General features: G+C 31.4%; 12 protein-coding genes across 21 annotated transcripts; 7 read left to right on the top strand and 5 right to left on the bottom strand.

Annotated features, from left to right (window-relative positions):
• The first annotated feature begins 5,788 nt into the window (after window positions 1–5,788).
• On the top strand, window positions 5,789–13,636 carry LOC129915319 (uncharacterized). Its single transcript, XM_055994807.1, has 5 exons — window positions 5,789–6,059; window positions 6,548–6,827; window positions 6,908–7,072; window positions 12,795–13,168; window positions 13,422–13,636. The coding sequence occupies exons 1-5, from the start codon at window positions 5,917–5,919 to the stop codon at window positions 13,501–13,503; spliced, it is 1,044 nt and encodes a 347-aa protein (XP_055850782.1). The 5' UTR covers window positions 5,789–5,916; the 3' UTR covers window positions 13,504–13,636.
• A 5,653-nt stretch (window positions 13,637–19,289) lies between these two features.
• On the top strand, window positions 19,290–24,897 carry LOC129916488 (uncharacterized). 4 transcript variants are annotated; one of them, XM_055996477.1, is made up of 5 exons: window positions 19,456–19,609; window positions 19,668–19,860; window positions 23,493–23,892; window positions 24,343–24,627; window positions 24,703–24,896. In XM_055996477.1, exons 2-4 carry the CDS (start codon window positions 19,767–19,769, stop codon window positions 24,560–24,562), a joined length of 714 nt encoding a protein of 237 aa, XP_055852452.1. In that variant the 5' UTR covers window positions 19,456–19,609; window positions 19,668–19,766; the 3' UTR covers window positions 24,563–24,627; window positions 24,703–24,896. The 4 variants fall into 4 exon arrangements, with proteins under 4 accessions (XP_055852454.1, XP_055852452.1, XP_055852451.1 ...); XM_055996479.1 differs by lacking the exons at window positions 19,456–19,609; window positions 19,668–19,860 and adding an exon at window positions 19,290–19,383 and having other exon boundaries at window positions 24,703–24,897; XM_055996476.1 differs by having other exon boundaries at window positions 19,456–19,860.
• A 2,018-nt stretch (window positions 24,898–26,915) lies between these two features.
• On the bottom strand, window positions 26,916–40,927 carry LOC129914804 (mitochondrial glutamate carrier 1-like). The gene is made up of 6 exons (XM_055994208.1): window positions 40,625–40,927; window positions 37,606–37,638; window positions 34,914–35,048; window positions 28,060–28,545; window positions 27,862–28,002; window positions 26,916–27,796 (listed from the first exon to the last, which is right to left on the bottom strand). Exons 2-6 carry the CDS (start codon window positions 37,635–37,637, stop codon window positions 27,658–27,660), a joined length of 933 nt encoding a protein of 310 aa, XP_055850183.1. The 5' UTR covers window position 37,638; window positions 40,625–40,927; the 3' UTR covers window positions 26,916–27,657.
• Window positions 40,928–42,365: 1,438 nt separating this feature from the next.
• On the top strand, window positions 42,366–43,399 carry LOC129916381 (transcription initiation factor TFIID subunit 12-like). 4 transcript variants are annotated; one of them, XM_055996275.1, is made up of 3 exons: window positions 42,366–42,485; window positions 42,731–42,954; window positions 43,023–43,399. In XM_055996275.1, the coding sequence occupies exons 2-3, from the start codon at window positions 42,754–42,756 to the stop codon at window positions 43,341–43,343; spliced, it is 522 nt and encodes a 173-aa protein (XP_055852250.1). In that variant the 5' UTR covers window positions 42,366–42,485; window positions 42,731–42,753; the 3' UTR covers window positions 43,344–43,399. The 4 variants fall into 4 exon arrangements, with proteins under 4 accessions (XP_055852250.1, XP_055852249.1, XP_055852252.1 ...); XM_055996274.1 differs by having other exon boundaries at window positions 42,387–42,554; XM_055996277.1 differs by having other exon boundaries at window positions 42,390–42,485; window positions 42,783–42,954.
• Window positions 43,400–55,870: 12,471 nt separating this feature from the next.
• On the top strand, window positions 55,871–57,019 carry LOC129915823 (transcription initiation factor TFIID subunit 12-like). Of its 3 annotated transcripts, none has more exons than XM_055995512.1 (3): window positions 55,871–56,003; window positions 56,312–56,571; window positions 56,631–57,019. In XM_055995512.1, exons 2-3 carry the CDS (start codon window positions 56,353–56,355, stop codon window positions 56,949–56,951), a joined length of 540 nt encoding a protein of 179 aa, XP_055851487.1. In that variant the 5' UTR covers window positions 55,871–56,003; window positions 56,312–56,352; the 3' UTR covers window positions 56,952–57,019. The 3 variants fall into 3 exon arrangements, with proteins under 3 accessions (XP_055851487.1, XP_055851490.1, XP_055851488.1); XM_055995515.1 differs by having other exon boundaries at window positions 55,879–56,003; window positions 56,382–56,571; XM_055995513.1 differs by lacking the exon at window positions 55,871–56,003 and having other exon boundaries at window positions 56,014–56,571.
• Window positions 56,959–57,591, bottom strand: LOC129915824 (peptidyl-prolyl cis-trans isomerase FKBP2). Its single transcript, XM_055995516.1, has 2 exons — window positions 57,327–57,591; window positions 56,959–57,270 (listed from the first exon to the last, which is right to left on the bottom strand). The coding sequence occupies exons 1-2, from the start codon at window positions 57,477–57,479 to the stop codon at window positions 57,013–57,015; spliced, it is 411 nt and encodes a 136-aa protein (XP_055851491.1). The 5' UTR covers window positions 57,480–57,591; the 3' UTR covers window positions 56,959–57,012.
• A 3,174-nt stretch (window positions 57,592–60,765) lies between these two features.
• On the top strand, window positions 60,766–66,180 carry LOC129915287 (serine/threonine-protein kinase 16). Its single transcript, XM_055994773.1, has 4 exons — window positions 60,766–61,043; window positions 61,123–61,717; window positions 65,745–65,879; window positions 65,937–66,180. Exons 1-4 carry the CDS (start codon window positions 60,934–60,936, stop codon window positions 66,051–66,053), a joined length of 957 nt encoding a protein of 318 aa, XP_055850748.1. The 5' UTR covers window positions 60,766–60,933; the 3' UTR covers window positions 66,054–66,180.
• LOC129915288 (G patch domain-containing protein 11) lies at window positions 66,079–67,106 on the bottom strand. The gene is made up of 3 exons (XM_055994774.1): window positions 67,034–67,106; window positions 66,530–66,964; window positions 66,079–66,474 (listed from the first exon to the last, which is right to left on the bottom strand). The coding sequence occupies exons 1-3, from the start codon at window positions 67,078–67,080 to the stop codon at window positions 66,177–66,179; spliced, it is 780 nt and encodes a 259-aa protein (XP_055850749.1). The 5' UTR covers window positions 67,081–67,106; the 3' UTR covers window positions 66,079–66,176.
• Window positions 67,107–70,692: 3,586 nt separating this feature from the next.
• On the top strand, window positions 70,693–78,448 carry LOC129914799 (nucleolar complex protein 3 homolog). Its single transcript, XM_055994200.1, has 5 exons — window positions 70,693–70,707; window positions 70,770–71,649; window positions 76,739–77,438; window positions 77,498–78,118; window positions 78,178–78,448. The coding sequence occupies exons 1-5, from the start codon at window positions 70,699–70,701 to the stop codon at window positions 78,422–78,424; spliced, it is 2,457 nt and encodes an 818-aa protein (XP_055850175.1). The 5' UTR covers window positions 70,693–70,698; the 3' UTR covers window positions 78,425–78,448.
• A 1,012-nt stretch (window positions 78,449–79,460) lies between these two features.
• LOC129916552 (uncharacterized) lies at window positions 79,461–84,169 on the bottom strand. Its single transcript, XM_055996556.1, has 3 exons — window positions 84,021–84,169; window positions 83,447–83,475; window positions 79,461–80,706 (listed from the first exon to the last, which is right to left on the bottom strand). The coding sequence occupies exons 1-3, from the start codon at window positions 84,064–84,066 to the stop codon at window positions 79,582–79,584; spliced, it is 1,200 nt and encodes a 399-aa protein (XP_055852531.1). The 5' UTR covers window positions 84,067–84,169; the 3' UTR covers window positions 79,461–79,581.
• Window positions 84,170–87,530: 3,361 nt separating this feature from the next.
• LOC129915131 (polycystic kidney disease protein 1-like 2) lies at window positions 87,531–89,609 on the top strand. The gene has a single exon (XM_055994596.1). The coding sequence runs from the start codon at window positions 87,531–87,533 to the stop codon at window positions 89,607–89,609; it is 2,079 nt and encodes a 692-aa protein (XP_055850571.1).
• A 6,500-nt stretch (window positions 89,610–96,109) lies between these two features.
• On the bottom strand, window positions 96,110–133,650 carry LOC129915488 (mucin-5AC). Of its 2 annotated transcripts, none has more exons than XM_055995038.1 (5): window positions 133,533–133,650; window positions 105,846–105,899; window positions 100,510–100,556; window positions 100,168–100,437; window positions 96,110–100,109 (listed from the first exon to the last, which is right to left on the bottom strand). In XM_055995038.1, exons 2-5 carry the CDS (start codon window positions 105,877–105,879, stop codon window positions 96,294–96,296), a joined length of 4,167 nt encoding a protein of 1,388 aa, XP_055851013.1. In that variant the 5' UTR covers window positions 105,880–105,899; window positions 133,533–133,650; the 3' UTR covers window positions 96,110–96,293. The 2 variants fall into 2 exon arrangements, with proteins under 2 accessions (XP_055851013.1, XP_055851012.1); XM_055995037.1 differs by lacking the exon at window positions 133,533–133,650 and adding an exon at window positions 110,853–110,987.
• Window positions 133,651–136,513: the final 2,863 nt, after the last annotated feature.

The following is a 136,513-nucleotide window of genomic DNA, read 5'->3' as shown; positions in this document are numbered from 1 at the left end:
ATAGTTTTTGTTAGTAAACCCCACGGGGTTTTATTTTTGGATTTTAGGAAAGTGCCTAAAAATTAATATTAGATAGTTTTTTGCTTGAATTTTTGAATTTTTATATAAAAATAAATTATTTAAACTTTTTTTTTACTCCCAAAATATCGAAATAACTAAGTAAATAATGACTTTATTGAATTTTTAAAAAATACGTGTTTTATTAATTTTTAAATTTACGACCTTGGGTTACAAAAGGTTAATGCAAATAAAAAAAAAAAAAACTGGGTTTCCCGGCAAAAAAGTAGGATTCAGTTTTTTTTGTTATTCTTAGGAACTTTAATATTTATTAGAATGAAGTCTTTAGTATTTGACTAAAAACTACTAGGTCATTAACTAATGGTATAATTGTGTCCATAATATTGCAAAATTTTATACAAAATCAATTAAAAAACGTAAACATTTTTTTTTTCAAAATTTCATCTTTAAAACTTAATTTCTCAAAATCTATTTGGTGAAACAACTTAAGTCAAAAAATTAAACAAAGAATAGATTACTAACTTTAATATAGCACAGAATTGTACGTGCATTTTCTGATTTTTTTTATTTTTTTTCTTCCGGCTAATCCAGGAGTAAGAGGGTTAGCACTTAAGTGGCTTTTACTGTAACAAGAAAATGAAAATTTTTCCTTCCGAATAACTTTTTGGTCATTTGGTACCTATTTGATGTGGGAAATGTGCCTAAATATTTTTGGCCAGGTTTTAGACCACTGTGGGTCGTTAAAATTTTCTGCTTGTTAGTCAGTCGTATGGTACTTCACTTTATTTCTAACTGTTATTGCTGTTTTTTTTTTGCCAATCCTTCCCTTGTGCCCCCCCCCCCCACAGAAAAAAATCCTGGATCCGCCCCTGTTCTGAGGTAACAAAGTATCAGAAGTCGGTTAAAAAGGGCCAAAGATCCTCTCTGCTCGCGAAAAAAGGACCTTAATAAAAGAAGAACTGATATACAGATCTTTGACTACTGTAGACGATCTAAACAAGTTAAACATAATAGCCCAGTCATTTTAGTCATTTTTAAGCCCAATCTGCGGAAAAATTCCTACTGGGCTGAATTTTGGTATACAGCTTATAGTCCAGTAATTTTAGGTTTTATCTGCGGAAAAATTCCTACTGGGCTCGATTTTGGTATAGACCTTCGTTACGGCGTTGTTATGAAGATGTGAAAAATCGACATTGATATCGTGTCCGCGTTAAGAGTTATAGGGGTCAAAAGGTCACAAAAACTGGTTTTTCACGATTTTCAGCAAAACGGTAAGTCTTATCAAAAAATTTTCAATGCAAGAATTGTAGACCAGATTATTATATATAAAAAGTGTCATGACACTTTTTTTCCTAAGACCCACCGTTTCTTAGGTATAACGATTCAAAAAGTTGAAGTTTAGTTGTAATCGTCATAATCCTATTCCTGAAAAAAAAACTCCTAACTGAAAAGTTCCTGAAATTTCATTATTTTTTTAGCTTGAATTTCGTTCCTCAACTGTTAAGAATATGGGGAAACCAAAAAAAAAAAATGGAAATTTTCGCCATTTTTCCGATTGGGGCCCTTCTCCCGAAACCATTTCCCTGGGAATTTTTGTTTAGAATATGTCTAAAAATATACAGGGTGTGCAATAGAGAATGGACAACCCTAAAACGGCTTATAGCTACACTTATGATTGTTCTAAAAACAGATAGAAAAAAGTTCTATCGCAACCAGTTCATAAAATATGGACTTTTTTTCGTTCAGTGTATTTTAAATTTTATCATCTTATGTTTTCGTTCACTACAACCACGAATGAATGAATTTTATTTATTTCTTTTTTTTATAATTTTCTACAATAATTGGATGAGTACATAAACACTTTAAAAATTTCATAGCTATTGCACATTTTCGTAAAAAAAATTTTGAAATCTGTTTTTTGATGCAAAATGTAAAAAAAGTATTTTATGAAAAATTTTAAACACCTGTGGTATAAAATAAATCTATAGAAACCTAGGTGGCCAACTTTCTTAAAAATATTCTGGTATAAGGAGAATATTTTTAAGAAAGTTGGCCACCTAGGTTTCTATAGATTTATTTAATACCACAGGTGTTTAAAATTTTTCATAAAATACTTTTTTTACATTTTGCATCAAAAAACAGATTTCAAAATTTTTTTTACGAAAATGTGCAATAGCTATGAAATTTTTAAAGTGTTTATGTACTCATCCAATTATTGTAGAAAATTATAAAAAAAAGAAATAAATAAAATTCATTCATTCGTGGTTGTAGTGAACGAAAACATAAGATGATAAAATTTAAAATACACTGAACGAAAAAAAGTCCATATTTTATGAACTGGTTGCGATAGAACTTTTTTCTATCTGTTTTTAGAACAATCATAAGTGTAGCTATAAGCCGTTTTAGGGTTGTCCATTCTCTATTGCACACCCTGTATATTTTTAGACATATTCTAAACAAAAATTCCCAGGGAAATGGTTTCGGGAGAAGGGCCCCAATCGGAAAAATGGCGAAAATTTCCATTTTTTTTTTGGTTTCCCCATATTCTTAACAGTTGAGGAACGAAATTCAAGCTAAAAAACTAATGAAATTTCAGGAACTTTTCAGTTAGGAGTTTTTTTTTCAGGAATAGGATTATGACGATTACAACTAAACTTCAACTTTTTGAATCGTTATACCTAAGAAACGGTGGGTCTTAGGAAAAAAAGTGTCATGACACTTTTTATATATAATAATCTGGTCTACAATTCTTGCATTGAAAATTTTTTGATAAGACTTACCGTTTTGCTGAAAATCGTGAAAAACCAGTTTTTGTGACCTTTTGACCCCTATAACTCTTAACGCGGACACGATATCAATGTCGATTTTTCACATCTTCATAACAACGCCGTAACGAAGGTCTATACCAAAATCGAGCCCAGTAGGAATTTTTCCGCAGATTGGGTTAAAAAATGTCTAAAATTACTGGGCTATTAATGACGGCTTTGTTATGAAGATGTGAAAAATCGACATTGATATCGTGTCCGCGTTAAGAGTTATAGGGGTCAAAAGGTCACAAAAAGTTTTTCGCAAATATCTCGCGACCTATTGATCGGAGGTCATCAGAGGTTACATAAAAATTGATGGTCGTGAAATTATATGCCCAGAACATTTTTCTGTAAGATGAACGGTTTCGCGAGTAGAGCGCAGAGAAGGTGACTAGATTGCACTCACATACGAAAAAATACATATTTTTGGTTTATTTTGCTCGATTTTTGAGGTTTTTATCGAAGTAGCTTAAATTTTTTTATTTTTATTAACGTATCTTATTACGTAAATACGGATTAACTAAAAAAAATAAAAATGTACACATTGGGATAAAGAATATTATGCAAAAGGGGAACCACGTTTTTTGGAAATGTTGTATGTTTCCCTTTTTTGTACAATAAGTGCCTTCATTATTAAGAACACAATTTTTAAACATGGTTCAATTTTAGTTTTGAGCGTTTTATCAATTTTCCAAACATGAATACAAAATTAGCTGCTGAAAAAGCTTAATGGTAATTTAAGGTTTATACCTTATGTTGATCACATACGACACTTCAAATTTTTGGTTTCGATAACTTCTATGGGATGCGATATCTTTGTATTCTATAATCTTTGCTTTCAATTAAGCTATCGAAACCTAAAAAAATATTTAATCGAATATTTTTTACGAATAACACTGGTCAACAAAATTTAACTTTTTTTTTGCCACAAGAACCAAAATATACTTTTCTAGTATTTTATTGGCCTCCGTTTTTGAAATATTCCCGTTATAAAATGCTAAAAATCGTCATTTTGACTGTTTTCAAGGTTCTGTTTTGATGTGGGGTAATTCATTATAAACAAATTTGTAACAGTGATTATAAGAACAGATATTTTTCTTTCAAAACTGTTTAAATTTTCCCGATATCTTTTTTATTGCTCGAGATATCTTAAGTTTCAGTTAATAAGCCAGAGAGAAACTAAACTAAATCTAAAGTTTAAGTCACTGGTCACATAATTTTTGCCACAAGAACCAAAATATACTTTTCTGAAGGTTTTCGAGTTGCTGAACTCAAATCCGCAATCGGAAAAATTCTATTAGCCTCCGTTCTTGGAATATAACCGGTATAAAAAAAACCCTTTTTTGCATTTTATAACGGTAATATTTCAAGAACGAAGGCTAATAGAATTTATGATATATGATGGATTACATTCAATCAAGTAAGAATTCTAAGTGGATTTATTTTTTCTAAAATATAAATTTAAAAGAGGTCACTGTGGTGTATGCGTACTATTTTTTGTTTTTGTGAGGTGAATAAAAAATAATGCTTCTATAATTTTTAAATTTAGGGTAGGATAGCGAAAATAAAATCTGGGTTATCCTGTGCACGGTTTGAAACTAATGATTTTTTCACAGGAAAAAAAATCACAATTTTTTCGGTTTCTGATATAAAAAAAAAAAAATTTTTTGTTGTATCTTTTGGAAAAATAGTGGAATAAGGAAAATAACAGTTGGGCTATCCTGGGCTAAAGTTGGGCAAACGAACCGCAGTGTTAAACCAACAATGTCTACACTGAATAAAAAAAAATATTTTCTTGTGATTTTTGAGTGTAAAAAAATAAGTTCGTTATAATTTTACAACTAAAGGTGAGCTAAAGAAAAAAATCTTGGGCTATCCTGAAATAACCTTGGACAATCGAACTAAGCAGGTTTGAAAAAAAATTAGCATTTGGAGTTCCAACTTCACATATAGTCAGTTTCTTATGTAGAACTTTTCATATTGTCTGGTTTGTTCAAAGTATCAGCTTAAAAGTTAAAACGTTAAAAATTAAGAATTAGTAAGATTCTTTTCATGCGAAAATATTGCAATTCTTTTCTAATTTTTGAAGGCTTCTCAGAGTAAATCTTCTTAATTTTCCATCTCAAAAATCCATGATTATTATTAAGTGGAAACGTAGTCAAAAGACTATAATAAATTTATAAAACTGTTATTTACTTATTTAATAGAATCCATTTCAATATGTTCTGTCCAATTAGAACTTTACGCAAATAGGGCTTACCAACCAAATCCCAACACCAAGAATCAGAGCAATCCAAATACCATTTAAATTCGGCCACAACTCAAAAGCTATAATGTCTTGAACATTGATGACGTTATACGATCGTTTACCTTATTGACCAACCGAAAGTAAACAGCACCTTTAAAAAAAGCTATATGAAGATTGTCTTCAGAAATTTATAAAATGTTTGACTGTAAAAAAATCTTCTTAAAAAATACTCTGATGACGCTTTAAAATTTATTCCTCATAAAGATTTAGTCGAAACATATTATAAGGCTAGTCAAAGCCCTAACCAACCAAATAAAAACACCAACAGGCTTCACCAATTAAATTTGGCCACCATCCTTAAGCTACATACATATATAATGTATTGAACATTGAATACCGTCATACGATCTTTTATCTAATTGACCAACCAAAAGTACACAGCACCTTTAAAAAAGCTATACAAAAAAATTAAATTTAGAAATTTAAAAAAATGTTTGACTGTAAATTCGTATATTCCTATTATCTAAAAAAGCTTTCCACTACTACACAAGCACACATATGAAATTGTTTAAGAATGTGTACCTATACCGGTAAAGCCTTTTATTTTTGTTTACTTTTTGCAATGCATTTACTAACTGCCCTATTGCAATCTGCCAGCGGAGTATATTTTTTTTGTTTTGATAGCAGCCTTATCTCTTACTCTTACCGGGAGTGGTGTTCTCTGCTTATTATTTAAGAACAATCGATTTTTAAAGCAATAACAGTAGTGAACAAGCTTTACAAGTGATCTTTTTTGTCTTCAGTGATCTTATAGTATTTATTTAATTAATTAAAAACAGCAAAATGTCTCTTCCAAAAACATTTGTCAAAGGTTTTCATGATGAAAATCTTGTTGCAAAAATGGAATATTTACCCCTTGGAAAAACTGGTCTAAAAGTGTCTAAAGTATCACTTGGTGGTGGAACTTTCAGTGGTACTTTTTATGGGTTCGTAATTTTATTATTTAATTTGTTATGGAAATAATTAATCATTGATCAGCTCTTAATTTGTATTTTTCCGTGAAATTATTTCTTTTTACTCTCTGATATCATAGAAAGAGAATCATACACTGAACAAAATAAAACTTTTAAATTTATTTCCGAATAGTTTTTTTTTTTTCATTGTAATGTTTTAAAACGTATTAATGCTTATGTCGAATGAAACAGGTGAAATTTCACTGATGTCTTATTAATCTATTAAAGGTGCAGTTTTTTTATGATTTTGTTTTATTATTTAAAAAAGCTTTGATAACAACTACTGTAACTCCACAAGTCTTAGTGGAAGCACCTTTAAGTACCTAATTCTTGAAATAATATATTACTTGCCAAAGTGTCAGTTATCTGATTTTTTAATCACTAGGTGTTTTTAATTGAAGTGTTGTTTAGAAAAAAAAGTAACCAATAACTTTGTTGTTTTTTTTTTTATTTAATTTTAGAGAAATTGAGCTAAGCGAAGCTATCGAAACAGTTCACAAAGCTGTTAAAAGTGGTATTAATTACATTGACACTGCTCCATTTTATGGCGAAGGTCGTTCAGAAGAATTGCTTGGAAAAGCACTTAAAGGTGTTCCAAGGGAATCATATTATTTGGCAACAAAAGTTGGACGTTATACAAGAGATTTTCCAACTATGTTTGATTATTCAGCTAAAAAGACACGAGAGAGTTTAGAGAAGAGCTTAAAATTATTAGGCCTTGATTATGTGGATGTTATTCAAGTAAACTTATTTCATTATCTATATTCTTTTAAATATAAATATAATTTTGTATTGTTGATTTTTGTTTTTTTTTTTTTTAGATTCATGATATTGAATTCCCAGAAACATTCGATGTTGTTTTAAATGAATGTTTACCAGAATTAGAAAAATTACGAAAGGAAGGTAAAGTACGTTTTATTGGTGTTTCAGCTTATCCAATGGAACCACTGAAACGCATTATCCAAGAAGTTCCTGGAAGATTCGATGTAAGTATCTTTCTAATTCAATTTTTTTTTAATTATAGGTTCAAGACATTAAACTCTATTATAGTGTTTTCCAAAAAAAAAAGAAAGTTGTCTTGGAATTTTACTGTGTAGTTTTTGTTATTAAATTTTCATAACTCAAGCTCACTTAAATTGTTCGAATTCTCGTTTCTTCCTGATTAAAATAAGTTCTAAAAATTTTAAACCATTTCAAATACTAAGGAACCTACTCTAACGATATCTTTTTATTTGGCCCAATTGTTCGTTTCTCAACTAACTACGATAATGTTGATGTTCGAAAACACTTTGTAATGCTAGCACGTCCTTCCAATTTCGGCAAAAAGCAAACCAATGCGTTCGATTGATCTATCTATAGGAACATGACAAATTTCGATTGTCAGTAACTACTTGGAGAAATCATAAGTATACCTATTGTTTGTGCCAGTAGAAATTTGATGATTTGATACAAGCAGATCTTTCAAAGTTCATCGAGTTCATTCAAGGCATGAATTTTCATACAAGTTTTTCAGTCGTTTTAAAGTTTTAATTGCAGTTTTAACGCTTTTTTAGCTGTCAGGTATCTTTCGAGTAACCTAACGTGGCCGCTTATGACATTACCAGAACCATTCCGAAGTACGTTATATACGGATTTAATTTTAACTTTTCCAAAGATGAAAAAAAAATTATTGAAATCAGTCAACGCTTCTGCATATATCGCCAAAAAAATCCGATCTATAGAATTGTATGAACAAAAAGATTTTCGATGTTTTAATAGTTTTTCTGCTATAATCGGAGACAAATCAAATACCTTCTACAGGGGCGGATCCAGGATTTTTTTCTGGGGGGGGCACAAGGGACGGATTGGCAAAAAAAAAACAGCAATAACAGTTAGAAATAAAGTGAAGTACCATACGACTGACTAACAAGCAGAAAATTTTAACGACCCACAGTGGTCTAAAACCTGGCCAAAAATATTTAGGCACATTTCCCACATCAAATAGGTACCAAATGACCAAAAAGTTATTCGGAAGGAAAAATTTTCATTTTCTTGTTACAGTAAAAGCCACTTAAGTGCTAACCCTCTTACTCCTGGATTAGCCGGAAGAAAAAAAATATAAAAAATCAGAAAATGCACGTACAATTCTGTGCTATATTAAAGTTAGTAATCTATTCTTTGTTTAATTTTTTGACTTAAGTTGTTTCACCAAATAGATTTTGAGAAATTAAGTTTTAAAGATGAAATTTTGAAAAAAAAAAATGTTTACGTTTTTTAATTGATTTTGTATAAAATTTTGCAATATTATGGACATAATTATACCATTAGTTAATGACCTAGTAGTTTTTAGTCAAATACTAAAGACTTCATTCTAATAAATATTAAAGTTCCTAAGAATAACAAAAAAACTGAATCCTACTTTTTTGCCGGGAAACCCAGTTTTTTTTTTTATTTGCATTAACCTTTTGTAACCCAAGGTCGTAAATTTAAAAATTAATAAGTCAATCGATTGGCCTTTATCTTTAATAAAACACGTATTTTTTAAAAATTCAATAAAGTCATTATTTACTTAGTTATTTCGATATTTTGGGAGTAAAAAAAAGTTTAAATAATTTATTTTTATATAAAAATTCAAAAATTCAAGCAAAAAACTATCTAATATTAATTTTTAGGCACTTTCCTAAAATCCAAAAATAAAACCCCGTGGGGTTTACTAACAAAAACTATTTTTTTTCTGAATTTCGTAGTTTTTATACAAATTTGCTTATTTTCAAAAAAAAACCCAACTTTCAACATTAACTGTCAATTAAAAACTATTGGTGCTATTTATTAGAAATTTGAAGTACTATTTCGATAAAGCAATACTTAAAGATTATAATATTAGAAGCTTCAAAAGAAAAAAAATAGTTTGTAGAGCTTTTTTGCAATCTTTTTCGGTTTGTTACAGAAATGTCACATGGGGCTACAAGGGGTTAAATTGTTTTATACCTCAAGAATATTGTGTTCAAATCGTAGGTCTCTTGGAGCCAAATTGACCAAGTTATAAGTATTTTAATACTACCCTTAGGAACGTTTTAGTCTTTTAGTCCAGAGTTCAAAACTTTAAATCGTTATCCCCACAACTAATGTTTTCAACGCCGGTGCTCCTCATAACTTCAAAACTACTGCACCGATTCTTTTGAAATTTGGAACACTATTTTTTTTACATATTTTTAGAGGTATCCCTGGAGAAATTTTCTCAATAAAATAATATTTATAAAAATCTATAAGGAAGGGTCGCTTTTGAGGAGTTTTTTTTCAAGGGGTCTTTATTTTCGGGGTGCAAACTTGGGCAAACTTCTGAAATGCAAGTTTGTTCTACATATGTATATTGCAGTTCTATAATGTATAGTTTATGCAATTTTGTGACGTGTTCCGCTATTTTAAAAACACTAATGTTGAAAAAAAACAACGAAAAAAGTGCAAATTTTTTAACCCCTCTGTATGAAAAAATAGAGTTGCATATAGGTACAATTATTTTTTTTATATCATTCAATGTCATTCGATGTCCATATCAAAATTTTTCACCAAAATCACTTTGAAAATTCACTTTTTTTTAAATCGAAAAATCGTTTATTTATTTGTGAGGTGGAGCTTTTCATGGGAAAGGGATGAAACAATCAACAAAATTCGCATTTTCAGCCAGAAATAGACAAGAATTTTACTCAAGTTCTTTCTGTTATTATTCATATATTTTTAAAACTCTTATAGTTTGATTTCCTTTAAGTATGAACTTTAAGTTCTGGGGGGGGCACGTGCCCCCGTGCCCCCCCCCTAAATCCGCCTATGACCTTCTACATCAAAAATCATCAAAATCAGTCCAGCCGTTCTTGAAGTTATAAACGGTATAACTAACACAACTTTGTGAGATGTTCATTCAAACAAAATTTGAAATTTATTATTCATTCAAACTTGTAATAAAAAAGTGATTCCCGCAATTCTATAATGTGTCCCTGTGTCTGTCTGCCTGTCTCTATTTCGAGCTACAGTTTAAAATGCTAAAGCGATTTACTTCAAACTTGGTAGTATAATTTTGGGAGATTCGCTAGAGAGGTGGCATTCAATTTTTACTTGCGATATAGGTATTAGACATCAAGTTATGCATTAAAAAAATAAAGTTGTGATAGCAATTTTCCATGATATTACGATGATAGAGAATGCGATAAAAGTGAGTCGCGAAAGTAGGTCTGTCCGTTTGTCTGTCAGTCTGTCAGAATGTCTGTCCGTCTGTATAAGGAGCTACAGCCTTATCGGCTGGGCGGATCCACTTCAATCTTGGTATGTAACAGTTTTTGGATCCTGAAATAAATTTTTTTTGACCAAAAATAACGGTAGATATCTGTCATATAGATACCAATTTTGGAAAAGTTTTGTTTCCTCAAAAACGGCTGCTACGATTTCGATTAAAAAATTCAAGCAATAGCAATAGAAAAAAATAATTTTTTTATTGAAAAATCAAAATTTCTTAAATGCGTCATTGATTTTTTTTTGGAAATTTTTGTTTAAGGTGTTGCTTAAAAGTTGGTTAAAAAATGGCATACCAAATTCATTTTTATTTTTTTCCTTAATTATTTATGAAAATTAGTTTTTTTTAAAACGGCTCTAACGATTTTCAAAATTTTTTTCTAAAAATACATTTTAAAAACAAATCAAATTATACTTGTTTTTGGAGTTCAATTTGATTTCAGATGTTGTTTGATTCCTTTGAAAAATGAATTTTATGTTTTTTTTTTTTAATTGTTGTTTTCTATAAACCTACGTTTATCAAATTATTATATAAAAAGTCTTGAAAATTTTAGCAACAGTCGTGCATTTTATTTGTATGAGCATGCATTTTTCGTAAACGATTAAACTGAAATTTTTTTACGAAAATGTTGAAAGTATGTACTCTAATTCTAAAATTTGGAAAAAAGTATAACAAAAAAGTTCAACAAAATTTGAAATCTAATTTTTAATGATTTATAATTTTTATGTAGGTATGTATTAGTAATTTCTTCAACGGCATACCTTTTCTTGTGAAAATTTTTTGAAATTTTCATAAAAGCAATAGCATACTTCGTTTGAAGATTAAAATAATTTTAAAGGGTGTATTTTTAAATGTATACTATAGTGCTCTTTTTGTTAACATTTCTTCTTTGAAAAAAAAAAATGTTTAATACTTTTTAGCTTAAATTTAAGTAGACAGCAGCGTTACCGTTAAGCGACTTTAGTCGCTATTAGCGACCTTTTTGAAGCCTTAGAGACCAAGCGACGACTTTTTATTTAAAGCGACTTTTTCACTAATTTCATAATAGCGACTTTTTTTTTCTTTCTAAAAATTGTATTTCTTTTTTAATTCTGAACATTTAGAGCTTCAAATTTGTGTTTCTTTTTTCGTTCTGAACGTATTCTGAGCTAGTTCAGAGCACCATCGATGGACTCAGAATAAAATAACTGAGCAGACCGAGTTGAATGCTGAAGGCTGAACACAAGCATTTAGCAAGTGAAATTGAAAAAAATTTCAAACAAATAAAATAATGGCGCAAGAGTGCAGTAGTCGTTCTAGTTTTTTATTTTTATTTGACCCTTTTGGACATAGCGTTACTCTCATGTAACATATTTTTAAAAATTCGTAAAAAATATTCCATTAAATATTTTTTTAGGTTTCGATGGCTTAATTGAAAGATAATAATGCCTATTTATTTATTTAATATGTTAAATGGTTACATTAGAAATAAACTTAAATACTAACAATGGAATTATTAAACTACTGGATTATTACAAAAATTTAGTCAAATATCATACCTTTAATTTTTGTTAATCGAAAAAGGGACTGATATTCACATTTTTTTCTTTTTTTTGCAAACATTTTTTTTATATATGGTCATAGTTTTGAAAAAAAGATATAGAAAATGTTAATGCAATGAAAAAAAAATGTTAATTTTCAATGAAAAAATTTAGTGAGAACAGCATTTTGAAGGCAATTTAATCTTCTTTTTTTCTTTGGAGCAATGTTTATGTCTATCTCAACCCAAAAAAAATGTATAACTAAAAAAACAAAAAAACTCAAAAAATCGATTTTTTTTTTATGATTGTTTCGACTATTGTGGTATGGAAATTTTTTTTTTCAATTTTTAAAAAACATTATTCCAATAGGAAATTTAATTCTCTATAAAAAATTTTACATGCAATATATCAAAATTTTGCTTGGTTTACGAGGTATATTGAAAAAACCAAAAAGGGGGCTTTTGCACCCCTATCTTCAGTTTCCACCGTCTCATTTAATAGCACTCCGCAATTTTATCTTCTTTTATAACCCATTCAACGATTCCTGCAATAAAAACCCGTGAACGTCTTAGTTCCTTTCTAAACTACATAATCAATAGCCTATTAAGATCCTACAATGAAGACTGTTTTTTTTTTAGTTTCTAATTTCGTTATTGTTAATAAAAACTTTGTTTCAAGACAACTTATGTTTATTTTTCTATGTAAAAACATATGAAAACGATTTAGCGACTTTTTCGACAAAGCGACTTTTTTAGCGACCTTTCAAAAATTTTCAACGGTAACGCTGGTAGACAGTATTGGTTATTTCGATTATTCCTAATATGTATAAGCAAACTATAAGATCAAATACGCGTGACACAATCGTGAAAACTTGTAAATTATTTTGTTTTTTATCAATTTCTCTTTTTTCCGATTTACGCATAGATTGTTTTGTGTTACTCTCGTTACACACTGCTCGACAAATCACTCAAGGATTATCTTCCCTTCTTCCTCGAACAAAAGCTTGGAGTTATATGTGCCGCTGGCCATGCACTAGGCCTTCTAACTAACAAGGAACCACAACCATGGCATCCAGCCTCTGAGGAAATAAAATCTATTTGCCGAAAAGCGGCAAATATTTGCAAAAATGCCAATATCGATCTCGGCAAACTAGCCATGTACTACTGTATGCAATTAGAAGGTCCATCCACCTTCCTAACCGGAATGGAAAACAGGAAGTTGCTCGATATTAATTTGAAATCATACTATGAAGGCCTTACAAAGACTGAGGAGGAAGTGCTCAAACAATTAAAGGAAACGTAAGTGTTGTGCTATTGGATTTCCTTGTGAGAGGAAGTAGATAGTAAAAAAGCACATATAATTTTTTCGCCTTGTTTCCCCAAAATAAATAAAAAAAAAATTTTTATTTTTCTTTCTTTCTTTCTTTATCAAATTTATATGTGCTGTTGGTGCCTGGAACTGGCTACTTTTTATTTACCATGCTGTGTGCCTCAACTTTATTCTCCTTCTGCGCTTTTAACTTCTTCGACTTGATTTTTTGTATCTGCACAGAGTATTTACTAAATCACTGAACTGGGAGGGCATTGAACTGGAGAGGTATCGTGCTGCAATGAAGAAAATTGCACAAAGTTGATAGCTGTCCGGCATGGTAGCATGATGGCATATGGTGGGACTGTGGTGGTTGGTGGGATTGGCGTTACCAAGCTGCTATAGACGAAACATAAAATTATATCTTATCTACTTTGTTATTAATAATTTTTTTATCAGTTATTTTTGTTCAAGTACATAACAATAAAAAACAAAAAAAAAGTGTTTTAAATAACCGATTAGTGTATTGTTCCGGCTAATTGCCGGTTTGTCTTCTTCTTTTTTCTAGCTTAAGGTGTTTGGCTATATTAGCGGTGTTAAGAAGGAAATGACTCTAAGATCAAGGTGGCTAATATAGCTACTATATTGACTTGATGGTGAAGGCCAAGTTTGATGGCGCTTAATGTGCAGACAAAATTGTATTTTCTATTTTCTTTTCTTTTATTTTTCCTGAAACTAACGGTTGATATTATGAAGAAAACTTGAAAACATAAATGGAAATAAGTGCCACCAACAACATTCACAATGTAACTTGATTATTGAATGTTGGTCGCGTCGTATTGCCAAGTTATGTAATGTAATGTGGAAAATTGTTTCGCGTTGTAAGTGGGATATCATTAGTTTACGGAAGTAAAATAAAAGAGTAGAGTAGTAAGGAAATATGTAGGTTTCCTAAACTAAATGCCAAAAGGGGACAACTAGGTATAAGGTGGCCAGACTGGCACCATGTCAAATATTTCAAAACTTTTTAAAAGGTGAATGCCAAGAAAAAAAAACATCGTCGCATTTACAAAACAAACATTTTTTATTTTTCTTATAAAATATGTAATGGTTAGTGGGATGCACAGTGGTTCCGTAGTAGGCCATAGGCCGAAATATCGATGTCAATATAATGACGTCATTTTTCGTTATATTTGTTATAAAAAGCCTATTCTTTAAGATAGCATAACAGACATTTTGAGAAAATAACGGAACTTTTCATATCGACCATGAAAAGTTGTCGAAAAAAGTCTGATTTCAATGCTTTATTTTTGGTCCCGAATCAACTTAAACTTTTAAGTGTATTTTTCGGTTAAAATTATTTTTAAAGTTTGTTTTTTGTTATGGAACTTAAAGTTGAAGGTATGTACTTTATTTAAAGAGTTTACAATTCTATTTTATTTAAAATTTTCAATAAAAAACAGACTAGAAAAGGACAGGTTCAAATTCCATACTTTTGTTTTTTCTTCTCACTTTACCGAAACTTTTAACTATGTTGTCATCAATATAAATACATGATTCATATACAGGGTGTCCCACAGTCACCGCCCCAAATGAAAACCATGGATTCCTGAGGTCATTTTAAATCAAAAAACTTAAGAGGTAATTTTCTCGTTTTCGTCCCGTTTTCGAGTTACCACGGTTTTTATGATTTTTGCTCTCTTGTCCTTTAACTGGCCTTATCTTTGCCAAACTACGTTTGATTTGAAAATTTTTTTTGCAACCAATCAAGAATTTATTGCAATTTAAGTTTGTCTCAAAACTTTTTTTTCTGCGGACAACCATTTCTCCACAATTTTGCATCAAACACAACTTTCTTCGTTTTTTAAGTTGTTTTTTACACTTTCATATCATTTAAGTCAAAAAACACGTTAATGAGTATTAATTTTTTGTGCTTTTTATTAAAGCCCAGTTTATTTTCATAAAAAAAAAAAGTTTTATTTCATAAAAAAGGCTAATGAAAGTAATTAAAAAAAAAATAAACAAACTGAGTGAATGAAAAAAAAAAAAAATTTTAAATAAAAAATTAATTTAAATGAATTAAAAATTTTTTCTGAGCAATTGTGGTTAAGAAAAGAACAAATAGATAAAGCTCAGGAAAAGTTTTGATTCATTTAAATTAATTTTGTATTGAAAAATATTTTTTTTTTTTAATTCACTCAGTTTGTTTATTTTTTTTAATTACTTTCAGTAGCCTTTTTTATGAAATAAAACCTATTTGTTTTATGAAAATAAACTGGGGTTTAATAAAAAGCACAAAAAATTAATACTCATTAACGTGTTTTTTTGACTTAAATGATATGAAAATGTAAAAAACAACTTAAAAAACGAAGAAAGTTGTGTTTGATGCAAAATTGTGGAGAAATGGTTGTCCGCAGAAAAAAAAGTTTTGAGACAAACTTAAATTGCAATAAATTCTTGATTGGTTTCAAAAAAAATCTTTCAAATCAAACGTAGTTTGGCAAAGATAAGGCCAGTTAAAGAACAAGAGAGCCAAAATCATAAAAACCGTGGTAACTCGAAAACGGGACGAAAACGAGAAAATTACCTCTTAAGTTTTTGACTTAAAATGACCTCAGGAATCCATGGTTTTCATTTGGGGCGGTGACTGTGGGACACCCTGTATATAAATTTTCTCTAGCACGTGTAGTTTCTTAAACAATTGAATCTGTCTGCGAATAAGTGCGACGGGCTACGACTGACTCTTTCACACTCATTGTTTCAATTTTACCCATATTTCTCATATTTAAAACTTTTTCAAAAAAAATTTTTTTTTTTTAAGTTTTTATCATTTGTTTGTATGTAGATTCAAGGCTTCTTTTTACATTTTGTTATTAAATATATACAAGATTTCTTTATAAAACAATTGTTTTTAAATTAATTCATTTTTTATTGCTAAAAAAATATATTCTCGCACATATTCAAGTATATTTTGTTGCTATCCTAACCATAATCCCCTATGGCCGCCCTTCTTAGAAACCGGTACCACTGTGGGATGGTGTATGATGCCGCTGGTCTGGGTTCCTATCCCAGCCTCCACCACATAAAAACAATTTTTTCCAGGATACTGCCCTTACTTATCCTCAATTTGAGTTCATAAACAAATTCTATTACTCAAACTTTTACCTTTTTTTTTATTAAAAAATGTAGTTTTTGAAAATTGGCAGGAACAAAAAAATGGGTTCTATGGGTATCGTTAACTTTAAAAAAAAAGTTACTTTTTACTCTTTTTATACCAAAATCTGATACTTAAAACCTTTTCACTCACTTGCTCACTTTCGTGGAGCACTCATACTTGTACTTGTCGAGGGGTCTTTATCTTCTTCCGATCTTATCATGAAAGTTTTTTTTTGACTAGTTTCTAAATATCAATTTTTATTCTCGAAGCTAGATTTGAGTAGTTAAGATCTCGGGTTTAAATTCAAAAAAAAAATTGAAACCCGTTAAGTCAGTGAAAGAGACGAAAGTTAAAAACCCAAAACTATGGCCGGTATCGCATTTCCTTAGATTAGCTGACGTTAAACTGGCCCTGCTGTGCTGCATCAAATATGTTAAACCACACAGCAACAAAATTTTGATATTTGAAAGGTCAGATAATGGTCTACTTTGATGAAATAGTATGATTAACGACACGAGAACAGATAAATTTTCATTAAGAATTAAGATTTGTTAATACAAAAGTACTCATACACCACAGTAACCATGTTAGTTAGTTGCAGGCATATTAACATAACACAATATCGTGTTTGTAATATTTGAGAGGTCAGATAATGTTTTAATAATTTTAACTCGTATGCTTAGTGACACAAGAACAGAAGAATTTGCTTTAGTCAATTCTTAACGCAAATTCTTCTGATTTTTCAAAAAAAAAAAAAAAAAATACTCATACGCCACAGTGACCATTTTAGTATCTGCAGACATAATTGAAAAAAAAAAAATATATCGCTGACTAAATAATGAAACCAATTTACTAATAACATTTGTTAAAATTATACAGCTTTCGACATGCTGTGATGTCGGAGAAGAAAATGCCAAAACTTTTGATTTACATACTAATCATACAGAGACAAACTAAGGTGGTTTTTATACCGCAAGCGGAATAATGCTCCTTTGTTACTCGGAAAGATTTAATCTTTCATCCTTCCTACTTAAAACTTTAGAAAGAATAAATAGATATTTCCTTGCTCTCGGGAACTAAGAAATGAGGTTAAAAAAAAATAACGAATCTAAGCTTATTATCTCCAAAAATATCAATAATAGACAGTAAATTCTCATAACTTTTTTGTAAGAAATTAAATGGTCTACAACTATGTTATATACAATTTCGTTGTAGAATTTGCCATTTCTGAAATAACACCGAAATAAGACAAAAAAAAAAAAAAAACAAACAAAAATCATGAAAAAATGAAAATTATTTTAATTTTAAGTGGAGTGATTGAATTGACCTGGCACTGGTCGTTTGAACGCGACACTACTCGAAGTGTCTTGCACTCCAGATTTTTTGATGCAGAAATATTCGTTGGGGTCTAAATAGTAAGAAAAAAGCTTTTTTAAAATCTTGTATCTAGCTATTCGCTTTTGCGTGCTTAATAGTTATGAAAAAAGCGTACTTTTACGTACTTTCACTCATGTTTTAATAACGGTAAAAACACTTAAACTTACCAAAAAACTTAAAGGAATGCAAATAGAATATTATATTAAAATTTAAAGCGATCGGTAAAGAATTTTTTGAGATTTGCCATGAAACCCAAACGAACATAAGATTTGTTTGCATAGAGAATATGCACCAAACATGTTAAATTCAACTTAGGAGTTTTCTCAGAGAGAAAAAGAGATATTAAAAAGATTTATTTAGATTTTAAAGAAGAAGTTTAGTTCTTTGAGAAACGCGCCACAAATTTAATTATAACAAATTATCACGCAAAAGGACATAACCTTAAAAACTGTTAAAAAATGGTATTTTTGATATTCTAACGGTTATATCTCAAAAACGTGATGTGATAGAATTTTTCTGACTTCTGATTCAGCATACGAAAAACCATTAGAAAAGTATACTCTGACTTCTATAACTTCTAACTTTTTTATTAGTGAAATCAAATAGGGTAGAAAAAATGAAAGGACTTTAGATTTGAATATCTGAAGATATAAAAACCATATCAATTTAAAAAAAAAAAAACATATTTCTTCGAAAAATAGAGCCATTACTTAAGTTTTGACCGTTATGACTAACAGAGTTATAAACCAAAACATGATTGAAAGTACGTAAAAGTACGCTTTTTTCATAATTAATTAAGCCCGCAAAAGCGAATAGCTAGATATAAGATTTTTAAAAAGCTTTTTTCTGCATCAATTTCTGCATCATTTCTGCATCAAAAAATCTGGAAAGCAAGACACTTCGAGTAGTGTCACGTTCAAACGCCCCGTGCTGGGCGAAACGCTTTGGATTTGAGGTCACTTGAACTTTAAAATTGATTTTCCAAAAAAAAAAAATCAAAAATTTATTTTTTACAAATAGCTGTGTACATTTTTGTGCAAAGAAAATCAAAGCAATTGTTTAAGAATGAGTAAGAAATTAAAAAAAAGTTCTATGGTAGGTATTTTAACCCTCTGTAGACACACCTCTTTTTTGAGAATTTGGTTTATACTTTTTCATGGTGCTAGAACTTTTTTCGATCTCACTATTTTATGGAGAATCATATATGAAATTGATGTAGAATTTTTCGAGGAATTCGAATACTGTACAAAATTCCAAAAAAAATGTATTTTCACCCTTATAAAGACACTTTTCTGTGACCACTTTTCATTTTTGTCCTGCCAAATTCGCATCCGTGTGCCGACAGAGGGTTAATAATGATTTTCGAATAAAGTTTTTTTTATCATTTTAAGATAGATCTTGTCTAAAACTAAAAAAAAAACCTTAGAAGACTTCCGTTTTATCGTGCTATAAACGTATTTTGTCATTTAAATGTGGTAACCCTAAACCAAATAAAATTATAATGAAACTTCAAAAAACGACAACAACTTAAGAAAGAAAAAAAAAACGTTTTTATTTTCTCATTTCAACTTGTTTTCAATTTAAATCGAAAGATGAAGAAAGATGTCATAGTGTCTATCGGAGATTTAGTAACTGATATTGTAATCGAACGTGAATATATCATTCAACCAAGTAAAACTTCGCTTCGGAGTGCATCAATTGATACTATCCCAAACCAGACTGAATTTAAGTCTTAATATCCATACTTCTTCAATTAAACGTGGCTTTTGAATTCTTCCTACTTAACTCTAATAGCGAATAGTATTTTTCTTTCTTTTATTTGTTCTTTCCTTTTCTTTTTTCACTCTTCTTCGTTGATCATCTTTATCCCACTTTAGTATTGGTACCTCTATTTGTTGTAAGATTCAACAATAAATTGCTTAGGAGGGAATTCGGTTGATTTTTTCTTTTTATAGGCTCAAAGCAGTCGAGTAATCCAAACAGTTTTACGCGAACATCTATCGATTTGCCTTCATTTGAAGTGAGGTTTTTTTTCAATTCAATAATACTTTAAAATGATGGAAAATAATTACTTTTTTGTTATTTGTTGTATTTTGAATTTATTGATATTTTCGCTTTGTGAAAATGCCGAAAACAATGTGAAACAAGGTAAGATCGGTTGCTTTTTTGTGAAGATATAATTTCAACTCTTACTCGTACCTACGTATTCTTATACCGATCAGTGCTAAGTTAAGCATTAAGCTGGTTCTTTTCCAGTGAGTCATTTGTGTAGAACTGTTACAAGTTGTTAACCCCGTTGTGATATAGGAAATTGTGTTCGAAACTTATTTTGTTTACCAACAATAGACAAATTTGTTCAGATCAGTTTGTGTTATAAAGAAAATCGAATTAAAACTAAGATTAAGATATAACAAGAATTTATTTTACTGACCTGTGTAAACCAGTGTAGAAACATATTAAATTTATTGCAATAAAAGAAACCGACAAATATTACTGCATCGTGAATAAATCGGTAGATGCGCATAAATCGAATGAATGTTAAAGTTTATAGAATCCTATGACGAAGTATAAATTTAAGTATAAACATAGGAAAAAAATTTATTTTAGTGCGCTAGGTACATTTCTACTAAATTAACTATAAAATTAATTAGATTAGTTATTCAAAATTTATAACGAAGTAATCTTCAAATTATGATATGTATATTTTACGACCTATTACATCTTTTACATTAATTAAGCATAGTCGTGAGTTTTGTTTTAAACTAAAAATCAAGATTAAACTACTGGATTTTTAAATCTTTTGTGTTAAAATGTTAATTTTTGTGAGATCAATTTGCGATGAAATTGCTCCTGTCGCATAACTGGTCGAAAATTGTCCGCTACTTCCATAAGATTTTATTTGAAAAACCTAGGCAATCTTTTGGTAACATTGAAAAATAAAGTTTTGTTTACAAAAATTTTAATCATATAATAAAACGGCAAACACTTATTTTGTGGTACAAAATACGCGGCCCACAAAAACCGAAGGGGCATAAATTATATACCGAACGATAGGAAATTTTATCTAGATGTGCAGAATGTATACTTTATTTATTTTTTTTTTACCGAAATAGATAAAAAACATAAATTAAAATTGAGGAAAAAAACAAAAAAAAAAAAAGCTGAACCACGCCCTCTTCTTTCTGGAAGTGGAAACTTCTAAAAGCAAAGACGGGAACCTTCGAAGACATTCTCGAATTTCGAATAAAATTAAGTGTTGCATATTCTTAGTAGTTAATAAAGTGATTTATATAGTGTGCTTATTTGAGCATAAATAAAAGTTACAATTGGCACTCGAATTTTGAGTGCGGGGTCGGCTAGTTTTAATAAAAACAAAATAATTCAATTTTTTAAATTACCTATAAATATAGTATAAAAAGAAACACACTGACAGAATGACGAAAAAAAGAAAACGTTACATAGTTTAAAACTGTTTGTTGGCAAAAAATGTATTTCTTGAATGCATTTTGCTTCTAAGTCAATATATAAATTGTTTAATTGCAAATACGAAAATTTTGCACTGAAAATTTGTATTCCAAATAAAATATTATTTGTTTAAAAAAAAAATTAAATTCATAATGTGTGCATTAAATATTTCGTCCATAATATTCGTCGAATATCTTGAAATATTAACTATTTGGCCTTACAATAGCTTTTGATAGCATTTTTCCATGACATTACGATGATAGAGAATGCCAAAAAAGTGGGTCCCGAAAGTCCGTCTGTCTGTCCGTCTGTCAGTCTGTCTGTCTGTAAATGAAGCTACAGCCTTAACGGATGGATCGATTGATGTCAAACTTTGTATGTAGAATTATTTGACGACTCTCCAGAGGTGTTTTTGGAATCAATTTTTTTGGACCAAAAATAAAGGTACTTGTCATATACCGATTTTAGAAAAATTGAAATTGCTCAAAAACGGCTACAACAATTTTGTTTAAAAAATTAAAATGTAAGTTTTAAGACAAGGTCTATCTTCTAATAAAAATTTTTTTTTTTGAAAATCATTATTAACGGTACCTGTCATAGAACCGTTTTTTTTTTTCAAATCCGATTATCTCCGAAAGTGCTAATTCGATTTCAACAAAACTTTTTGTGAAGAAGCATTTATATAATTTAAATATAAACCAAGAACAAAATTTCAAAAAAAAAATAATTTTTGGATTTTTAAAAAAATTTTCAAATTTTTTTTTGAAAAATCAAATTTTCGAAAACGGGACATTGAGTTTTTTTTTGAAATTTTGTTTTTAGATGTTGATTAGTGATTTCTACAAAATGGCATACCAATTTTATTTAAAAACTTTTTTTCCAAAAAATTAATTATAAACAATTAGTTTTTTAAAAAACGGCTCTAATGATTTTGAAATTTTTTTTTCTAAAAATGCATCTTAATATATCAATCAAAACTGCATACTTGTTTTGGAGGGCAATTTTATTTCAGATTTTGTTTTATTTTTTTTTTATGAATTTTATTCTTTTTGTACCTACATATCGTGGGCATAACGCCAAAACCACGAATCTGCAAAATTGTAGTTTTGAGAAAAACGGCTTCAAAGTTTTGGAAATGCATGCAATCTTATGGGAACTCATGCTACGGAAATTGACATTTTAGGCTTTTAGGCAACAGATGGATGATTGGGGTCGAAGCAGTGGATAGAGGGACCTATAACAAGTTAAATGACGCATTAAAATGAAAATTTCAAAAAATGCAGATTCGCGGTTTTGGCTTTGTGCCGACGATATATAGTACCTACATTTTCAAAATTTCTATATAAAAAGTCTTAAAAATTCTGGTAACTTGAACTCTAAGAGCAAGTTCGTGCGACCCAGTCGTGCATTTTATTTTAATTCTCTTAAACCAATGATCCAATTTTAACGAAATTTACAAAAAAAGCATTTATATACATATATATATGTATATAATAGTTTAAATAAAGCAAGAGTAATCTTTTGAAAAATATTTTTTTAAGATTTAAAAAATAATTTGATTTTTTTTTTATTTTGTTTTTAATTTCCAAATGCTTTTTTTTTACAAATCCGATTTATTAAAAATTGAATTATAAATTTAATTCAAATTTGTCAATTAGAAATTTATAATAAGATACAATCAAAATCCGAATGTAACTATAAAGTTGTTTTACTGGGACATCTTTCTATTGGTATCTAACCCCTTCTCCAGGATCTTTGGTTTAGAATATTGTTAAAAAATTAACCCACGACTCAATTCCTTAGGTACATCTCCAGTTTTACCTGTTCTTACCTTCCAAATCATTTGAGCTCACAGTGAACAAACTGAATACAAAATTGAACAATATCTCGAGAACGACTCAGTTTCTACACTTAAGTTTAGGGATACTAACAGGGGCCCTATACAATGTAACTTTTTGCTACTTTCGCATCTGTTCGTAAGTTAATTTCAATTGTACTTCCTAGTCCAACTGCATATTTTAAATGAAAAATACCAATCTAAATCTTCCAAATAAAACCCAATAAACGATTTGACATGACTGGAGCTACATAATTTTCATTTTTTAACAGAAGTACAGAGATCCATTTTTTGCGAATTCGAACGCTTTTTTTGTAGAATCGAATTACATAGTTGGGCCCCAGGTTCCTCATATTAAGGAATTGTAAGAGTACAAAAATGTACCTACAACAAACATTATGTATAAGTTTATGAGCCACATTAATAATTTCGAATATTTTTATTGCAAGAAGTTCTTTTTTTTTTAAATATTTAATAGATTCACTATGGGAACAAGATTTGACGGATACATTCAAAATTGATGGCTCTACTCAAGGCATTCAAAAAGTCAATCTCAAATGCGGTGCTGAATCTATGAAAATAATGCTCGAAACTGAACAAGACTTTACCGGCGTTATGTACACAAGAGGAAGTTTCTATAAACAATCGGCACCATGTTTTGTTAAATCTGAAAAATCCAGCAATATGCGTTCATTAGAAATGAATTTCAATTTCGATCAATGCCAAACCCAACAAGAAGGAGATGTCTATACGAATATTGTGGTAATTCAAAATGATCCTGAATTAATTACACCTGGTGATTCAGCATTTTCATTGGAATGTGATTTCCGTCAGCCAAGGAATGTTAATGTTGAAGGCAATTTTGAAACAAGAGAAAGGTTTGTATTGAATTTCATGTAGAATATATTTTTATGAAAATTGTTAATTTTCATTTTCAAAACTTGCCATATAGAAATCCACAGAAATTGCGTTCATCTTCTCGGCAACGAGAGTAATTGTGCATTTGAGTGGTGTATATGCAAGGTACAGCAGATGACATCTTACCTTATTCTGCTATCCGATTCATGTAAAAAATTCAAAAAAAAAAAAAAAAAGGCGGTCATTAATTTGAAATTTAATTTTAAAAAAAATATTTCCATATTTTTTTGGAAATGCCTTGAAATTAAATGAATAATTCACGTTAACCACAGATTCGATTGAATCGGATGGCAGAATAGGGCCTATTATGATATTTTTTTATTTATACCAACACTAACAAACCATTTAGCTTAACTTTAAATAAATCTTTAACACTTTTTACCTTTGAAAAAAATATTTTGAAAATACAGAACGGTATCAGGTTCTCGCATTACACTTACAAGTCCCGATCCATCCTACACGTCAAATGCCTCTGATGACAAGGACACAGTACACAATGCTACAGACACCGTTACATATAAACCGACGGAATCGGTTAAAATAATTGATAACAAAAAAGTACACGGTAGTATTGAAGAGGTTTCAATTGGTGATGAGATTATAGGTTCAGTACTTAAAGACGAGTTATAAAACCGAACCCAAATTCCTTAGCATGAACATTTTTTTAACATTCCCTCCTACACCAAGTGACAAAGGTTGATTAAATATATTATTTTATATAATTTACTAATATCTCGTATTTTGTTTGTTTAATTTTTTTGTTTAAATAGCATAAATGGAACAAATAATGGCAGCTAATTGAACTTCAACTTTTCATTTGCTATTTCATTTACAAATAACGAGTGTACCTATAATAAGTACCTACTGTGATATGTTATGGATAAATGTTTTGGAACTTGATGAAATTTAAATTATTAATTTGGACTAATAAAATGTTTACAAAAGGCGGAAATAAATATTGTTTTTTTTCGAAAGTTTATAACTTTGAGTAAACTATAATTATAACGTATATAACCGTATTTTTGCTAGCAATGCTGAAATAAAACAATCACCGAATCCAATCGTAATCTCAATTTGCATGCAAGGAGTGGAACATTATCTTCAATACGAATAGAACTCATGGTAAGATTGAATTAGAATTTTTTTCGAAGGCTAAAATCTTTTGAGAGCTTCATTTTATAACCCCTTAAGGCGAGTAACAATTAGATAAATAGATTTATTAAAGGAAACAACTATTAAGAGTCCTTCATAACTCATAATTTCTTCGAGTGCCGCTAGATCAGATTTATGGGGTCAATATTAAAAAAGTATCATTTTCTAATACCTTCATCTTGAAAACGATTCATTTTAGCAAATAATTCAGCAACCAGACAACCAAGAAACTTTTAGTTTTCAGTTATGAATAGAGCTTAAAGAGACCTTTCTTTTCAAGTATCACTCGATAGATTCCGAGGACTTTTTTGAAAATGCATTATTTTTAGACAAGGGGTTAACCTTGATTTTTTCTCGAAAATCTTAAAAAAATAGATTTGTAATTAAAATTACTGCTTCCGAAAAAGAAAAAAAAATATTTCGACTTCAAATAATTCAGCTACCAGACGTCCAAGAAACGTTTGGTTTTCAGTTATGAATAGAGCTATCCGAGGCCTTTCTTTTCATGTATCACTCGATAGATTCGGAAGACTTTTTTGAAAATACATTATTTTTAAGCAAGGGGTTAACCTTGATTTTTTCTCGAAAATCTTAAAAAAATAGATTTGTAATTATTTTACCCAAATGGATAGGCCCATTCATTGTGAACTCATATCTATAAACCAAATTTTGTTGCGAGATCTTGATCCGAGAATATCTGCTTCCGAAGTAAGAAAAACAATATTTTGACTTCAAATAATTCAGCTACCAGACGTTCAAGAAACGTTTGGTTTTCAGTTATGAATAGATCTTAAAGAGGCCTTTCTTTTCATGTATCACTCGATAGATTCGGAAGACTTTTTTGAAAATGCATTATTTTCAGGCAAGGGGTTAACCTTGATTTTTTCTCGAAAATCTTAAAAAAATAGATTTGTAATTATTTTACCTAAATGGATAGGCCTATTCATTGTGAACTCATATCAATAAACCAAAACTTGTTGCGAGACCTTGATCCGAAGCTATCTGCTTCCGAAGTAAGAAAAAATAATATTTCGACTTCAAATAATTCATCTACCAGACGTCCAAGAAACGTTTGGTTTTCAGTTATGAATAGAGCTTAAAGAGGCCTTTCTCTTCATGTTCATGCTCGATAGATTCGGAGGACTTTTTTGAAAATGCATTATTTTTAGGTAAGGGGTTAACCTTGATTTTTTCTCGAAAATAGATTTGTGATTATTTTACCTAAAAAATAATTCAGCAACCAGAAATTTTTGGTTTTCATTCTGTTATCAACCAACATCTGAATTCGAAGTTATTGCACAACTTTAAGCTGAAGGAAGTGTACACTTAATGTTACTTTTGTGCACTAGACCAAGTCTTTTGTGTCGCGAATAACGTAGACCAACTAACTAACAAACAAGCTCATAAACAAATGAAAAAGCAAACAGTTTTGAGGGTACTTTTAGTGATTTTGGTCCATACCGTAAGATAAAATTCAAATATATAAAAGCATTCCTTTATGTATGTGATGTTTGTTGATAAACACCAGCAACATTGGTTAGCAAGCAGAGTGAGAATATATATATAAAAAAAAAAAAAACAAATAAGACAATAACAATTGTTTGTTACTTAGTATATTTTTTTTTTTAAGGATAAATTACATCCTTTTGAAATCACTACTAGAACACAAAGAAGCAAAATATTGTAGTTAATCATAATTCAAAATTACTTTATATAAACCACATTTTTAATTTGTACTTTACTAACGTATATTTTTTATGAGTTATATTTTTATGAGGTGAAATTTTCAATCTTTTTGAATATTGGATATAATAATTTATTTTTGTTTAGGTAATTGATCGATATTTTAATTAAATTTTAACTTAAAGTAAAATAACAAACAATTTAATAATATTAGACAAAAAAAAAACTGCACACAGAACAATAATACCTCGTTTAGCTTTTTTCTTATAGAATTTTTTTTTATCATCGGATTTGTGAATGAAATTTACTTAAAATACTGCAAAATGTCTTTGACATAGTGTACTTAATAATATTGTTTTTCATTTACATACAATACAATATTATTTCTGAGTAAGAGAATTTTGAGAAGATATTTTTCTTAGTTTAAATTTTCATATAAAATAATTGCTTCTTTTTTGTGTCAACTACTAAATTATATTACTAATCGACGTGGCATCAAATTTATTGTCATTTTTATCAGTGTATTGGTGCAATATTATTTTTTTTTAACAACAGTTATATTGCAACAATATTTAATATTGAATGCAATAAACGTTTGGCATTTGTCTACACTAGGCAGCGGTGTTTTATAAATTTTGTTTGAATGGCTCAATACCTTTACAATGTTTTATACTTATATTCAAAACATGTAACACACTTATGAAGTTTAAAACTAAAATGGCATATAACACACATAAAACTCTATGTTGCTTTTTAAATGCTTTGCAAGTAATTTTACATTCATCTTATTAAATATAACACACTTATATAATATATCATTTCTAATATTTTGGGTGGATGACTTTTATGCTTATAAAATTTGTTGGAATAACAATTTAATTGACTTAGTCTTACTTCTGGCCAAGTAACGATTCGGCTACACCTAAGAAGTAAATCATTTGGGCAATACCAAAGAGCGGTGCGATCACAATCATTCGACAGAGTCCACCCTTGAAGAAAGCAGTTGGCCCTTCGTGTTTCAGTGTTTTTCTGAAAAATATTTTGGTTTAGATATAAACAAAAATTTAGATGCATTTAATTTTTTTTAAACTTACGTGATACAATCTCCAATTCCTTTGAATTCTTTTTCACCTTCAGCCTTTTTCAATGCTTGAAGGCGAGTTTTTACTACATCGAAAGGATTGACAGCCAAAGCAGCCATAGAACCAGCAGCGCATCCAGATAGGAAGGAGCACCTAAAAAAACAAAAAGCGTTATATTTAAAAAATAAATTAAATATATAAAATAATTACCAAAATACGGCATCTCCTGAACCATCAGCTTTTCGTGGTCCAAGTCCATTCAAAGTAGCAAACAGTGGAAAGTATACAATTGAAAACGACACATCTCGCAGGCCAGTAGCACCGATTCCTTTGTACAAACCAAAGATACCTTTTTCTCTGATTAATTGACTTGCAATTTGTGTAGCAGAAGTTTTGGGCACAGTTTTGCCAGCTAATTTGGCTTGTGCTGCAACACGACCAGCGTCTTGCATTTGAATTTTTAACAATTCCATTGGAGTGGTAACGATGATTTGGAAAGCACCTGCAAGACCGCCTGCGGCCATTTGATGAGTAATTGGAAGTTTACCGTCAGCCTTTGTCAGATGATGTCGGAAAAAATCGTTGGCAGCTAGTTTGATGGCTTTTTCAGGGGTGATCAAGAGTATGTTCACACCCGATCCGCGATACATGCCAAAGTATCCTTCGGCACGGTACGTCTTTCGGAAGCAATCGAGCCTAAAAAAGTTGTATAAAGCAGATTTGATTTGATTGTAAAATGGATTTTATATTAAAATAAAACCAATTGTTTTCATAGAATAAATATTCCATTATCTTATATATAAAAATGAGTTCGTTAAGTGTGTGTGGCCGATAAACTCGCGTTTGGCTGGTCCGATTTTGGTAATTTTTTGTTTGTTTGAAAGGTATTAATATGTAGATGGTTTGTATAAAAAAAAAAATAATACCTTTTCTCCCAATTTCACATAGCTGTCAATTTGTACGATTGAAAAAACACTCTTGCTTTTTAAAAAGTTTAACTAAGCTTTATTTGTAAAAAAATATATTAAGACAGGCTTTCAAAATAATAATTATTGTTTATAGTCTGTGATGCCTGTCAACGTTTGAATTTGCTTGAAGCAGACACTCATTGGGACTCAACGCTTCCTGGTGCATCTGTTTTGTCTTCGCCACATCATATTGTTCTCAGTATATATAATCACATCTTATCCTTCAAATCCACTCGAACTTTAGATTAGGATTAGATGTGATTAGGATTAGATACACCGAATGCGCCGTGTGACATTAAATCCACATTTGGATTACACAAATGAAAAAATGTATAATCAAGTTGTGATCTTTATTTATGACAAGTGTTTTGTTTGATGATTGCGAATAAAGCATTAGCACAATTAGGATTGGTTGCTCCAAATCGTGAAGAGCAAGATGTTCTTGATCAAGAAATACTACGCGGAAGGCAATACAATTGCGTTGAATTAAGAATATGACACTATTATGCAAGGTGTCATCAATCAGAGTTGTGGTTTGTATTTCTTAGATGCACCCGATGGTACGGGAAAAACATTTTTGATATCATTACTTTTAGCATAAATACGATCTGAAAATAAAATAGCATTGGCTCTGGAAATTGCAGCCATGTTATTAGATGGTGGCCGTACAGCACACTCGGTTCTTAAATTGCCTTTGAATATGCAGGTTAATGAAACACCTACAGTACCTTGCCATATTATTAGGGCCAAGCGAAAAAATACAATTTTTTGGTTCATGTTGCTGAATTTTCAAAGTTTTTGTCGAAATATCTTGAATTTTATTTGTCCCATTTACTTGATCTTATCATGTAGATACGGATTGACTTAAAAAAAAGTCAAAGAATTCATACTTTTTGATACAAAATAACGTACAATAGGAGATAAGCTCTAAAAGACGTTTCCTATGGAATTCACGCCCGGATAATTACCAGACCGGTCCAATACTTAATTTTTTGTACCGAGGAATAACGTGACATGCTTAACTTTAATGGCAAGGATCGCATTTCGCATAAACATAGAAACTCTGATCGTCTGGATAGTACGTAATTTTCTTAGATTTGGAGTAGTTTTTTTTTTTTCGTATAGGACCAGACAAGTACATTAATCAAATAAAAAAACATCCTCTGATCATTATTGGCTGTGCTGCTATTTCAGGGAAAGGAAAACGCCATAGCTCCAGACCAAAACAAAAGCAGCTTGGGAACGTTTTGATTTTACGATTTCAGAATAGGCTCGAGACTCGAAGCATCTATATCTATGCAAGACTGGGTCCTTGCCATAAAGTTAAGAATGTCACGTTATTCCTCGATATACAAATTCAAGTATTGGACCGGTCTGATAATTATCCCGGCATGAATTCCATAGGAAACTTCTTTTGGAGCTTATCCCCTTATGTACGTTATTTTGTATCAAAAAGTATGAATTCTTTGACTTTTTTTTTAAGGCAATCCGTATCTACATGATAAGCGCAGGTAAATGGGATAAAAAAAATTAAAGACATTTCGACAAAAACTTTAAAAATTCAGCAGCATGAACCAAAAAATTGTATTTTTTCGCTTGGACCTAATAATATGGCAAGGCTTTTTGATACATTATAGTCCTGGTATATCCAATGAATTCAAAAACTCCGTTTGGTAATTTGTCAACCGATTTGTATTCAAAACATTGTGCATTTATATAGTTTAAAATTGTTGCATCGATTTCAGAAACATTTTTATTTGTAACAGCCATTATTGCACGTTCACTCAGCCAAGTATGATTTTTGTAATTTGTCTTTATACTTGGAAAAACACTTTGAATCAATTCATTTTTTGAATTTACATTGAAAAAATTGTTTTGAAGTGTAATTCGGCCTTCCGAATCAAGTGCCGCTATTCCATTAACAATGTAAAATAACTGCATAAATTACAATAAATTGGTTAATGTTCATTACAATAAACCAGTTTTTTTCGGTTTAAATGTATTTTCAAACAGGTTCTATTTTTTTAAAAGTACACTCAGCGAAGCGGGTGGGGGTTAGCTAGTTATATATAAATATAAATTTAAACAGAATCGACAATTCTAAAAATTAGGCCTCTAGTCAAATCGTTTTGATCCTAAATACATTAATAGTTTTACAATTCTAACTTATCGGGTATTTAAAAATATTTGAAGTTGCAAAAAGGGGTAATTTAACCACCACAATGTATACTCCAATAATAAACATAATTGTGTACTTTTCTGTCTAATTGATAAGCTATCTATACTTTCATTATTTACTACCGTTATCATGCTGTTGTAATCGAAGAATATCAGTGTTTTTATCAAGTGGAACGTTGAAAATGATAATGAGCAAGAACAAGATAACAAAAGATTGATTTGTTTACAATGCTATGAATAAATTAAAATATACAACTGGGTCGCACTCGTTCTAATAGTTAAAAACGTTTAGAATGTTATTTAAGCACCAAATTTTTAAAAGAACGACTTAAAAGAATAAAAAGAAAATAATAAAAAGGAACAAAATGATTTCTATTTAAAAAATTGTAATGCATTTCGAACTAACTGTGATTCAGGCAATACACTATGGTTCAGTCAATGAGGGGTCAATCGCATTGGATCCCAAAACAGAAAGAAACATAACTAAATGTCCAACCTAAAAAGTCCTTGGAAGTTTTCTATCCGACAAGTCGTTCTCGAGATATTGAGACTAATGTGTTTTTCAAAAAAACAAGACCAAACTATACACAAACTGAGATTTGTACTCAGAATAAACCCTTCTTTAATACTGCATTCAAACTTAGCTGACGTCACAACTTTTTTCGGATTTTTTCCCATTGACTGAACTACTAGTTCAAGAAGAAAACACAGTGTTAATAGGGTTGTTTTTCACCTTTAATATGCAATGTCATTATTTATATATTTTGCAGCATATTTACAAACGAACATACAAAAAAAATAGACTTAGAGAAATTATGCTCTTAGTTTGATTGCTTCAAACTTCTTATACACGTAAATATAATTTCTAAACGCATGCAAACGGATGCAAGCACCGATAATACAGTGAATTTGCATTAGGTGCTAATAAAAGGTTCATACTTAATTAAAATTGCAGTACAAGTCACGAAGGTGTAACGTTCTTTTTGTGATATTTTCTTCATCCGGATTAGTTTAAGAAAACAAATTTAGTTATTAAGGTGAAAAACTCACCATTACCTTCTTTTTTGTTTTTGTGAGTCGCAAATACACGACAAGAACTAAAATGTATGTAGGTATGTACTTGTACATTGCAGGTATGCAAAAGGTACATTTTAATCTAGTTACCGTGTTAATGGAGCAATTTGTTGGAAATAGTTAAATGGACTTTGATAGTATGGTTGTTTAATTTTTTTTTCCTTACTATAATAATAACTTTTACTAATTGTTATACATATCACCCATTATATCAAACAAATTTACCATCTCCTTTAGGAAATAATTTGGCCCTAGAGCCAATACTACTCGGCTTGTGGTTTTATCAAATATTAATGTTTGTAGAGGAGCAGTAAATTTATTTTCTTTTTAGAAAACCTAATGTAGCACATCCTTTTACTTCAATTCAATTCAATTCAATTCAATTTCAATTTATTTATAACCAGTGTACAAGTAAGACTTAGTCTTTTATAGTACTTAACAATGTGGATAATAATATAATAATATATAGTAAATATAACACACAATTTCAATACAAATCAGTGGCAAATACAAATTTTTTTTTTTTTTTTTTTTTTTTTTTTTGATAAAAATAGTAATTCAAAAAATACAATACTAAAATAATAGTTACTTCAAGAAACAATTTTTTTTTTTTTTTTTTTTTTTTTTTTTTTTTTTTTTTTTTTTTTTTTTGAAAATAAAAATATATTATTAACCTGTTTAAATTTTATTTAAATAATCCAAATATCAAAACTACCTTAACGAAAATGAACAGTTATTGCATTCTTAAAGTTAGTTGTTCCAATTATTCTCTTAATGTTAACCGGTAGAGAGTTCCATAGTTTTGTTGAATAGACGATGAATAACCGTGAAGAATTCAAGTAGTTACAAGTTGGTACAAGAAGATTAGTTGTTCTTACAGATTGCGCGAATTGAAGTTTATTATATAAATAAAGAGGTGTTCTATTTTGAATTATTTTGTGTAATAATCTACAACATCTTGCATCAAGATATTGCTGCAGAGTGCAACCAAGGACTAGTTGATGATAATGAGAAATATGTTCGTGTCTGCGCAGGCCATATACATATCTTATCATATCGTTAAAAGCAACTAGTAGCTTATGTTGCGAATGCGAATCAGGCTTACAATATACTACATTAGCGTAGTCAATAAGAGGCACAAGTAATGTTTTTATAAGTCTAAGCTTTGTATTCACAGGAGTTACGGTAGAGAATTGCCAAAGTTTACGTAGTCCAGCATAGATTCTTCCAACTATGTAGTTGATGTGATTTTCAGCTGAAAGCGTCCTATTGATTTTAAATCCAAGACTAGTAACCGTATCTACAAAACGAAGCTGTACTAAGGATAGGTAAACGGGTGGCAAAAATGAAGTATCCATATGCTTTTTAGATATTGCTATAAGTTGGGACTTATCCGGATTAAGAGTGAGACCATTGTTAAGAGTCCAAGTGGATATTGCCTCTAGATCTTCATTCATTCTACAGATCAAATCTTCCTGCAGACCAAGCGGCCGAGATAGGTATATCTGTAAATCATCTGCATATAAATGTAGACGTACATTTGAACATACATTCGGGAGGTCATTTATAAAAATACAAAATAATAAGGGTCCTAAAATAGAACCTTGGGGTACACCCATGTGTAGGTTCAAAGAATCAGATTCTTCTTGGCCTATTCTTACTTTTTGGCAGCGATTATACAAATAACACCTAATAAGGCACACAGCTCTATCATGAAAGCCAAAATAAAACCTAAGTTTCTTGCAAAGTAATTCATGGTTTACTCTGTCAAAAGCCTTTGAGAAATCAAGCAAACAAAGAACAGTAAGATTTGCCAGATCATATTCAAGTCTAATATCATCTAGGACTTTGATCATAGCTGTTTGGCAGCTATGATTTTCACGAAAACCAGATTGATACGGTGATAGTAAATTAAATGTTTTAAGATGACTTGATATTTGTGATGCTAGAATTTTCTCAAAAACCTTTGACAGGCAGGGAAGGATACTTATAGGACGAAAATCAGAGCACGAACTAGGATTCGATTTTTTGGCTACAGGGACAACTTTAGCAATTTTCCAGCTTTCTGGAAATGATGAGGAAGCAATGCAGAAATTAAGCAAATGTGTGAGGACACCCAACAGGTGTGATATTATCATTTTAATGAAGCATATTGGCACACCATCCTCACCAAGAGCATCAGACTTTATTGAACTAATGCTTTCTAAAACCTCAAGTTCAGAGACGGAAACAAATTCAAACACATTAGACGGACCACAATGAGCTTGGCCGTTAGGCACAAAATCCAGGTTTTGAAGGTCTCTCAATATAAAAGTCTTATTCAATTCATTAGGATCAGGGTACTTATGAACAACCTCTTTTTTTCCGATACCAATTGAGCGAAGATTACTCCAAAGCTTGCCAGATGATTGTTTTGTATCCAGCTTGGACATGAAAAACCGTTTTTTGGCCCTCCGAGTCGCATAAGTAGCATCATTTCTTGCACGGCAGAATAATTCCCAGTTTTCAGTGCTAGGGTTTAGCTTCCATTTTGCATAAGACTTTCTACGTTTCTGTATTGACCTTTGAACATCAGTGGTAAACCAGGGACAATTTTTGCTACGAACTGACACGGTTTTAATAGGAACATTTAATCTACTGAAATACTTTGGATTTAAATGTTCTGATTGATAAACCTTTCTGAACATATTGAATGCTGTTGTCAAGCAAATAAAATGAATAAAATAAATGAATCAAATGCGATGTATTTTAAATAGTTCAAACAAATGAAATAAAAATTGTTTTATAGTAAATAATCAAATCAGAAACAACAATAAATTTAAACATCTTTTATCTTAAACTTACATATTTTTGTACATCTTCTCTCCATTTGGGCCAACTTGTTGATTCTGCAATCGCGTCTTAACTAAATCCAATGGAAACACACATGAGACACCAATTATACCAGCAATACCACCATTAATGATTTTTGGCAAGAGTCTGAAACAATAAAAAGAAATCAATTGATCAGTTAGAATTAATTGACGCAAAAAACATCTCACTAATTTGTTTAGTATCAGAAAAGGTGAAATATTTCGAATACCAAATAGAAACTATTTATAAAACGCATTTATTTAAAGAGTAAACACTTGAGTGCGTTTATTTAGAAACGAGAGTAAATTTAGTAGGGGCACGCGACACGTTTCGTACGCGAAAGATGGCAATATGCCCAATTTTTGTTTCTGAACTGATTTAAGAAAAACAAACACTTGTTTTTATTTTGTTCCCTTTTACTGTTGTTTACTTTAAAATTTGCACATACTAAGAAAACAAAACAAACGAATATAAAATGCAGAATTGGGTCGCACAAGCCAGTTTATTAAAAATAGAAGAGAATAAAACTTTTTAAATAACTTTTCCGTCTTAAAATTTTATAATTTCATTTATATAATTTATAAAAATAAATATTTAAAACACAGGAATTGATATTTCTTAGCGCAATCAGCGGATTTTTAACAGATATAAAATTGATTATGGTGACTAGCAGCTTACGGCGGCGGGCGCTACAATTCATTTATGATTAGGGCCTCAATCATCAAACTTCTAAAGACAGCTTTGCGTACGCCACCTCAGATGGTAGAAAAAATCACCTGAAGAAATGAGTATACCTACGTATAAATGCTATAAACGACTTTCAGGAAATAATATTCAATTTCAAGTCTTTTCCTGACGATCGTTTAAAGCGATCAGGAAAATTATGTCAGTTGGAAAATCACAATGTCTACCTACCTCCTTCTTTTTCCTGATTAAGGGGCCAAATCGTTCTCTTGAACGAAAAAAAAAAACAGGTAGAATGTTATAGCTTCAAACTGACACAACCGCTATAAACGACCGGACATCAGGAAAAAATATCCAATTTCAAACGGTTTTTTTTTAACAATTTTAACAATTTTAACTTAATGCCTGTAAGACCTAAGTTCTTTTAAATGCAATATTGCACGGCACTAGTTAGAAGGAATAGAAAGATAGGAAAGAATTTTTGTTGGTACAGTGAATTGAGAATACGATGATTGGTATCTCATATAATCCCACGGGTGGCGTCCAAGTTGGGGGATAAATAAAAGAATGCTACCTGTGGTAGGGCTCGAGCCTACACCTATAGGTTAGCAGTCAAGCACTACATCCACTGCTACACTGCCATCCGCGAAAAAACGTTTTTTTTTGCATTCTCTAACGGTAATATTTCAAAAACTAGAACGAGCTGATCAAATATAACTGACTTCGGAGACAGAACAGCGAAAACCTTCCAAAGGTTTTCGCTTTATAATAAGTAAAATAAGTATAATTTGGTTATATATAAACTTAAAAACATTTATCATTTTATTTAAATGGCTTATGAGCCAAAAATTAAAAAAAAACCATTTGTAAGGCATTTGTGTTTCAAACCAAATGAAATTATCACAAAATAACTGTTTCAAAAATTTTCCTGATTCATTTTCTTGATCGATATAACCGGTTAGTTTAGTTTTTTTGGTTATTGAAACACTCCGGTAAAACTTTTTTGGGTATACGTAAAACCCGGATAAGTACCTCACCTTAAATGCTCCGTTTTGATAGGCACTAAAGCGGGTTAGGTACTTACAAGAACCCGCTTGATTGCTCATAGGCACTTATCTCATTATTTATTCAATAATAAAAAATAACATGTTTGATAACTAAAAAAATAATCTTCACAAACAAATTTTACTTTGAAAGTTTAAAATAGCTAACAAGTTAGTTCTACCTTTAGTAAATTTTTTGAATTTTAAAGCTCTATAGCAAACGAAGTTTTTCTTATTGTTGAAACTTGTTTCAAATGTGTACTTAAAAGAAATTTCTGCATGTAAATTCAACTATAAGTATTTGAAATAGCAGATAATTAAGCGGGGAAGGTAGTTAAGCGAAAGGTACTTAAGAGATGAGTTGTATATGGAAAAATCCTTAAAATTTTGAATCTAAAAAAACAAAGGTACTTATGCGGGTTAGGCACTTAAGCGAGAGGCACTTATCTGGGTTTTGCTGTATAAGATATGTAGTATAAAATATCGATTTGATAGATAACTGAAACGAATACATTTCTGGATTCATATCAATTTTATTGTAAGATTTAAAGTAGAAAAAAAAACTTTTTCAATGTTAACGAAGAAAAAAATAACAAAAATAATAAAAAATTATTAAAATTATTTTTATTTTAAGTGGAGTGATTGAATATAATTCGATATAAATTCAAGTGACCTCAACTCCAAAAATTTATAAAGCGTTTCGCCCAGACAGATCTAACTGATGAGCCCACTGTCGTACCTGGGCGAAACGCTTTATAAATTTTTGGAGTGAGGTCACTTGAACTTATATTGGACTTTTTCAATGTTGTCATTGAAAAAGTAACTTGAACTTAAATTTCTCATTTCTCTATAATAAATTTAAGTAGGTATGAAAAATTGATGAGAAAACCAACTATTTTTAAAATGCTGTTTATTGCAAGTTTAAAGAAACAGGTGTCATAAATCATAATACTTACGCAAATTGTTGAGGCTGCGATGAAGATGACATTCTGAAAAAAAAAAAATAATATAAATTATAGTTCAGTTTATTAGATTCATCTTTAATTTATTTTAGTTTAATGTACATATTTTTGGCACTGTTCTCAGTTCTTTTATATCTGCAGCAAGTATTTCAAGGACAATAATATTTTTTTTTGCGGAACGATTATGGTTGTTGTATTATTATATCGATGGCTAAGGTTGCTTAGTGCACACATGAGTGCTCAAACAAAATTTTATAATACCTACAAAAATATTGCTATCGATTTTAAATTTACTCCACAAAAAGTTATAGAGGAGTCATTAAAATATTCGTCAAATTGTTGTGCAAATGATAGATTTTATGTTTCGATTCGACTACTGGCATTATTTTTATGGAGTATTTTTAAAGAGAGTGTAATTGACAACAGGGACTAATTTTAGGAACAAACTACGAAGGGTGGCAGTGGCGTAGATAGGTTTTCGCTGTGTGGATCTAATTCGCACAAGTTTTAATAATAATAAAAAAAAAACAAATGACAAGACTTCATTGAATTTATATATTAGGGTGATCCTTATTATACTTTTTTTCGAAAATTGAGTGCGACGCTCTCTAGATTGGTTCCAAATCAGGGAAAAAACATGCCCTAATTTTTTCAAATTTTTATTTCTAACCCTTACTGATAAGAAGTTGTTACTAGAGCAGGGACGGTATTCCGTGTCCAGTGTTGGGTAAATGGAGGATGTTTGATCATTCATGCGTATAATAGGTATGATAGTATTATACGTATGATACTGATACCGTATGAAAGTATAAAAGTAAAGAGCGTGCCACTGTTTTTTTGAAGATGCTATAAACTATCATTTGTTTTCTTTTAAAAGCAAATGATGAAAAATCGAAAAATTAAAAAAAAAACAAAAACTTCTTAATAAAATAGGGCCAGGAAGGGTTAAAAAATTGAAATAAAAATTTGAAAAAAATTAGGGCATTTTATTTCCTGATTTGGAAGCATCCCCAATTTGTTTTCCTAAGGACCATCCTAATATATATGTAATATTATACGCATTAATTTGAATATGAACTAGAATAAATATTGACATAGAAAGTAAAATAATATTAATTGAAAAAATAAATCACAAAATAAGATCTAGTTTTCTGTTCTTTTTGTAACCTCTGCTGTTATAGATATTATGAATAGCAAGGGCAGCTAAACCATTCAAACGACCTTGAAAATAAGTAAACATCCATATTTTTAATAATACTACTTGATTGGTCATTCTTTTTTGTATTGATCCTTCGGATTAAATATCTCTTCCAAATTTTTAATTCTCTAAGAATAGAACAATTTCTTTAAATTTTGAAGCTGCTTCGTCTATTTTAGACGAAGAATCCTTGAAAGGAACCGAAAAGCCTTCTAGTATGTTTTCATGGTTTGTAAATTTTTCTCCAAAACATAGGATTGAAAACAGTAACACGAAAATATTCTTCTGTACTTTGAACCGGAGGGTTCGAACGATTCTCTTGTCTCTTATCTTATGTTTAGCTTAATGCCAAGGACTTCAGCTATTTTTTTGCATCTTCAAACACTTTCGAAAATGAGTCGTCTTCTGTCTGTTTAATTTAAAATTGATCCCTTAAATCTTTGGCGAGATCCATAGCTTGGACCAAGTCTAAATTCACGCTTTAAAACTCACGACTTAATGGCACAAGAGTTGGTAAACCATCCTTATAACTTTTAAGCTAATCAAGAACTCGAATCCATAGCGTTTTTTAAGTTTTTTGCGTCACCTTCCAATGTTCTTATTTGCTCAAGAGTCTCGAAAACAAATGGAAATAGCTCATCAAAATGAAATGATGAAATGAAAAATGATTTTCCGATTAATTTGTTCAGATTAAGTTGACTTTGAATAAAGAATACAGGTTTAAAATGTACAATTGGCAATGCATCCTGTGACCATGTGAGTACTAATAAAGCTTAATTCACGTAGGAAGTAAGAACTACATTTCAGAGTGCGTTTCTTTAACTTATTTGGTTCATGACTGGTTATCTTGAACAAATATCGATCCCAATGGGGGAGGGGGGAGGGTATATCCCCCAAATCACACCCCTATCTACGCCACTGTACGGTGGTCCATTTAGGTAGTTAACCAAAAAAAAAGTATTAATTTTTGGGTTTAAGTGGGAGCACCTACTTCACTTATTTAATTCCAGTTAAAACTCGTCTCTATCCGCAAGGTTGTTTTTTATTTATTTTGATTCTAGAGACTCATTTTTGAATACAAATATTTTTAAAATAGATTGAAATGTGATCTTATGTTCAAGTGCTAATTGAAATACATATTAAATCATCTTTTATTTTTTTTTTCATCTAACGATTGAAAACATACAAATTGAAGTTATTAGTTTATTGTTATTTGCAAAAATAAGAACGTCATGGATGAAGAAATTGGACACAAGTGGTTTCATTACGCAATTAATTTAAACAAAATAACAATTTATTAACCATCATCAAATGCATAACTTTGAATATTTTCTTCTACTTAATATTTAAATGAACAAATATTCAACAGATGAATGCCATTGTCGAAGCACCATCAGCAGGTAGTTAATAATTAATAGTTTAAATATTTTGTCTTTGTTACAAACAAAAAGGGTCAAAGCTCCTAACTTGAGAATTAAGTTAGTGGACATGTTCTAATATTTATTTCTGATTATTTACAACAAAATAGTGTTTTTTTTATTTGTTACATAACGTTAAAAGGAACGTAGATTTTTTTGCTCATATAAAAGAAAAAGCCTGTATGTATACAATTTAATGGCATGAATTGTGTCGTCGGTGGAGCCGACAAGGAGGTATCGAAAAAAAAAAATTTATTCATTCACCCTCGGCTAATCTTATATATTTTTTCTCACCCACTTTGTGCTTGGTGATTACGTATAATCTAGATTTTATGGCTGAATTGTATAAAAAAAAAAATACAATATTATATAGATTATGAACTTAAAAGCTACTTACATGCAAATCTTTTTTTAAATATTGAATTTGGGTTTCAAAAGGAACTTTAAAATCGAAAATTTATTTTCTGGGAATGTGGATGATAAAACTTGATTTGTGAATATTTATTTGACTTTGTTATGGAAGGAGATCACTTTAATTGATGACTAGAAACACAGTTGGAATTTAAAGAAATCCAACATACCACCGAAAAAAAAACTAGACAAGAACGTACAGTAACTTGCTTTCGATTTCGCTACGCTAGTAACTCGAAAACGCAAAACGTACGAAATTGAACTGAAATATGAAATTTCGATTAATCGACTTTTTCTTTTTTGTTTTTTTTTTTTTTTTTTTTTGCAAAAAAAAGATTTGACATGTGAAATGTCACAGCTGACAGTTTGCAAGCAGCTGCAGTGTGGAATGCATTTTTCAATGATGCCAAAAACTATTTTCAAATTTAAGGGCGGGTTCACAAAATTGTGGAATAGGAAAATTCCCAAAAACTACTCTATACAATAGAGGAAAACTCAGTATGCCAACTTTTCACGAGTGTCTTTTTTACATGCGTCAAAGCCCGTTCCAATCGGAACTTACATTTCTTTCAAGGTATCCACTTCTGAACAAAAAAATAAAGTATACAATCGCATTCATTTGACACATGTGTAAGCGTGATTTATTCAATAAATATAAATCCTTGTGATGCTCAAGTCATTTTAATTTTAACCAACCTCTCTTGCTGAGGCTGTGTCGCTGTTTTTTTTTTTTATTAATCTACGCTAAAAATCAAAATTATATTTACATTTTTATATGTTTTTTCTGTGAAATTCAACTTTTCTAAAAATATTCCGCAACTATTTTGTATCGGAGAATTTCCGATGAAATTCAAAGCACAAGACTGTCAAAAACTCTTTGCTAAACACACTTCATTGCAATGCGTTGATGGGCGCCATGTTTCATCGGAAGATTCTCCGATATGTCAATCGATAGAAAATTCTCCGATTTTGAACAAATCGGATAAAGAATTTCTCCGAACGGATACCTCGATAGGGCTGAATAAGCATATGCGCGCATGGGTTTATGTCAAAATGGCACGAGTGAAGTCTTAACAACATACATATGCACATCACTTTTTGAAAAAGTACAAAAGTGAAAACGTGTTTTTTTACAAAAATTATGGAAAACAAAATAATAATAATGATAATAATAATAATTTAACTATATGCCTGTAAGACCTAAGGTCTTTTAAATGCAACTGCATGGCACTAGTTAGAAGGAATAGAAAGATAGGAAAGATTTTTTGTTGGTACAGTGAATTGAGAATAAGATGATTATTATCTCATATAGTCCCACGGGTGGTTTCCAAGCTGGGGAATTAAGAAAAGAATGCTGCCTGAGGTAGGGCTCGAACCCACAACCTTCAGGTTAGCAGTCAAGTACTACATCCACTGCACCATTGCCACCCGAAATGCGCGCGTGTTCATTATTGCTACTGCCCATGTTTTCAGAAACAGGACGAAGCAGTTCGTTCGATTTTGGCATAAGCCCATGCGTGCATATGGCTATTATAGTTTAGTCTTTATACTATCCACACAATTTATTAAATTCAGCAGATCGCGCTGAATTTTGGCTAACATTTGTTCTTAATTTTTTTTTTTTTCTCAACACAACAAGATACCTGTATATCTTTTCGAACGCACACAATTTATTTTATTTTGGCATCACTTATTTTTCACAGCCATCTCTGGATGATGCACTTGTCTAAACAAATAAACAGCTGTTGTACCGGCATTTTACAAATCAAATGAAAAATAAAACTTTAAAAAAGGCTTGGATATTCTTCATTCCTCTTTTTCGCTTAATATTATAATCCAGAAAATAGGTAAAAACAAAATACTTAAATACTACAAAACCACTGCACTGTTTTAACATATTACAACCAGTACAGAAGGTACTTCTTAATATATAATATTTTTTTCAATTTCATTCATTATTTTCATTTAATATTTGTACAAATTTTTGGTGGAAGAATGTTATAATTTTGTTATTTCTTTTGCATATTTTTTGTATCGGTTCTTGTTTTCCCACATCTTTCGCTATCTATCTTATTAAAATTGAAAAAAAAAGTAAAATATAGTCTAGCTGAAAGAATGTCGGAAAATAATTCCAATTTTGATAGTAACGGAGTTCGTGACTACAACAACGACTCCCAAGACATTCCAATGGCATCGCCAACACAAAGCAGTCCCATAGCCGGAGCTGCACAAACAAATTCCAATCACAATTCTTCAAACTCGCACAACTCGAATACAAATTCAACAAAAGCTTCCAACAATATCGAAAGTCAACCTGTAAGTTTTTATTTTTGTGATAAATCAATAATTTATAAGAAACATGAAATAAATGGTCTCTTTCGTAGATTCTCTCCAAATCACGTCTTCTGGAATTAGTCCGAGAAGTCGACGCCACTGCACAACTTGACGAAGATGTCGAAGAACTTCTCTTACAAATCGCCGATGATTTTGTTGAAGATGCAATTAAGTCAACGTGCGCTTATGCAAAGCACAGAAAAGTATCAAAAGTTGAGGTAAGAGATGTACAATTACACTTGGAACGCAAATGGAATATGTGGATTCCTGGGTTTGGCACTGACGAAGTAAGACCTTATAAGAGAGCTTCTGTTACCGAAGCACATAAACAACGATTAGCATTGATTAGAAAAACAATTAAAAAGTACTAATTCGACACTTGTAGAAAATAAAGTCATGTAGAATTATAAAAGATCCTTTCTTTAAATGCTTCTTCCTTTATATTTTTTTCTACATCAAGTTGAATTGCAAAACAAAGTTAAGTATATTTGTCTGTTATTAGAACTTTGACCCTAATCTAGGTTGTCCATGTAGGACCTTACTAAAAAGAGAACATTTTACTCTCGAACCGTTAAAAAAGAAAAAAGAAAAAAAAAATAGCAATTGATAAAAAAAAGCAAAAGCCAACGTAACATAAACAATACAAATTTATTTTTCCTTAACAGCTAGTTATAAGTAGGGGATCTAGGACAAAGGACTAGCTGATCTGAAATTACTTTTACGCCCGATTTCTTCACAGAGTCCTAGCACTAGTACCGGTCCTAGTCCTAAAGTTAGTACTCAAATCGGTATCAACTCATTTCTTCACTCAGGTACTAAGCCTTAGAACTGTCAATTTAGGACCGAGTACTAGTTAGGACTCGGTACTAGCTAGCTCCTCAAAATCAGCTAGGACCTGGTTATTATACCAATCGTTAGGACTCAAATCGGTACCAAATGATTTCTTCACCAAAGTCCTAAGCATTAGTACTGTCAAATTGGTACCGAGTATTAGTTAGGACTCGGTATTTGTTAGGACCTTGAAATCGGTAGTCTAGCGCTTAGTACTTGAATCAAAGCAATGAATTTCATTCATTTCATTTAATTTTTTTAATTTCTTGGGTGTTGTTTCGTGCTTTTTTGTTGATTTTGATGAAATAAATGAATTTTTAAATTTACCAAGAACACCTGAAATGAGAAATGCAATACCAGAACGTGAAGAATGATCAAAAGTACACTTGTGGATGAAAAAGTGTCAAAATAGAGGGGATTTGCGTAGACACTCTGCATTTGCATTTCTCGACGCCCGACAATGCTGGAAACCATTTACGATTAAAGTTATACTCATACTTAGAAAAAAATAACCTGCAACTACTCAAAGTATGATCTTTCGAGTCCATTTTTTGGGTACAACAATTTTTGAACCACAGTATCACAAATGGATATCCGACACCAATCTTCTAGTTTCGAACACAAAATAATATGTTTATTCCATTAACCTAGGGTTGCCAGATATATTTTGACGAAACTAGTAATCGAGATGTAAAATCCCGGACTTTCCCGGACAAATAAGGACACAAAAAAGAGTACAAATCTAGAACAAAAGGAATGCATAGTTATATAAAAACAAAAAAAAGCGAACAATCTTTTCAAAATTTAACTAAAAATCACATTTTTAACCCTTGTTCCCGTAGCATTTTTTTCTTATTTTTTTCACAAAAAAAAAATAATAGTAAAAATTTTAGCTAATATTACAAAAGTTGGAATGTAGTTACAGTAAAAAAAAATTTAAAATTCCATTAAAATCCAATTGCTCAAAATTTTAAACGATTAAGAGCCAATTTTTCAATCTTCTAATAAACAGTCAGTTAACTGTTCGACGAATAAAGTTATTAGGCTCATAAACAATCAGATAAAAACATTGAATTTTTCAATCAAGAATAATTTATTCTACAGAATAACAAAAAAAAATTGTCAATTAATTAATTTTTTAAGATATGGCATTAGTTTGAAAAAATTATTTCATTTCAAAACCAAAATTCGTTGAAAAAAAGACCATAAAATCGTTAAATTTTAATATTTCAAAAAAATCCTACGTACTTCACTAGAAAGTAGTATTTTTAAGCTCCACACAAAATTTCAGCCCAATCGGTTAAATACTGTAGGAGTTAGTTGGTCGCCCGATGGGAGCAAAGAATTTTACTATCATCCTGATCTACACCGCCATTTAAAAAATTTCACATCATTAAAAAATTTAACATTAGCCTTAACAAACACCAAAAGAAAATAATTTTTCTTCTTTGTTTTATACGCTGATGAATATGACGCTCGATTTCATGGTTTACAAGGTGTTATTACCCCTTAATGAACTCGATTCGTTTTTTGAATAAGGAATGAATTAAGAGTAGCATACAAAAAGTGAGATTTTTAAAGGCTTCAAAAGAGTACAATCCCGGACAATTGATTGAAACTATCCCGGACGTCCCCCACACAGCCAAAAAAGAGTACATGTCCGGGAAAACCCGGACGCATGGCAACCCTACATTAACCAATAGTTTTGGAGGCTATGTGCAAGCTCGTCTACAAGTAATGTTAAAAAAATGCGATTTTCACCGATGACTTATATTAGACATAACACACAACAAAAAAAGAAATGCGACTTAAAAAAACTGTTATTTTTATTGAAATATGTAAAATTACACATCTATATGCAAACTGTCTATGTTATTTCTTTATATGTTTATTCTTCTTATAGGCGACTGGTGGTTCATCCGTTGCTAGTCCAGATTATTGAAATCCCTCGTCATTGGTGGTGATCTGGTTATTAGTTATTAATTAGATCAAAACATTTCATTTTTGATTGTCACACTTCCTGATTGAACTTTATTTTCTTTTCTTGTTGGGTCTTTTTAAGCTTTATTATAATTTTTTTTTTAATTTTTTCTCAATGTTGATATCATTAATTTAACGTTTTGTTTTGTTTTATTTGTTGAAATATCAAAATAAAATAATTTCAAACATCAAAATATTGTCAAAATGACAGTTAGACCAGTTTTATACGAATAAATTCTTAGGACCGCGTTGTGAACTTAGATCAGGTCCTATAAATGTGAAGAAATGCTCAGGTCCTAACTTTTCCTTAGGACCGAGTACTAGTGCTAGGACCTGGTCTAGCTAGACCGGGTACTAAGCTGGCTTAGTACTCATGTGAAGAAATTGGCCGTTAAAACGATAATTTTTCAGTAATTGTAAATCTATGGAATGAATGTTTAACATCTCTAGAGAGGTAAATTTTGGAATAACTTCACAAAAGTCTCATTTTTTGGAATATTTGGTTAAAAAAAAAAAAACTTAACATAAACTCAAACCTCGCATTAGTGTGGTCCAAAAAATACTTTTTTGATTTTCAGTCGGGCCACCCGCTTAATTTGTTCCACTTATCTATAACATTAACGTTGTGAAATTTCAATTCGCTATCTTAAGCGCTAGTAACAAGCAACAGTTCAATTTTTAGGTTTTGTAGGTAGATAATCTTGATTAAAGAAATTTTTTTTTTGAAAAGCAAATACATATTTTATTTAAGTTTTACTTGTCTTTATAAACCGTATAAAATATTTTTTTTGCGAATACATAATTTATAATAATAAATAATAAGCAAAATGTGCAAATAAAACGTTTGTGTACTACCTGTTGACGAAATTTACTTGGAAGTGGCCCCAGAAATTATTATTTCGATATTTAATATAAAAAGATTTTTTTTACTTTTTTTTCGAAAAAAATACAATCTTATAACTTTAAACGAGCTAAAATTGTTTATATATATATATATATATATATATATATATATAAAATTGGGATCTCGGAAACGGCTCTAACGATTTCGATGAAATTTTCAGGGTTTGTTCATCTAAGCGAGTAAAAAATTTTGGAAGTATTTTTGGAAAAATCCGCCCACTGCCACGCCCACTTTTTTAACATATAAGTTTTTTCGGGAACGGCTCTAACGATTTCGATGAAATTTTCAGGGTTTGTTTATCTAAGCGAGTCAAAAGTTTTGGAAGTTTTTTTTTGGAAAAATCCGCCCACTGCCACGCCCACTTTTTTAACATATAAGTTTTTTCGGGAACGGCTCTAACGATTTCGATGAAATTTTCAGGGTTTGTTTATCTAAGCGAGTCAAAAGTTTTGGAAGTTTTTTTGGAAAAATCCGCCCACTGCCACGCCCACTTTTTTAACATATAAGTTTTTTCGGGAACGGCTCTAACGATTTCGATGAAATTTTCAGGGTTTGTTTATCTAAGCGAGTCAAAAGTTTTGGAAGTTTTTTTTTGGAAAAATCCGCCCACTGCCACGCCCACTTTTTTAACATATAAGTTTTTTCGGGAACGGCTCTAACGATTTCGATGAAATTTTCAGGGTTTGTTTATCTAAGCGAGTCAAAAGTTTTGGAAGTTTTTTTTTGGAAAAATCCGCCCACTGCCACGCCCACTTTTTTAACATATAAGTTTTTTCGGGAACGGCTCTAACGATTTCGATGAAATTTTCAGGGTTTGTTTATCTAAGCGAGTCAAAAGTTTTGGAAGTTTTTTTTTGGAAAAATCCGCCCACTGCCACACCCACTTTTTTAACATATAAGTTTTTTCGGAAACGGCTCTAACGATTTTGATGAAATTTTCAGGGTTTGTATATCTAAGTGAGTCAAAAGTTTGGAAAGTATTTTTGGAAAAATCCGCCCACTGCCACGCCCACTTTTTTAACATGGAATTTTTTTAATAACAACTAAGGATTTCGATGAAATTTTGAGGGTTTGGTCCCCTAGCCGAATAAAATGCTTTGGAAGTACTTTTAGAAATATCCGCCCGCAGCGTTTTTTGGGTAATTGCTTTAAAGATTTCGATGAAATTTTGAGGGTTTTTTCCTCTAGGCAAATACAACATTTTGGAAGTATTTTCTCTTACATTAGTTTTTTTTTCGCGGAGACAGATTCAACTATTTCAATAAAATTTTGAGGGATGATTCCATTTTTTATGCATTGTTCTTTTTCTTTTTGTTACAATAACTTAACAAAATTTTTTAGATCATGACTTTTTTGATCATGTATTGAAACTTTTAAGTAATTTGTTAATTTGGTAGCACATATTATCTTTGTTTTACGTTTAAACGTTTAACGTATAAAAATAAAATAACTCACAACAAGCAACACCATTGACCTAATGTCAATCTTATAATACATATATACCTAAGTAAAAAAAATAAAGAAGTAAAGCATCCTCTGATACAAAATAAAACAGAGACAGGGATACAAAATAGTATTTCTTCATACTAAGCTTTGCCGACAAGGCTAAACTTGAAAAAAATATTAACTTTATGTACACCATCCACTGACCCGTAAATTAAAATTTGAACAAAAAGGGATCTCATTGCTGTAGGCATTTTCGATAATGCAGATTCCTGTAACCCTTCTATCCATTGCTGATCGTCGTAAATAAACTGGATTATAAAGTGGGAATGTGGTGTTTTGTAACCCGCTAAAAAACTGATCATTGCTAACTCAAACCCACTCCAAAAAATTGCTGTTTACATTTGACTTTTTTTTACTGAAAGTTATAACATTTAAAGATACCGAGCAAAGCTCGGTCACCCAGGTACTGTTTCATAATCGATTAGCACCCCCTTCTATATAAGATAGGAGACTGAAAATTCAACAGTATGATACAGGATGAGGAACCAAACTAGGGGGTGGCCCAACGTTTATTTGAAAATTTTATTTTTCCCATACAAGCGTGGAGCACCTTACCTCGCATCAATGGAATATCTATTCTTGAGTGGAGTCGAAATCCAGGAGGGTACTAATAAATATAGTATTTGCTTAAAATCATATATATTATTACGGTTGTCGAACACCCTTTTCCTGGACTTACACCGAACAGATTTTAATAAATTATATCTTAAAAAAAAGCGAATTTCTGCCGCCAGAATCTGGCAAAATATAAATATATAAATGTTTATAATTTTTAAGAAATCTTAATTTGTTTAAAAAATAATATTCCAGCCAAAATTAATTTTAAAATGACTTTTTATCACTTTCCAATGAATCTGGAAATGTTTGACATGGCGTGTTCCTGTTCACATTAGGGGTGTTCGTATATCATTAGTTCGTATCATCAGGGGCGTTCATTAGGCGAGTAAATTCTCCGATTTGCTTAAAAATTCTGATGGTTAACATTTTAAGCATTATTATGTACAAACAAATTGCAGATAAGTTTGGACAAAAATATGAAACCTGTCAAATTTTAGAAGTGGGGATGAAATCCTCTCAGAGAAAGAAAAAATTGTGCAAAAGTACGCAAACTCTTTTAGGACAAAATTATCATTTATTAAAAGAAAAAAAGAAGGCACTAGCTTTTGAAAGATTTCAGACTTTTGTCCCAAGAAATTTTTGGGCAGAAATTTGCAAGAGGGGCTCTCTTTTTTGTAAAAAAAAAACTACACAGTTTCAGTCTAATCAAACAGGAATTGGGTTAAAAAAGTTGAAAAAAGGAGAATTATTTCTGTTTTAGGCAGTACCTAAACAGCCCTGTTACATGTAACATTAGTTATACATTTTTATTTAATTTTTGGAACACAAATTAAAAATGCCAACTTTTGAGGTTCTGGGTAATCAACCTCCGTAAAAAAAAGATCACTCAAAAGTTTTATTTTGTATTTAAGTGCCTTATATCATGTTTTCACTAAAATCCAAATGAGATATTTTCGTAAACTATTTCATTTTGAATGGTTAATGGTTAATGGTTAACCCATAGAATCCGTTCCACCCGTTGTGTCAATCAATCCGTTGAAATTGAAGGATGGGACAGAAAGGGGTGACCCAAAGAATACGTTGCATGACGGATTGCTTTTTGACAGCTCACTTTAAATTCCAAGGTGTGTTCGATATTTTCTCGATGAATGTGCACTAAGGAAGTTCTGATGCAAGAAATTGTTAACTATTATCGTTGTTCTTTTTTTTTTTAATAAAATAAAATACGCTACTAGACTTTATGTATGTTCTTGCTCTTCAGTTAAAAACAATTTTTAATAACAGATTATCATTTGTAGATATGACTTTGGCATAATAAAATTGAACTCTACAACAGAATTTTAGTATTTAATTGATATAATTTATTAGATATATCATTAAGGGCCAATTTTTCAATTGTCAGATAAACCTCAGATAGAGCTTATTCCTAGGAATACAAGTTTTTTTTATATTGACATTTATTCCTCTGATAGTCTAACTGATGATTGAAAAATCAGGGCTAAATGTTACTTTTATTACATTTTCTTCACAAATAAACAACTAAAGTTCACAATTCATAAAATCAGAAAAGAAAAGAACACAGTTCTTAGCTCTGAAATTCCCCGGTCTGCACTCCGAAACAGAAAATCGAACTGATCTATTGTTGACAACCAATGTCAAAGGATACGACAGATGAAAAAGTAGAAAGTTGGGCTATTTCTTCCGTCGAATTCGTCAAATACAAATAATTGATTTATTTTATTCATTTATCACATAATACGATATTTTGATAGGAATAATTATATTCCACATAGTGTAGTTCCGATAACCAATGAAAGATACAAAATATTTTGCTTATTTTTTACTTTGGTGTACTTAGCGTAGTTCCTTCAACATCAAGTGCGGTCCTACCTTTATTTTAATTATTCTTTCAGATCATTGAACACTTCTACATAAGATGTTTCCAAAATTATTGGAAAGTGGAAGTGTTCATCGCTTTTGACAGGATCTTTGGAATAAGTTCAGTGGGGAACTTCCAACGATTGTCAGTATAAGAAAATAGTCAAAAGAAAACAGAAAAAAAGAAAAAAAAATTTACAGCTATAGCTGGGATGGTGAAGACTGAAGACATAAACAAACAAAAGGAGGCGCGAATTGCGATAGAGTTTTGTGAATTTAGTTCGTGTTTTCCAAAATAAATATGTAAAATTAATTATTTTTTTTTAATTAATCGGAAATAAAAACTTTAAATTTGAAAACAATCGCGAAATATAAAAGTTTTTGTGGTTAAATGATTTCGAACACACAGTGTTTGTTGTAATGTAAGTGTGTGTGACAATATGTTTTTTGTTTACATTTTCCCTGCCGAGATATGTCAAATTAGAAAAGGAAAAGACAAAGATAGTTTTTGGAATTTCCCTTTATGAAAAAAAAACACCGCCAGAAACAAAACAATAACAAACGTTTAATGGCGTTTTTAATTGGCAATCCGGAATTGTTCTTCGATTCAGAATCCCAATTGAACAGTTTTTTTTATTCCGAAGAATCTGAAGTTTAACATGTGCCACATATATGTGTAATCGCGCCAAACTTCATTTGTTTTTGTGCTGCAAACATTTTGTACTGCTAACATTTAAATCTATGAATGTGTGAGTGATTCTGCTTCTGATTCTGTTTTTAAAACCAGAAGAGAAATTCTGTTTTTTTTCAGAATCAGAACTGTCAGTTTTGATTTTTGGTTTTTTGTGAAATTTTTTGAATCCAAAATGGATGCCATGCTATGGTTTTCGTTTTTTTTTTGTGAAAAAAATTTGTTTGCATCCATCATGGATGTAATGGCCTTCCACTGCGGAGTTAATATTAAAAAAACAAAAGCGACTTTTCTGACAGACAGCTGCCAAAGTTTATGTACAGTGGTGCCAAATATTTGCATGGATTTCAAAAATCAATATAGATAAACAAAAAAACACACCTATGGTTTTTTTTTCAAGATTTTTTGTAAGTACCTACATATATGTATGAACATATTCCGTAGGAACATTTCATCTTCCATTTGCCAGGAAAAGTCTGGGAAGTGTACCTATGTATGTACATATATAGTATATACATACATAATGTACATAAGAAAAAAGCCGGAATATTTGAAGGCTCCAGGGGAAAAACAGCACAAGTCCATTCCAACTCATTTCGAGAAAAATGCGTTTTTAAATTTTGTTCTCCATACAACTTAGTACTTAGCACACAATTTATTTATTTTTTCAGCAAGGCTTAAATTTGTTTTATAAAAGTAAGGATGCCATCAGATAGTGGTCAGTAAATACTACAAGACCTCATCATTCGTTTATTTTTGACAAAAAGTGGACATGTGCCGTTTTTCCCCTGGACCCTTCATTTGCTCTTTGCGTGCTATAGGGGCGTAAGTGTTGCACCCCTATTACGATTGTCAACTATCAATTCTTTGCCCCTGGGTAAAAAGGACTTACATAAATGATAGTTTACCAGAAAATCCGATTGAAGTTGAAAATCGATGAATTTTTGAGCATTGATCCCCTTATTTTTATAAGAAAGAGTTACTCTAAATTTATGTTTTTGATACCAAATAAAAGAGCTTATTCTCTTTTCATCAAAACCCGAAAGTGCAATTTTGTGACTTAACCTCTTTGTAGCCGGAAGCAAAGAATTTATAGTTGTTAAAAAAATTTGATCTCTTATTTGCTTTGAAAAAAATTTGAAAACGAAGAATGATGCTAACCGTGAAATGTAACTGAAAAGATCCATTAAAAAAATGACCAGTTTTCCCCCATTTCGATTTTAAAACATCAAATTTCAGTATTTATCAACTATCAATTGATAGTTAAGGTGGTGAATGCATGATTCAACATCGGTTCAAGTTCTTCAAATTGACCAAGTTTGAGATATTAGTTGCGGCAACCTGTTTGAAATAGAGTTAATTATAAAATGTATGTACAACTTAGGGAACCTAGAATTGCTAAATTTAATGTGCCATATTCATAGCTGTTTAACTTAAACTGGGGCTAATCCAATGTATTTTAAAAGGGATGAACAGGAGTTTTTTAGTAATTCTCGACTTTTTAAAAAACACACTCTGCATTTACATTTGTACCTACCTAGCTATACTTTCTTTTTATTTAAGCATGCGAGAAGTCTCGCACGGGTAAGCTAGTATATTCTAAGTAGTCTTAATCGGCTTTTTTACCAGTCAATATTTTTTGTCGACATTTTGCTAACCGATTTTTTACAATCGGTTTAAAAAAAAAGTCGACTTCACACCGCAGAAGTAAAATTTTGCAAACACAAACATTTATTTAAGTTGTTTGATTGATTGATTGTTATTTGGGGTGTAAGATGCATTACGACCTATAAGATCTAATGTCCCCCCTTTTAAGCTAGCTGAGTTAGTTCCTCATTTTATAGCTCCTCTACTAACCTAATTCCTTTCAGGAAATTGAATATTTGGGGTATTTTCATATAGTGTAATTTTTCTCTGGTATCAACCCAGGTGTTTGAGGCTTTGGTGTATTAGTGCATTCCAACTACCCATAATGTGATCTGTTGTTTCTTAAGTTGTTTAAAACTACCTAGATAAATTCATTGAAATAAACACAAATGGAGTTTAAAGACAATTAGACAAACTAAGATCGGTGTAGAAAAAAAATTGTAAAATAGATCGAAAACAAAATTATGTCTTTGAAATTTAAATGCGATGGACACTCTTCCTTAACTGTGAGCTGTAGAGTTGAAATTTTAAGGTGGAAGATATATAATAAAGATAAAAAAGAGACTAAAAAAAAGGACATTTGAAAAATAGAAAAAAAAAATTATGAAAAAAAGAGAGTGTAAAAAAGATCAGAGTTAAAAAAAAGAACTTGTTCTTTTTAAAAAAAAGATGTTTATGTTCTGGAAACTCTACCCTAATCTTATGAACCTACATTCGATTCTATGATTCAACAGAGCAGAAAATATAAAAACACCCTTATCAATTTGAATACAAAACTAAATAAACAAATAAAGGGAATAAACAATTAAAAACTAAACAGTTCATAGAATATCCTCCGTTAGGGAACAACAGTTTTAGGTGAGGATATGAAAATAAATACCTATTTTTTTCAGACGATGGCAGTGAGAATTAAAGTTTAACCTGTGGGACAAAGACTAATAATTCCATAATATGCCATATTTAGGATCATGCTTTATCTGTTTCGTTCACAGTTTTGGACACAGTTTATTAATTTTTCAGTAAAATATTTTGTTTTGTTTCCTTTTATAATCAGAACCCGTCGAATCGAATTTGTCGGTTTATCGGTAACAAGATGTCGATATTATGGTGTTCCGACTATTTCGTTGTTACGTATTTACCTACGCCTTGTTTCATCGGTTTAATTTTTCTCAAAAGAGCTCTCAAAGAATTTATTTGTTCAGAAAAAAAAAATAAATATGAATAATGTTAAATGAACCTTGATTTTATCTTTAAAATAGAACAAAAGGTGTGCTTTCTCTGGTACAAGCTTTAAGTTGCCTCCATTCAATGAGCGACATAGACCCATTTCACACGTGGCCGGTGAACGGCACCGACTGTTTATGGGCCTTACACATAGAGCAACAACCAATGGATGTTCGATGTCTTCTTTAAATATTTTTTTTTTCACTTCTCACTAAACAAATAGAACAAATTTTGATTCAAAGCCACGTCACTTGATCGCTCGGCTTAATCGCCATTGTTCAGCGACTGCATGGCCACATCAATAGGAATTTCGTCGGTATTCTTCAGTGGCATAATCACGAATAAAAATAAATCTACACAAGAGATCAGTGGATCTGATACAAAAATCCGTTTTCAAATATGTTTTTTTTTTTTTGTTGACTTTTTAATTCTTTATTAGTACGAAATAAGGCTAAAAAACTGCATGCTCACATTTTGGTTATATCTCCACTCCCAAACTCTGCAGTGTTCTTAAAGACTATATCGAAATTTGGGTTTTCTTTTAAACAGTGTACAAAAAGTTAGAGAATCAATTGTGCACATTCTGAGAGTAGTGTAAAATAAAAAATCAATTTCTGTCGCGATTAGCGTGGTGAGGTTGCTGAAACGAAGAACAGTATTTATCAACTTGATGTGTTCAACTGGAGATAAATTGGATGAAAATGCTTGTTGGTTGAGGCCGGTATTCATCATGGATAGCCTTGTAGACTGCTGATGTGAAACGAAAATTTTCGTCCATCTCCACCAGGACAACGAAATGCTTAGGAAATCTCATCGGAAAAAAATTTATGTGGCCATCACAAACTGCACCATAAAGCCTGGTACGCTGCTCGCGCTAAATTTTAGCTCCCATACAAATTATCGAAAAATTTTATCTGAGCTAAAATGGATCCCATACAAGTTATCGATAGCTTGTATGGGAATTTTATCTCAGCTAAAATTTAGCGCGAGCAGCGTACCAGGCTTTAACAATAAGCAAACACAAATTTCAAAAAAAGCATTCAGTAACGAAATGAACAAAAAAAAACTCAATTGTCATTTTTTAGCACACATTTTCCCCAACAGTTATTTGTACCGTTGGTGAGTGGAGACTTTTCCAACAGGTATAGACTTCTCCACCTAGTGGAGACTTCTCCACCTAGTGGAGACTTCTCCACCTAGTGGAGACTTATCCACCTAGTGGAGACTTCTCCAACTAGTGGAGACTTCTCTACCTAGTGGAGACTTCTCCACCTAGCGGAGACTTCTCCACCTAGCGGAGACTTCTCCACCTAGCGGAGACTTTTCCAACTGGCGGAGACTTCTCCAACAAGTGGAGACATCTCCAAAAGGTGGAGACATCTCCAACAGGCGCAGACTTCTCCAAATAAACTGGTTTAGTTTTAAATTTATGGAATTTATTAAAATTTCAGCAATTTTACATTAAAAGAAGTATTAAAATTTTTGGAACAGACAAATAGCCATATTAAAAACGGAATTGATCGGATCGAAATTCGTGAAAAATTAAAAAATTAAAAGGAGCCTGAAAACAAATATTTTACCATCCAAATAAAATACCCTGCAAAAAATATTTTATTGAAGAACTTTCGTAAACTGTCTCGTCGACGGATACCATCCCTGTTATTTTAACAGCTGTCACTAAGTGTCAGAAACTATCTACTCCTCCCATTCCAAATGGTTTCATATTAAACAAATCAACAGATACAATAAATTAGAGAAATTCATTCATTCATAGGGCTGCTCTATTTTGCTGTGTTTATTTTTTGTTTTAAGGTAAAAATGGATCAATAAACAATGGTTTGAAGGGAAAGTTCAAACTTTTCCAAAATAAAAACAAAAAACATCTGAAACTCACTCTTAAACAGCTTATTTGTTCCCAAATTGATAGCACTTTAGTTCAAGCTTCTTAATTATGTCAAGCCATCAATATTGTAATATGTACCTACATTAACACAATTATACATTTTTTATGATTTTTATTTAATTTAATTTTTCATTATTTTTTGGTGGAAGATCCTTACACACATTTTATTTCTTTGCATACTTGTATCCTATTGTATTCCTTTTTCGCTATCTATAAGAACAAAATTGCAAACACCCAAAAGTAGTTTAGCCGGAAAGAATGTCGGAAAATAATTCCAATTTTAATAGTAACGGAGTCCAAGGAGTCGACAATATCGACTACAACAGCAAAGACTCCCAAGATATAACGATGTCTTCACCGACACAGAGCAATCCAATAGGGACTGCACAAACCAATTCCAACTATACACCATCCACAAATAGTACTGGACACAATTCGATTCCTTCAAAGATATCGAATCACATTGAAAGCCAACCGGTAAAGTGTTGCATTGAAATGTATTTTCAATTAAAACCAAAAGTCGCTTTTACCCTTAGATTCTCTCGAAACCTCGACTTCTCGAGTTGGTGCGGGAAGTTGATGCAACGGCACAGCTTGACGAAGATGTAGAAGAATTGCTTTTACAAATCGCAGATGACTTTGTTGAAGATGCTGTCAAGTCCACTTGTGCTTATGCAAAGCATAGAAAAGCTTCTAAAGTAGAGGTTCGGGATGTTCAATTGCATTTGGAACGCAAGTGGAACATGTGGATTCCTGGCTTTGGCACTGACGAATTGAGACCCTATAAGAGAGCAGCTGTAACTGAGGCGCATAAGCAGCGTCTTGCATTAATTAGAAAGACTATTAAAAAATACTAAAAGCAAATTTTATATGACACACATTTATATCTAAAAAAAATCATTAAAAATAGTTGAAATTTTATAAATCTTGTCTTTTTTCGATTTTCATGAGTTCCACTTCAAAGACTAGTACAGCGTTTGGTGGAATAACTTGACCCGATCCATGTTTGCCATAACCCAACTCGGGTGGGATAACAAGACGCCGTTTCTCACCCTCGCACATACCCATTAGACCTTGTTCCCAACCCTTGATAACTTGATTGGTTCCCAAGGTGAATGTAAATGGAGAACCGCGGGTTAAACTGCTGTCAAACACGGTTCCATCCTCCAAGGAACCCTTTTAGGAAAAATTTTAGAAATTATACAAATGCTTTTGGTTAAAGACACACATACCTTGTAATGAACATGAATAAAATCGCCCTTCTTTGTACGAGTGGTACAATCGTCTATGCGTTTTTTTATACCAATTTTAACCTTTGGTTGATCATTGCAGATAATAGGGGAGATTGCAATTATAAAAAGCAAAAACTGCGATAATAAATTCATATTTTTTATATTTTAAAATGTTTACAAGACTTGAATGCGGCGTGCAGACGAGATGGCATGCAATTTTTATTTCTGATATGTATGACCGATTCGATTTATCAACCCCTGTTTTTTTTTTGTTATTTTGAAGGGAGGGAGGTATGGTGAAATGAGATAAGAAAAAAAATGGGATGTGTTCGGAAATGTATATAGTCTAGAACCAGTGACACCCTGCTAGTATTAGATACCATGGTACAAGCTTATACCACATGTGTGTATCGGGGAATACTATGCTAGTATAAGGCGTAATGAGTAATTTTTCTATATAAAAAAAGTGTAATTCTCGTTAAAAGACCAGAAATTTTTATCTCAAAAAAAAAAAAAAAAATGAATTTGATGCCAGTATTTTTTGTTCAAAAATAATTGATTTTGTGGCAAATGGAAATTTACATTAGATATTACTATAGGCGTATTCACGATTCGATGCAAATGGTCTTGTATCGTTGTAAAAGTGCAAAAGTGTAACATTTTCTTAAACTAAAATAACCAAATATACAGACTATAATTTTTTTACACTTTTTCTATACCCTAACCCTATTGCAAATATAAAATTTAGCAATTTTACACCTTTTCGTTGCACCGGATCGTGAATACCCCTTATGTATTTTCAAATTTTTTCATGCAATTTCCTTTTGGGTACTCATACTACTTGAGCTTTTCACAAAAGAGATCGCTCGCGAGAAAACACATTTCAGTCTAATAAATTTCTTAAGTCAAAAATTTACGACAACAAAGTAGTAAAACTCTTTGTTTACAATCTGTTGTCAAAATTTTATATGTTCATCAATTTAATGTGAATTTCCATTTGCCACAAAAAATCAATTATTCAATGTGAATTTCTATTTGCCACAAAAAATCGATTATTGGTATCTCAAATTCTATTTGCAAGAAGAGATCATGTTTATTGATCTGAGATTAAATTTACCAGATCTCGATTTTTAAATGGATTTACACCTATTTGCACACGCACTTTCACACACACCAAAGTATTTGACATGTATGTGAACATTTGTTTTTGTAAATTTTTGACTAGGTTTTTTTTATATGGAAAAATTGCTCGCGCACACTTATGAATAAAAATAAATCATATGGAAATATTCATTTGATACAAGAGATCATTGAATTTGCTACAAAAATCTTTGTTTCAAATGGAAATCGACATAAAATTCGAGATAAAAAAATACTGGGATTACTTTTTACTGATCTGAGATCAATGTTTTCAGATCTCGAATTTTTTCGAAATTTGCACCTATTGCACACTCACTTTAACACCCACTGTTGTATTTGACTTTTATGTAATTATTTGTTTTTGTAAATTTCTGACCATTTTTTTTTATATGAAAAAATTGTTCACACACAGATACGAATAAAAACAAATCTCTGTATGCATTAATAAAACAAACTCCAGCAATGGCTTGAAACTCAACCACCAGTGTTTTGAATATAAAGAAGCACATAGAACGTGAAATATGATATCCCAGTATTCTCCCCCTATTTTAACTTAAATACAAAAATTTCTTGTAATCAGTTCCATTTCTATTTTGTGACTCACACAAATTGTGACTGTGGGGAGAATCGGGGTTTTAGTTCTGATTTTATTTACGTTGAACGCACAAGACCAATGAAATTACAAGTATAGGAAAATATTTCATTTGACATTCGAAATAAGATAATTTGGGAAATTATCTCATTTGGGCTCTACTAAGGGCCAATTGTACATATATTTAATCCGTGGTTCAGCGACTTTTATCTTCTTATATCGGTGTTTAAGGTGCATTTTAGCACTGGTTTAAGGTCCATTTATGTTAAAATAGTTTAAGTCATGTTGGAACCAAACTTAATCCACAGCTAATCCGCCGAAATCGGAGAGCTAAATTCCTGAGCCGAGGCTGACCCACGTTTGCACAACTGGTCCTTGTTAAAAATTTAATTTTTTGGATTCATGATCACATCTTTTTTTCTTTCAATACTCATTATATTCAATAATGCATGATTAATGTTGTTTTAGTTTCGAATTTTATTGTTTTTTTTTTTTTTTTGTATTTTGATAACTTGGGAATTAAGAATGGAAAAAACCTGAAAGAGGCGAATAACAATCAGCCTTATTCTGCTATTCGATTCACATGAATCGAAGGATTCCTTTTCTTAATCATGTCAAATTGGCTTTGAAAAACTTCTAACTTTCGATAGCAAAGTGTTGTTCCCGTCTGTTTTAGAAATTAAAAAAAAAATTGTCTAGATTTAATTTTAACCACCTTTTAAATACTTCTTATTTTAGACTTTCACGTGAATCGAATAGCAGAATAGGGCTGAATATCATACTTGAAAAGTCTATTCTATTTACTGGCGTTGACTATTCTATTTACTGGCGTTGATAAACTTAAAACCTATAATTGGGTGAATCAAGTCATGTTGATGAGGAAGTTGATGGTAGCGTTATTATATATAGGTAGTGTACTAGGGTCTGAAACTCGCTTGATCTGGTTGAATACTCAAAAGTGACGGAAAAACTGACGCAAATTAATGGAATAAAGTCTGAATATCGAATTGGCACTCGTAAAGTAACTACAACTCTAGCCATACGACTTGGTTGGTGGTAGAATCTTCAAGTTATCGTTGTTCAAAGATTGCAAAAATGGAATGGAAAAATGGAAGACAACAGCCCAACTGCAAATACTGAAACATATGAAAATTTAATAAAAACATGCAAGTCATGGTTTAGTATTTATAAATGGATGTATAGGGTTGACCATCAGGTAGGAATATACTCAAATGTCTAACACCAGAGCAGTGATCTTTACGGTAGATGGGTTGGAGTTTCCTGTTTTGGTATTTCATAAATATACATCTATGTATTCGTTGCCGTCGGAGAGGAAATTTATCCGATTTCATACGACTCGGGGAGTTTTTACCTGTCGGAAGGACACCTTAAAACATGATTCGTATGAAATCGGAGAATTTTCCGTTCCGACGGATACATTGCTAAGGTCGATTATTATGGAAAAATCATACACTTCAAAATTATTATCAGCACAAAAAATTGACGTTATGTGTCTCTATCTGTTTATACTGAAAAAATAGCGACAGCAATATTCAAAACTTTCACGTATGATCGTAATCGTATGCCGTAATTCGACCCCAGTATTGCTTGCCCCAAATAGGTAAATGAAAGGTTTTTAATAAAATATTTAGTGCTGGTAATACTTCGTAATATAAACATAAAAACGTCACTTAACTATTTTCTGACAACATACTTGCCAGCTGTAAAGTGTCAGTTTATTGTCTCTAGTGGTGCAAATAATTTTTTTGTTATAAATGTTAACTCACACACTTTTGTTTGTTTTAATTTAATTGTAAAGTAGTTTTAAGGTAAAAAGATTAATTAAGAAAAACCAAAAAAAAAACTCGACCAATCATGAACAGCATGGGATGGGCGTTAATTTTTAAAAAAGGCTGCTGGTGTACTCGAGAATCTATAATAATCAACGGTACCAAATACATTATTAAAGAGCGAATAGCGCAGGGGTATGAATTTAATAGCCATAAAAAGAAAAAACTTTCCAACCACTTTAGTTAACGAGTTTTGTCTTCTTTAAATTTTCAGTGGATTCAGTAACATTGACTTGGGTGAAAACACCTTAACTAGGAAATCCTATGCAATAAAACGAATAACATGTCACAGCATCGAAGATCAAAATATTGCCTTGCGAGAAATCGAACACTGCCGTCAAGTGGACTCTGAGAATGTGATTAAAGTCATTGACTACCAATTAAAAGGTTCAGCGGATATTGTTATAAATACTACGAGTCAGCTCAACATAGTTCTACCGTACTATAAACATGGCTCGTTAGGAGATCATCTCACTATGCGTGCGAAGCGCGAAGATCACATGCCAGAAGCACAGATATTGCAGATATTCTTGGGCATTTGTGATGGGGTGAAGGCGTTGCATGAAGCCAAACCACAGCCATTGGCACATAGAGACTTAAAGACGGCAAATATTTGTCTGTCGGACTCATTTGAACCAATTATTGTTGATTTGGGATCGGTGACTGAAGCCAGACTGCAAGTGTGTGGTCAGTCAGAAGCACAGCGTTTGCAGGATGAAGCTGAGGAACGAAGTTCGATTGTTTACAGAGCGCCAGAGTTGTTTTCCGTCAAAAGCTATTGCACTATAGACGAAAGGACTGATATTTGGGTAAGATTATTTGCTGTAGTTTATCAAGTGTTTCAAATTTGTAATTCGTGTGATTTTTTGTATTGTTCTACTGCAATCTATGCTTCTTGTGTGTCTTATTTCAGTTGTGTTTTCCTCTATTGGAAGGAAATTTTTCATTTTTGTGAAGTTTTTGGTGGTTTAATTCTTAATTTAGCTTAGAAGCTTACTCTAAAGTTTTTTGTTCTCAATTCTTATTCAGCCCTATTTAAATTTCACGTGGAAAGTTTTCCGTCCCAAATATTTTTCTTCGCCCGGAAAGCTATCGTGAGTTTCACCCGAAGGGAATTTACATTTTCTAAACAAGTTTCCTGTTCGCCACAAAAATTGAAGTGAAAAAAGAGTTGTCGATTACCTTACATTATTACCTGAAAAAAAAATTAAATACGGGGAATTTTGCGAACGTGCATATCTTTTCGTCCGGAACTCACAATAGGGGAAAGCAAAACTAAATTTTTTTTCGGGTGGAATTTTGTTCACGTGAAACTCTCGATAGGGCTGATTATGTTTCAGTACCTATAAGAGGCGCATTCAACTTTGGGAAAAGAGTACTTTTCTTCATTTCCCTGGACTCTAAAGTGTTCAGAACCCAGTACAGTGTTACATTTTGTTTGCAAATTGTATTTGCTTTTACGCACAGTTCTATATCAGCGTGTCATTCTAGATTTCGCTCTGACCACTTTTCTCGCAGTAGGAAGTGTGCTCCTTGATTGTATTTGCATGAAATTTATAGTTTGCGGAATGAAAGGGTTGGAGAAACCATGGAAGAATTTTGTTATCTCGTATTGTTTGGACATTCATTAGGGAAAATTGGTTAGAAACGAGTCATTATTTATTGTGCTTTCCTTGAGTTAGTAAGTGAATTATAGAAACAAAATCAATTTATTTTCTATCTGTGATTAAGGTCTTGACTTAACAAAGTTTGACATCGTAAATTTTATTTTAAAGTGATGTCAACTTACAATGGTGTGTAGGTGGCATTGTCGGTTAAAACAAGGCAGAGAGTTAATTGATGATGATTCTTTCTGAAGGAATTATGGATTCTTCCTTATTTAGTGACCTTTCTTTATTAAAATAATTTGATCTTCTTCGTAGGCTATAGGTCTGATTTGAATATACAGGGTGTCTCACAGTCACCTCCCCAAATGAAAACCATCGATTCCTGAGGTCATTTTAAGTCGAAAAACATAAGAGGTAATTTTGTCGTTTTCGTCCCGTTTTCGAGTTATGACGGTTTTTATGATTTTTGCTCTCTTTCCCTTATTTGGCCTTTTCTTTACCAAACTACGTCTGATTCGAATTTACAACCAATCCAGAATTTATAACAGTTTTAGTTTGCCTCAAAACTTTTTTTTCTGCTGACAACTGTTTCTCCGGAATTTTGCATCAAACTAGAGCCTACTATTGCACGTGTATTAAGGTACACGTGCTACACGTGTATTTAAATAATTCGTGCCGAAGCACGTGTATTTGTAAATACACGTGTATTTATATTTACACGTGTATTTATATTTACACGTGTAAATAGCGTTCGAACAGGTAGATTTGGTGGCGATTTCCTAAAATATGTATTATATTGAATGAAAAGGATATTGTTCAGGTTTTTGCGGTTATTCGCTAGATTTACACATTGAAATTACACGGAAAATTTAATTGGAAATTCTTATCTAACCCTAGCCATATAAATCTTGGAAAAAAATTTTGACCCGATTCCCATTATCGTATCGAACTGAACTTTGTACACATATGAAGTTTGGATTGCAACGCAATATTTTGGGGTCCGAACTCAGGGGAGGGGCATTGGGGGGTTGAAACACCCCAAATCTATTTTATCCCATTCTAAATATCGCAAAAGCTTTTGTAGGTAAATTGCAAGAGAGGGGCTTTGGGAGCTCATACCACCCAAGCAAATTATCATCTTCTTTCAAATATTATACGACTAAAAAGTAAAAAAATAAAGCAGATTAGATTAGATTACCAAGCAACAAAACATATAAAATAATTAAATTGACTCCATGGAGTCCCTTTAAATGCCGTCCAAGGGCTCCGGTTGTTCCACCGGGACAAGAAAAACGGTTGTTTTGTTGTGAACTACATAAGTCACAGTAGGCATTTGTCCCTTCTCGGTGGGCATATTGCCATACCCAACTCCTTGGCTTCATATTTTAGTTTTATTTTAAAATTTATTTTGATTGAATTTGTCGCTTTATTTATAAAACACCTTTTACACTTTCACTATGAACTTAGTAAACCATATGATCTTCAAATAAACGGTGATTAACAAAAAAAAAAAAAAAACATGTAACAGTTGGTACACTTTCTTCTGAGAAAGACACAGTAGGCAATATGCAAATATATCTTGGAAAAATTTATTAGCTTTTTTTTAATGAAAATGCACATCATTATTTTTAATTTTTGAATAAATTATTTATAAGGTCTTCAAAAAGTTCAAATACTATTTTTCCAATTCGAACTATTTATTTGCACAATAATCTTCAGTTGTTTAGTTTTAAAAACTTTTATTTTACCCCCAAAAAGCAAAAAAATCATTTTGTTTCGTATTTACACGTGTAAATATAAATACACGTGTATTTTATAAATACACGTGTAAATAAGATACACGTGTAAACGTTTTTTAGATACACGTGTATCGGGTACACGTGTAATTAAATACACGAACAAAATCGTAGGCTCTACATCAAACCCAATTTTCTTCGTTTTTTAGTTGTTTTTTTTTTTTCACTTTCATATCATTTATTCAAAAAAACATGTAAATGAGTATTAATTTTGTTCGCTTATTTATTAAAGCTCAGCTTATTTCCTTAAAAAAAATAAATTTTTTTCATAAAAAAGACTACAGAAAGTAATTAAAAATAAAAAAATAATAAACAAACTGAGTGAATTTACGATCTGCGTATACGTACTTGGCTTAAATAGAAAAGAGGCCATTACTAAGAAAAATGATCATAAGGGCATCTGATTTTGCTAGAAAAGGCACTTCTAAAGAGCAATATTGCAACGACTGCATTATAGAAATGTGGGTTCACCCATCTTAAAAATAAAAAAAAAAAAAAACAAAAATGAAAAAAGAACTTTAAAAAAAAATTATCGACGATAAATAGTGGAAGTCAAGAATTTCTGTCTATTTTAAGGATCTTGACATATTTATAAACTTTTTGACCAACACTAAAAATGCGTTAGGCTAAAGACAGAATATAGCTATTGTAAAGAAAAATAAATCCAATTATTGCTCTTTTGAAGTGTGCGCTGAATCCACTGCTTCTAACATTCCGTATAATATTCAATGGATTCCTGGCCCGATTTTTAAAAAGTTCTTCGTTTGATTACGATAAGGCTAACAAAACCCAGTTAATGCCCCAAAATGTTAGATTATCTTACAATTAATTTTTTTTAATGATGAGCGCGCTTTAAAAAATGAATGAGCTTTAGAAAATGAGAGGAAGATTTAAAAGCTATCTCCTACATTGGTTTAAAAGCTCTAACCATTAAAATGGGAGGGAAAAAACGAGACCGGTAATGCATTCTCGTAGTACGACTAAAAAAAGAATTTCTGTACTTGACGGTACGTTCGAAATTGGACTTAGTGCTTAGTGATGGTAATTCCTAGAAGAACAAGTATTACGGTTGAATTGTTTAAGGGATGGAATGCAACTAAATATTTCGTTTGAACAATATACACAGGAAATTGAACAATAAGCTTGAGAGTGCCCATCCCTGCTTCTTATTGATAATTTCTCCTGCCATTATTGTGCCCAGCATTGAAACAAACTATAATATACATTTAAATTGTATCTAAGAAGGCGAACACAGCCGAATCCTTTGGATCCCTATCTTTTTGTAAGTTATTGTGAGATCGACAAAAAGAAAATCGCGTTGATCTCAGTTATCATTTGTAACAATACCCAAAATATTGATGAAAGTTTTGTTTAAAAATTATAAATTTCAATCATGAACAATATTTGAAATTTAAATTTTCACTTACTTGCAGAGTCTCGGATGTGTCTTGTATGCTATGTGCTTTTTCCATTGTCCATTCGATCCCATATATGAAAAAGGCGATAGTGTAGCTTTAGCCGTGCTCAGTGGGAACATTAACATTCCAGAAAACTCCATTTATTCCCAGGTAAGCTATTTTATACATCACTTGTCTATTTTCAAATAATTCTTCTCTTCTCTATAGGATATGCATGAATTAATTGAATACATGTTGCGTTTGGATCCAATGGAACGACCATTCATCTATAGTGTCATTGAAAAGACGCATGATCTGATAGCAAAGCTCGAGGGCAGAGTTTAGAATAGTATACTTTACCTAAATGTCATGAGTGTTCCAAGTGCAACATACTTTATAAAATATTCTTTTTTTATATATAATTTTGTTGTTTTATATACTGATTTAAATTAAAAACAAATTTCTTAACTAATGGTCATCTTTTGTTAGACCAGGACAATTGCTATCCAAGTCGTCCAAGTCTTTGTAATGGACGCCACACCAATGGCAATAGTTGTAGGATGTGCGCATATAACTGGTTAGCATTTCTAGTTTTTCAGCTGCAGAATACTCGAAAGCGTCATCATCTTCTTCGTCTTCCTCTTCTACAGCTTCAGATTTATCATCTTCAGCTGGTGGGGGAGTTCTATCCGGCCAGAACCACTTTAAATGTGGTTCATCAACATTTGCTTTGTGGTCAAGATCTTCGCAAGATTTTTGACATTTTCTACAGAATTTCGATCAATAAATAGAACATGAAACAAAATTATTTAATTTCTTACCTTAATGCACTCTCTACGAAACGCTCCTGTGCCTTTTCAGTCATTCGTCGTCGATATTCTTCCGGAGTTACTTCTGGTTCGTTTATTTGGCGTTGTAAGTGTTTAGCACGAATTTCTCGTCTCTTGGTTTCAATTTCTTTCAAAGCAGCTTCTCTGCCAAATCCACTACGGTCTGACTTTACATTGATACCAATTGGTTCTTTTATGCCAGAAGTTGAAGATTTTCCAAGTGAATCTCCTGGCTTGTAACCCATTTTGGCCAATAGTTTAAAGCCCTTGTTCTCGCTTTCAATTGGACATTTTAGACCTTCTTGCAGACGTTCATTGCTTTGATTGATTTTTGGTTTTTTGTTAAATTCTACCTTTTTGGCTTCAATTTGAACTTGACGTTTTTTTCCACGATCTTGGATGAGACTTGGACGGACTTCGGTTAATCTGGGGAAAGTGATTTGATTTTTATGTATTTATAGCATTGCAAGTATTATTTGATAATAATTAATCTACCCATTAAGAAATGCATCGGACATGTAGTCATCTTCGTCTGAAGACATTTTTATTAATTTTTGGTAATTTTGGAAAATAAACTCAAAATATTGTTTTTATTTGTAAACAAGTACACGAATAATTTGCATTTGCTTGTACAAAAAAAACTGTCAAAAATTTAAAGTCCAGGGCGCTGTTCGTTGAGTACGTGAATGTTTGCAGATAGGGTGGATCAATAATTTTTCTTATAGCCTGTTTTCACTATAAAGCCTGGTACGCAGTTCGCGCAAAATTTTAGCTTCTATAGTGCCTGGCTACACAGTGATTTTTTAATCGATTGAAAAATCATATGAGGTGGCTACACACTGTTGTGCCCAATCGCGTTCCACTTTTACATTTTCTAGGAACAAATGTCAAAAAGAGGAAAAATTTAGCAATGGAGCTGTACCGCCCTCAGAAAATTCAGTTCCCTTCGTGAGCATCTTCCCCCTTCACACCTCATCCCTCTTGCCTACAAACTCACTGCTTAGGCGATTGAAAAATCACCGTGTAGCCAGGCACATACAAATTATCGAAAAATTTTATCTGAGCTAAAATGGATCCCATACAAATTATCGATAACTTGTATGAGAATTTTATCTCGGCTAAAATTTAGCGCGAACAGCGTACAAGGCTTAAGCCTGGTACGCTGCTCGTGCTAAATTTTAGCTGAGATAAAATTCCCATACAAGTTATCGATAAGTTGTATGGGATCCATTTTTTCTCTGCTAAAAATTTTCGATAATTTGTATGGAAGCTAAAATTTAACGCGAGCAGCTTACCAGGCTTTAACCTAAAAAATAATGAGATAAAAATGCAAAAGTAGGATAGTTTTTGGGACTACAAAATCTAAAAACAATTTCTGTACTCTTTTTAACAAACAAATTGCACTCTAGCGAGAAAAAAAAATATTTTCTCTTTTGCAAAAAGTGGCCAAATGTAGATAAGGCCTTATAGTCGGTTTCCACTATAAAGGCTTGGCCACACCGGAGGGTATGCGGTAGCGGTACGGGTAGAGGTAACGGTACTTGTATGAAAAAAAATTCCAATCTGACATATCAACGTTCAGATGTGGAATTTTTTTCATACAAATATCGTTACCGCTACCCGTACCTCTACCGCATACGGTAGATATTTTAAGAAAATGTTACACTATTGCACTTTTACAACGATACAAGACCATTTGCATCGAATCGTGAATACCCCTATTATTTATTTATTATAATCACATAATTAATTTCAAAATAGCCGCTCAAAGAAGAAGAAATGCTCAGGAGATCTGTTCGCCAAAGTTTATTAACAATGCTCAAGGCCAACTACTTGTGGAAAACGAAGAAATCCTCCACAGGTGGCGACAGTATTGTGACGAACTTCTAAATGAACAATTTCCAAGGCTACACTTTCCAATGGCTTCACCTAACTTAAGCGAAGTATCCGATGTCACAGTCGAAGAAGTTAGTGAGGCTGTAAAATACTCCAAAAAGGGAAAAGCTGTTGGGCCAGATGAAATACCCTCAGAGTTTTGGAAAAAGATGGGAGACATCGGGTCTAGATGGCTCATGGTTCTTGTTTCCAAGCTTATACGAGGTGATCGAATGCCTAATCAATGGAGGGAAAGTTACCTTCTTCCAATATACAAAGGGAAGGGTGATACTCGAAGCTGTGATAATTACCGTTCGATTAAGCTGATGTCACACACCATGAAGATCGTTGAGCGAGTCTTGGGTAGCCGACTGCGAAAAATAATAAGGCTATCTGATGACCAGTGCGGGTTTGTTGCGGGTAAATCAACCACAGATGCAATCCAGAGTATCAGAATCATTATGGAAAAACATCGAGATTCCTTGGAGGATTTGCATGTGGTATTGGTTGATTTTGAAAAAGCATTCGATCGACAACCACGAGATCTGATATGGGTGGCCCTCAGACAACAAGGAGTTCCGGAAACCTATGTGCGGATAATTATGGACATGTATGATGGAGCAGTTACTAAAGTAAGATGTGCAGCTGGAGTCACCGAAGAATTCGAAATCACAGTAGGTGTACACCAGGGAAGCGTCTTGAGTCCTCTGCTCTTTATTACCGTTCTTGATTACCTGCTTGAAGGCAAAGTGACGGACCCAAAAGTGCATCAGTTATTCTTTGCTGACGATGGAGCCATCATAAGTGAAGACCCGATATCCCTGCAACTAGCACTTGATGTATGGGTGGATGTTCTAGAAGGTAATGGGTACCGCATAAGCGCGAGAAAGACAGAATACCTATGCTGCCCATTTTCTGATCCACACAGGCCTATTCCTGACATTTATTTGAATGGTGTAGTGCTTCCCAAGTGTGAAAAGTTTAAATATCTGGGGTCTATGATAAATAACGAAGGTACTTGTGATGACGATATCAATCATCGCGTAAGCGTAGGGTGGATGAAGTGGCGGGAAAATTCTGCTATCTTCTGTGATCGAAAAATGCCCCCTAAGCTGAAAGGAAGGCTCTACACCGCACTACCGCAGTTGTGCGTCCAGCACTCACATACGGTTCACAATGTTGGACAATGTACAAAAAGTATGAGAGTAAGTTAACGGCAGCTGAGATGAAGATGCTTCGTATGACAGCAGGTGTAACAAAGCTTGATAGAATTAGAAGTACGAAGATCCGAGGAAGCCTTCATGTTAAAAACACCATCTCCCAAAAAATTGAACACGACCGACTCAGTTGGTATTGCCATGTTCAAAGGAGAGATCCTGAGAACCCCGTCAAAAAAGCAATATCATACAACGTTCCAACACGAAATAAAAAGAAAGGTAGGCCTAAAAACTCCTGGTACAAGCAAATGCAAAAACACCAGCATTCAGTTGGCCTTAGAAATGGAACAATACAAAACCGGGAGGCTTGCCACCGATTTCTGAGGTCAACCCGGCGAACCCCACAAGCGGATCACTAGTGTGAAGCAGTAACGTGGGATAGTTATGATCCCCTCGACATCGAGATCATAACAGCGCCGAGAAAAAGGAAGAAGAAGAAGAAGAATCACATAATTAATTTCTTTTGAGTGAATAAATATTGTGAACAAAAATTAATTCCTTGGATTTATGAAATTCAGATTTAAGTGATTGGATTTAAAATTAACTTTAAAGGCATAACTAGGTACAACGGCCACTTTTTGCAAAAAGTCAAAAAGTGAAAATTTTCAAAATCATTTTGTGACAGTAATGTAATGATGTAATGATGCAGACAGCTTAATTTTTCGTTTAAAAAACAATTTTTGTAGTTTTTTCTCAAAACAAATAGCGCTAGAAAGAAATACAAAAATTTTACTTTTCTAAATTTCCCACTTTTTCACTTTTTAGGTCTTAATAATATGGCCGTTACTGAAATAATACATTTTGCATGAGATTGGAAAATATCTCATCTGAATTTTCATCTAAACTCTGCATTGCTATGAAAAAATTGCTCATGAGCACCCCATGTAATGTTGACAAATAAAATTTCATCCACAAAAAAAATTTAATATGGCAACTCTCTAATAGTACATGTGCTCACGTCGAAAATTGAAATGTCAAAACTTGAAAACCGACAAAAGAACAAAAATTTCATATTTTGGATTTTATTTTTATAAATAAAATAACCATTTTTTAATTTAAAAAAAAAAAATGGCAGTGGTAAGTAAATTCCATCATATATTCTACCTTGACATAATTTTTCTTTCCCAAAATAATAATAGAAAAAAGTAAAAATCAGTAATGTAAAACGAACAGCCCATCTCAAATCGAAAAAGAAAACCTTGACAAAATCGCAACAGCAAAGGGCCAATGCTAAAGGAGCCGCAAAAAAGCAAAATATATTCAATGCACCACCCAAACCTAGCAAAAAGGATTTATTGTTGAAACGCAAAAGCAAATATTACAATGAACCCGAACCAGCTGAAGACGAAGATGATGACCAAATTGTCGACAATGTCATGGACATGCTCGATGGAGATGATTTGGAATACCTTGAAGCAGCTGGTGCCAATAAACAACGTAAGAGAAAGCTTGCCGATACAACAGTTGATGCTGAATCGGTTGGCATTGAATCTCGTTATTCGGCACAGAATCTTAAAGAAAAGTCTGATATGAAAATTCAAATCAACTTGTTGCCAATCAAGAATCGCGATGGACAAATTATCAGTCGTACAACTGAAGTCGATTACAAGCCTAAACCGAAAATTGCTAAGAAAGACACAGATGAGAAAGAAGAGGAAGATGATGAAGATGATAAATCTGATTATGAAGATAGCGATGATGATGTTTTGTATGATGAGAGTGTAAAGCCAGCTCCAGCACAGAAATTGATTTCTACAACTGATTTGCTTATTCATCGTCAGCAAGAAATTGAAAGGCAAAAGTATCGAATTGGTATTATTTGTTCTGGTATTCTTGAGAAGCCTGAAGATAAGATGAAGAATTTTAATGCGCTGTTTGATTTAATGGAAGAAAACAATGAGAATGGGACACCAAACTTGTTGACTGTTCGTAAAGTGGCATTATTATCGATTACTGAAATTTTCAAGGACATTCTTCCAGAATATCGTGTTGGGCAGGTTGATACTAAGATGCAAACAGGTGAGATGTTTCGTTTGTTTATAATATTTTGTTGTTTACAATTTACTATTAGGAAAAAGGTTTTGATGTGATCAATATAAAAGGAGGAAGCGTACAATCCTGCTTGCTCAGCATCAGTAGTAGTTTTTTTTTCCAGGTGTTATTTAAGCGTTCCAGAACAATTTTTAATATAATTTAGTCAACTGCAGGAAAAATGCAAATCCCTCTGCCGACTTCGAACTTCATTTCAATTTTTTTCCAGCGTTCGATGACGCAGGCTGTCCCTATGAGTGGTCAAGTCTTACTGCCTTGTTTTTCTTTAGTGCTGTTTAAAAGCGAATAAAAGCTAATAGTACACTATACATATTTCATCAGGGGGGTCATTCCGTAATTTTGAAAACGATAATCGAATCGATGATAGTTTTACAGTTTGAGAATCTTTAAAGCTATTTTAAGTGAATTCTTATTCAATATTTCCTAAATAGTTTATATCAATAAAAGTTTTCGTATCCTTAGAAGTCGTGTTAGTCTAGGTGATTTAGTACCGTAAAACCGGGTGACTTTGGCACGTTTTCAAATTCAAATGTGAATAACTTCTGCAATAATTTTTTTGTTAATGAAGATTTCAACCAATTTACCTACTTCGCTCATTCTATAGGTATGATTAATCTTGAAGAAATCTGTCCAACAGTTCTATAGATAAATGCCAAAATATGGGTGGCCAAAGTCACCCTCCATTCCAGGTGACTTTGGCCGGTAGGACGTTTTTTATATTTCCAGTTCAACTACAAGTAGCACGTCATTCTAACCCAGCCCAAATGAAAGAGCAGATTTTTTAAAACATGTGGGTATTTTTTTTTATTTTCGTACACAGAATTGGCGGGTTTTTATTTGATTAAAAAAAAAAACAAAAAATTAAAATTAGCATAAATTTGATATCCTTCAAAGGATATGGAAAAAAATAGTCTCTCTCTACGGTCAACCATTGGAACAGGAAGTTTCTTCTCCAGATCACTTTTGGTGACTTGTGCAACGTCTTTTTTCTCTGAAGCTGTACCCAGCACCTCTTCGCAGGAATGACACTGTAACCTCATCGTTATCAACATTTAAGATGCAGCCGAAGTAAAATGTTATTTTAGAAGCCTAGGAAACACATCTTTCGACACTGTTTTGTTTTCGAGTTTGCCATCTTATACGCTGTTAAGGTCTTCATCCATAATATTTTAAGAGGCCGAAAGAAGGCTACGTCTAGTGGTTGAGCTGCCAAATGTTGATATGTATGATCTGATAACATTTTAATTATATTGCCAAATATCAGTTTTGTCAATATATACCAATATATAAAAACAAAGTATAGTGCAAAAATTAAGAGGGTGACTTTGGCCACCCGGCCAAAGTCACCCGATATGCCGGCCAAAGTCACCCTACCATATGGCATTTTTTATAAAAAAATTAAAATTAATTTTTATGAAATAGTTGCAAGGGTAGAATAAAAGTAATTCAACTTGCAAAACAATACACATATCGGAGTTAAAGTCATTTTGCAATCCTATTTCTGCAACATGTTCAAACCATCCAACATTTTTAGGTGATTTTTTTTTTTAGCATTTTTAAGAAAACTAAATTTTAGTATAAATTAATATCTAATTTTAATTAAATAAAGATAGTATGATCACTTTTGAATTCATCAAATTATACGAATTTACAAAGAAACTTGGAAAAAATCAAACAAGTCCTTCATATATTAACAATTTTTTAAAAAAGTGTCCATGTCAAAGTCAAAGTCACCCGCCAGGCCAAAATCACCCGGTTCTACCGGTAGTTGCCTCTTACTCGGGTGTTCGAGGTTCGATTCCTGAAATTGGAATTGTGTTTTTTTTTTTATTTTCTCAATAATCATCAATAATCTCAATAAATAAACGATAGCTAAATAGGTCTCGTTTTTGGAGAATTTATTCGTTTTTGGATGCAGTATTTGATTTTTTAAAAGTGTTTATTAATTTATTCCAATCACCGATTAATTTGCAAACTCCACAAACAAAAAAAAATATTAATGATTAGTTTTTACAAATAACCATAATGTTAGAGTAAATTATTTTAATATGTGTAACAAAACGAGACGCATTTTCCAAAATTGTATTCAATGTATTTAAGTTTTGACTTTTGGGTCATTAAAAAAATTCATATTGGTTCAGCTATAGCAAAATTTTTCGACGTTTAAACGCAAATTTTTAAAAATTATATAGGTACGATCACGGTTGCCACTTCAAAAAAAAATGTGTGACCAAGAATGTAAATAAAAATGACCAAAATAATTTGTTTCTGCTAACTTTTAACTAAAGACAAAATTATATAAAAAATATACCTAAGGGACATTAGAACAGTAACCATAAATGGAGGGCTCACAGCTATAACGAACCAATTAAAAAAAAATTCAAATCTAGTACCAAAACTTGCGCAAGGTTTAAGATCTGTCATTAGTTTGGTCAAAAAGTGTTTCGTTTCAAATTGTCATTTGTTGAAAAAAAATTTTACCCTTGCCATTTTTTTTGTTGGTTCACTTCAGCTCTTAGCCCTGAAAATATCAGACCTTGCTTAAAATCTTGTAGAATTGTTTATGAAAATGGTCCTCATATTTCGGGTTCAAGTTTTGCAACGGAACATTGTCTAAATAGCATTACCTGTAGACAAATACCCGAATTTTATCCCTTTTCAGGAAAAATTGAAATTGGGAAAATTATCTATAAATTTGAAAGTGAAAGTTCCGAAATGGAGATCATTGATGTTACTTAAAATGTTTAAAGATAAAATTGATTGTCTTAGATTAAAAGTTTCTCAGCTTTTTTTACTATAAAAACATCTTCAATGTACTCAAAAAAAAAATTCTCTGTTCTTCTTTTTTTGATATACTGTTTATTTTTATACCCAACATGGAATCCTTTAATTTTTTGTGGACATGAAAATTGAAAGTAGAGCTTTCACGTGAACAAGATTATACCCGGAAAAATTAAATGCCACTTTTCCCTTATTCTGAGTTGTGGTCGAAAAGTTGTTCACATTCGGAAAACTCCCCGCATTTCGTACTTTTTTTCCGGTTATATGCTAGGTAGAACTTTTTACTGGAAACTAAAAATAGCGCAGGCTGATACTTTGTTCATTTCTTCAGAAAAAATGACCAAATGGAATAAAATGACCAATTTTGGTCATAAATGACCATTGTGGCAACAGTGGGTACGATACGAATAAGAAGGCAACTTAGAGACAAATCAAATCCTTTACCTCTTCCAACGCATATGTAAGTGTACATGACCATTTTGATAATAATTCTCTCAGATTTTTTCAAAACTTTCGCCTATCCAAAGAACAGTTCGTATTAGAAATTATTTATTTAAACAACGGCCGCCGTTCAACAAACCTTCCGCCCATAAAACGAATAGTTTTTCGATACACATATTAAAATAATTTACTCTCACATTATGGTTATTTTGTAGAAATTAATCATTATTTTTTTTTGTTTGTTTGTGAAATAAATTCCTAAACACTTTTATAAAATCAAATATTGCACCCAAAAACGTGCAATATTTTAAAATACCTTGATGAACACAAATCCACCGGCCCATGCTTAGTGGTAATAAATTAATTCTAGGGTCGGGCATAGATCTCAGATGCACTGTTTAGAAATTCAGACCTTTTTGATGGATAGATAGAAAAAGAAACATACGTCTATGGCGAACTGATTCTTTCATATTTAGCAATTTTAGATAAGTGAAAAATATTTAAAACTGCATTGCGTTCATCACAAGGTTGTTAGATGAGTATATACCATATATATAATTTAAGTTTTTACAAATCAACTAAAATCTAAAAGAAATACTATTTGGGTTTTGCTAAACTACTCGTGCGTTTCACATGATTAAGCCATTTCAGTGGCTGCACCTTACTCGTTTAGCTAAGATAGAGTTCTCAAACAACCCGTACAGTTCGGTTTTGTACTTCTTCGTCAAAATCCATGCCTCTGAATCATATAGTAGTGCTGGAATGATAAAAGTCTGTCAATATTTGGTCGATGGTGGACTTTTCTGGACCACACTGATATGGACCTATCAGACTGTTGAATAAGAGAGAATCTTGTAACCGATGCTAGGTATACTGACTCCTCTGTAGTTAGCGCAATTCAGAGGGTCCGCCAATCTGCCTATGGATGATAGAGATTTCAGAAGTGAATTCTCGCTGCGACTCTACTAGGATGGCCTAAGTTTTAGGTTTATAAAAGTGATGAATACGCCAGTTTTTTTGTGTGACTTCTTAGGATCTCTTCAAAACTATTTTTTATCAACTTTTTTAACTCCGACAGCCTCTTAAAACTTAAAAATTGATACACTCCATTATGATATATTATATCGACTTAAAAGTTTTTTTTTGGAACAATGCAATGCAATGCTTATGGTATTGCCACTTGACACCATTGAGAAAGCAGTCTTTCAGTAGCTTTCATTTCTTAGTTCATGGACGTAGTATAATATAAGAAATTGTTTCAACCTTATATCTCACGTCTTTTCCTAGGGACCCTATCAAACCTGTCTAAATAGGTAAGAATGTTTTCTTTCTGGAAACAGGAGTTTCATGCTTCTCTGTACAATGGATATTTAAAAAGTAAAGTCCTGCTTACCCGTAGTGCATTTAAAGATGAGTAAACACATAAAACATTTCTGATCAGAATGAATCTCGAATTCTAACTTCTAAAGTTAGCAATCCAGTACTACATGCACTGCACCTTTGGCACTCGCAATGGGATTTGATGCCCTGTAAAGGCGAACTTTGGCTTAGTTATGGTTAACCACGAGGAATCAATTTGTGATTGAAATGGACCACATCTCAATGAGTGGCAAAGAGATGCAAGTTGCAAATCGATTCAAAAATCATGCGTCTTTTAGCGTGGGTAACTTATTAAATGAGTCCGAAGTGAATTTAATTCCTCAATTCCTAACATAACCTGACGTCCATTTTTCTCAATTAAGAATATAACGATTAATCATTAACCAATTTTCTTGCTGTATTCTATATAACTCTATAAATCACTAACGACCAATTAACATAATTTCTATTCTAGTGCGCAAAGCAACATTGGAGCGTGTTACATACGAAAATGCTCTTCTGCAGCAGTTCAAGAAATTTCTTCAAAAACTTGAAAAAATTACAGCTTCTGTGACAAAGCGTGGTGGCGGTCGAATTACGCCACAAACAATTAAAATCGCCGAAGTCGGAGTAACATGCCTATGTGAACTGCTTGTAGCACATCCATATTTTAATTACGTCCAAAATATCGCTCAACTTTTGGTCTACATGCTCAATTGCAATTTCCCTCGTATGCGAGAGGAAGTCAACAAATGCTTCCGAACTGTTTTCGCAACAGATAAAAAGGTCGATATGACCTTGTATATTATAAGACGTATCAATCATCTAATAAAAGCAAGATCAAATTTGGTGCATTTGGATATGATTACGTGTTTGTTGGCTCTGAAAATCAAAAATGTTAACCTTGATGCAGAGAAAGAAAATGAGCTTAAACAGAAAAAATTGGAATCGCATAGGCAGCGATTGCTGAATTTATCTAAAAAAGAACGCAAACGTCATAAGAAGCTTAAGGAGCTTAACAAGGAACTAGAAGAGACAAAAGCTGAGGAGAATAAGCAATCGAAGCACTACAAAATAACCGAGGTCGTAAAAATGGTCTTCACCATTTACTTTAGGATATTAAAAAATGATCCGAATTCTAAAGCATTGAGTGCATGTTTGGAAGGACTTGCAGAGTAAGAACTTAATAAATTTCATCTTAAATCAATTATTTATCAATTTTTTTTGAATTTAGATTTGCACATGTCATTAACTTGGAGTACTTCTCTGATCTGATTGATGTGCTTAATAACATCCTTGAAACTACAGAATTGGGTTACAGAGAGCAACTGCATTGCATTCGAACGATTTTTGTGATCTTGACAGGTCAAGGAGAAGTGCTTAACATCGATCCGATACGATTCTATGGCCATTTCTATAGAAATTTATTGGCAGTGCATGCAGGAAAGAACCACGAAGATTTCCAAATAATTCTTCGTACTCTTGATGATGTTTTAGTCAAACGACGTAAAAATATTACTCAACAGAGATTGTTGGCTTTTGTTAAGCGTTTGTCAACAATAAGTATGCATTTGATGCACAATGGAACATTAGCTTCGCTAGGAACTGTAAAGACCATAATGCAACTTACATCAATGTTGGAAATTATTCTGGATACAGATACGAGTGTGGGATCGGGACGTTTTGATCCAGAATTGGAAGATCCAGAATATTGCAATGCATCATGTACAGCATTGTACGAGCTAACAAGGCTCGCTCGACACTATCATCCAACAGTTAGAAGAGTTGCTTTGCATATAGCTAATGGAGTACCGGCAACCGGTGATGGAAGTCTTCCACCAGAAATTGGAAAATTGTAAATTATAAATTAACTTATATAAAAAAAATATGATTAATTTTTGTGTTTTTCATTAGGACTCCTGAAGAATTCTTTGAAAAATATGATAGTTCACAAATGGCCTTCAATCCAACGATTCCAGTTCCAAGGAAATCGGAACCAAAAATCAAAAAAGGAAAATATAATTATGTTGATGTTTCGTTTAAAAGCTATTACCAGTCAATAATGAATGAAGCTAAAGTTTTGCCTAGAATACAGCAAAATTTTGATTTCTTTTCAAATTATGAAAAAGGTCCAGATAGTTTTATGGAAATTGATGATTAGGAAAAAATAAAGTTTTTTTTTACAACAAGGAACTGTTGTGTTGATTGTGTCATCATGAATATTGTCTTTAGGTTGGTTGAGTAAACACATTTTTGAAATTTTTGAAAACTTAAAACGAAAATCTTACAACAAACGCAACCAAATCTGTAAGTTATCAACTTGAACTTTCTAATTTTTGGAGTTCGAAAGTATTTAATTTTTTAGTTTGTAATATTTTTTTCCACATGTTCGTTATTGTGTAAACATTCCTGTGAGTCACTTCTGTAAGGTTTACGTAAGTTGTAAGCAACCTTTGCAACCCCCATCTAAAAATACCAAATAGTACGCGAAGAACATTTTAGACCAATTTTGTGTTTTGATTGAGTGTGTGAAACGAGTCCCTGTTTTTTTGATGTTCCAATTTTTTTTTTAGAAACATTTTCAAAAAAGGAGGGTTTAAGAGCCAAAAAACCAGTTTTTGACCTTGCCCTTCTTTATTTCGAAATTTGAAGTTTTGATAAATTGTTACACATTTAGTGTCGAAAAAAACCCGTCTTTTATATATTTTTTTTTCATGTTTTTACATTTTCAAAAATAGTTACCACTTTTTTCGAAAAACAAAAATCCATAAGTTGAACTAAAAACAAAAACCAAAAATTTTAACAACAAATAAAATATTCACCCCAATTCAGCCCCCTTTTGAAAAGGGGAAAAATTAAATTAAAGTTTTTCGGTTTAATCTTGTTCACGTGAAATTCACCATAGGGCTGATTATCTAATAATTTATTTTCACTTAAAAGAAAATTCATTCCCGAAAACCAAAACAGATATTCTTTCAATGATTTCTTTTCAGATTTTAACGTTAAGTTTGATTTATGTAAGTTTCTCTTTTGGTTTTTAAAATTGTTCTTTTTTCAGATTTTAAAGTTCAGATTGACTCAAGTTTCTGTTTTGGTTTTGAAAACGGCTACATCAGTTTAAAACACAAATCTATAAAAAAAATTCATTTATTTTTATAAACTTTTGCAAAAAAAAACTAAATAATATAAGAAAATATGATTTTACATTGTAATCAAAATCTTACATAACTAAAATTACTTTTATATCGTTTGTATTATAATGTGGTGGGTTTTGTGCACTAATCCAAACTAAGGTGATCAATCATGCGTTTAAGTGTTCTAAGGTCGTCTTGGTGGCAAGTATTCTCGGTTAGCAGTTGTTGGAGAAACCTGTGAAGATGGGAACGTCGCATCTTGAATCGGCGAGAATCCGGTGCGAATTGTTGTTCCGAAGGCTGGTGCTGTTGCAGGCGGGCCTGTCGGAAAGGCTCCAGCAGTGGGCGCATTAGCTGCACCTGAAAATCGACCGGTTCCAGTGGCACCGCTGGGAAATGCCGTAGTTCCAACAGGAGTTACACCACTTGTAACGCCACCAAATGAAGCATTTGGTACAGTGGGTCGAACATTTCCAGAGAATACTCCACCTCCTCCAGTGCCAGTTGTTCTACCACTGCCCTGGAAGCCACTTTGTTGTCGATTCTGACTGGATAATCCACCACCAGGATATGATCCACCTGTAGTTGGACGAGCCTCTGTTGGCTGTAGGTAATCATAAATGAAAGCGTTATTTGCATAGAGACCAGGAGCTGAAGAACAATCAAACATATTCCACCAAACACAAACGAGTGTCTCTTGGCTGAAAATAGTTCCATTGGGGCAAAGAAATGAGTAAGTACGATTAAGAGCACAAATGTGAAAGACTTGACATTGAGCTTCCACATCGGAATAATATCCAGGATATTGCTGTTGGTTGCAGTCAAATGATGTTGGTGGAACTTCTGCATAAACAGGATAGTTGACTCCAGGCTCACCAGGAATTGCTGAGTAATCTCCTTCAAATTGATCACCACCGCCTGAATATTGTTGTTGAGATCCAAGACCAGTTGATCCAGTGCCATAGATTCCACTAGAACGTGATGGAATGGTAGGACGCTTGCCTATTCCACTGGTATTTGGAAAACCAGTTGTAGTTATATCAGAAGACGAACGGCTACCTCCGAAGCCGGTGCCAGTTCCTCCAAAAGCTGATCCAGGCCTTTGAGGTGTTGAAAAACCAAATGATGGGGCAGTTGGACCTACGGTTCCGCCATAATTAGGGCTAGGAGAAAAACCAGACCCTGTTGAGGGTGCTGTTTGAAATCCAACTGATGGTCGAACTGAACTTCCACTCGATGTACTTGGTATGGCGGGAGCTGTATTGCCAAGAGCAACATCCGGCCTGGGATAGTTGTAGCCAGTTTGCGCCTTTTGGAAAATAATTTTAATAAAACATTTAATTATTTGAAATCACGTTACATAATAAACTAAGGAAATAAGGGCTCTGTTATAGCTATCAGTAAAATCCATCAGTAAAAAATTTTGTTTAGCTATTTTGAATACTTGAAACTTTTATTTTGAGCAAAATATTGATGAATTAAGTTGGGAGCATATTTTAACTAAGTTTTTCAAAAAGAAGCAATGCATTTGGTGTTAAATTTTATTCACAAATCCATTTTATAAATTTTACTGTTCAGTAAAATGAAATTTCATCAGTAAAATTTATAAAATGAATTTGTGACTAAAATATAACACCAAATGCATTGCTTCTTTTTCAAAAAGTTAGTGAAACCGTTTTTTAAATTTATTTCAATATTTTGCATAAATTAGAATCTTAAAGTCTTCAAAATAGCAAAACGGAATTTTTACTGATGGATTTTACTGATAGCTATAATTGAGCCCTAATATTAAAAAAATCGTTATGTTTTAAATTGTGAACCTTAACTAGGTTTTATCTTGGTCCCTATTAAATTTGGTAAACAAAATTCTTTTTTTTCATAAAAGAACTGAACTATTTAGCAAAATCCAGCGTTTTCTTGCATCTATATATCAAATTAGTGAACACTCTACATTCTATAATATTTAAAAAAAAATTCTGGAACTGAATTCTATCTCGTTCTATATGGCTTTTTTTTTACGAAATTGAGGTTCACAGTAGTCTCAATTGATCCTATCCCCAAGGGAACTTTATTTCGGAAATTAGTTCCATTTACTTATTGGAAAATTGAAATTTATTTGAAAATTAATTGACAATACCAATTAATTCCACGAGGGAAACATAACCAGGGAAGTTCCACAATAGCCCCAAATCTACTTAAAAAATTATTTAAGTTTGTTTGGAAAACGGGGTTTTTAATCAATTTATTTTATTACTAGCCTTTTTTAAAATGAAGGAACAAACTGTGGCCATTATCGACTTGTCTCTAAATTCAATTTAAAGGAAGCCACAAATTCGAATTAGTTACTTATTCAGCTTATCCAAAACAAGCCCTTGGAAAATTTAAGCTAATAAGCATGAGTAAGTTCTGAAATGCAGGTATGTATTCAAAAATTAGAAAAAAACCCTAGCTGAGTGACTGAATCACTGACTCACTAACCAACTCACTGACAGTTCATCCAAATTATGGAGTACCTTCCGTTATAGTTGAAATTTGAAAATTGATGGGTCTTGAAGTCAATGGAAAATTAAAAATATGCAGTTTTTCATTTCAAAGAATTTTACTATCAAAACTTATGGAGCACATCTGATTACACAGCTAACAACGTTTTTGTTACACAAACAAAATTATACTTTTTGGTCTTTGGTCTCCTGAGCTGGAATCCGTAGGCAGAAAAACTCTATCACATCAAGTTTTGAATACAACTCAAGTTCCATTTGTAATGAGGCAAAACATCTTGAAATGACTCTTGACGTAAAAAAATTTCGAACCAATTAAGAGAAGTGTACTGGTAACTCGGACAACATTTTTAACTTGGGGTCTTAGGATCAAAAGTAAATTATTAGTTTATAAGCGGCTACTTTAAAGCCTGTGGTATACAACTTTAATATTGTACCCGCTAAACAAATTTAAATAAATAACAAACTTTTGAAAAAAAAAACAATGATTAAGATCGGTTAAAAATTGTGGAAATAGTAGGAACTTTTACCGAAAAGTTACTTGATACATGAGTTTATTGTGAGGCAAGACGAACGTAGGAATAGTGAAGTGTTTGGAAGAGGAAGGTCGAATGTCAAGCTCCGAGGAATGTCAATTTCAAACAGAGCGGAACTTGAGTGTTTAGGGCTCGCTCTGATCTGAGCGTGAATTTAGCGCTAAGAACAGTTTAAGAAGTAAAATTGAGCACTAAACTTTCATTGTAGCACGCACTTTTCGTGACAAAGAAATAATTTATAAATATAAATATAAATGCGTTAAAGTTTGCGGTAAGAAAATTCAAGCGATTTTGATAAATTGGCAAACCATAGATGGGCCACTGTTGCCCGTGTTCCCCTACCTACATATATCTACTTGATTTATACAGCAATTAAACAAAATATTCTTTTTCTTTGTATTAATTAAATTAAACGGAACACTGAAATAGCACGAACAATATAGGTAGATTAAACAAGAATATCTTAAATAAGGAAGTCCTTTAACAAATTTGGTGACTTTTCTTATATATAAATAAATTCTTTTATTGTGGGCTTAAGCCCACAATAAAAGAATTTATTTAAATAAGGAAGGCAAAACAAGGAAATTTTTTCTGTTTTTGACAAATTGAGTTATGAATACATCCAAAATAATATGTTCATTGTATTATTGCACTCGGTTGGAAAAAATGTGATTTTCACTGATATATGTATCTTAGGCTCGATAATTTTAGAATAAGCACTTCAATACATTACATTAATAAATACATCCCAACGAATAAAATCAATTTCTAAAATTAATATAGCAAACAAATTTTAAACAGATAGTTTGGCTCAAAAATGTTGTATTTAATTAAACACAGATTGAATAGTTCCCCATTAATCGGTTGGCGTTCCATTAAAAAGAATTGCACTTTAAAAACATTGATAGTATTCATAATAAAAATTACTTAATCAACTAATAGAAGCCCGCCTACTAACCCCATATACCAGTTACAAAAAATATCACAAATTTTACGCATAAATTCTTATACTCACTATACATAATTGGCTTCCCAACAGCAGTGCTGAAAAAAATTAAAAACTAGATTAAATTGAGATAGTTAATTAAAAGTTAACAAGAAAAAAAAAACTCTTAAACCTCTATACAGAAGACTTATAGAAGAAAACTACAAGAAAACAAATTGATCAGTTTAAAAATCGTCTTAAACAGCCGAATACAGACACAATAGTTATTAGGCCAAGATCGCGATTCTTATCGAAGAAGTTATTTATCATCGGATTTCATTTTCAGCCTATTCTACCATTCTTGACTTGGTAATAAAAACAAAAGCATCTTAGAATATACAAAAACGAAACCAAAACCAAATAGAAGACCCACAATTTGTTTAACAAAAAAAAAAAAAAAATAGAAAAGGTAAAAAGATGCAACTTCCCGTATGAAGAAGGAATTCATGCAATGTGCACTTGCAAACGTTATACGAATACAATCATTTATGTGTATGTAAGCATAATCAATAATTCATTCAAGTTTGACCGGAAAACCGTAACTTATTGTTTAAAGGGGTTAATTTAATCCTAGAGCTGCTGTTAACTTTGTGCACACACTTACCAAATAAAACTGCAAGCTTTTTTCTATTCTGTTCCATTTGTCCCATTTTGTAGAATTTTTTTTTTTGTCAACTGCAATACTGTCTTATATAGATTTTATTCCAAATTTAATTAAATCCAGCAATGATCCTTTGAGTATATATTTGAACTTTTGGTCTGTCAAAATTCTAAGGTTTTCTCATGCAACTGAGCATGTAAAGACTGACGAAGTACTCACCACCTTCATAGGCTATTTATACTGAGAATATTTTTCTCTGAATTCGGAAAAAATTTAGTTTAAATATAGAGAAGCTTTGAGGTTCAATCTAAGTTTGATATACACCACAGAGATGCATATTGAATTTGCTGCGTATTGTAGAAATTTAAATTGAAGAATGAAATTTACGAGATGCGATTTTTTATCTCTTCACTGTACTATCTGAACCATTCTCTTGGAAAAATTCAATGTAAAATGCCTGATGGAGGCTTTTAAAGAGTGGGTGGTTGTATCAAAGAGTTTCATGAGTAAAAGATATATTTTGATATAATAAGAAGCTTTTTAATAAGTATAGAAGTAAGTTTGGGATAAAAGTTAAGAAAAAAAAACCATCAGCTTCACATTTTTTTTCTTCAAGAAAATTGATGAAGAGTTCTTTTTTTATGGTCAACTCTCCTTCCTTTATTTTACTAACCAAAAATGTCCTTAGACCAAAATACACAAATTTAAACGTGCTCAATAATTTTTAGCACCAGTTAAAGAATGTTAAGACTTTGAGTATTTGGTTAGAACACAAGGCAGAGCTTGTGAAGGAACAGTGCAAGCTTCTTTATAACTTTTATGAAGTGCTCCCGATTTGTATGTCCAGTTTTGTTTTCTATTTTAGAACTGTAATGAATGAGTACAATAAGTTTGGTTTTTGATCATTTAAGTCAAATTTATTGATTGATATTTATTTTAACATTCTCACATATTTTAAAATGTATTCCAAAGTCAAAGATTCTATTAAAACAAAAGAGTTGAAGTACAAACTCTGAAATATGTAAATGTGAAAATATAACATCCATTAACAACTATAAGTTCATATTATAGTTTTCTCTTTAATACCATAGCGAAAGATCTTCATCATTTCATTTTTGTTATTGTTGTAATTGTTTTAAAAACAAGTAAAAGTTATGTTTCTATTCAAGTGAATTTATTAAAAATAAATACGTATACGCCATAGTGACTACAATTTATTTTGAATAGTATGGTTTATATATGTCCAGAGAAACCTTATGGAATACATGTAGCAGATATTCTCTGATTATGTTTTAATTACTTAAAAGTAATATCAATATTATGTTGTAACGAAGCGTTACATTTCTCTATATGTATATACCCCCAGACTATAAACTGAACTACTAACCGGTAGCGCCTGGACTATAAACCCATTCCACTACCATCACCTGCATTATCGAAATCCAATTTTGCAACTGTACGCCCGGACTATGAATTCCAAGCAACCGTACCGGCCAGACTATAAAGCGTACCAACCATCGCCACACCACCACAGCAACAACGACAACATCTTATATTTAAGAATTAGTAGAATGTATAAGAAATTACTCTTTAGTTTATACGATTCACACTTACTTTAAGTAATAATATCAGTAAGTAGATGTAAGATTTGTATGAAAAATCGAGAATCGTCAACCTTCAATAACAGAAGTAGTTCTCCCGCCGCTACTAGAGTTGAATAGCAACTTAGTTATGGTGACCGTGGTTCAATTTTAATTAATTGTTCCTATTTTCAATAAAAGTTTTTAGTTTTAATAAATAACTCTTTCACCCTCGTTAGGAGGCTGTGCTTTAGGGACTTAATTACTTCCCACTCATTTTGAGCCTGGGCTTTCGCCGAGAGTTATAGGTAGCGCTCTATTCACCCTCGTTAGGAGGTGTGCTTGGAATATTCCCTATCACCTTGGGCCTGGGCTAATTCCCACTCAAGGCAGGGCTTTTCTATTCAGAGCATGTTAGGATATATTATTATGTAATAAATGAAAAAAAAATATATAATAAATAAAAAAAAATAAAGAAAGAATAAATAATTGTAAATAAGAAAGTAGCTAGTTGATTAAAAGAATAAAGAACATTACTAATTGGAAAGAATTCGGTGTTTTCTCTCTAACTGAGTTTTTAAGATTGCTTTCCTCAGAACGAACCTTGGATTCCGGCGAGCTTACCTCAGCCCTTGAAAATTAAGCATCACAATGTAATGTAATAATATGTAAAATTGTTCTTAATCCTTTTTTTACTGAAAATGATATACTGATGTAGTTTTACTATTTTGAAGGTGCTCTTTCCGAATTTGAAAAGCATTTTTGTGTACAAAATTCCATTTATCAGATAGTTGGTAGCCACTTTATTCTAAGTGGTTTTAAGTTTTCAAAAAAATTAAACTTGAAAATCTTCCCTTGTAAAATTGGCCTTGTGTGACTTAAAACAATTTTGTTTTCCGCCCAAGATTTAAGAATTTCAACCGAGTTACTCGGAGCTTCAGTTAAAAAGTCATATTTTCATTTCCAATTCCACATTTTGTATCTGTAACAATTTAGCGCACGTAAAAGTATCGAAAAATACGGAGAAACAAAAAATGTCAGCTAAAATTTAGTACGATCTGTGGACTAGTGAACGAAGAAAAAAAAAACATAAAATCCAACACTTTTCAGGTTTTTGCAAGAAAAAAAAAAAAAAGGTATTTCAACTAATCTTTTCTTTTTCTCTGAATTATGAGGCAACAAGTTTAGGTTCATTTGGATTGGTCGTTTAGATTTTGGTACGTTTTAGTAATTTTCAATCTTAGTATACGCAGAATGTCGAAAATTACAAGAGGAGGTCTACCTTTTATTCCTTTTACTCGAAGAGGAGGAAAAATACAGTAAATTTTTTAATTTTTTAAACAAGTAATTCTACCAGCAAGTACCAAAAAAAAGTGATAAGACAATAAGACACACTATTTGAAAACGAACTCGAAATGAAATCAGACAAAGTGATAATTACAGATTTATTTATTTTTTATTTATTATTTATATCTTTATTAACACGTAAATAAATTGAAATGCTTATATATTTAGCGAGCTTAAGCTACCATGACTACCAGCTCGGTAATTTGTACGAACGCTTGTTGATGAAACTACTTTCTACGCACACACCAACAAATTATTTCCATAAATTTTACACTGACGGGTAAATATTGGATTTTAATAAAGAACGTGAAATTCGAATGAAAAGAACTTTTCAATTATTTTTCGTGAAAAAGCCAAAAACAATAAATATTGTTGTACTTTTTTCCAATATGTTCTCAAATCTTCATTGACATTTTCATAGCATAAACTGTTTAAATTCGTTCAAATAGAGTGCACTTTCATAAAGAACAATACCTAAAAAAAAACATTATACAAAACTTGAAACTACTCCACCTTTTGCACTAAATTTTATTTTTCAATTCATAGAAAAATTAAAGATCTGTAAATTTTTCTCTTAGTGTCAAAAATGAAGTTTTCAGACAAAAACCTTGGAAAATCTGTACGGTCTTCTCTAACAATATCGATTATATCCATACTTTTACTATCCTGCTGTGTATACTTCATTGGTTTACGATATGAGACCAAAAAACTGAAGGCATTTGTGACCACCATCGTTCTAGTATTTATCTATCAAATTTTTGTCGGCGATATAATTTTGTTCTTTTCAAAAGCAACATACAGTGCCATTCAACGTATTTTGGCCTTTACTGAAGATGTAAATCCTATCACAATTGGAGTTCACCACAGAAAAAAATATCTACAACAAAAAATCTGTGCTTTAAAATATGAACTTGAATTGGGTCCAACGTTTTTCAAACGCAACCAAGCTTTAACTTTTAAGTACAAAGAGATTTTGGGTGAATTACTTCTGTATGGTTGTTATTTGACAGTTTTACTAATTCTCGTAATTGGGACCAGGGATCCATTGTTGTATTACAATACCCGAACGATAAAGGATGTATTGAGAAATCCAAAATTCAGTAATTCTGCTACCAGTACTATTTTAACTTCGGATGATTTGTATACATTTTTAAACGAAACTATTGTTAATGGATTCATTGATGGAAGATCATATAATGGAAAACGCTTTGATGAAAACGGTTGGACAAATCTACAAATATCTAAAATCCTTGGTGTTGTAAGACTTAGACAAATGCGTTACAAAAGTTACAAGGAAAAGTCAAACTTTGATGATGTAATTTATGAGCCTGGATGGTTGAGAGACTCATCACTTCCGTTCAAGGATAAATTTTGGCGAATTTTCAAACCCTGGGAGTATCAAGATAAAGCTCAAACTGGAGTTGATCGTAAAATCGGAAAATTGCATAATTTACCTGGGGGAGGGTATGTTACACTTTTCGGTAGAAATCCACGAAATTGTCAAAGAGTCTTGACATTTCTTCAATCACAAAAATGGATTGACAGTCATACTGCAGTTGTAGTTATCGAGTTCACTTTATACAATGTTGATGCAGACGTTTTTACTTTGGTTGTGATATCCGCCGAACAAACGGGTTTTGATTCATTTGTGGTAACAGATCGGATTGAAACGCTTAAGTTACTATTCAATATTGATAACCTATCCACAAGTGTTTTTCTGACTTTTCTAATTTATTTTTTCATTCTAACAAAAGTCTTGGCTGATGTTGTTTTGAAAATGTGGTATTCGACTTCAATTAAGGATTACCTTGCTATGTCTTGGAACTATGTTGATATAACAATCGTTGGACTGAATCTATTTATCGGACTTGGCGTATGGATTCGTGAAATTTATGTTAAGCAACTTTTGCATCAACTTGAAACTAGTAGAAAAAATGAATTCGTTCCATTTTACAAAGCTGCAGCTATTGACGAAACATGCACAGTTTTAGTAGCTTTTTTAGTTGCTTTAACAACTTTAAGATTGTGGAAAATTTTGCAGTTTGCAAAAGTTTTTCGAATATTAACAAGTACGTTACACCATGCCAAGGGAGAATTGGCATCAACAACATTTTTTGTTGCAATCTTTTTGACTGCAGTTGGTCTAGGATTGTATATTATAAATGGCAGTAATTCACCAAGTTTTGTCCAGCTTATAAAAAGTATCACAACATTGTTGTCATTGTCATTTGGATTTGGCACAACAATTTCGCCATCGGAAATGAATTATGGTGGCAATGTTGTAGGATTTATTTTCTATGCAATGTTAGTGATTGCTGTGACAATATTTCTCTTGAATATGTTTATCACTGTTGTTTGTTTACATTTTTCCAAAGAAAAGGAAAAAGATTTTGAAGAATCTGAAAATGAGGAAGATTATAGTTTTTGGAATTTTCTTATTATGGAAATTGAAGAATATTTTGACATAAATTTATTGAAGAAATATAATGAATCCAAAAAGAAATCAAAAGGAACAAAATTTAATGCAATGGAACGTATGCAGCGAATGGAGTTAATATCACAAATTTTGGATACTCAAATGAAACTTTTAAAAGAAAACTTGAATCGTGAAACCAATTTTTCTGAAATTGAAATAATCGTAAGTAGGACTTTGGAGAAAAAATAATTTCTGTTCTTATAATAATATGGAAATCGGGATTATAAGAATGGCTTATTAGCTGCTGGAAGGGGAATGTTATTAAAACCAAACCTTTTATTTCAATTAAACCATACGCTATTAGATATTATGTAATTTATTAATTTCCATATAACAATAAATCAAAGTAAAAGTACACAAGGATGTGACCTGTTCAATAGGCTCTTATTTTCTATTGTTCATCACTCTCACTTTTTATTTTAGTAATACAAGTTGGATGAAACAAGTTATGTAGTACCTACGCGAAGTTTATTGGGTGTCACCAAGCTGATCTTGGATTTCTATAACACCCGACCTTGGTATATCCTGGAAAAGGCAAAAGAATTTTTAATCAAAACCCATCCTCTTTGCATCGACTTCAAAGTTCATTTTGTCCACTTTTACATTTTTCAAATTTAAACAATACGCAGCTTTTACCCAGTTTTGGATTTTCAGTATTGGATTATCGATTTGCAATGAAATTTCCAAAAACAAAAAACAAACAAGCAATTGACTTGATGGGAAGTTTTCATTGAATGGCAATGATATGATAGTATACATTGGTTTCTATGCATGAAAACTTAAATACGGTACCGTGAAATAACGCCGAGCATAATAACGCAGAATTCCAAAATTTGGCGTTATTTCACTTTACAAAAGCGAAATAACACCGAATTTCAACATTAGGCCTTATTTCACAATGACAAAGTTAAATTACGCCGATTCGGCCCTATTTCACTTTTTCAGTGAGGCAAATCCTGCTAAGTGGAGCTTAGGAAAAATTTCTTTGTAACCACCTGCAGTTAGTTTGCTATTGAAATATCTTGGCACAGGGACATAAGGCCCATGCGGACATAACAGCCACTTTTTATTTGTGGGGCTTAAGTCCCACTTGAGTGAGTTCCAAATTAAATGTGGGGCTTAATCAAGTTGGTTAGACCCACAAATAAAAGATGAGCGTTATTTCTCACTAACAAAGAATTCACAAATTATAAAATTATCTACCAACTGGATTTGGGATAGTTACTAAAGTTGAAGTTTTTAAACTCAAATTTAAAATTTTTCAGGTTTAGATAAGCAAACTTGAGAGTTGACTTCAAAGTGAGATTTATACTTGCATTAGGCGGTGCCTACACATGTGCCCAATCATGTTCCAATTTACATTTTTTAGGAACAAACTTCAAAAAGATAGGAAAATCTTCATCCCTTTTGCCTACAACCTCAATGGTTAGGCGCTTGGAAAATCACTGTGTAGCCAGGCATTTATTGGTTTCGTGAAAAAAAGTTGAGGTTTTACTCAAAACCAATATTACGATGATGGAGAAATCCAAAAAAGTGGTCAATCTGTTTTTGTAGATATACACCAATACAAAATTTTCGGAAATATTGCAATTTTCTCAAAAGCGGCTGTAACGCTTTTGATGAAACTTAGCAGACGTAGTATATCGGTGTCCTAATTTCGTTTGCTTCAAAAAACATTTGGCAAATCGTAAAAAAAAATGAATTTGTCGATGAGTTAAAGTGATTGTATAGGATCGAGGAAAAAATTGAACAGAGTATGTAATTCAAAAAGTTAAAAAAAAAATATAAATATTTCTAGGGTGGTCAAAAAAAGTAGTTTATGTGATCGAAACTTTAATTTTATCAATTAAATAGTTTACCTTCAGTAATAATAATTTATCTTATAGTAAAATCAATTGTTATTTGTCTGGATTTTCTTTCTTAAAATTGCTTAAGTACAAAAATAGCACAACGAAATAATTCATAAACGAGAATTTTCTTTATTATTTTCGCTTTACAATACGCAGTTCGCTAACAAAAATTCTTACCTGTACGTTCTAGATTTTTTGGAAGTTTTTTTTTTAATTTTTGCAAAAAACATTTTGTTAAGATCTTCAAAAAAAAAAAAAAAAAACAAAAAACAAAAAATAAGAACTGATCAAATGCCTTCATTATGTTTCTTAAAGTTTTGCGTAGCATAATGCACTGAAGATTATCTGAAAAGTTCTAAAGAACGCTTGATATCATCTTCAATAAAAAAATACATATTCTACGCATTGTAAAAAGCAAAACGTAGGTAGTGCTAGTGACGTTCAACCATTTTAAGAATTCAATGTAGATCAAAAAGATGATACTGAATCCCAATTGTTAACAAGTATATAGCATGAGGTATGACTGAATCTTGTTTAGTCAATGTGAACTCAAATAGATGTCACCCACTTGTGTTTAAAGTTGAGGTCGTAGATCTCATAATAAAATAAATTTAAATCCTTGAAATTTGAATGAAAAAATAATAACCATAAATTTCGTCTATTGCGACAGATACTCTGGTGACGGACGTGGATTGGATGGGACGTCACTCTATAGTTGAATACCTTTGATATGACAATTTTAAATTAACCTCTCGTTAATTCTTTTTGAAGTTCATTGTTTTTTTGTGAAAAAAAAAAATCAGTAATAACAAACTGCTTCCATCTGTATCCTAATTCATCATTGCATTTTCCATTGGAGTTGGTACTTGCGATGTATGAATGTTTGTTACTTTTTGAACAAGTAAAGTATTCGTAAAGAAATTCGAACCCAAGATGACAGTCATATACAAAATGCCGAGAATAGAGAATGTGAAACATTTGGCTCTAATATACTTTTCTGGGAAGATGAAATACAAACTTAATCTCAATATAACCAACTTCAGTTCTTTAGTTTAAAAAAATCATTTTTTAACTTTTTTTTTTTGTTTTTGATTTGAATTTTAGTCAAAACTACTTTTTTTAAATTTTCAACCAACTTTTTTTGAAAATTTAATTTTCTAAAGAAAGTGTCTTTGAACCCTTTAAAATTAAGGCTTGGTTTTCGAGTTCTATCTTTAAAACTGAAAACAGACTTTTATGAACAGAAATCATATTCGGCAATAAGAGGTCCTTTCCACACTCAGTTTGCAACTGCCGAATTTAGTAATATTTGGTTATTTTTGGTGAGAGTCTGTTCCCAACTTCAAAAATTGTGTAGAAGAGAGCGCTCACGAGAGAGTAAAAAATTTCCCTACCCTGACAAATTTAGCCCAAAGAATTTCTTCCGGCAGAAATATGAGTTCTGTCAAATGAAAAGTTGACGTATGTCAAACAAATAAATAAAGATGAAAACAAATTGAATTGTAGTGATTTTTAAATTGAATCGCGTTTACGTGTTTTTTGCATTAAAAAAGTGTTAATGTTTATCGAATTAAGCATAAAATATGAAATTGTGTTGAATAATGGTGTTCAACTTGTTCCAGACTTTTTGGCAGTCTTTCGTAGTTTTATTTCCTTCTGAGAGAATTCTCTCCCAACTCTCATTAATTTGACAGACTGCCTAATTTAGTGCACAAAAAGTCTGGAACAGACCTAAGAACTCTTGAACAATTTTTTTTTTTTCAATTCAAAAGGGTTTATTCAAAGACATCATGAATGTCTGCTTTTCGTGCCCATTACTTAATTTGTGACCCAAGTCTGACATACAATAGTCGATATTGAAGGACTATTACGGTCTTAACGCAAAACTAGAGCTTGCAGAATTAAAGCCTGCAAATGTTAATCTGCAAAGCTAGGCTTCCAACTTAAACCTTTCAGCTCAAGTCAGGAAACTCAAACCGAAAAAAGCCTGCAAACTTTAATTTGAAACTCAAATCTTTAAATTCAAGAGTAAGAACTAGAGCCTGCAACCTCTCAAGTCTGAAAAACAATGTCTGCAAGCTTTAATCTGCAAAAATTTGTCCGTAAATTCGAGTCTGCAAAGTTAAATTTTAGCAAGTCTGCGAACTCAAAACTTCGTATCGCCATTTTCGTTCTTGTCATATTTGTTGTTCTTTTAACCTTTGTCGCTTTTGTCACCTTTGTCGTTTTTGTTGCTTTAGTCACTCTGGTCGCCATTGTCATCTTTACCGTTTTTGTCGACCTAGTCTTTTTTTTCTTTTTGATTTTTGGTCTATCAAAACAAAAGGAGGTATGAATTCTTTTGTTTTGATAAATTTTTATTACATAATGGAGCATCTTTTTGTGTTTTCAATTGCTTAACAGTCCAGTTGAGCTATATATACTAGGCGAGAAAGCCTGATATTGCATCAAAAATGGTAAAAATTCTGTTGATGCACTCTTTATCCGAAAAATGTTCAAAACAGTTCAACATCAAAATCTTTTACCCAATTTTCAACACAAGTAAAATGGTAAAAACGCAATTTTTTCAAAAATGTTCAGAAAGGTTCAACTCCGAGATCTTCAATTCAATTTTGAACAAACTGCAATGGTGTTGCACCAAAACTTCTATGAATTTACATTTTTGAAAAATGTCAAAAGAGATTCAACACCAAAAACCTTGTTTCAATTTTGAACACGAGTACATTGTTTTTGTATCAAAAATTTTTAAAAACACACTTCATTCAAAAATTTTGAAAATAGTTCCGCTCCTAAATCTTTGGTTGAATTTTAAACAAAGTGCATTGGTGTTGATTTAAAAATGGTAAAAATGCACCTTTTTTAAAAAAAGTTAAAACTGTCCAATCCGAATTCTTTGGCTTAATTTTGTACAAAAGTATATAATGCTATATTGCATCAAAAATGGTTAAAATGGAGTTTGTTCAAAAATTATCAAACCAGTTCAAACGCTTAAGCCTTTTGTTCAAATTTAAACAAAAGTGCTTGGAGTTGCAACAATAATGAGTAAAATTGTTTTTTTTTTTTTTTTTCAAAACTGTTGAAAACAGTTAAAATGGTAATAATCATTTTTAGCAAAAAAAACAAGACCGACTTCCATGGATTTTATGGTTTTATGGTTTTTAAAATAGTTCCTATGGCTAAATAGGAATGAAATTGAAATGGGACCACACTGCAGCCACCAGCTTTCCAATACAAAAAGAATTATCAAAATTGGTTCACTCATGCCAAAGTTATGGGGTAACAAACATAAAAAAAAAAAAAAAAAAAAATACAGACGAATTGAATACCTCCTCCTTTTTGGAAGTCGGTAAAAATAGAGTTTGTTCAAAAAATGCATAAAATGGGTAAAATTGCAATTTTTTTTCCTAAATCTTGGGTTGAATTTTGAACAAAAGTATAAAAGTGTTTTGCATGAAAACAAACAATATTTTATGCAATTTTTTTTAAATATTCAGAGAAAACTTTACTTTTTTTCGTCCAAATAATTTCAAATTTTTCTATTTTCAGCCACAATTCTAAATGAAGTTTAGAAATCCATATCATACTGCCATTTTCAGTAGGGGCATGTAAACGCCTATCACAACAAAAACATTACTGTTAAAAAAAGAGCCAAGTTCTCCTATGTTGAAATTATGCTGGCACAAAAAGTACTGAGATGTAAAAGTGTACCAAGTTCTAAAGTTTGGGTTCAAATTCGTATCAATAAAATTTTGATTGTTCTCTTGACAATTTTTCTTTTAATTACCGATTTTTAAAGTTATTTCAAAAATTGCCAAGTAAACAAACAAAATTTTATTGATACGAATTTGAACCCAAACTTTAGAACTTGGTACACTTTTACATCTCAGTACTTTTTGTGCCAGCATAATTTCAACATAGGAGAACTTGGCTCTTTTTTTAACAGTAATGTTTTTGTTGTGATTTCACTACTTTTTGCAAGGTATGGCTGTAGAATTGAAAATCTCTATATTTGATGAAAATTCAGTGAAAATGGGCGGTTGCCACGCCCCCTGGCTGAAATTCTCAAACTTAAAATTTTTTCCTTTGTATAAACTACCATCTCTACCATTCTACCAAATTTCAAGATTCTACGATAATCAGAAGTGCTCTATAATATTTGATGATAATTCAGCGGAAATGGGCGGATGCCACGCCCCCTGAATTGAAAATCTCAAATTTTCGATTTTTTCCTTTGTATACACCACAAGCCCTATCACCGTGTAAAATTTCAAGTTTCTACGTTAACGGGAAGTTCTCCATAATTTTGATGATCTGTCAGTGAGTGAGTGAGTGAGTGAGTGAGTCAGTCAGTCAGTCAGTTACGGTTTTTGCGATTTTTGAAGCCCTATATCTCAGAAACTACTCATCGTAAAAGGCTTAAATTGATTTATTTGGTCAGCTAGTACCAACATAAAGAAAAAATCAACAATTTTTATTTAATAATAATACAAATAATAGAAAATCATTTATTTCAATTTTAATTATATTTACATTATTTCAAATTTTTGTTTAAAACTAAATCAGCTAAGTACAAAAAAAAAGGGGTAAGAAAAGAATGCAAGGCGATTTTACGAGTAAGAGTATTGTTTTCATTTTTATATAGTTTATAGTTAACAGTTTACTAAAAGAAAATCATTTGTATGTAGGTATAACAAAGGGGGAACAATATGTACAAGATTTTTTTTTTATATATTTTTTGTATTGTTTTGATTTACAAGCACACTCTGATAATGTTTTTTTTTTTGCTTTCCTGGCTCTAAATATTATAGATATTCTTACAATTTTAGTTTTCAAAAGTTTTATTTTTTTTTTTAACAAAAATTTTAAATTTAACAATAATTTTACTAAATAACTTATAATTTCAATTTTTAATACAAAATTTAGCACTCAATGCTTAAATATATTTTTGTGCATAGTTTTATGACAATATTATCTGACAATTTGCATTTTTTAATAACAATTTAATTCTCTCATTTGAATGAAATCATCGCCTGCTAAATTTCGAAGCTAAGGAATAAAGTGACTTAAGTAATTCCAAGGCCCTCTCATCGGAAGTCCTATTTGGATTATTATAACTTTTTGATTGTCTATCTGATGACACTGATGGTTTTGAAGTCGATGTGCTAATAGTGTTGTCCTCTTCATCCTCAGGATCTGGAACTCGTATTTCAAATCTTGTAGTTTCTTCACTGGAATTGGCTAGTTCGGTTGTAGTTGCACTCGTTGTTGTTGTTGTTGTTGATGTAGTTGTTGTTGTTTTATCATTAAAAACTCGATGATACGTAGTCACTGGGATTTTATTCGTTGTTGTTGCTGGATAAACTTGAGGGTTATTTTTGATTTTTAGCTTATCATCCATACCAATCAAAGCATTCAGAAGGATTTTTCGTGATTTTTCCAATGCCTTGCCATTTTGATCATCACAAGTTTGAATCAATAAAAGCAAAAGTCTTAAAACACTCTGATTGTGTTCAGCTTTCTTCATAACATTTTGTAAATGTAATGCTTCAGTTTCATTTAGACCACCAAATATCTTGTTTGCTATTCTTTGAAGTCCATTATTTTTTGGCAACAGTTCTGATGATAATTCAGGACTATTTAGAATGTCTTCGATGCCATCTTCGCCTTGAGAAACATCTTCAAATCTACTTCGGTCAGTATTGATATAATTAAACGGTTTGGAAGTTGTTGTTCTTGGCTCTCTCATAAGGCCATCATTGATTGTTAATGGATCAAGATAAATTGACTGGGTTATCTGTGACCAAGGATTTTCTGTTGGCTTTACTGTCGAATGATTTTTCAGCCATGGGTTCGAGAAAGTCGTTCCACTTTCGACATTTAAATTATTATTATTGACAGGTGTAAGACTTGACTGTGTCCAGGAATTTTCGGTTGGTTTAACCTTCAAAACTGGTGTTTTACCTGTTGTAGTTGTTGGTAACGTGACTGTGAAAGTCTTGACTTTATTTTCCTTCTCCTTATTCCATTGATTATTTCCCACCGATTTCTGAGTTGAAGTATCAAAATTGTAACTATTTCCTGACTTATTAGACTGTGACCAAGGACTTTCCGTTGTTTCAGCGCTATCTTGTTTAATTGTAGTCGTAAGTGTTACATCAGTGCTTCTTTCAGTCTGAGTAAAGGCTGAATGTGTCCAAGGGTTTTCAGTTTGAGGATATTTTTCTTTTTGTTCTTTTTCAAGTGAATTGTCGAAATTGTTTTTACCAATGTCAAATGAATTTGATTTCGGAGGAGTTTTTGCTAAATCGTTGTATGATTTAATGAATGATTGACTTTGCACTTTGTGCAATGATTCATGCTCAGTTTCTTCATCAAGATTTGGCGGAAGAAGTTCGGACGAAATGCCAGTTTCAATGTTTGTCTGAGGAATGTTTGTTGAAAAGCTGCCACTTCGAGAGGTTGTTGTTTCGGTGGATTCTGTTAGGATAGCACCGTAAGCAGGTGTTGAAATATCAAATTGGTTGTTGATTTCTTTGGCAATATCATTCGATTCAGTTGTTGGAGCTGTGGTTGTTTCATCATTTTCTGTTGTCGATGTCAAAGTTTTTGGTGTGGTTTTGGTATTGCTTAAAGTGTTGATAGCTGCCTTGTCATATGAAACAGTGCTAGCTTTGTTGAAAATACTACTTGGAGTTGTGTAATCAAGACGGTTGTTTACAGTCTTTACGGGAGGTTGAGGTCTTACGTCAATGAGGTCTTTTCTAAATGTTTCTGGATTTTCAATGTATTTGGATATAGCATTTGAAAATACCTGAGCGATTTTTCTAGTCTCTGGGTCTTGCACCAAATCTCTGATTGTTGTTCGTGTGAAGTCTCCAACAACTGTTGGTGAGTTAACAACCTTTGGTGCAACAGTAGAGGCACTTAAATGATCATCACCATCAGCACTATTCTCTTCACCTAATCCAAACAAACTTAAATATTTTCCTGAAGTTTTATTACTTAGAAGACCAGCTGAAATATGAATTCCGGTAGATGGTGCTATTGTGGTAGTTTTCTCTTCATCAGAAATTGTTGTTGATAGAGTTTGATCATCGTTTGCGAAATAATTAGTTAAAGATATCAATGTTCCTGGGCCTGATGATGGTGGTATTTCTAAGCCAATACGTGGACTAGAATTTTTCTCATCGACAGTATTTTTCATAGTTTCTTTAAGTACACCAACAGTTTGGAGAATTCCTTCGACATTTCTCGACACAAAATTATCAATACTTGCTGGAGTTACTAAATTTTCTATCTTACTCTTTGTAGTTTTGGGGAGATAAGTTGGTCCAGAAGTTGAAGATTTTAATGAATTTTCTGATAGCTTTGAAGAAGTTTCCGAATGTATGGGAAGTTGAACGTTAAGATCTCCGTTGGAAAATATTGAAAAACGATGAACGTCAGAATTGATTTCCTTATCGGCTATGATGATGGGTTTTGGTGTTACATTATCAGTGGTAACTGCTCCTCTAAGTGTGGTGGGTTCATCTGATCTTACAACATTGACGAAAAAGCTCTTTGATTCAGTTGGTCTAGTTCTAGCTATCGCCGGAACTGTGGGAGTGTAAAATGGTGTTGTACGTGTAGTATCTAATCGTCGAGCTGTAGAATAAGTTCCAGGATATTGAGATGGAGTTGTGACTCTGCTGATTATTGGACCATTGACAAAGAAGTCTGGCCGAATTGTACTGTGTACTTCTAATGCAGGTCGATCTTCACCATCAGGGGTAACGAATTGCTTCTCGATCGAAGAGGGATCATCCAATGAATTTTTGCTTGTATAATGCTCAGGATATCCTGTGGTATAGAAGCTTACTTTTCCAGTAGTTGAAGCTGAGCTTATATCAGGTCTTGATGTTATATAAAAACTGGTAGGTTTTTCATTGTCAACTTTTTTCTTTGGACTCTCATTGTCATTAAAGGTATGCTTTTGACTTCCCCTTGCAGGGCTAACAGTTTTTGTAATAGGAACTTCTTTGATTTTATCTAAAGGCTTTACCGAATGAAATTCACTTTCCTTATTCAGTGTCTTGTCAGCACTTGTGTAGCTATTGACTCTTGGATTTTTGACAAACGACGAAGATTCAGCTGTTATTTGTAATTCTTGATCGTTATGTTGATTATGATTGTCTTCTTGTGGTGGATTTGTTAGGAGTTCTTCTTTTTGTGCTTTTAACTTATCATTTAATCGATTACTGGATCGATTAGTGGTTCTTACAGTTGGTCTGCTGTTAGATCTGCTGTTTGATCTGTCATTTGATCGATCCCCTGATCTGTTGTCATTTGAACGATCAGTTGATCTGTCATTTGATCGATCACTTGATCTATCATTAGAACGATCATTTGATCTATCATTTGATCTGTTACTTGAACGGTCACTAGGTCTGTTATTTGATCTATAATTTGACCTGTCATTTGAGGTGTCAATCGATCTATCAATTGATCTATCAGATGACCTATCATTCGATTTGTCATCGGAAAGATCTTCAAAATCAAAACTCTCCACCGAAGGATTTTCATTGGAATCAATTCTTCTATCTGAGCCCTTGTAATGCCTACTTTCGGGAATAATTTCAGCAACTTTATTATTATTTGTATATCCCTTGTGTAAACTATTGGCTTTTACTCGATGTCTTCGTGATTTGTTAAGAATTTCTGAACTTTCAGCATAGAAACCCGGTGAACCAGCACAGTTTACTTTAAACCACCAATCACAAGTTAGTTCGCTTTGTTGAAATATAGTTCCATTGGGACAGAGAAATGATATTTTTCGGCCCTCTTCACAAATATGGAAAACCTAATGAAATAAGAAAATTTTTAAAATTTGGTTTGGGAAACAATTATTGACTGTTTACCTGACAGGTTGTTTCTAAATCAGCAAAATATCCATTTCCGTATGATCTACAGCTGAATGTAGTTTGGGGAATTCGTGGAAATATGGGAAAGTCAATACCAGGACGTCCAACAACTCCTTGATAAACTTCATAATCTAAATCTTCATCTGAAGATCTCTTTCTCAAACGATGATGATGTTCATTGCAATTGCGATGAATTGGCTGTTCAATATGCTCTTCAAATTGAGCTGCCCCAGTTTGTTTTGCCAATACTCGTGCAGGAGTTCGGTTCTGCAGTTAAAAAAATTGATAGAAAAATTTAATAAAAGTTGGTTCTTATAGAAAATTATTTTTTATACTTACAATTGTTTCACTCAATACATATTCCGTGAAGAAAAGAAGAAATAGAGCTGAAAATAGACGTAAAACGTATGAAACATAAGAAAATGAGTACAAAAAATGTAGCAAATGAAGATTAATTAATGAATTGAGAATTTTTAATAAGAATTACATAATTAAGTGGCAAATTGGGCTTTTATAAATAATGCAGCTCAAGGTTATTGATAAATAAAACTTCATTAATTAAAAGACTTTTACTGTTCAACATTGCTTTATTGTATATAGTTTCCCTAAATAAAAATAATGACTATTAATCAAAACTCAAATAAAATGTCATGAATTGTTTAATTTTTGAGCTTCAATGTTAAATCCATATTTAATCATATTTTTTAACACCTTTGGCTACTTACTTGTTTCTTAATAAATCTACCACATAATTAGCCTATTGTTATAAAACAAAACGAAACAACGTTTTCAAAACAAACGACATCAAAGTCCATAGTTTTGTTTAACTACTTTAAAGCATTTGGACAACATGAACATAATCATTATAAAAATGAATTCAAAAAAATATCAAAATGCAGAACCTTGTGAATGTTAAGTTGAAGAATGAAATAAGATTTCACACCTCGATAACTTGCAAAAAAAAATAAGAAGAAGTAAAAGAATACACTTCAACTTCTCACGCCTATTACACATCGATTAATGAAAAAAAAAAACTTCTTCGTCAATCAAAAAGCAAAACAAACATTAAAACAGAAAAAAAAAAAATAACTGTCTTACCAGGGACAGGAATGAATTGTAATTAAATAATAAAAGTCATTTTAAGGTTACCCTGGAAATGTTGGACATTCTTTGTATCAGCAGAATGACATGAATGACAATGATTTAAAGGCTTTTTGATCCTCCTTTCATAAAAGAGATTGTTACATGAAGGTGAAGGTTATACGTGAAAGACATAGAACTTCTGAATTTTTGTTAAACCAGAAATGAAAGGGAATTCAGGAAAAAAACGAAATTCAATCTACAAACTCAACCAGTTTTAATTTTAATGCTTTTGGCAGTTAAACTTGACTTGCATAAACATCAACTTTATCATTAATGTAGAACAAGGATTATTTGCAGTCTAAGATTTCATCTTCTCTATTCTATATATATGAACGTTTTACGTAAAAAAGGTATAATTCAACTCCATATTACAATATACATGGCATTCAACATGTAGCTAGGTCATAAAGTAGAAGTTTTGACATGTAACAAGGTGATAATGTATAGCTAAGTGAAATGCAAAAGCATGTGCGCATATAGGTAGGCAGTATATAGCGCACTCATGTAGCTGTCCTTGAAGAAGCGTGTAACTCTATAACCTCTATAGATCAAAATTGCGAAAGCTCCATTTTAACAAAAAATAAAACATACACACATTTCCTGAGAAGGTATTTGTATTTGATCAATATAATACCTAAATAATGTGCACAAATTTTTTTTAAGCTGAATGCATTGGCCTCTGTTCATTGTGATATCATATCTGTAAATCAAAACTTGTTTCGAGACTTTCATACGAAAATATCTGCTTCCGAATGAAGAAAAAAGAACATTTCGATTGCAAATAATTTAGAAACCCGAACTCCTACATACTTTTGGTTTTCAGTTACGAATAGTGTCTAAAGAATCCTTTCTTTTGATGTCTCATTTGATGGATTTGGAGAAAATTTTCGAAAATTCCTTTTTTGTTAGACAAGATGGATAATTTTCGAAAATCTTAAAGAAATAAATTTGTAATTTTTTTAGCTGAATACATAGGCCTGTTCACTGTGATCTCATATCTGTTAACTAAAACTTTGATAAATCTTTTTTTCACAATTCTGAGTTTAAAGACCATTTTTTTCAAAAATCGCATTTAAAAGTTACTTCGCATATAAAAGTACTCAAAACAACAAGGGCGGAAACACTATTATGCACTGGCTGGATGATACCAATGATTTAAACAACTATTCCTAAGAATTCTAACAATTTGGGATTTCATTCTGGCAACCTAAAACCTGGCTTTCATCCTACCAAATCACGCCCCTAGCCAGTGATTCAGACCATGAAGTTCTATTATTGTCTATAAACCTTGAACACTAGATATTTACCACCAGCCAATCTGAAGAATACATCAATTAACGCAAACTCGATGCTGCTAAATTACAACGAGGCGTGTCGCGTCGAAGACAAACAGTCACAAGAAAACAAAGGAAATGGCTTCAAAGGATTCACTGAAGAGAGCTTAACACCAGCAATAATAACTACCATCAGGTGATGCTGAGTGAGCTCAAATATTTAATCACCATGTTTAAGAGCTTCGTTAGTACAGTACTTCAATGACTTCCCATTAAAGCATTCCTAATAGATAACTTCTTTAACAAATTAGGTGACGTTTTTTTTTATTATTTAAAATAAATTTTTTTATTGTAGGCTTAAAGTCAATTTTATTCTTTTATTTAAAAAAAAAATTATTTTAAATTCCTAATAGATAACTATATCACCATTCTTCCAATAGAATCAACAGTAGAGTTAACTACTTTCTGTCATGTGGAAGTACCTACTTGGTGAGAACCTTGTAGATATTGACAACTTATAGGAGTATTTAAAGCACAAGCGTATTAAGACAATCGCTTTACCGATATCGTGACAAACTTATAATGGTTGTTAAGTGTGGTTGTAAGCCTCCGAAGGACGTTTGTTTGTGCGTCCCGATATCGCACGATCGAACAAGATTCACTGCCCATCTAGTCCAGTCAAGTTATACTTTTGCTGAGAAATAATTCGCAACTGCAATTTGTACTCAAAATATGAAAGTACACTAGTACAGGAACTAAACCCCCCATTTTCCGAACAAATGTCTGGACGACTTTGGCCGCCATTTTGTTTTGAACAGTTTTGCGACTATCGCTTGTAGTTCGGCTAGTTTTGGTCTTAGAGAAAAATGTTATGAGACAAAGTTGTAGCAAATTTTATTTCCCACAAAAAATGTTGAGTAAGTTTTTATTCTAAAACCTACCATTTAGGAGTTATAATGAATTTCGTAAAATGCTATGCTCACTTATTTTTTATATTCACCATAACTTTTTTTTTCAAACTTTTATTAAAAAATTGTTGTTATAAAAGTTAAAGAGCTACTAATTATCTATGTTTGTCTCATACTAAGTTTTTTTGTCCGAGTTGCCGTTTCCTCACTAAAACAAAAATTCAATAAAAAAAATTAGCAAAAACAGGGTGAGGGGAGAGTACGATAATTGTGGTGCCGAGATTTTATAACAGTTTTTTTGAAGAAGGGTTCAATACAAGTATTTTTTACTATCGGAAGGGGGGTCTATCTCCCCCCGTTTATGCGGGAGGGGCAGTTTTCTAAAAAAAACAGCCTAAAATAAAAAAAAATATTAAAAAACAACGGCAACACTTACAGTTATGAATGATACATTTTTCAAAAGCCACAATTATATGCATTATTGTAGTTTTTAAATGGAGCTATTAAAATTTATAGTTTTTGAAATAATCGATCTCAAAGTTAAATTTAGGAAAAAAAATTTTTTTTTAATCGATTATTTCAAAAACTATAAATTTTAATAGCTCCATTTAAAAACTACAATAATGCATATAATTGTGGCTTTTGAAAAATGTATCATTCATAACTGTAAGTGTTGCCGTTGTTTTTTAATATTTTTTTTTATTTTAGGCTGTTTTTTTTAGAAAACTGCCCCTCCCGCATAAACGGGGGGAGATAGACCCCCCTTCCGATAGTAAAAAATACTTGTATTGAACCCTTCTTCAAAAAAACTGTTATAAAATCTCGGCACCACAATTATCGTACTCTCCCCTCACCCTGTTTTTGCTAATTTTTTTTATTGAATTTTTGTTTTAGTGAGGAAACGGCAACTCGGACAAAAAAACTTAGTATGAGACAAACATAGATAATTAGTAGCTCTTTAACTTTTATAACAACAATTTTTTAATAAAAGTTTGAAAAAAAAAGTTATGGTGAATATAAAAAATAAGTGAGCATAGCATTTTACGAAATTCATTATAACTCCTAAATGGTAGGTTTTAGAATAAAAACTTACTCAACATTTTTTGTGGGAAATAAAATTTGCTACAACTTTGTCTCATAACATTTTTCTCTAAGACCAAAACTAGCCGAACTACAAGCGATAGTCGCAAAACTGTTCAAAACAAAATGGCGGCCAAAGTCGTCCAGACATTTGTTCGGAAAATGGGGGGTTTAGTTCCTGTACTAGTGTACTTTCATATTTTGAGTACAAATTGCAGTTGCGAATTATTTCTCAGACCTCCATACAACCAAATCTAAAATGACTGGACTAATCTCCGGTCGTAAGCAATGATTGTTAACAAATTTTTCACTGAGTCAACTTTCGAACGGAAATTTATTTTAATAATTTATGTCGTTTTCGATTGGAATCACTCAAGGATTCACTCATTCTGAAATCCAATAAAACAGTTTGAATCACTTCCACTCAATTCTGTTTTTTGTGTTTGTGTTAGTTATTCTGTGAAATTTTGAATGTCAAATATAAAATAATTTTTTTTCCTTCAAATGAAATATTACAAATTAATTTTCAAAAACATTAATATTCAGCTAATAAATGGGACAGTTGGTTTGCAGAATATTTTAAGTAAGTATATAATGCGTTTATTTGTTTAATTACAGATAAACATAACATTTTGAATGAAAAACCAAAAAAATTAGTGATTGAGTGATTATTTTGACTTTTAAATATTCATGTATTAGTGCTTCTGGATTTGATTCTGATTTTAAATCGAGAAGAGAATTTCTCTTCTGAGAAGCGTTCTTGCTGTCATTTTTAATTCAATAAAACGGGTTCAGAAGACTTCCAAACGCTTCCGAACGCTTCTGGACGTCCAATCGAAAACGACATAAGAAATATTAAAAATTAATCTACAACGAAACGTCCATTTTGCGTTGAATTTGATAAAAAAAATGTTGCTGATGTTGGCCGAACTTTTACAACGATCGCTTAACAGTTATTTACAAGACTTGAAGAACTATATCTTTGGATCTGCACGTAAAATGTCATGGCCTTGTGAAAACGAATAAGAACTGGAGTTCACCTAGATATATGTACATATATTTATATGTAGGTATATTTTTTGAAAATGGTCACAAGAAGCTTTTTGAGAACCATTCTACGATCCTCTCGACCAGACTTATCATAAGTTTTAGAAGCGCAACATCATTTTACTCTTAAGAATTTAAATGCAAAGATTGACCTGTAGTTTAAAGTCAACTTGACGGTCGGTATAAAATGACAAAATAATTGCGCATATGAAATCAAACTTACCGTGTAATATACATTTTTGACAACGTGAAGTCATTTTGGTGTTGGCCCAGTAACCTGTAAAAAAAGAAAAAAAAAATATTTGTGATATTATTTGGATTTTATTGAATTAAATGTACAAATTAATAGATTGTTTATTTTTTTGTCACTCTTTAGCTTTAAACAGAAGTTCTATCTTCTATTTAAAAATGTAAGTATCTTAGTTCCAGAATTACAAATTTTTCAAAAGGAAATCTCCCTTTTCTATACGAAGAAAAATGTGTAAAAAATGGTGCCCTCAAAACAAAATCGGCTATATGAAACAACAAATACCTAGAAATCAAAAGTAGCAATAACTTGATGACCCAATTCATTCAGTTCATATAACGATGACAGTTAATACCCCATTATCATCATTTCTGACATAATATATTAACAATTTCTCAATCAAAAATCATTTTAATATAATAACTATGCAGATTGACTAATCAAAAGCACAACACGATATGAAGATACAATATGGACCAAGTTTTATAAACTTCCTTATTGACTCTGCATACCAAAGTCTCTATTATAATTAACACTTCTAATAACTTAATATTTCTTAACCTTAAATATTTAATAAATATATATTCCAATCCATAACTAATGAAGCACCCATCAGGCACATCTCAGAAAAAGGCACGCTATGATAGCACTCTATGAGAAAATATATCTTTCTAACTTCACAAAAAAAAAAATGAAGATGTTCAATTGTTGAATGAAACTCTATAAACTGTGATGTGCGATGCGTGTTGCACGAAACATCAAAGTAATTTTCGGTTCACGCAATCTTTTTTTTTTGTTTTATACAAATCAGAACAATAATTAAAACAATATACAGTGGAATCTCGCTAACTTGAACACGTACTAAACCAGGCTTGTTCAAGTTATTGGATTGTTCAAGTAACTGGAACATTTAAAAAAGTCTTCGTTTTTGTATGAATTCAATTTGTTTTACAAATTAATGTAAATGACACAAAACGCAATCACAAACGTAGTTACTACATTGAGGAAATTCAAATTTCTGTTGAAAAAAATTGAATTTGTTCAAGTTATAGATCTTCAAATATTTTAATTGTTCAACTTAAAGAATCAGCAATACAAAAGTTGAAGAAAATAGCATGTTCAAGTTATTGGATTGTTCAAGTTATCGTATGTTCAAGTTAGCGAGAGTCTACTGTATTCCTAATTATAACAAAGACTATATAGTTTTTGATTGTGACACAATTCCAACAATTTCTTCAAGGTGGGATATTAAAAGAAAAAAAGAATCTCAAAACCTTTTGCATCTGGATTTTATTGCAAAATCTAACACAAATACCATAATGAATCTTCTTCTTTTGTTGATCAAAAAACGTGTTGACTGTCAATTCATCAGCAATCATCACACTAGTTCATCATCAGTCAGTCTATGGAATCCCTAACTTTGACCCCTTCAACTACATGTCAAATACATGGCTTCTGCGCAAAATACCCATTCGTCCATGAATTAGCAACTAACCGACCATTAAGTTGAAGAAAAGTCCAAAACATAACTTACAACTTCACACCCCAAAGTAAAAATAAAAAAAAAAACAAAAAAAAGATTACCAAGATCTTCGAGAAGAGATGTTGCCTCTTTTAAGATGCACGAAGCACGATTAATGCATTAGCTCTCTTTTGGACAGCACACATTATTTTGGCAGAAACCTAATAAGCCACATAATCTGCCTCTGGCACATTAGGTACCTGGTCAAAGCCCATAAAAAAAGAAAACAATTTAATAGAAAATAAAGAGACTCCAATGAAAACGACATTCATTAATTTTCAAGTCTATGCCAAAGTTGTTGCACGATTTCCGGAAACTGACAGAGCACACTCTCCACAAGGCGATGTTGGTTAAAGATAGCGGCGCATCCATGCAATTTATGTCATCTTTGTGTGTTTTATAACGAGAGAGGGCCTGTTATAAGTGTTTTTTTGTATTTTTTTTTCATCTTCAGTTAGTTTATAGAGCCACCATTGTTGTTATCTGCATATGCTTCATTCTTAAAAGCAAAAACAAGCCGGCAACCCACACAGGGTCTTTGGTGCACGGTGCATCGTTTCAAAGGTTACAATCGTCACAAAAAGGTTACGCGAAAAATTTGTTGCAAGTCAGTTTTTTTTTTTTTTTTTTGCTTACTGCTATCGTTTATCCGATGTAGCGTTGGCGTTAGGTGCATCTTTAAGTTGTTAAGAAACACCTGTTGATGAGCATTTTGCACTTCCTAGTTATAGGCTAAGGTAAGGTATCTCTGCTGGTGGCAAAGCGTTCGCAGTTCTTATTTTCATTGAAGAGACATACAAAAAGGCAGATATCGTGTACATTTTGAGGAAGACGTCACATCATCGGAACTAAAAAAAAAAAAAAAAAAAAAAAAACTTGGAAGAAAGTCTAGCCTGGCCATGGGAACGAAGCGGTGTCAAAGAGCTTTATTAGTGTGAGATGGTGTGGTGTCGCATGTATGTATATATCTTTGTGGCCTCAAACACGCTGCTCATCACGATTTGTGAGCAGCGAGCAGCTTGATCTTCAGCTATAGTCCATGCCAGGCATGTCCAAACCATTCCATACAACAATGCAGCGCATGCAGCATCTATAGCTCGAGAGAGTTCACCAAATGGTCATGTTTCATCTGCATCAGACTTGGGTAGCGCTTTGTTTTGGGTTGGTATATGTATGCTCGTGCGGCAAACAGCAGAAGTAGCATCAGCAGCAGCGAGCATAGATCAACTTTCCCGTGTTGAGGAGTCATTGACGTTGTTGTCGTCATCACCATCTTCGGTATATTGTGGTCGTCTCAATCTTCTGCCGATGGAACCATCTTCACATCTTCATATCATCCGGTTTCCGTCTTTTCGGTGATAAATAAATGTTTTGCATCTCATTACACAATATCGTGAGCCTCGCGCTCATGAATACACTATATCCAATACCGTGGCGCGGAATGGTGCGCGGCTTGTGTGAATATAATGTGCGGTCATTGATGAATGTCGCAAATGCAAAATATCTCTCAGATAATATTATTAATTTTAATGCGCAGAAAATAAAAAAAAAAATAAACATAACTTCATTAATATTTTTGATCGCAGTTAGTTTGAATCATTGATAGAAGATTCAAAAAGCTTGCGAAGGCAAGCTGATGTGATGACCATGGTGTGCGTTCATGAATTTGATGAACTTATTCTGTTGATGACGACGGAGGCTGATCAAAGTAAATCAGCCATCTCTAAGGTGTGGTAATAACGTAACCTGTAATTTTGTTTCTTTTATTAAAAATGTATGTTATAACATTTTTATAATAATCATTGGCAAGTATATTATATTGGCCTTTATGAAAAAATAAAATCATATACGAGGAAGAAGATGTAACAATCAATGAAGAGAGGTAACCAATTATAAGTCCGATGATCAATTATTACTATGAAATGGTTAAGTGGAAGAGTTAAAGTTTATATTGTAATTGGTATAAATGCTTAACAATAGAAATTATTAGAGTTCCAATGAAAGTTTTTTTGTAGGTTAATTTATTGGCAATTTGTTGTTTTGCTCAATTGGTTAATTTGGAAAAGAGGTTTGATAGTGAAAGCGTTATATTGAGTTTTAGGAATGAAATAGATTTTAATTCAGGAAGGGAATATGACTTTTAATCACTTTTTAGATATTGTTTTGGTGCTTAAAAATCATTTCTAATATGGGTAATACTCATCTAAGTTTGATTTTTAAAATTTTATGTTGTAAATTCAAAGTACCGTAAGCCAGGGTAACTTCGTAACCGAGTTTTTTCTCGTTGTTATTGGATTCTGTTCTTAATGTCGCAAGTTAAGAGCATGTATTATAGGTTAAACTTTTTTTTTTCCATTTAAAACACTTACTTATAATATGTATTGAGTTTAAACTGATCACGTAAAAACAAAGGAAAATGTTGTTATTTAACAAAATCCTTTAGTGTTATAACTTATAAGTTTAGAAATAAATTTTCTCTGTAAATAAACAAATAAAAGTCATTTGTTTACCCTTAGCAATGATTTATTGTTGTTTCCCGTGAAAAAATTTAGTACTGTAACACAGTTAAAAAAAAAAAACACGACTAATATTTTTTCTTTTTTAAATCATTTAAAATTGTTCCTCCCACTTAAATTAGGAGAAATAGATAAATATTGATTCAGTATAAAATGCATTTTTTTTTCCTCAAAAAAGGCTTCATGTTGGAATGTTTATGTTCATGTTGGAGTCGAATTAAGATTTTTTATGTCTTGAGAAATTCTCATAAACGAGTAATACAAATAAAAAATCAAATGATGTGCGGGTCACTGTGGTGTATGCGTAACTTTTTTTTCGAACTCCTTGTGTGTGCACATGCAATCCACTAAATAGTCGGCTTGTCAAACAAAATTTTGGTTTGAAGTCAAATGTGTAGGAAAACAAATTTTTTTCGATCTAAAGAGAGACCGACAAAACTTTCGCATGATAGAAAGTTTGTAGTGTGCGGGCGGGGGCTCTAAGTAAGATTTTTTAGTTGTCTAAAGCCCGCATGATACTTCTTTTTTTTTAGATTTTTAATACAAAAAATCTGAAGTTTGTGCGAAAAAGACAGGACGTTTGTTTTCAACGAAACAAATACACTCGCGCACTCTTAAATGAAAATTTATAGAAAAAAAAAAACATAAAATGTCAATTAAAGAAAACAAAACAAAAAAACATATAATGTGCCCATGATTATGAAAGTGGACTAAGTCACTTTTTGCATTGTTTAAAGAAAAACTTACATAATAATTTTCTTATAACGATTTGATTATATTTTTTTTATGAAATCACTAGAGGAGCAATAAAGAAGTTTATTTACTGCAATTTCGCTTTCAAATAAACTTTACCCCTTAAATAATAATTATTTTTAGGCTAGATTTGATGCCATTTTTAGGAGTGACTTAGTCCACTTTCATAATTAAGGGCACATATGCTCTTACACAAATATACATAGGTATAGTTTGACTTCTTTTTTCAAAAATAAAGCGAAATGATTTAAATTCACCCCGCACAGAATTAAACTTTTTTTCCTATTTAAAAACAAATCGAAATATTCGATACAAAATCAAATGACAAATAAAAAGTTTTAAGCTAGAAACGTCGAAAAAATTTTAAAAATGACAGGAAAAAGCAAACTTATTTTCTTTTTTAAGAACAGTTTTAGAACTTTTTTGTGAAATTTTCTTTTGTTTGTTTTGTTTTGTTTCTTTTTGTTTGTTTTGTTTATGTGCTCACACTTCAAGTGATTTTATATTCAAAACATATCGTACTGCTCTGTTTTCTTTTTTTTTAATTATTAAAAATAAGAAAAAAAGAAGTATCATACGGGCTTAAGAAAATTTCGACGAAGAAAAATGGCAGTTTTCATGGCAGCCATATTCCCACAAAAAAATAATAAAATTGGAATGAATAATCCTTCCAGACGACGAAATTCCCCCGCGCTACTACTACTAAAAATAATGTTGCCAAAATTTTATAATATTTGAAAACCAATATTCACCGGGCTACTTCAATTAAAAATAATGTAAAAAAAGTTAATTATATTTTAGAACCAATAGATCATTAATCCTACAGAGATTTAAGGCCGTGATATATTGTTTTTGCTAACAACTTAATCTTAAGGCTTAAACCACCTAAGAATGAAAAATAGAGTATATTTCAACATTTTATGCATTTTTGCTAATATTCGACAATTTAATATATTTGATAATAGAATAGAAATCTCATTCTATAGACTTGTCTAGTTAAAATAAAAATTTCACTTCTCATAACCAACCATAATTTATATTCTGAAGATAAAAAAAAATAAAAAACAATCAAGTTTAACTCAAACTTGTGATTAGAACGAACAGACCCGTGCTACACAATTTATAGCAAAATCAAGTCATTTTTTTTGGGTTGGGCTCAATTATTAAATTGAATGTCATTTTAATTTAATTTAAAGCTATTTTGGTTGGGTTCTAAATTTAATACCTGTTCAAATGAATTTTAAGTATTTGTTTTGGGTGCGAATTTAATTTTAAAATTCACTTGGAGCCGGTTTTTAATGTTTTAAATTTTGCGCAATCAATAAATTGTAAAAAAAAAAACATTTAAAAGTTTATGGATCTATAAAATATATATTAAAAATAAAGAACAACACTTAAATAAGAGAAATTTCTTGTTCAGCCTTATAATTCTTATAACAATATATTTTAATATAATTTTTACATCATATATTGTAATTTATAACTTTCGATGTAAAAATATCAAAAAAATTATAAATTTTTAAATATGGTTCGGAGATATTAAATCAGATTTGTTAAGAAACTTAGAATATGAATTTTAATATTTCCCTCCCAAAAGATAAGTTCCTACTTGAATTTTATTTCAAGTTTAAGATATAATCTAATAAAGGTAAAGGAGATCCATTTTTTTTTTGTTTTCAAAAACCGTTAACAAACATAAGGTACGGCAAAAGTTATTCATAAAAAAATAAACAGTTATGTCAAAGAACAATAATCTGCGTGTTCACACTGTTTTAAGAATGAAATTTGCATTATTATATAAATTATATAAAAGAACATTTTTATTTTGTATACCATTATTTATAATTAAGTCTGTTATTGACCTTTTAATAGCTAAATATTACTATAATCTTGCCATTAGCATATAATGAATAGAGTTGATAGATACTGTGAAATATTTCAATTTCATACACACAAATTTGAATAATTTGTTTGATTTTCTTTTTGTTTTCTAAAAATAGGCTCAGCATCATTATTTTGTATCTCTTTGCCAAAAATTAAATATTTCGATAAAATTTATTATTTTTTCTTTTAATCTCAGTTTTCTTACGATGGGAAAAGTTAATTTTTATCGGTTCCTTAACTAATATAAGAAATAAAATAGTAGGTACATACATAGCATTATGGTTGGCATCATTGTTAAGAATTCTAACTTTAAGCTTTTAATCGCGATTTGTAAGGTTCACTGACACTTTGTTCTTTTAAAATTACCTATACTGTGCTAAAAAAAATGCTAAATCTTCTAGATTTTTGTCAGTAAGAACTTCTTTTAGAGATACACATGATTGAAATTACGTCGTAAAGACGTAGATTTGGCATAATAAATGAGACATTTGAATTTAATTTGCTTATTTATCTTCGCTTAGGTAATACGAGTATATTAATTCTTACATTTCGCAATTTTGAAGGTCAAGTTTGTTTATTTATTTTAGAGCCACGATTTTAGGGTACACGGAGAAAAAAAAAGTATAAGGGATGACTTTACTTCTGGTATATTTAACTTTATTTCGGGTATATTTAACTAATTTCTGGTGGATTTAAATATATTAAGATTAAATATACCAGAAGTATAAATTTATCCCTGGTGTTCTTTTTTCTTCGTGTTGGTAGGTAGGTAGTAGGTACATACTTGGTTTTTGATAAATTGGAAAAATTACTATACTAGATAAAGGATTTGAATTTGATGTTTGTATAAATATTCAATAAAATTGTATCCCTTAGCGCATTTCTTAATTCATTGGTGGAATCGGCTAACGTTATATTCGATAATTCATAGTCAATAAACGACAAATTATGAAGCAAAATTGTCAAGCCCACGTAGGAGTTTATTATTTATAATAAAAAAGGTCGCGAAGATAGAAATCAGTTATCCACTATTGCTTTAATTAGATATACTAACCGACCACAGTTAAAAATTAATTTTAACATACAACAGATGTTTTTGTTTCGATGACAAATTGACCGTTTATAGTTACATAAGTTACATAGTTGTTATACATGAATCATTGGGTTTTTAGAACCAATTACAGATTCTACTGTCTCTTAAAAAAAAAACAACCTTTCACCTAATTTTTTTTTATTAAAACTATTTACTATTGATTTCTTTCCCAAATGTAAATTTCATTAGGGTGGCTCATCAGTTTTTAGATCGGAAAACACCCTTTTAACCATGATATTCTTATAGACACTTAAGATTCTTGTTTATAATCTCAAAAGTAATATAATGGCTGAAATAGGATACCACTAATATTACTTAAAGTTCAATATTACCACATTTTCTCTACATTTAAAAAAAAAATACTCTATCACAAAAAATGTATAGACTTATTTTATTCGTAATTCCGTTGGGAAAGAGAACATTTTTAATAAATAATAACAAAAAAAAAACAATCTTTCACCTAAAATATTTTTATATACTGCTTAGATGCAGATGAAATAATTGTACCAATTCTCATTGGGGTAACATTTTTGTCCCAGTTTTTGTGGTACTTATTCCGAATTTCGTCATTTCTTTAAAAAAAAACACCCTTTCACTAAAGATAATTTTGTAGACTCTGTAGATTCTTAGTTGTTATAAGAAACAAAATTTTTTTACTAAGTTTAAAAAATTAACAAAATGTATATCAGCCGTTATGATACCTTTCTCACACATAACTCAACATTAAAAAAAAAACACCCTTTCACCAAAAATATTTTTAAGAATTTTATGGTCCCTTTGTCCCTGCTTTATCTTAAACCTTTATGCTTAATCCCCAATTTCATCAGTGTATCATGTTCTTCACGTGGGTTTCGGTTATATTTTACCTGTTGAAGTAAAAAAACAAGCATCCTTATCATTATATTCCACCAACAATTTTTCAAATAGTTTCTGTGCCACAGAGGACCAGGACCACAAGAGTATGTATCACACTGAAACTTCACACTCTCAGATTAAAATAGAATACCAGCCAAGCGCCAACGTCAAGTTTATACGAATCAACTCAAAGATCTCCTGGGATTCAACTCAAACTCTTATTCGGTGAAGTACGATTCAAGTCACCTGATGAAGGACAGAACCTGATAATTGGATTTATCACCTGATATAAAACTAGATTCTATGGCCAGTCATTGAATTCAGCTCTACAAGTCTTAGAGCTGTTTGCTGAAACAAATCTTAAGGATTTAAGTTCTACATAAACAAGTAGGGAATAAGATTTTATGTTCTATTTAAATATTTAATTTCAGCAAATGTTGATCGAATTTCTAAGTGTTGATCGAAAGTTCTTCACCGGACTTTTATTCACCAGCAAAAATTACTACAACAACGATTGACTCTACAAGGAATAAAAAATCAGCAAAAAAAACTTTTTTATTGCCATTTACTTAAATCAGCTAATTGGAAGGATGAACACTAACAACGACTTCCGAAATTCTGGATGAGTCCCAATGAACAACGAGGAAGCACTTAACTTCCACGCCAATATGAAAACAATAAAATGAAGACCACAAAAACTCTGGCTGATCGGGAAGGAACACCCCGAGGACGACCTAGTAAGGTATATCGCAACTAAACGAAAAAAATAAAACTGCAATTTGTGTTGTTGCTTTCAAGACCGTTTAGAAAACAAAACTTTTGCAAATAGCTCTATGTCACCACCTAATGGCCCATCATTATAAATCTCTACCAATTATGATTAATAGTTCATTGCTCCATAACACAGACAATCACTAAGAAAAATAAAAAACCGACACCATAATCAAAAATAAAATATCTAGCACACCTTATTGCTGACGGACAGATAATATCCAATCGATTTGCAATATAATAAAAAAAAAAAAAACCACAAAGACCAAACACTCATCGCAATAATTTGACTTTGACTGTGCACATCATCGCTCTGTTTTTAAACATAATTAATCATCTTTCTCAATCATCGGATGTCAGTTTTTTTTTTGTTAATATTTTTTGCAATAATTGCATATCCACATATTGACAGTTGTGCAGTGAGAATTCAAACTTGTAAGTTTTTCAGCTGCCCCACATAATTTATGCAAAACTTCTAACACTCCTGTCTTTTCTTTTGAGTTTTTTTTTTTGTCTTTTTTGTTCCTCGATAAAATTTGGAAATAATTACTTGGGCTAGATATATAGTTTTGTTGTGCAGTAGTAAAAAAAGTATTGCATTGCACATTGTTTCATGCCATCGAGCTATTAATCATCTTATGCAAATCCCACAACAAAGTCATCATCATTATTATCATCACCAAGTATAGCAGCGCCATCTGTGAAGAAATTGTACCAATATACACTATGGTTTCAGTATTTTTGGCCAAGAAGTCACCGTGAAACAAGCGTTCCGCTGGAGAACTTCTCTTGATAAGTTTAAGAAATGTTTCACATGTTTGAGAAAGCTAACAAAGATGCTACAGGAACATCTAATTACTACCCTCAGGAGTTATAAGTTGCAAGTTTTTGATGTATTTTTATGTGTGCCTCATGTTGTGCTGGACTTGAGTTTTGCTGCAACACACAAATTTTGCCAACCTAACTTAGTTGGTACAATAAATTTGCATTTGTACCTTTTACCTTAGTCGAACTCATTTTCTCCCCGAAAAACAAAACATTTACGAAGATGGAACCTCCTGAGACCACTCCTACTCTCAAAAACAACAACAAACAAAAAAAAAGCAACAATTGAAATGGGCGAGTAAAAGTTATTATGCAAAACAATTACCATTTGTTATGCAAAATCTGTTTTGTTTTGTATAGTTTTTCCGCTTATGGATATTAGTTTTATTATTATTTTGTTTTTGTTTCAATTTTCTTTTTTTTTATCTTATCTTTTTGGCTGGGAAATTTTTCGGTAAATTTATGAACCCATTCATTGGCAGAAATGCTTACAATATTGTATAGAGGGACAGTAGTTATAGTAGCAAACGACTTCTGCAGCAGCCGTCAACAGCACTAAAATGTATTATTCTCACATTTCAGAGCACATCTTAATTTTCTGTTCGCTTAAAATTTATGATGGCTTCATTTTGTGTTGTTAGTGTGTATTCTGTTGTCAATTAAAAGTATGTTGCTGCACATAAATTCAGTAAAAATTAAATTAATGTTTTGTCTATGTGAAGCTGTGAAACTCCCACACCTTGTCAATATAGCCCTATTTTATTTTTAAAAAAAAGTAACTTTAAGTAGGTCTAGGTCTTTAATTAATGTGACCTTGGTTTTAATGTTTGAAATTAAACTTAAGAGAAAATTATAAAAGCGAATTGAAACATACGAAGGATTTTATAATTTATCCTTCAAATTGGTTTTACTATAATTTTTTGTATCGACTTTTCTTGAATAGACCAGGGTCGATAATTTTTGAAACCAAAAAAAATCATAGTAGAATGAAACCCATTGGAAAAGGAGGTGAATATGATGAAAATTAAAGGAAAAATAAATTACGGGCGAGCCGAGTTCGGGAAGTGGGTGGGTTGAGTTTTTAGTGGTAAAAAATGGTATATCTCGATTTCCGGCAAAACTACAAATCCTATAGAAAAAAGTTGTACGGCAAAGTTGTAGGTAATAAAAAGGTCTACAACTTTTGTATCAACAATTTTTTCACATAACCTCAAAATTTATGTGAAAAATTCAAAAAACCGAGTTTTTGGTTTTTTATTTTTATCTTTTTCAAAAACAAAAATTTTTCTACGAAATTTGGTGAAAACTTACCTTATTATGTCTCAAATACACTGTAATTTATTTGATTTAAAATATTAATTTGTTCACCTTATTTTGACTTAATACCAAAAAAACACCCTAATTTTCAATCGAAAATTCACGTGTCAAAATATCAGCTTTTTTCAAAAAGTCGGTGGGCATTTCGTTCGTTAAAATGTCTATTTTCTGATGGTGTAAAAAAAATTGTACATTAGTATACTATAGAACATGTTCTAGTAAAATTCAAAAAATGAAAAAAGCTTGAATTCGAAAAAAATTTTTATCATTGTTTACAATTTTGGCCTATTTATTCAAATTTACACTTTAATTACTCACAAAACGTAAGATTAATCAATGTTACATGAAATCTTACGTTTTTTGAGTAATTAAAGTGTAAATTTGAATAAATAGGCCAAAATTGTAAACAATGATAAAAATTTTTTTTCGAATTCAAGCTTTTTTCATTTTTTGAATTTTACTAGAACATGTTCTATAGTATACTAATGTACAATTTTTTTTACACCATCAGAAAATAGACATTTTAACGAACGAAATGCCCACCGACTTTTTGAAAAAAGCTGATATTTTGACACGTGAATTTTCGATTGAAAATTAGGGTGTTTTTTTGGTATTAAGTCAAAATAAGGTGAACAAATTAATATTTTAAATCAAATAAATTACAGTGTATTTGAGACATAATAAGGTAAGTTTTCACCAAATTTCGTAGAAAAATGTTTGTTTTTGAAAAAGATAAAAATAAGAAACCAAAAACTCGGTTTTTTGAATTTTTCACATAAATTTTGAGGTTATGTGAAAAAATTGTTGATACAAAAGTTGTAGATCTTTTTATTACCTACAACTTTGCCATACAACTTTTTTCTATAGGATTTGTAGTTTTGCCGGAAATCGAGATATACCATTTTTTACCACTAAAAACTCAACCCACCCACTTCCCGAACTCGGCTTGCCCGTAATTTATTTTTCCTTTCATTCTTATCATATTCCCCTCCTTTTCCAATGGGTTTCATCCTACTATGATTTTTTTGTACTTTTTAATGTTTTTGAAGGCATCGGCACTGGTCTAGAATATGTATATTAATTAGTTAATTTTCATTTAGAAATGATACTTTCTATAGCTTTAGGAAATCGAAAGTTTGCAATGACTGTAGGTTTTTATATTGTACCGGGTGTGACTCAAAATCAAAGCTTTTCGAATCAACAGCGAGTTAGGTAAAATATTAACCCAGTAACGCAAATAAATCAGGATTAACCCACAGTGTCTGACCTTTTTTTAAAACCTATGTGCTTTCTAACTCAGAAAAAAGTAAAATCAAAGTTTTCAAAACTTAAAAATGCTTTCCTGAGTGATTTGTTAGGATTCCTTGTCACACCCGCTACAATGGAAATATTTGCATGCGATTTTCAATTTTTGGACGAATTAAAACACAAACACTGATGGCGAACATTAACTTTTTGTCCGTGCGTCGCTGTTAGTATAGTACACTGAGGCGTGTATGTGTAACTTTTTTTTTTTGTAATTGCTTTATTTTTTTTTTCTTTATTTACAAGACATTTAACCACAATCAGCTGGAGTATTTTTAAGAACATGAACTTATTCAAAGATCATACATTTCTTGAAAAATACATTTTTATTGCTGAAAATGTGGATATACATACATTGCTTAAAATTTGGGATAATTTCTCGTTGTCAAATATTCTCCGAGTATCCAGTAATAATACCGACAAGAGAAGGGTTAAATGAGAATCAATGATTTATGGGCAGATGGCTTGTTGTCTAATCCTTCCTCCTAGGAAAGGTGTTTTCGAATGGATATTTTAGTCCGTCCATACTTAGAGCCGTTTTCTAAAAAATTGTAAATAATCGAATATTTTGTATGGGAGGCACACGTTCGTAGAGAAATATGAATGTTTAATAACAAAAAACAAAAATTTGGAAATTACAAAAAAAATATCTGTATCTATCAAATTTTGAGGAAATCCATCCACCCGTTCAAGCTGAGGCTCGTTGTACAGATAAACTCACAGACGAACCATTTTTAAAACGATAGTTATCTAACTATACAATTCAATACCATTATCAAAAGTTTCTCAAGTAGCACACTGGTGTATAAATTGGTGTAAATGCATTAATTTTTGGTGTAAAATTGAGAAAATTGAAAAAATATGGTTTATTTCTCAAAATTATTGGTATAAAAATTATACCACTGTCTTTTCTGTAAAAAATTTAAACATTTTTTTGAGATTCAGTCCAAAAAATACACCTATATTCAGTTGTTTTTATAATATAACATTAATGGTGCATAAAATTATTCGATTCTGAAATCAACCAAAACGGTATATTTTGTACACTCTCTTTGGTGTAGGAAGTACAACCTGTGGACATAAAATTCACCACAATGCAAAAGTGGGAGACGACATATTTTTCAATGGCCGCCATTTAAAAAAAGAAGACAGCGATTAATTATTTTACTATAATAGTATATTTATCGACCTAATTACCCCGCATTCTTGGTTTTTTCGATTCGGTATATTATATTATGAAAGAACTCTTCTAAAAAAATGTAAAAACAACAAAAAATTTATAATTTTTGAAAAACTGATTTTTAAAATCGAAAAAAAAATTCATTAATTCAGTGACATTTTTGAGGTGCTCGATTTTTAGAGGGGGTAGTATCTGAAATTAGTAGACAAAATGTGTTTCGTTTTAAAATTTGGCAAACAAATTCATATTTAACCATTATGTAGTTTCTTATGGCAATATTATGAAAGTGAATAAAAATTCATTTTCATTTATTTCATAAGAAATGGTGTGAATTAGAATCCATCAAACTGTTTGAGATAAAAAATAAACTTTGGCTCAAATTTTAAATCAGAATAGTTTAAATGGTGTATTTTATCCATAGATTTATTGTGTATTTTTCAATTTCAAAGGAATAATTTTCACCAAAAACCAGATCATTTAATATACCACTAGCGCCATTTATACACCAAAAATCGGTATATTTTTTTAACCACCGGAGTTTATTATATACGAGCAAATGATGTATTTTTTATATTAAAAATGTTTATCACGAAAGTGCAAAAAATACACCAAATATTTTGGTGTATTTTAGACTTTTGTGCTACTTGAGTTAACAGTTATTTTTTATACTAAGGCATATTACTCCTCCAAAACTTTAATTTGTATCAAAAATTGAACTAAAAAGTTTAAATTCTTATAGTATTTATAGCATTTTTATCAAGATTAAAAAATGCATTCATTTGGCATGTGGTGATATAACTACTAAAAAAAAACACCCTTTAATCCAAAATAGTTTGATGTTCATATTATATTATTAAAATCGGCCGTAGCGTTTTTGTTTTTAAAATAAAGAAGACTTTGAAATTGTACTCATGATATTATTAAATGGAGTTTTCGGGAGTGTACTCGTCAACAAAGACGTTCGTTTGGCCATAACTATAATAAACAACTACTGTGCACAATAAATCCAAAACAGAAACTCAAGAGTTTATTAATTTTATCGCACATGATCTTCATTTTCAATATCTGATTGCTTGAACCAATTTTTAATAATATTGTAAAGTTGTTAATATTTTTTATCGACAGCAAAATACGCGTAAATATATTTAATGGTTTAATTTGTTTTGTTTGGTTTAAAATTTTCAACATTGACAGCCTGTCAAAGTCTCTTTGTTTTACAAATTGATTTTGACATAAAATAATTTTGTTAAGATTAAAATGATTTAAAGTTTACTAACTCTACTCAGTTATATCAAAACAAAAAGCCTAATTGATGATTAAAGTTTACAAAACTCACAAAAAGAAACTTTAACCTTAACCTATTCCATCAACATAAAAATGTATACCTAACCTACCTACAATAGTCCACAAGAGATGATAAATTTCATTTCTCAAAATTGTATGCTTTATTTTTAATAATACAAACCACACCGATGTATTGCATAAATTAAAAGCCTCTTATAAAAAAAACACTAATGAATTCATAAATTTTAAATATAATTTGTCTTTGGTCATCATAATAAAAAAAAAATGTTGTGAAGTCAATCACCTCACGAAAATTATAAAATCAGTCTTTTTTTTTTAATTTGGCTATCAAATTAGATTTAACTGATTTTTTATTGATTTGAAAATATTAAAATTATTTGATTTTAATTGTGAACTCGTCAGATTTGTTACTGTCTAAATTAACTGTAAATAATGAAGGTCACTTAAGAAATTTTTGTATCTACGATGTGTCATTTATATCTTTTATACCTAAAGAGTCATTCCCATCTCACAGTATGTCAAGTTGATGTCTTATTGATGTTCTTTCAATAAATTCTCTTTTCTTTGAATGCAAGTGACTAATTCTGTATATCGTAGACACTTTTTTGGATTTTAATTCTGCGTATTATTCTACGAATCTGTCTTCATTAATAACATCACTGACTAAATAAAAAAATACATTTTTTTTCAATCTACAATGATGACGCACAAATACACATATCTCGTGGATTGATTATTTTAAAAATTTTATAAATGAAGAACCCGTTAGAAAAAGAATTAATGTCACATCTCTAAATATAGACTTTGAGATGTTTGTGCATCTGTTTTCTCACCATAAATTTTGTAAGATTCTTTCAAAGTCCTTCAAAAGTTGGGTGAATTATTGGATTGAGATTTATTTTTATTGTATATGTCGAACTCTTGACAAGCTGTATTGTGTACATCTTGTTGCTAAAAGTGGACAAACGGCAGAAAATTGCAATAGAATTTATAAGTGAACATTCACGTTTTTGGCCTTTGGTATTTGCTATATAGAAGAAGATGCACTTACAATTGATTATACTGGTTTGTTTCATTACTCACTATCAAAATACCAAGAGTGCTAAGAGTATTTAAAGAGATATATAAAACAAGGTCAGTTTGATTGTAAAATTAAGCATTTAATAGGCGGCAACCACCCAATTCATGAAACTTTACAACTTTGTTCTTTTTTTGATTTGTTTTATAAGAATGAAACATTTCATTTGTGTCAGATCCGTGTCTTATCATCATGTCATGGTCACAATGCAGACTGGAACAACATTCAATCAAAATCCTGTTTGGATTGTGAGAATGTGTGAGAATTTACAAGTTGCATGCGTTTACAATAATCTCGTCTGTGACCATGCGATTTATAAAAAGAATTGAGTTAGTACTTTGTTTAGTTGCAGTTTATAAAATATTCTTTGAATAACAATCAGTAGAGTAAATATGACTTTATGATTCTTATATAAAGTAAAAAGTTAATGATAGATCATTCAGTTAAAGATAGAGAAAAAAATATGTGAAGTTTAATGAAATTACATCGCACAGTAAAACGTAGAGAGATAAAATCGGGCAGCTAAAAAGAAATTAGTTCTTATTATAATTTTAGATTATTTTTCAACTCAATCAACCCTTTTTCAAATTAACTTTAGTTACTAAAGATATGATGATTGAAGTCATCAATTAATTCATTTAATTTCATAGTATAAATAAATAAGAGCTAACATTCTGTCCTATTTTCCCTTAGTCCTCAATATTGATGATCGGAAGCATATAACTCAAGAATACAGACACAATTTGGCAGATACAAATGTTTTGTAAATAGAATGTATGACTGAGTAGCATATACTTGCTTGTAGTTCAAAAGCACCTTTATATTAAGTTATCAGAGGAAAAATCTTTTTTTTTTTTTTTTTTTAATTTGTGACTATTATTCGGTGGTGTTTTTGACTAACGACCTAAGTTCTTAGCTTGGAATATGCAATTCATACTTATAATTATATTTCTATAAACTTTAATACTTGAAAAATTGTTTAAATTGTCATCAAATTGAAAACTATAATTGAATAAAATTTTTTTTGAAGCAAACGAAAGAGCTGAGCAGCGAACCTTATTTTAAATTATATGAAAAAACTCGAATAGTAAATTTTTTAAAATTTCCTATGATAAATCAATAAATGTTGAATATTTTTAAAGTAACAGTTGTATCCGGAGGCTGAAGTTACTGTCTATTTCACGGGCATCAACAATTATCAAAATTCCATTTATCTTTAAATCGATTAATGGAATTGAACCTACAAACAAAAGCAGTCACAAGATGACTGGAGATACGCATCACATATCAAATTTAACCCAATCTGCTTTTTAATGGAAAAATCTCAAAATGAGTGTCAGTTATTTTATTTGATAACACTATTACAAAATCCTCGAAACTTAAAAAAAACTTCATAAGTTGATGGACATAACTCAATGATTGAATAAAGGATTACAAAACGATTAAAAAATATACACAAGGTAAGCATGTCCAATGTTCCCCTATTGTCAAACAATCAAACCGGACATAAAAAAAAAAAAAAAACATACAAATTGATTGCCAAAAGTCTAAATTTCATAGTTTTATTCAGACAAATTTTATTTTTCACTAAGCAAACTCAATTAATATCAAATAAATTTTCTAAGGTCATCTCATATCACATAATCCAAAAATAGGAGTGCAAATTTAAGCTAAGTGATGATGATGTTGTAGACAATATTAATCTTTTTCTATATGAATCTTTTTGATTAATTATATCAGGAGCGAAATCTTTTTCAGAAAATCATCAAAAATCAAACAAAAGCAATTTTACCCTAGAAAATTATTCTCAATAAAGACAAATAAAAAACAAGATCCGATTTGTTTACAGTGTCATTGCCAAATATGCTCCCACCATCAGTCAAAACGAAGATGTTTCGTTCAAAACACTTCTTTTGTTGATGTATAGAAGTGTTGTTTTAGTAATTAATAACGTACAAACAAAATGTTTGGTCTTCGTGCAAATTAATGACCCATAGACAATGCCAAATATTTTTAAACTGTCACAATTTTTGTTTTGACATAAATTATGTCAACCGCAAAGGTTGCTCGGAATCTTTGTACCTTATTTAATATTTTGTTTGTACTGATGTCCAATCAATAAATCAATCATGACTTAATAAAAACAATGCCACGAACTTGCATGCCACCTACTTCTCATGTTTGTGTGTATATTAATATTAGATGATGAATTGCTCGCTTAGTTAATTTTGGTTTCACAATTTTTCAATTTTTCTATTTCCAGGTATACCAAAACAATAGAAAGAAACAAAATAACAAAAAAAAAAAAAAAAAATACAAACAAGCGAGACGGACTTCCGACTCTATATAGTGCCGCAAATCAGCCGGTAAACATCTTTACTGCTTACCACCTCTGCCGCCATTTCATCGTCGTTGGTCGTGAAGCTACTAAAAATTGTGGTGGCGCGACTGGCGGTGGCGCACCCTGACTCAAAGTCTTATCTTATATTGAGGATGAACATAACTTTTTGCGCACGGACAACACGACGAACTTTACCTACGTTTCTTACGGACAAGCAGGCATCAGCCAAAAGGAAGTGGCTGCTGTTTTTGATATTTCTTAGCAGTTTTTCACAGTTTTTATTCACACTGCGATGTTGCATATCTTAAACAAATATTTTTGAGGTCAATTGCAAATATTCTGAACTGCGAAGAAGTTGAAGTCGAAGTAGCAGTAGTTGTAAGTTCTCTGTCGGCATTGTTTGTCGAACTGCCAAAGTTACTGTTCGATTATATTCGCACACACAAAAATGGGTAGTAATGAAATTATATTTACATACACACACACACAAATTCCTATACAGCAGCTGTGCATAAAGAACAAATTTTTATTGATCGATAGCGGTTTTATGACGGCTAATTATTATTACCTTCGGCTCTAAAGTAATTGGCAAAAATTTTGTAAAATTACATGTATTTTGCCGCCCACCATTGTGAGATTTAAACAATTTATATCAATTTTGTTACTATAGACGTTGTTCATCAATACTTATAAATTTATTCAACGAAAAAAAGTTGATATGACAAAGTTCAAAGTTATTTGCCCATAACCGACAATTTGATGATGTCCCGCTGTTGATGATGATGCGATACCATAATTTTATGGTTATATATAAGGAAATAATCTTTTCCAAGTTTGATTACATATTACAAGGAGGTTTTACATTTTCAAGTAATAGTACACTGAAAGAAAAAAAGCTGCAAACAAAATAATAATAATTTGTAATAAATTATTCTGTAGAAATCTGCAGTAGTTATACGATAGACTTTGACACTTGAATTCTGGGATAAATCAAGGGCGTAATGTTAGAAATCGTTATACAGTCTAGCTTATGACTAGTGGACAAGTAAGACCCTTTTAGGGATATCTTATTTTTTATGCTATGATAAGTAGTTTAGAAGTTGCGAGGGAACATACATGATCACATTTACATAAACAGGTTAAAACATAAAGATCCTTTTTGCTAGGGAATAGCAAATATAATTCATAAATAATAATTGGCTATAAGCATATTATGATGGTTGGTGAAATTGAAAGAAATAAACAATAGACCCTTTTGAGATAATTTATTTAGAAAAAATCATCCTAACAGTAAAAACTAATTTAAAATAATAATGTATTTCGGCTTCCTTGCCTCTTACAGTCAGGATTTTTTCTTCGTAACTTCAGCATAAAAGAATTTCAAATCAAATCTGACTGAAACAACTTTTTCCGGGGTCCTTTTTCCTTGGTTTAAATCATAATTATTTTTTAAGTGTAACAACTATACAAAATAGAGACACAATTTCTTTTTCATGATGTTGTTTTTTTTTTTTTTATTGTTTTTTCCTTAATCGATTTTATGATTGATTTGGTGAAAAAGAAAATCCTACGTGGGTGAAATTTATAGCTGAGTCGAGTACGGTGTTAAAATCAAAAAAAAAAAAAATATTCAATCAAAATCAATCACAACAACACTTGTCGATGTCGATGATGAACTTTTGATAACCTGTCTTCTGTTGGGGAGTTAAAGAAGAAATAACATTTTTTTTTATAAAGATATACAACACAAATCTAGCAAAATTGATGTAATGTAAAAAAGGGTTTACGAAGAAGGTGAAAAATGATTAATAGATTTTTGTCTTTCTTGGGTCTTTAAGATATATTTAAACATAATTAGGTTCTTCATTAAATGACTTCATTAAAATTGTTTTGAAATTTACTATTTTAACTTGTTAACACTTTTCTGCGGGTTTTGATAAAAAGAATTAATTATGTAATTATTTCCTGAATTACCTATCAACAAGAATGATTCAAACGGATCATTTCGATGTTTATGAATGCAAAGGGTTAATTGAAAACGAAAAATGAAGAGGAAGTCAAAGTGATTTATGCTGAGAAAATAAGAAATTGTTTAAATGTATGATCGAAAAAAATAGAAAAAAGTTCAAACTCTCTTGGAATCATTAGCGATCGGTGTTAAAAAGTGAAAACTATTTCTTTAGATTCTGCTTTTTTGTATTAAATTTACATACTTTCTTCTGTTAAATCATAAATGAGAACTATTTTTGATTACATCAAAAAAAAAATTTTACTTTCAATCAGTTTTATGATTTCAGAAACAAATCAATGATGTGATGGATTAAGATAAAAGAAGAATATCAATAAAATGGAGAAGTGAGTGGAATATAAAATTTTGCATTTTCGCTTAACAGAGAATACACTGATCAATGATTTCTTACATTAAGGGCCGGTTTGTTCACACTCGATTATCTTTTAATCAAGGATTCTTCTATGAAATAATTCTTGATTAAAAGATAATCGACTGTTAACAAATTGGCCCTAAGTATCAAAAATTTAGAAGTTGACGCTCTTGATACAATGTGAACTCTTTCATATTATTTTTATATTAGTTTAGAATTATAATATTAACAATATAAACTTCTGATAACTCTTTTATGTTAGTTATAACTATAAAACGTCACGGCACTCTCAATTCATGGTCTCTAGAAAATTTGTAGACTTAGTTCACCGGTTAAAATTAAATCTACTATTTCGTCGGAAAAAAACGGCTTAAAAACGCAAATGAACCGAGAAGGCTAAATTTTGGATATGTTGTAAGGGGTGCTTAGAAAAGCTTAACTTGAAGTTTTCGACCAAGATTTTCTATGAGATTTTTCCGCCATTTTGAAAAAAAGGATAAAATTGTTTTTTTTTTTGTTTTTTTTTTTTGACAATAACTCGGCTTTCCGATGAGATACGAAAATTTTAGTATTATGCTTTTTTGTAGCTTTTACCATGCTCTACAGAACTAAATTCACTCATTTGCAAATCAAATTCAACTTCTAAATACCAAAAGCTTTATCTTTATCTAATTCACATTAATTCGCATTATAAATATATGAACAATATTTTTTTTTGCCTGAAAACCCTTATTTTAGTGATTTAGTGTCGATTTTAGAAAATAGACTTGGTCATTAAAATATCGATCGATCGAAATGTCAAAATAAGTGAATAGCAAATTATGTAGTTTCAAAACATTCGTTAGTGTGTGAAAGTTGAATATGTTTCTCACCAAATGAAACCAATTTTAAATTCTTCTTCGCCAGAATTTTGGTCAGTGCTCATACCAGATGCGATTCAAACTTGCGAGGATTCAAAATACCTTAGAAGTTTGGAATAAGTGCTTGAAAGTTATTCTTAAACTTATATTTATAATATATTTTGGAGAAAAGTCAAATTTTTACAGACAACATTCTAATCGACATTTTATTAATCTGCATTTTTAACTGTTAACTTTTTTGTTGGCTATCAAACTTACATTTGAAAACATTTTTGTTCCACCACTAGTACTTTATACAAATACAAATATTTATTCAAATGCGTGAGTTCTCACACGTCAATATTGTTTTGTTCAGTTTTAAAAATGGATCTTATTTACACCTTGCTAACGCAAGTGTATCAATTTAAGTCTTAAGTTTCAAGTGGTATTTGTTTGTATTAAAATTCCATGGTCGAAAATATTTGTTTTTATCTGATGTTTTGTTTTTGTTGTATGTATTTGGATAGTAATTTATTTATTTAATGTGTTGAGTTACATAGCTTTTGTTGTTTTTCTTGCAATATAAGTCCTTTAAAGTAAAGAGTTTCGTGAAATGCCCAGAGAAGGATGGAGATTTTTTTTGAGTAGATCTTCAATGCAGAATTGGTTCACTGTGGTGTATGTGTAACATTTTTTTTGTATTAAGGAAATCAAATTCACCAATTCTGGTTTTTATCTAGTCATAAAATTTAAAAAACAAGAGACTAAAGTTGTGTGTGATCAAATGCGGGAAGATCACAAATAATTTCTTTCTTATCTCAAAAATTCAATACGATAGTAGAATCTTGTCCTTTAAATTTTTAGAATTGCCTTAAAAACACCGCATTTTTAGTGTTAAAAAGGAATTCGAAAACAGAACGAGTTTTGATCGCTCATGGTTTTTTTTTAAATTTATTTCATATTTTTCCACAATAAATATTTATGTACGATAATCGATAGTAATTTACTCTTTATTTGAAATTTGTGTTCTCAAATAAACACGACGGAAACTTTCCTTTGACGTATCTATAAGATTTGTCGTCATTTGCAAAGATATTTATTTTTTTTCAATACATTTCTAATTTTTGTGTCAGCGTTCTGCACTTCACAACCTAACTGGCGCAAACGCAACCGAAAAAAATGCAAATATTTAATCAAAAATATGAATTCACATGAATTGGTTTCCGATTTTATTTTTAAATTCTAATGTTGGTGTTTACTTTCAAACCAAATGTATCGATTGAAAAATGCTTATGGTGCCAATTCGTGTTTATTTGGATTTTTATTCCCGGATCTTAAAACAAAACAAAACAAAACAACATAAGAACACCTTTTGTTAATTTTCAGTGATGTTTTTTTTAATGTCTATATTTGAATAAGGGTGTATATCTTATTTTGTCAAAAGCCACATATATATATATAAGAGCAAATTTAAACCTTAATCAAACAATTTTAACAAAAAAAAACTGTCGTTTTTTCAAACAAAACCACAAAAAGTGAACACAATACATTTTCGAATTTGGATCAATATAAACACGTGTATTCAATTTTTTTTTTTTAATTTCAGGGACTGAATACTAATAAAAACGAGTTGTCAACTCGTTGTAGCGAATTTCCAATAAAACCAATATTTTAATGTTAAAAAATAAGTGTTTGAAAACTTCAAGCATTTGGATTAAATATTTATATTATTATTGGTTGAGTTGGTGTCTTTTTTTTTCTTTGAATAATTTTTGGCCCCAGAAGTGTTCATTTATAAACATGATTTTTTTAAAAATCCGATATGTAGGCAGATAATCCCCAGTAAAAATGGAATCCCGCCGCACCACTGCTGCACCACGTCTGCAGCACTTTTTGACCGCCACACCTACGCTGCACCACTACGCACTATTATCAGAAATTTCTATTGCATCACACCACCGCTGGATTAGTCCGCACCATGATCAAAAATTTCTAAACCACAATGTTTCATGTTGAAAGAATGACAAAAATTGGATTTATCACCGCTGCACCACGACACCACGTCCGCACCACTTCACTTTGAATAAAAAAATTCTATTCTATAAGCGTTTAAGTCGTGGTTGAGTGGTTAAAGCGTTGGACTTCTAATTGAAAGTGCTCTGGATGATCGGGTTCGAAACTCCTTCTCCAATAATCCAAAATTATGTATCATGGTGCGGCGAATTTTTCATACAAAATGAAATGGTGCGGACGTGGTGCAGTCGTGGTGCTGCGATGGTGAACGAATTTTTCATTCAAAATGAAATTGTGGGGACGTGGTGCACTGAAATTTTCCGTCAAACCGAGGGTTGTGCAGATATGGTGCAGCGGTCAAATTTTTTTTTTCGCAAAAAAAAAACATAAAACGATAAAAAGCCGAACCTGTCTGAGTAAAAATAAAACTCTCTGAAGCACCGCCGAACCACAACAAGACTCAGTGTGCGGCGCATTTTTTGCCAACCGGCTATGATACGGCGATAAAAAATATTTTCTTTAAAATTTGAATTTTCATTTTTACTTGTGTTTTCATCAGATACTTTTCTGTAGATGAAAATGATTGCTCTTCTGGAACACTCTTCAGGTTGTTGTAATTAGTAATAATAAAGGTAACGTTGGATCTTGGATCCATATCGGGTCTATCAGATGGCACAAATTCACTTGCAAAAACAAGCTCAAGTTCATCGTCTTCTTAGCTGAGAAGCACCTTTAGACTTCCCGTCGCGACATTCATAACGCCTGATGGTCGAACTTCAAATTCGGAACTTTGAAATGTTTACCTAGCTCTTTTCAATTCCAAGATAAAAATTGATGGTCAACGAAATTGCGAAAATGTAGGATTTGGCGAATAAACCAAAAACAATTTTAATGCTTTAAGACAATTTGTGCAGTTTAATACCCTACATGAATCTCTTTAAGACCATTTTCACTATTATAATATAGGTACATAATTTTATATAATTTCGTGAGAGAGTATATTTTTTTGTTTGCAAATCTAAACTTTATACATTAAGCTATATTAACTTGTATAATACCATCCAAATCATGATGGAATACGAGATGTCTTCTATAATAACACCTTTTTCTTATTATTGTATTATACCCAAAACGCAAATAGTTCAAGCCCTTAAGTTCAAATTTCGTTCACTTAAAACATTTCAAAACAAATTATAATCTCATTAAGTTGGTAAAACCAAGAAAGTTAAAAAAAAATTTAATTTATTATAATAATAATGTATCATGCTTTAAATGACTACTGGCGAGTTGAGTGAATCTCGAAAAAAAAGAATAATAGACCTATCAAATGTCAAAGCATAGGTATTATCTTTAAATCTTCAAAACTCATATACGTGTGCCTTCCAAAAAAAAACAACCGATTTGTCATCTTATAGCATCATAACGGCTATCATGGTCTCACAAACTCCACCAAAGCCTTAAAAACAGATCAGACGTTTGGTGCATGTTCTACGAAACAAAAGCACTTCAAAGAAAAGACTTGTCTTTCACAAAAATAAAATCAAATAATGAGATAATATATCATTTTCCTGGGTGCAACACATACTTGTTTGTATTCCGCAATAAGAGATTTAACAAAGTCGTGGGTGGGGCACATCAACAGTCAAAAAAAAAAAGTAAAGTCTTCCAAAAACCCTTGGGCTTTTTTTTTTAGGTTATCTAAGCTTATTTTTTTGGTTTGTCTCTTTTTGTATTTCTTTTCAAAAATTTTCCTTTCTCCTTTGCCAACAATGTAATAGTAACAAACACTTCCGTATAGGTGCATTCTTGAGAGATGCCTCTATTGTGCTGGTGTGCACAATTAAAACTTAATTATTATATTTTGAATTTTGCGCCTGATTAAGATTGCTTTAGTTACCAGGAGAAGACTAAATAATTTTAGGCCTGAGAACAATTATGAAGAACAGTATTTTTTTTTTTGCATTCAGGGAACTGCCTATTTCTTACCATAAGTGTACACTGTACAGGAACGAATTTTGTATCAAATAAAAGGTGTTGCAGTTCACACCGTGTCCATCAGAAGTCTTTTTAGGCTTAACTATTCAACGACTAAGGTTTCCGAGATATTTGAGCTTAAACATGGGGGCACGGTATGAAGCCTGTTTTCAAATAGATCACCTTTAATAGTATTTGACCACTTTGGGGTATGTATGTTCCCTCACAACTTCTAAACTATTTGTCACCATTCGACAAACAAGGTATCTTTTGAAGCGCCTTGCTTGTTCGCTGGGTTAAGGTAAAATATAACTCCCTCTTGAGGCAAAAACCAATAACTAATTTTGCATATATTTTTTTGCAATGTACAGTGACTCTGCAAATAACAAAATTAAAATTAAATAAAGCTCAGAAACGTAAACTCAATTAGGGCCAATTTATTGAGCCTCCATTAAATTTTGAAATTTATCGCTTTAGTTAACGGCCTCGTTTAACTATTGTCGCCTTTAAGTATACATAATTAAAAATTCATTTAATTCACTCTTCTTTAGTTAAAGTCCTTACTTTTAATGGAAACTTTAAATTTAAAACTCTGTTCAAAATATCCTAGGGATTTTTTATTTTGTTTGAAAAATAATCTGTCAAAAGCTACAATTTTGTCAAATCAAATAGATTTGAATTGGAAGAAAAACCAAAAAACTATGACCCGTAAGTATTTTGCAGCTGAAAACGCCAGAAAATGCAAGAGATTAACGATATACCAGTGGTAACCAAACAATGCTACAACCTACAATTGAAACCATGAGAAGAAGAAGGAGTTAAGTGAAATTTTTAATTTTTTCCATCGGTGTCAATATAACAACTTAAATTTAAGTGTTATCGGCATTCATCTCGTGTCATTGGTTTAGAAGTAAGCTTTATATCTCTTCTTCTCATGGCTTCAATTGCAATGTTATGTATGTTATGTATGTATTATGCAGCATCTCAAAAATGATTAGTTTTGAAGTGGAGAATATAATCTAGTAGATCTAGTATTATCTGTGCGAAGTGAACAAGAAATGCATTAATTTCTTTGAATTTTGTTCTTTTTTATGGTACAAATGCTTTAATGCTCAATTAGTTAATGATGCCAAACTTCAAAAAAATCCTTAAAAGAGACTGAATTAAACGAAATTGGTTTTAAATTTTAAAATTCCCTTTTTTAATGGCGATTTAAGTTTAATGGAGAGTCAATAAATTGGGCCTTAGATCATGAATTTTACTCTAAAGAGCGCCATCTCTCCAATTTCTTCAACTAGGGGAAAACTTTCATTGTGAAAAAATTCCCCAAAAACAGACATAAAATAAATTCTCAAAAATTCTTAGGTTCAACTTCTTAAGCTATGAATTCTTTTGAGAACCTGGAACAGATTTAGATAGAACGTTTTCGATTTAATTTTTTGGGGGCATTTATTTGCCTTAGTTCAAGCTACAACTACTTAATCTAACCTTAAATTCCAACTCCATTTTTAAGATTTTTCATTTTACTAAGCTTACAAAAGCACTCAATTTCTTATGTACATATAATTCATTATGTTTTTATGGCCTAATAGAAAACCTTGATGCCCTCATGAGTTTGAAACCTAAGCTAACTGATAAATTCGCTCCTGAAAGAATCAATTACAACAATATGTTGTGTTCAACAAAACAGAAAAAAATGGGATGAACTTACCGGCAGCACAGCTTCAATGAAGATGTCTATTTCAAACTGGGCTAATTGGCAGATGTCATAGATTTTTTTTGTGTTGTTTTTATTTTTATTGAATAATGAACTATTATCTTGAGATCGTGATTTAATTGAAAAAAAAAAACAAAGATGAAAAGATTCCACCTCGATGCTATGATTTCAATAGAAAATTGATTGATTTACATACATGAGTTAAAGGTATGCGCTTATTTTCAATAAATTTTGTAGATCGAAATTTCAATGAGAGATGAGTTAACGAAACTTACGGAGGTGAAATTTTTTAAATGAATTATGAAAGCTTTTGAAGTTTTCGACATAGAACAATAGATGGGAAATAGCAAAAAGGTATTTTTTTTTTTTTTTTCAATTACCTATGACCATCTCTGGAATTTATGATTGATATAGGTAGTTTTGTTTTTGTCTTTTTTTGGATTTTCGAAATAAAATTAATTACTTGTATGTAGCTTTCGAAAAGAATCGTTGAAGTATTTACACAAAACACAATTGAATGAAAAATTAGAATTTTGAGAAAGTTGAGTAGGTAAGTAAAAAAAAAAAAAAAACAGCTTGAATAAGAAACGTCATCAACAATCACAACACCATTAATATGTGATCAATCATACAATACAATTTGAGTTTTTCTTATTTTAATCTTAGATGTGGATTTGCTTGATATAATGATATTTTTGGAAATGTATTTGTAATTTTTTTTTCAATATCGATTTTTTAGCTTTAAATAAATTCAAGCATTGAGTTATTATAAGAAACTATGTTTTCGATAGTCGCTTATGGAAATCGATAACTTCTTAATTTGGGAGTCTTGACTCTGAACACCTCTTTCAGTTACTTCACAAGCTCAAAATTGATTTGCGAATGATTCGCAAGATCGGAATCTATTAGCAACATTTTCGCAAATCGGTTTTGACAGTTCCTTTTGAACAGCTTATCCGGATCTTGCCTTCTCTTCATTTTTTTTTTTTTTTTTTCACTTCAGAGCTTAGAACAAGATTTTAACTACAATCAGAGGCTCATCATAAGTGCATGTTAGTGGTTAGTAGACAAAAAATACAACCTCCCACATGCACAATATAAAACAAAATAATTACGAACAAATTTACAAGTTATAAAATTATAAGTACAAAAAATCCAACATGTATAATTTATTTAAAACATTGATTAACAGTCACGATTGTGGAGCACTGGTTCGAAACAATGTTTTTAAACCCATTTTCGTCAAATTAAAGTCTAAGGATGAATGGTTCAAGTTAAAAAGTTTACTCATGCGACTAAGAGGCTCATTAATACCATAGTTTGTTCTATGAAAGTCGATATGCAAAGGTTCAAATCTTCGTAGGAGGTGAGATCCACCCGGATAATTTATACCAATACAAGCTAATAATAGATCAGGGGCGTCAATTTGGGAATTAATAAGCTGATGAAGAAAGATTAAATCATTATTTACACGTCTCTGTGCTAAAGTTTGTATCTGAAGAAGTTGAATGCGATGTTCATAAGGTGGCAAGTTGAAAGGGTCGGTCCAAGGAAGACCTTTTAGAGCGAAGCGTACAAAATTGTGTTGAATAGATTCGATTCGGTTTTTATGAACTTCATAAAAAGGACTCCATACTTGAGAAGCGTACTCAAGATGGGGTCGAACGTAGCAGTTGTACAAAGATAGAGTAACAAATGGATCATCAAATTCCTTTGCCCAACGTTTAATAAAACCAAGCATTGAGCTCGCTTTATTTACTATAAAATTGATGTGTTCAGTAAATCCTAAATTTGAACTAAATTGGACACCCAAGTCTTTGAAGCTAAATACTCGACATAGCTTATGTTGCAAGATGTAGTAATCAAAAATATTAATGACTCGTTTTCTCGAGAATGTAATTGTTTGGCATTTAGCTGGGTTAAGTGAAAGGCTATTTTTACATTAAAACTGTTAATATCGCTTTGAAGAAGGATACGGTCATTGTCAGACTTAATTTCTTTAAAAATCTTCATATCATCAGCAAATATGAGAATATCACTTGAAGTTATGCACGAGATTACGTCGTTTATAGCTAAAATGAATAAAAATGGGCCTAGGTGACTTCCCTGAGGGACGCCAGAGTTGGCTATAAAAAGATCTGAAAGACAGTTTCTAAATTTGACCTGATAGGATCTTTGGTTAAGATAAGATTCTACCCAGGCAATAAAAATACGTGGAAAACCAAAAGCTTTTAATTTGAAGATTATTATTTTATGACTAAGTTGATCAAATGCCTTTGAAAAGTCAGTGTAAACGCAGTCAACTTCATTACCTTTTTCTAATGCATTTGAACATTTATTTAAGAAGCTAAGAAGATTAGTGGTAGTAGATCTTTTTCTTACAAAGCCATGCTGCTTTTCACTTATCAGATTTTTACTATAAAATGCTAGACTATCACAAACAACTTGCTCAAAAACCTTTGGAATGCAGGATAGTTTCGAAAAAGGCCTATAATTCTTTATATCTGTCTTATCACCCTTCTTGAAAACAGGAGTGAGGAATGACTTTTTCCAGATGGAGGGAAATTTTCCTGACTTGATGGAAAGTTTGAATAAAAATGTTAGAGGCTGAACTAGGGAGTTTCTACAGTTTTTTAATACTATTGGTGGCACACCGTCTGGGCCAGCAGAACAATCATCATTTAAGGATGAAAGAAGGTCTAACACAGTACTTTGCAGTACAGGGATGTTCGTACAACTCGTTTCGGAATATGAATGTAAATTTTTGAAATAGATTTCGTCAACATCAACAGTCTCATTAACAAATGAATTACGAAAGTTATTGGCGAAAGCATTGCAAATGTCAAATGTTTGATGTAATGTTATATCGTCATGAATGAAGTTTGCCGGATATCCATCTGAGTTTTTCTTTGAGTTAACAAGGTTCCAAAATGACTTTGGATCTTTTCTTAGGGAATTTCCTTTCTCAATCATAT

This window comes from Episyrphus balteatus, chromosome 3 (assembly GCF_945859705.1).
Source record: "Episyrphus balteatus chromosome 3, idEpiBalt1.1, whole genome shotgun sequence".
NCBI lineage: Eukaryota > Metazoa > Arthropoda > Insecta > Diptera > Syrphidae > Episyrphus > Episyrphus balteatus.
Note: the sequence above shows the minus strand (reverse complement) of the source record. Positions and strands in the feature narration are given on the sequence as shown.

Bases quoted from the DNA above. Each gene is read 5' to 3' on its own strand.
- LOC129915319 (XM_055994807.1), top strand. From the start codon at position 5,917: ATGTCTCTTCCAAAAACATTTGTCAAAGGTTTTCATGATGAAAATCTT. The intron at 6,828-6,907 runs GTAAACTTATTT...TTTTTTTTTTAG, and splicing joins ATTATGTGGATGTTATTCAA to ATTCATGATATTGAATTCCC. The intron at 13,169-13,421 runs GTAAGTGTTGTG...GTATCTGCACAG, and splicing joins CTCAAACAATTAAAGGAAAC to AGTATTTACTAAATCACTGA.
- LOC129916488 (XM_055996477.1), top strand. From the start codon at position 19,767: ATGATGGAAAATAATTACTTTTTTGTTATTTGTTGTATTTTGAATTTA. The intron at 19,861-23,492 runs GTAAGATCGGTT...AATATTTAATAG, and splicing joins CGAAAACAATGTGAAACAAG to ATTCACTATGGGAACAAGAT. The intron at 23,893-24,342 runs GTTTGTATTGAA...TTGAAAATACAG, and splicing joins AATTTTGAAACAAGAGAAAG to AACGGTATCAGGTTCTCGCA.
- LOC129914804 (XM_055994208.1), bottom strand. From the start codon at position 37,637: ATGTCATCTTCATCGCAGCCTCAACAATTTGC. The intron at 28,546-34,913 runs GTAAGTTTAAGA...CAACTTTTTTAG, and splicing joins GAGAAGATGTACAAAAATAT to GCTCGATTGCTTCCGAAAGA. The intron at 28,003-28,059 runs GTAATTATTTTA...TTGTTTTTTTAG, and splicing joins TCAGGAGATGCCGTATTTTG to GTGCTCCTTCCTATCTGGAT.
- LOC129916381 (XM_055996275.1), top strand. From the start codon at position 42,754: ATGTCGGAAAATAATTCCAATTTTGATAGTAACGGAGTTCGTGACTAC. The intron at 42,955-43,022 runs GTAAGTTTTTAT...TCTCTTTCGTAG, and splicing joins ACAATATCGAAAGTCAACCT to ATTCTCTCCAAATCACGTCT.
- LOC129915823 (XM_055995512.1), top strand. From the start codon at position 56,353: ATGTCGGAAAATAATTCCAATTTTAATAGTAACGGAGTCCAAGGAGTC. The intron at 56,572-56,630 runs GTAAAGTGTTGC...TTTTACCCTTAG, and splicing joins ATCACATTGAAAGCCAACCG to ATTCTCTCGAAACCTCGACT.
- LOC129915824 (XM_055995516.1), bottom strand. From the start codon at position 57,479: ATGAATTTATTATCGCAGTTTTTGCTTTTTATAATTGCAATCTCCCCT. The intron at 57,271-57,326 runs GTATGTGTGTCT...TTTTCCTAAAAG, and splicing joins TTATTCATGTTCATTACAAG to GGTTCCTTGGAGGATGGAAC.
- LOC129915287 (XM_055994773.1), top strand. From the start codon at position 60,934: ATGAACAGCATGGGATGGGCGTTAATTTTTAAAAAAGGCTGCTGGTGT. The intron at 61,718-65,744 runs GTAAGATTATTT...ACTTACTTGCAG, and splicing joins ACGAAAGGACTGATATTTGG to AGTCTCGGATGTGTCTTGTA. The intron at 65,880-65,936 runs GTAAGCTATTTT...TCTTCTCTATAG, and splicing joins AAAACTCCATTTATTCCCAG to GATATGCATGAATTAATTGA.
- LOC129915288 (XM_055994774.1), bottom strand. From the start codon at position 67,080: ATGTCTTCAGACGAAGATGACTACATGTCCGATGCATTTCTTAATGG. The intron at 66,965-67,033 runs GTAGATTAATTA...CACTTTCCCCAG, and splicing joins TCCGATGCATTTCTTAATGG to ATTAACCGAAGTCCGTCCAA. The intron at 66,475-66,529 runs GTAAGAAATTAA...GAAATTCTGTAG, and splicing joins TTCGTAGAGAGTGCATTAAG to AAAATGTCAAAAATCTTGCG.
- LOC129914799 (XM_055994200.1), top strand. The intron at 71,650-76,738 runs GTGAGATGTTTC...TTTCTATTCTAG, and splicing joins TGATACTAAGATGCAAACAG to TGCGCAAAGCAACATTGGAG. The intron at 78,119-78,177 runs GTAAATTATAAA...GTTTTTCATTAG, and splicing joins CCACCAGAAATTGGAAAATT to GACTCCTGAAGAATTCTTTG.
- LOC129916552 (XM_055996556.1), bottom strand. From the start codon at position 84,066: ATGGGACAAATGGAACAGAATAGAAAAAAGCTTGCAGTTTTATTTG. The intron at 83,476-84,020 runs GTAAGTGTGTGC...AATTTTTTTCAG, and splicing joins AAAGCTTGCAGTTTTATTTG to CACTGCTGTTGGGAAGCCAA. The intron at 80,707-83,446 runs GTGAGTATAAGA...ATTTTCCAAAAG, and splicing joins TGGGAAGCCAATTATGTATA to GCGCAAACTGGCTACAACTA.
- LOC129915131 (XM_055994596.1), top strand. From the start codon at position 87,531: ATGAAGTTTTCAGACAAAAACCTTGGAAAATCTGTACGGTCTTCTCTA.
- LOC129915488 (XM_055995038.1), bottom strand. From the start codon at position 105,879: ATGACTTCACGTTGTCAAAAATGTATATTACACG. The intron at 100,557-105,845 runs GTAAGTTTGATT...GTCTATTTTCAG, and splicing joins TCAAAAATGTATATTACACG to CTCTATTTCTTCTTTTCTTC. The intron at 100,110-100,167 runs GTAAACAGTCAA...TTATTTCATTAG, and splicing joins ATTTAGAAACAACCTGTCAG to GTTTTCCATATTTGTGAAGA.